The sequence below is a fragment of the Mytilus edulis genome, chromosome 5, assembly GCF_963676685.1.
Source record: "Mytilus edulis chromosome 5, xbMytEdul2.2, whole genome shotgun sequence".
Classification (NCBI taxonomy): domain Eukaryota; kingdom Metazoa; phylum Mollusca; class Bivalvia; order Mytilida; family Mytilidae; genus Mytilus; species Mytilus edulis.
Window position 1 is genome coordinate 60,364,257 of NC_092348.1, and position 144,179 is coordinate 60,508,435.

Here is a 144,179-nt window from a genome sequence, read left to right on the forward strand (position 1 = left end):
TATTAAATGGTCTTCAAGTGAAATATGCCAATTTTCACCATTGAAGTGTTCTGTTAGGGGAACATAGAAATATTACACTAAGAACACATTTACATTGTACAAGTTACAGTTTGGTAAATAATTATCTAGGGAACCCACACACCTTTTAAAAGACACATATTTATGGTAAACACATACATGTATCACTTAAAAATGAAGCGATCCCACATAACCCGTTATTTCCTGAGAGACGGACAGAGATAAAGGAACATGGGAAGGGAAGCGGGGGTTAGCGGGCGAGCAGTTGGGGTCAAGGGATTAGGAACTGGACGAAGAGAAGAGGTAAAAGATGTGATATTCTGGTGAAAATGATTTGACGGATTTTCGTATAGGGGTTAAGAAAATTGTAGTAATCATCCCTCTTTTCTGTAACGCCAAACGTATTTTTTATAAATAATTTAACGACCGAAAATAGCAGATTTTATATAAACATGTACATACATGTATGTTATAAACATAAACATGTTTACCCCGCCACATTTTTGCGCCTGTCCCAAGTCAGTTGCCTCTGGCCTTTGTTAGTCTTGTATTATTTTTAATTTTAGTTTCTTGTGTACAATTTGGAGTTTAGTATGGTGTTCATTATCACTGAACTAGTATATATTTATTTAATAGGGACCAGGACCAGGTGCGGGAATTTCTCGCTACGTTGAAGACATGTTGGTGACCTTCTGCTGTTGTCTTTTCTATTGTCGGGTAGTTGTCTCTTTGACAAATTCCCCATTTCCTTTCTCAATTTTATGACTTCCTCAAGTTTTATAAACAAAATAGAAAACAATTTTCATGCAAGTAACTTTTGTAGATTTGTAAATTAAAATTTTACTACAGTTTGGGGATTCCGGAGTGGAGGTGGGTGAGGTTCTAGGGGTTGAACCCCCCTTTTTTTTCTTAACTATTATTGCATTTGAATTGGGACATATGTTGGACCCCCCTTTTTTTAAATGGCTGGATCCGCCTCTCAAGTATACGTTATGTTAGGTTTCATTGCAAATTTATTGTGTAGCATTTTAAAACAACATATTTTATACAACCTTGAAAATATATATCAAAGTTCACCAATATTTACCGCAGAAAGAAAAAGGCGCGTTGCTGAAACAATCAAATGTGATTATCAAACAAGATAGGAATGTTAAAGTTAGGCTTGTTGCTAATTAGAATAAACAGGCTGGGAGTTCCGATAATAAATCTCAGACAAACGCTCCAACTAAACTGTCAACAATTGAGATTTCCTGTCGAAATAATTATCCGCTATATAAAGAAGAAATGCATGTGTTGGACGTTATAAAATGCGAGTTTCATTTTAGTATTATAATACTAGTGTAGCCAGGTGTAGAGTGAGGCTGTATAAAGAACTAGCTTTATACATTTTTTTTCTAAAACATTATTATATTACTACATATTACTTTTAACTGATTCGCTGTAATTGATTGTTATTTTCTTTACGTCCAGTCACAAGTATTTCGAACATGTTCAAGACAAGAACAGATAAATCATAAGTACAACATGTAGGTCCTTAATGCAACTGTATGGAGTTTAAACATCACGATTTTAATTGTTGTGAAATAATTCTGACTCTGACCATTTAGATATTGACAAATATGTCTATCAATATTAGAATAGTATAAAGCATGACATTATTCTCATTGGAAACTTTAGAACTTAAAATTGGGAATGAAAATTGGGAATGTGTCAAAGAGACAGTAACCCGTCCAAAGAGCAGAAAACAGCACAGGGCCACCAATTGTTCGACACAGTGAGGAAATCCCACAAGTGAGGTTGTGCTTGCATCTAAACAGTATGTTTGTATCCAAGTTCAGCAAATATGAAATTTAATAAAAAAAAAAATCTCCGAAACATATAAAGGAACCAAAATAAGTAGTAAAAAAAAAACCATACTAAACTAACATAGGCCAGAGAATCCCGACTTAGAATAGCCGCACAAATGCGGCATGTATATATATAATGGCAGTCAGCAGGGTTAAAGAACATCAGTTGTTCGACCTGTTAGTCAAATGCGTTTTGTTTAAATATACTTTTTCACTATTTTGGTCTTATGGAAAATGTTGTTTGTGCTGTTTTTAGACCCTTCTACAACGAAATTTGGTTTACATGCAGGAGTATAGTAATTGCGGTTTTTATCCAACGCAATCATAGGTTTGAACGTAGTTTTCAATTTAGACTGGTATAAATATATATAATTATATATATAAAACTCGTCTTAACATCAACCCAACAATGTTAGATCTGTAAACTTGCTTTCGCAAATTTTTTGTTCTTCCCTCGCCGGGACACCCAATCGCCTGCACTGTTGCCGTCCTGCTAGACCTCAATTTATATATAACTTGTTTAATGAAATTAATGAAATCTTACCCCCCCCCCCCCCCGACCCATGTATACATCTATCCTATGTGGAATCAACAAACACACAGCAATATGCAAAGTAAAAAGAAGTCCGGAACCGATCTTAGAATAGGTAACACAAGAATATTTTAAGACACGTTCGAAAGGCGGCTATTGTGATTGTGTCAGCTCGACAGGGACACATTCAAATGTCTGAATGTTGCAAAACTGCACGAAAAACGTATCGCATGTAACACACCCACGAAGAGGCTGCCCAACGGAAATAAACCCTAGTACTGAAATGTTGCAAAACTACAAAAATACATAGAGTACACAAAACAACATTAAATACTGAGTAACAAAACACCTACAAAACAAACAACAGAAAAGTAAACAGATGAATGCATCTCTCACAAAAAATTAATTGTTTAGCTCTACCATGATTTATTCTGAAAGTTATAGATTTTTTTTGGGGAAAAAGATCGTGGATTAAGACTTGTGCCTGATCAAACATATAAATTTAAAATCAGTATTTGCTGCTTGACAGGTGTAAAAGAAAATCTTGTCTGACAGGAGTCAGAATAATGTATTCGAGTAGAAACTCTGCAATTTCGAACTTTATTCGATCGTCACTGATGAGCCTTTTGTAGACGAAACGCGCGTCTGGCTCAAATACAAAATTTAAATCCTTGTATCTACGATGAGTTTATTAGGCTTACTGTGAGTACTCTCATATTTGTACTTAGTGTCTATTTGGTTTTGTTTGGGATGTACAAGTACCCGGACACGTCCACGTGTAATTTCATGTAGTATTTGTATCTTTAATCATCTGTCGAGTTAAGACTTTCAACTGATTTTTATAGATCGTTCTTATGTTGTACTATTACACCACTGTTTCATGTAAGGGAGTGGGTTGCGATCACGCAAACATGTTTGACCCCGCCACATCCAGTATGTATGTGTCTCTCGCAAATCTGGAGCCTGTAATTCAGTGGCTGTCGTTTGTTTCTGTTACATATTTGTTTTTCGTTCATTTTTTGGTACATAAATTAGGCCGTTATTTTTCTCGTTTAATTGTTTTATATTATCATTTTGGGGTCTTTTATAGCTGACTTTGCGGTATGTTGACCTATAGTTATTAATTTCTGTGCCATTTTTGGTCGTTTGTGAAGAGTTGATGCATTGGCAATCATACCATTTCTTCTTTTTTCTATATTTGCCTTGTGAACTAGCACGCTTAATAAACTGACCCAGTGCGTCATTGTAGTACAAAGTTTTGAAAATTTTCAAACCTCATATATCAATTGCCGTCATAAGACGGCATGCTGGACTCAGTCGTATCTTGGACTGTTCGCATTCGGGATGCAATCTGGGCTCAATCGGCAAAAAAACAGCAATGGTAAATCTTTCTAGATCATGCCCGTTCCACATGACACTGTCCAGAAAATAGTTATCAAAGACACAAGGATTATAGTTTTTTAAGGCAGACGCGCGTTTCGTCTACATAAGACTGATCAGTGACGTTAAGTTCCAAAAGAGTTATTAAGCCAAACAAGTACAAAGAAGAAGAGCATTGAGGACCAACAATTCCAAAAAGTTGTGCCAAATACGGCTAAGGTGATCAATTCCTGGGAAAATGAAATTCTTAGTCACAGATCAATGTTACGATTTTGATCATCGCGATACTAGAGAATTTGTCACGACATAATAACGATTGTAATTCGACTAGACAAAATTGATTGAGACTTCCCGAATGTTAAGGGACGCACGTTACTGTCGGGGTGCTTGTCCAAACTCTCCGATCCGTAGGAGTGCGAGTGTTACGAACGTATACTACAGCGTTCAGGCAATAACAGGACATTCCATATCATTGAGGATAGTAATCCGACTTTTTAACTTTTCGAGTCTAAGCGCAGTCTGATCTCAAACGGGAGCAATAATCGCCCTGTGTAAACCCCGCTTTAAAGATCATAGAACGATTCTAGCACGCTCATGCCGTCCTAATCACGCACGTCTTACGACCTTACTACGTTCATATTACGACCATTTTTACTTATAGCCATGCTCGGGCTCATTCTCATTGTCAAATAAAGCATGTAAAAGCTCTCCAGGTTTTATTCGTCTGTATATAATTTGGACCTAATGTCGCTAGTCTCCAACAGCTCAGCCATGCTTGACACATTTGTATCATCCCACTATTAATTGTTCAATAAAATATCTTCATTTGATCTTGATAGATCAGCAATATACGTTGTGATAGGTTAATCCGACATCTCATCTGGATCAGGATTCGTATCAGAGGCCCCACTGACTCTACCTCTATCCATATCATGCACAAATACAAAATATTGTAGATTTTGGTGGCCTGTCTGTGTTGTTATCGAGAATTTTACGTATAAATGAAAATAAGGAGGAATGGAACAGTATTTATATTGACTCCGACAACATGATATTGACGTTATTATATTACCGAGAGCGTAGTAAAATCGCCATATGAACATGGTAAGATCGTAGAATGATCGTGATAAAATCGTTCTTTAATCGCAGAAGAAACGTGCTAAGATCGTTTTTTGATCGGATAAAGTGTGATATAATCGTAGTAAGAACGTGATGAGCGTAGCAAGATCGTGATTATCGTAGTGAGGTCGCAGAACAAGCGTGGTGAAAACGGGGTATACTCTTGGCGGAATCGTTGTAGAAAAGTAATGAGGTCGTAGTAGCATCGTGAACTCATCCAAAATTTACATTTTCATGCCGCCCATACCGCGACCTCAACACGATCTAAATACTTTTTAGATCGTGCTGAGCGTGGTGCGATCGTGGTCTAGTGTGACTTGTTCATAAAATAACAGCGGGCAAGCTGAAGAGATGCCGTGCATTTACATTGATACATGTATACATTGTATATTTAGTAATGACCATTTACTGAAATAACTATCTATTCTGTCTTTTTGGAACATTACCATTGAACTTTCATTGTAATTCTTTTGCACTATTGAGGAAGTTATATAATATAAAACATCGTAAAGCTTAACTTATAGCTGTTTTGATTTTAGCCAGTGGCTTTATCTCCGAAATCTAAAAATAACAGGAAAGACGAAAACACCTGTTATATTTACCTGAATGTGTGATCTTGGATTGGGTTTTAAATAAAAAGACACTTTTCTATTATTACTGTTACTATTACAAAATAGAAAAGAAATGAATTTCATCTTCAAATTGGTTGCAGTTAATCTTTCTTCTATATATATTGGCATTCTACATTTCTAAGATATCTTCCTTTTTCTATTAATAAATTATGATCTCTTATTCTAGTTTTGTTATTAGTTTTCTAAATTAAAATTTTGAGTAAGTTAAATATTTTTCATTTGTATTATTTAGTCTTACAAGATTATAAATAGTGAGTTTGCTGTTATCCTTCATATCTTATCATTTACTCTCTTTTCATAAAAATCCTTCAATTTTAATTTTATTTGTTCTCTAATAGTTTTATTTATCTTATGAGAGGAATATTTCTTGAAAGTGTCTAAATCCATACCAGTTTCTTCTGATACATGTTTTACAAATGAGAACCAACTGAAGAATAAATTCGCACAGAGTCTAAGCTTTGAGACAAAAAAAAATGATTCCTTTACAAGAGGATAAATGGCATGAGAATATAAACGTATACCATACAATATAGATTGAAATTTAATATGTAGTTCCAGGGGAAGTCTCTCAAGACCAGCTCTTAGATATAGGAAGATGTGGTGTGCAGTGCCAATGAGACAACTCTCCATCCAAATAACAATTTAAAAAAAAAGTAAACCATTATAGGTCAATGTACGGCCTTCAACACGGAGCCTTGGCTCACACCGATCAACCAGCTATAAATGGCTCCAAAATTACTAGTGTAAAACCATTCAAACGGGAAAACCAACGGTATAAATTTGATGAAACTATGCTTAAGCCACGTGTATATTTACAAAATTGTAAGTGTGACTTTTTAAAAGGTGGTTTGACATGAAGTGAATCAAATTATCAAAGGGTATCAAATAGTTGCAGGGGCGGATCCAGCCATTTTAAAAAAAGGGGGAGGGGGTCCTAACCCAGGACAAAAAGGGGGGGGGGGTCCAATTACATGTCCCCATTCAAATGCATTGTTCGTCCAACAAACCCCCGGACCCCCTCCCCCCTCTGGATCTGCACCTGAGTTGCCACTGACACATTGAGTCTTTTTAGTTTCATGCTCTCTTAATCAACTCAAGATCCAGAAAACTAGTAAATGGTACATATAAGACTGTACTTTGACCTTCAATGGTTTATCTTAAAAATTATGACTTTAATGGAGAGTTGCTCATTGGCAATCATATGTTATCTCCTTATATCTATAAAGGTCATGATACGACTTTCAACTATGAGTAAAATTCGTGCAGCATAGTCTGCTATATGAAAGGCCCCGAAATTACAAATGATAAAACAATTCAAACGAGATGCATTATGATTAGTTTGGTTTTTTTTTTTCAATCCAGGAAAATATGTATAACTGTGTATATAAAATTTACAAATTGCCAATATCTCCTTTTAAGCTCACCAGGCCAAAAGTGACAAAGTGCGATTATTAAGAAAAGAGTTCTAGTATTTCACAAGCTTTTAGCATTGATTATAAATTTAATTTAAATTCCAGCAACCTTTCACGTTGAAGTCCGTGAAAGTTAGAACATACGAAAAAAAAATCAAACGAATTTAACATTCAAACAAACTCATAAATTTGTTGCGAGTGTTTTTCTATTATATAGACTTTTTCAAATGATTAATTTAGTTTTATTTTATTTTGTGTCGTCGATTAGTTTGTTTTCCTTCAGAAGCATATTAACAATTAAAGTTAAAACAAAAATAATAATTTATAACTAATATCTACGCTTGTGTATTATGATGCGTTGTCTGTTTTCAAAGTTGGCGATTATAAATCTCTAAACTTTTATCACAAAATATTATATATTAAAGTGGCAAGTGCAATTTGAGGGATCAGCGTACCAATGTGACCTCTAGCTTAAGAGAAATGTCTAATCGTTGAACTATCATTAGTTATAATGAGGTTTCCTGATGCACTTGAGCCATTAAAAATCAAATACCTTGTTACTGTAGCTTACAGTACACAGATGTATTAGTATCGTATTTCACTTCATTGATAAAACACAATATTTTGTAGCTTAGACGATTTATAATTACACAGTTTATATATCTCTGCAGATTATAATGTATTTATAGCACACATATGGAAACAGATACGCATACGTCAATGTGATTGCATCAACAATTTGTCAATAGTTGTATTTATGTCCTGCAATTATACTATCTAATGTTTTTAGATAATTAAAATACGAATCGAATATTTCCACTTTAGTTCTCATTTAAAATTCTCCCAAACAGAGGTATGCCATGAACAAGATCAGTTTTCAAAATCTTACACTTTAAGCTAATCTAAGTCATTCCCTCTCCATTTATACCGTCAGAGCATATATTTTCATCAGCAGGACTGTTAGTTACAAATAAAGTTGAGAATTAGCCTCATCCCAGGCACAGTTGTCAAGATACTACTTTTAGATCAGACAAATTCAATACACCTTATGTCGATCCTCAGAAAATTATTAAAGTCATCAGTGATCATCAGTTAGTTCAAACATCACCCCTTTGTTGATTATTTTAAAAATGTGTTTTTTACGGTCCCTTAATACTGTTGTTTGAGTAATAATTTTTCTATAGATATCACTTTATTACTGGATTAGATAATTGTCAGTTTACATAATAAAATAAGAACATGTATGTCATGTATTAAATAAGCTTTTAATTATGATTTATATGGTATATAATTCATATTATCTAGTCCATTGTTATAATGTTGAGGATTTTACGTTTATAAGCCCTTAAATTCTTTATTGAAAAGCACTTTACGCCCATATGAGCCCTCAGTATGAGCCAATGGCTTAAAACATTATACATAATATACAGTTTACATATATATAAAACAATGAAAAGACAACGACCCACAATACATAAAATGGATATAATTTTGTGTTTCCATTTTGTAAATGTTTTACCGAGCGAGTACTCTTCACCGAGGTAACATCCCTTCATGTTATTATATATTTTTTTTTTATTGTAGTTAAGAAAACAATAAATAGATTTCATTTGTCTCCCTTGTTTTTTTTTTTAGAGAATCAGTTTCAAAATATAGTTATCTCCCATCTTAAATTTAGCCTGTTAGTCAAAGGGAGACAACTTTAGTTTTCCACAAAAATTACGGAATTCCATAATATTATGGAGTTCGCTAAGTGCCCCGACTGAATATAGAAACTTCATTTCTATTATTCACAGGTTAGTTGAACTATTTTTCGTTAAGTTTTAAGCAGTAAACTGAGTACTCGATAAAGATAAATTATTTTTATATTATTATTTATTCAAAAGCAAAGTTAATTCAAATTATTAAATTACTTGGTTTGAATGTTTATGCAAAGTTGTGTCAATTAATGCAATATTTAATTAAATAAACTAGAACATTATTTCTCTTTCTATTATCAAGTTTAAATGGACAACTTATTTACATAATTTAGGATGTTAACCTCATAAGGTCAACCGCTTATTTATATACATATTATGAAAACTTCTTCAATTATTCTTTATCTATATTTATTATGTTTGTATATGTTTGTATATATATTATTATGTATTGTTAATTGTAATACATGACTTAGGTGTTGCGGCATATTAAAATATAGAAACTTCATTTCTATTATTCACAGCCAAAACGTCCCACCCAAAGCCAAACTACGGCAGAGTTACAGGTCCGTCTTAATAACTACGAGACAGTAAAATAAGTCCTGATATATAATCTAATATATCAAGACATGTAAGTAGGGCATAGCATTACTTTGAATTAAATCACAAATACTATAATCAATTTACCTATATTTCAGATGTTGCTCTATTGCAGCTTTGAATGCGTACTGGTCATGCATGGGTATATTCAATTTGGATGCGCATTTAATCTTTAATAGTATTAAAAATGTATTACGTTCACTGTTTTAACTTGAAGAACAACAAGATTTAGTATCAAGTGTAATGTAGTGACAGATCCGTGTTTATTTCGACTTTTCCTAAATTGTCTTTTGAATGATTAAGAAAATTATAGTAACTAGTATGATTCACCTCTGAAGATACAATCTTTCAGTAAGCGGTTTGTTTGCTTTGATGATCATTTTTACTATTTTACTATTTATCTATGTATAATAATGTATAAATCATCACAGTGATTTTGCGAAAGATTAATGATATTACAAAAAGTTTTGACTATGTTATTTTTGCCCCCCCCCCCCAACAAAAAACAACAAAAAAAACTTTAACACTTTTAAAAAAAATAAAAAAATACTTGTTTTTACAGTTTCCTCCGGATATTGTCCTGTGATCATGAAGAATCCTCTTTCTAGGTTTCGTAAAATTCTATAACGAATTGGAAAAGCGATTGATGTCTTAAAAAGTTTTAATGACAACCGAATGAACTTGAATGTTGACAACACAGACAGAATGTAAAAAAAAAATGTGTTTAAGGTCCGTTCTGATCTTTAGTGCAACCCCTAAACGCATACGTTCTACTACATTTAATTTGAAAAAATCCTGTTACATTATCCCTTGAAAATATCGTAAAAGATATGATGAAAATTAAACGGAAATACAACATGTACAGCAGAAGATAGTAAAATATTGACATGTGATAAAGGATTGATGATTAAAGCTTGAATGTCAGTATTTGTGGGTTTTTTTCTGTCTTTTTTCATAATGTTGATGCCCACACAAATTATCAACGCGCAACCGGGATCAAGTGTTTTGTCTACGAATTTCCAGATGAGGCTTAGAAGTTATAAAGTTATAAAGCACATACAGGTTACGGTTACATTCCGCGATAATTCAAAATTGAATAACTCTTTTCGATAATGTAAATCTAAATGTCGCAATTCAGGAGCAACAATAAAACTATTTATTTACCAAAAGGCATAACTTCTAGTATTCGAAATCAAATAACTCTTTCCGATAATATAAGTCTTAATGTTTTCATTCCGGAGCAAAAACAAAAAACTTTTTTTTTCTCCAATGGGCATAGCTTCCATAAATAAATGTCAGTAGGCGATGGCGTTTGATTTCGATATAGCTTCTGTTGATAACAACTTGGTGATTTAGTCTAAATCATGTTGTGTGATACTGCATTTAGATCTTATTTTGATTAATCTATTTTTCTATCATTTTGCTTTTGTTTTCTTTTACATTGTTATTTAAAAATTAGCGCTTTTCCTGTACTAGTGTATATTGTATGTTCTTCTATGTACATTTTCCTTGGCTTTTAATAGGTATTTAACAAATGATTGGGTTCAAAAGACAATCAAATAGTAAATGAATGATCGGGCCCTAAGTCAAACAATTAGGTAAGTGTAAGTGATTGTCTTGCCATATCAGTTTATTCCACGACAAAACAGAGTCTCTGGTGCACATCATAGAAATTCATGATGACACACTTGTTTTTATTTGCGTGCACATCATCTGAAAATTAGAGAAACTGTATGCATTCTAAGATAAACTCACTCTTTTCCAAAGTGTACTTGATTACTAGTCAAATACTGATGTTGCTACTTAAAGTCAAAAGTTTTGGTTTATTCATTTTTTGATAATGCTAACGCATATCTGCACATCTAACATTAAGACGAAGTATATATAAGTTGTGATAATAGTCCTGTATAATCACAGGTTATCCGATGGAGAAGATCTGTCGTTAAGTTGTCACACATCTAGACGTATATATATATTTGTGTGATTTTCTATGTAATGCCATGTGCACTTGGACATATGCTTTTATACTGTCCTGTGGTGTCGACTGCGCTCAGGTAAAAAACAAGATGAATTGACCACCTGTACAAAGTACGAAACATATCAGTAATGGTCATTCATCTCATCATAATATCTAACCAAATTACTGGTGTCTATCCACATGCATATACCATGTGCGTCTATAACCCGAATTACAATTTACAACGTTCCCTTGTGACTTTTGCAATAAGATTACAAATCTTCTGAATTGTATATTAAAATGAATAACTTTGTATGTGTAGGGTGTGATTGAGACAGAGAGTTTACACTGCAGTTAAACTTTCATATACTCAGGCAAAGTTGACCTCGACGAATTAGACGTTTTATATATGTTTCTATATCCTAGAGTTTGTTGTTTCAACTTTAATGTCAAATAATGTACTTTTATTCTTGTGAGCCCAGTTTTTAGAAATCATCTTGTTCTTTTTCTTCTCCTTCCTTACCTTTTTGTGATACAGTTCTTATACTGGTAAATAAAACATAATATTTACCTTCAGGTAGTCCATTACTTGTTTCTTGTAATATTTTTTGAAAGCATCATCATCACCTCTGTCTTTTGCTGCCAGGTGGTATGGGGTCTCACCCTGCAATATAATTAAGGAGAATGATCTATCAAATCATATTATTGCTCCACATTCTGTAATCAGAATAAAGCAGATATTGACATGCATATATAGAATGTATAGCGTTAAGTATCTTTTTTACAGACAAGTCCTTGTGAAATTGAAATAAAATAAAAAAAAACTATACAAAAGTCATGAACAAAAATGATCAACATCACACAAATAATTATATTACCTTGACCTAAAACTCAAAAGACTAAAGAGCCTCATATGAATATGTAGTAGATAGCAATTTGTGATATAAAAGCTCTGTGATGTTGGTTCTCTGCGTGCACCCCCTCCTCCCCCCAAAAGAAATAATTAAAAAAACGAAGAAAAAAAAACCCGCCTGATTACAGTGTCCCAATTTGCACATTTAATCGATTCAAATACAATGTACTCTGTAAAATGACATTTTGTCAACAAAAACTGAGGAAACGTGCGAAAAAAGATTTGAAACTGGCTTTGTTGCAACACAAAAAGCTTTTTATTGAAACTTTGATTTCAATTTTTAATTGAAAATTGTTTTAATCAGAAACTTGATGTCTTTGTTGACTAATTGTTGAGGCTGCCGTTCACCATCATGAACATTGTAAATAATGTCGATGGAGTAGCTTATATAAATCTTTTTGTTAACTTTATTCCAAAACAATATGCTGGTAATATGACAGCAAAACGTGTCTGATATTAATTCGTGTCATTGATTCCGCAATGAACGGTGGAACTCCTCATCGGCAATTGAAAAATGGTCAACACCAACTCCACTGTTGTAGTGAGAAACAGTTAATTAGAATATAAAAAGGTTAGGGTTTAGCATTCTTACATAATTACCACACTGACCCATTTAAAAGTACCATTTTCCATTCAATCAAGGATGATATCTCCTGATGGCAAAAGTGAAAATCGTCACTATCGGAAAAAAAACCTGTATTCATTTGTTCATATGGATTGTTTCCCTTTATTGAAAAAGCTGATGATTTATCATAATACATTTGCTCTCATGAACCAGAATTAAATCTTTCAACTAGATTGATTGATTGATTGATTTATTTGTTTGTTTATTTACTAATCTATCGCTTATATGAATATACAACTTTGATTTCCATAGCTTTATGGAACTTGCATAATTCTTATTGTATAGATTCAGTTAATGAGTTATTCAGTTGTTGTGCTTTTGAAAACGTATTGATAAGTTTTGGTAACTAAGTTGGTTTTATTCTTTATTGCCTTTAAGGGATATTACTTGATCTCCTTTTTGTTTAACTATGATGGTCTTAGCAAGCTACAAATGTATATATAGCTAAGCATAGTTTTTCCTCGATAAAAAGGTTGGTAAAACATTGGTTCATTCTTATACGTAATTATACGTAATTATCATCTTCGATTGTACGTATGTGTTCTTTTCATTCATCGTCCATTCTCTTTAAACGTTCCTTTCACTGATCTTCGATTGTACGTGAACGTGTTCCTTTCTTTCATCGTCCGTTATACGTACACGTTCCTTTCATTCATCGTTCATTCTTTAGTTTTCCTCTCACTCATCGTTTATTCTACGTACGTTTTCCTTTTATTCATCGTCCATTATCTAGTTTTGCTTTCACTCATCGTCCATTCTGCTTATATGTGTTACTTTTATCCATCGTACATTCTCCGTACATGTTCCTTTCACTCATCGTCCATTGTATGTGTGTGTTCCTTTCACTCATTACATATGTACAATCTACGTATGTGTTCCTTTTAATTATCATATATTTTGCATACGTTTTCCTTTCACTCGTCGTAAATTCTGCGTGCATGTTCCTTTCACTCATCGTACATTTTGCGAACGTATTCTTTTCACTCGTCGTATATTCTGCATACGTGTTCCTTTCACTAATCGTCCATGCTGTGAACGTGTTCCTTGCACTCATCGTCCACTATGTGTACGTGTTCCTTTCGCTCATCGTTCATTCTGTGTACGTGTTCCTTTTACTCATCGTCCATTCTACGAGCGTGTTCTTTCCACTCATCTTACATTCTCCGTACGTGCGTTTATCATTCATAGTTCCTTGTGTTTTCCATCCAACGTGCGTTCAACTGCGCATTTATCTTAAATCGTAAAACGTGCGCTAATTGTGCGATATCCTTAATCGTGTAATGTGCACTTAAAACATGTTCAAAGTAAATCAGCTGATATTAATTTGTAACTTTTATGATTGTTATCGGTTTTATATAACCACTAGGTACTTATTAGAAAACATCTTTTGAATTACTAGATATTCTAAGAGTATTTATGGCCTTATAATAATTGTATACACCAGAGACATTGTATTATATACGTACATGTACATTGTATATTGTTTTTGTAAAAATAAGTCAACTATCATGTGTGTTGTGATTTTTAAATAACTTTATTTATTTGCATTATATTTGAAACAAAACAATATCAAATCTCCTGTTTTAGATTTTTTTCTATAACCTTTACTTAATAAGTCTACAATTGAAAAAGCAATTATATAATTCCCAGTAACGAACATCTGATAATACATATATTTATGCAGAATATAAACTCGTTTTGAGGTTCCATTGGATATGATATTGTTATTAACGTTAAACTAGTCATTTATCCAGTGTTGAACTATGCTTATTATCCTTTGCTTATTTAGAAAATTCGTTATCAACTTAGATATGCTCATTTGGATTTGAAGGCTTCATAACAGTTGTCCTTTAATTGCACGTCATATTTTTCTCATTTCCTAATGTTTATTTGTATATGAGGGTATTTCATGAAGAATATACAATATACAAGGTTGTTACATAAGCCCATTTAGAACCTCCAAAAATGTAATTTGAATTCGATATCATGAATTGAAATCGTTATCACGAATGGTAAACTTCGTTATCACAAATTAAATTAGTTATCACGAATTGATGGAATTAGTTATTACAGTTTTTGCAATTGACAATAACGGATTAAAAACGTCAAAACGACGAATTAAATTCGTCATCCCGAATGGGTGCAAATTTGTTTTCACTGTTAGTGTTTGTAATTCGTGATTTCGAATTAATTTCGTTATTGTCGATTTTTACAAAATTTGTCATCACAATCAGAAGAAAAACCTTGTGATAATAAATTCCAAAAACTGTTTTAGAATTTTAGAAATTTGTTATTTCGAACTTAAAAAGTAATAGCGAATTCTTCAATTCGTGATAACGATTTAGATTTGTGATTTCGAATTCAAATGTATATTTTTTGAGGTCATAAAAAGGCTCCAGTAGGTTGTCAGTTATTACCGCGATCAATGTTGATTGCTGATTAAGAGACGGGATGACAAACTTAATTTAACATTGGGGATTTTAAGACGGATATGTATTTTCTCTTAAACAGTATTTCGATTTTTAAATCCTACTGGAAATTAAACTTAGAAGAATCTATATCAATAACGTACACAGTAAGATACTGTTTCATAATTCTATATTTTCCATAAATCAAAATGTTAATCAGCGCTATTTGTTGCAGTATGATACAAAATAACACAGGGGTATAGCCACTTTCTCTTGTATTCAGTTCACTCACAAGGGTAATATTTTACAATTTATTCTATATATTTCGTTATTCTTCATAAAATTGAATATAAAAGAGTCTAAAATCAATGATTGTCTTACTTTCAAAAGAATTGTGGTTGTGGTTAACCGACATGTATTTCTCCTATAGGTCTGGGTTTGCCAAAATCTTACAAAATCGCAGTTTTAAGCTTTAAGCGTTTATAATTTGCTGATATCTTTAAAATGCAACCAATGAACTGTAAAAACATCAAATCGTGGGGCTGTGGTACTATGAATCTAAGTAAAGATGGAAAGACTCTAGGAAAATTGTCCTGGTATGAATTCATTTCAGGAAAAATAGGCTGTACCTCTTTTACACGATATTTGACAAATTTGATGTCGAAAGTGGTGCTAACCAACATGATTAAATCTGAATCTATAAGACAATATGAAGCTTTCCTTTTCTTTTTACACAATTTTAGTTACAGTTACCACGTCCTTAAGGGGTTCAAATGTTGACCGGATAACGCTATTTTCATATAAGACAATACCACATTTATAGAAAATTATAACGTTTAGTCTGTGTATGAAACATGACTCTTTTACACAATTGTGCATACAACTTTTTTTTAATTCATACAATAAGACTAAGGATATACGTAAAACAGACAACAACCCAACAAAAAGGATCATATATTCGTAATTTTGTGAACCCATGAAAGTAGATCGTCGACTGTGTTGACTGGTTGGTGTAAACATGACAGTACATTAACAAATGGCCTCATGACGAATGAGATAACGCTCGGTCAGGGAAATGAATTCGAAGTGAGCTTGACTCACCACTTGGAGTCCGTTCTCCGTAGTAGTCGTCTGTTTACTTTAAAAAAAATCTTCTGTGAAACAACTGGCCTCTAATTTAGACAAAATTAGCAACAATCATCATTGGGGTTCCTAGTTTTGAAATGTATCCGGGTTAAAATATTTCATTGAATTTATCTTTCAAGCACAAGATTGAGGGAACTTATCAGCTTATATACTAACGCAGTATTACTGGCTCCTTTATTTGATAAGGCTTTGTATTCCCCTTCGACGGAAGGAGACCATAAAATTGTAAATAGTATAGCCAGTTACCATGTCAATACATATTCGTAATAGTAAAAGTTCAATGATAAGTTAATATTGACATTAAAAGACCTTCGACCAAAAGGGGTATTAACATCTAGGAGTCCGAATGGTGTGGACATTTTTGCAGTCCTTTTACTGTTTTAAAAACCGTCAAACATTTAAGAATGGTACAGAAAAAGCATTAACAAACTATTACATCCATAGAATAAGCGAGTCTGGATCGGTATAATTGTAATTTATATATACAGTTATCAGACTGATACAAACAGGTTTTATGTTTCAACTCTTTGGTCGGGTTGTTGTCTTTTTGACACATTCCCCATTTCAATTCTCAATTTTAGGTACTCAATTGCAACGAAAAAGACCGATTACATGACAGTTACGTGATTTATTTGTATCCGTATTAAAAACTTCAAATGGACACAATAAAATGGTTTTATAAAATTAAGGGGTAAATGTATATTTCTTTCTCTCAAAAATTCAAAATAATGTATTTATTTTCTTTTATAAATTAGTTATTTTTTTCCCTATACCGACCTAATTGACAACCAGCTAATGCATGTTTTTGTTATATATATTTTGCCTTTTTAATCCGTTCGTAATCAGGAGAAAGATTTTAACAAGCAGTAGCTTTTACCAAAATAAAAATAAATAAAACAAACAAACAAAAGAACTTACGAATTAAATTGATTGTAAGTTATACTGAAATGTTTTTTTTCTCTTGAGATCTTCTATGAAATAAGTTGCAGACATTGTAAGAAAACAGTAAGTAAACGTCTTCCAAAATTACAAGGCCTGTACACTTCAAATGATACAATAGTATTTAAACAGCATAACTGTAACATTTTCAGGAGCAAGTGAATAAGGTTAGAGTGGGTCCCTCAAAACGTGTATAGACGAGATATTGCGTACAATTCGATCCTCATTCTTAAATACATTTAACCACAAGAAAACACTTATTTTTATTTAAGTCATCCGTCGTATTCTCTTACAAAAACGTCTTTTACCTGTTCTTGTTTTACAATTGCACGACGTTATAATATATAATAGAATGTAATTAAAAAGTAAAGAAGAACCATGGTAAAATATATAAAAACAAATATAGTAATGATTGGCCATGTAGTGTTTTGCAATGAAATAAAAAAAGAAATAAACAAATATTAAGGTTATAATACAGATATTGAAGATAATAAACTAGATTGTTTTTTATTTACTCCTACTTTGACTTACAATTTATATTTCAACTGATCGCGATTAACAAGAAGAGAATGACATTTTTCAAATTAAAAAGAAAAGAAGAACCATGGTAAAATATATTAAAACAAATATAGTAATGATTGGCCATGTAGTGTTTTGCAGTGTTTTTTAAATAAAAAAAGAAATAAAAAAATATTAAAGTTATAATACAGATATTGAAGATAATAAACTAGACTGTTTTTTTCTAATTTTCTGGTGTCTGTCAGTATATCTTTTGATGGCAAATAATTAAGGAATAACAGTACTGTAGTTGAATAGTTGCCACTGTCAATTGTAGATTTGACGGTCGCAAATGCAGTTTTACTGGCGACGCGGAGCGGAGACAGTAAAACGGAGATTTGCGACAGTCAAATCAAAATTGACGGTGGCAACTCTTCAACTACAGTACTGTTATTCCGATTCTAATGCATTACAAAAAGAAAAAAAAAACGATAAAACTATAAAAAATGTCTAAATTTGTCAAATAAAAATAAATCCGCGAAACTTCATTAATGATTTTGGCACAAAGACGTCATGGCTAAACGTGACGTCATACAAATGAAAACTTACAAACTGGAGGTTATTACGTTACCTGTACGCTTCAAATTCGGATAAAATTACATTAAAACGACGAATTCCGGGTAGGTGTTGTTTTATTTTCGATTATATAGTAGTAATCGAACATTTGTTGATTCATCCATTCAAAATGGGGGGTCCCTCCTTAGTTACGCCTGGTCAACTGTGAATTTGACGGCAACCTTTAGCCAATGAAAAAAGTTGTTACATCCAAATTGCATTAGAATGCTTAATGTACTCCTTAGTTTTTCAGACATTTCGAGCTTGATATTTTGTTTTGACATCTGTCAATTATAAAAGACAGAATGTTGACTCTAGATATCTTGATAGTTCTGCGTCGTTCGAGTGCTGTCTCATCAAAGTTTACCTTGTATCTCATTTTATTTAAACCCGAAGAGCTGACTAGAATTTTGACATATTGTCTTCCTTAGACTTCTCCCGAACAACTTAATACATTTAAGAAAATGCCAACAAAGTGCTAACTTTTTAACAAAATTGAATTCATTACCAATTGACTATAAAATATCATTACTGGTCTTAACATTATAGAAACTGGATATTCTGCGAGGAAAGGTTTGGGGAGCCAGGATGATTTCGGAAATGAATATTCTGACCCGGTAAATGCTGTAAAAAATCTTAAAATAACCGTAAACAAGAGAGTAGCAAAACTGCTAACAGGTGAAGTGAGTACAACTTCAGAATAATACCAACTGTCCCCACTTAAAAGAATATCGAATGATCGGCCCTAAATCAGACCGTTGTCGTTGTTTAACATTTGACCTTGTTAATGAAGTTCAATCCCGAAAAGCGCTTGGGATGTACAAAATTTAAAGTATTACTTTAATGTTAATATTTGTTTTTCATTCTGGGCCTTATACAGCTTGCTATATCATGCACTTTAACTCCCGTTAAAGGCCGTATGGTGCCCTATAGTTGGTTCTATTGACATTATATAATCCTGGTTGGATAGATTTTTCATTGGTAATCATATTCCCGCTCTTTTTTCTATATCAATCAAGCAATGCGTGAGTTACAATAATTTGACAGTGTGTGGTTACTTATCTCTTTTGTCTATTTTCTGTGATCCATAAAATGATATGATAAACTCCGATTTGGAGTTTTTCTTAATTGATTTTAATAGCACATAACCGTCCTGATTATTCGTGTAATATTGGCTGATGGACCTAATTAGTCATCAATAATTACCAACTTTAATTTACAAATCTTTCCCGTTTTTCGAATTGGATCACACGAGTTCGTATGTTTGAAGATAAAATACAATTAATAATTTTTATATTTAAAAAAATCAAATCTTAACTTTCATTCAAAACCACTGATACTTGGACTCTTCATGAGTTTCATTGCCGCGAAGCAGTTCGAACTCCCGAAAAAAAAACGAGACAAACGACTTCAAATTATAAATTATGAGTACAATGCGTTGTTCTAGAAAAAAGTTTTTAGAAAAGGCCAGACTATAACGGGCGGTCGTGTTGTCGTATCAGTAGTAACCTCCATAGTTAATGCGATAAATCAATAACTCATATACTTTTTTACCATATTCATTGTATATAACATATTTTTGTAATCCATTTGATACTTAACATATACACTTATATTTTTCTTATAGATAAATACAAGACAATCTGAATACTAGTATAAAAATAAGAAGATGTGGTATGAATGCCAAATGTGACAACTATCCACCAAAGTAAAAATAAAATGTTAAACGTTTCTGCATTTGGGTCCTTGTGCTGTACAGATAATATGGGTAAATTAATCATATCATTGCCACATCTCTACACTACACTTCCATACAATCTTATCAAACGAAAGTTTTTCTATTTGATTGAATGACCATGCATTTCAAAAATCAGATTGAAAATTCATTTGCTCTAACTCATGATAACGCCATTTTCTTTTATGAAAACAGATAACTTAAAAGATTTTGTAAATGCACTCTCGGTAAGAAATGACCTTTCATTTTTGATTGATCATAAAATATAAAAAATGCTACATAGTGGTTTTTAAATGCATCTTTTTTTTCAAAAGCCTGTATGATAGGTAAGCAAATCTCTTCATACTAGTATGGGTACAGTCTCTAAAGTCAGCTCATTTAGGATATTTGTGCATTTTTCAGACAACAAGCATTAAGGGAACATTGGCCTTAATCTAGGATTAAATATATTCTAAAATCAAACGATGTAAAAGTCAGAATTGAATCCCTATACATAGATTGTTTCTAGATCAAGGATGACAGCTAACGTAAGTGATGCTTGAATTTGTAATAAATTATTGAAAAAATTGGAACAAATCTGACATTACAACACAACTCAATGTATAATTTAGGGTGACGACTTCGATTTTGATTATCAGAAATGCCAAAAAAAAGGGAATTCATTTTGTTTGAATATGTATAGAACATCTGTTTTATTTTAAATTTGTCGGTTTTTGAACTAATTTATCTAAGAAATCTTTAAAATCTAATGGCTTATTATAGCTTGTCGTGAAAATATTCCCTTTCTTCCATGTATTTTGGCAATATTCCAGTTGAAGTCTACACGAATCATTCCAGACGGCCTCATTAAAGGACCTACCTGTTGTATTGTTTTGTTAATTTGTTTTCGTCTTGAACATGCATGAAATATTTGCCCCTGGACATTAAGCAACAACAATCATCAACTATATTGTTTTGTACCTGAATCATGCCGTAATTTTTTAGTTTTGGTTGCAATGTGTCATATCGGGGCCTTTGAAAGCTTGCTATGCAAAACAAGTTGCTCTTATTTTGGAAGGCTGTACGTGCTTACTTTCAATTTTATTTGGTATCTGATGGCGATTTGTCTCAATGGCAGGTATACTACACGTACATCATTTTATTTTGTAGAAATCATTTTGAAATAGTTGTTCGCCATTGATTTTGAAACTCTTCAAATACAATGTTGATAAACATTTTGCAATTCTTTGATATATATAGCATACAAATCTGGCTTGAATTGTATGGTGAGGGCATTTACAAAACCGGACAGTTGATGATGATTCTTTGTTTCTCACGTGGCAAAAATATCAGATCAGTTATTGAAATTAATCAGTTGATTATAATGTTTAATATGTAGATTTTCTTTTCTTTCTGTAATTTTCTGCCATATTGAACATTACTTAGTTATTTTATACACTGTAGTTATGTAAGGCATTAACATTTTGCATCTTTTTCAACAATGTTAATGCTTTTTTGTAATTTGGCATGAGGGAACATTGGTTGCATAATTAACTGTGTTATTAACTTACAATTATGTATTGCTTTGTTATTGTTATTGTTTAGAGCTTCCGCTTTTCTAGTATAGTTCCCCTTATTTATTGTTAATATACTACATCTCCTACATATAATCAAGGAAATGCATTTAAACATCCCATATAGACGAACGTGTTATTGAATATATTTATCCCCTACAAATAACAAGACGTGGTAGTGTCCTTTTTTATCCTATGCAAAAATGGCGGCGTGGTATCGTGTTTTTAAATTTCCTGCAGACAAACAGACGTGTTTTGATGGTGTATTGATACATCCCCAACAAATAAATACATGTGGTGGTGTATTAATACACCAATACAGTCAATACTCATACATCCTTTACAAATAATACGTGCACGTTTTTGTGTATTTATACATCCATACAGACAAACAGACGTCGAAGTGTACTCTTACATCCCTTTAAAATAGAACGTAGTAGCGTATTTATACACAAATACAGATAAACAGACGTCGAAGTGTACATCCCTAAAAAATAATTCTACATTACTACAAAAAATAAAATAATAAAACACCCCGACAGACAGAAGGACGTATTGGTGAATGTATACTTTAACAACGTAATACATACAACATGTTCTTGGATTAATTTGCACTTTTTTTAACGGTAGAATCATCAAATTTTGTAATAATGTACCTTTGGGGTTAGTTAACACAATACTAAAAAAAAAATTGGTGTGGCTCGCCTGGTTCGGCAACTGGAGTGAAAACAGTGACAAAATCCTGTAGGATATTTGTTTCTCTCATATGACGTTTTAAAATCCTATAGGATAAAGTCATAATCCCAAAGGATATTTTTAATATCCTACAGGATATTTAAATCCTAGGGGATTTATAATCCCTTAGGAAAATAAAAATATTCTATAGGATATATTTTCTCTCTTAGTACTACAAAAATCCATTAAGAGAAATAAAAGCATTTCCTACAGGATATTTTTTATCCTATAGGATATTTGTCTAATAAAACACTGCTGTTGGATAAAAAATATCCGACAGGATTAATAAAAATCGTAAGGGATTTCATTACTGAAAAAATATCCTGTGGGATAAAAAAAAATCCTAAGGGTTAAAAATAAATCCTAAGGGATAACAAAATATTCTAAGGTAGAATAAAAATCCTATGGGAGATTGTAGCAATTCATAAGAGAGAAAAAGTTTCTATGGGAGAAAGAAATATCCCATGGGAGAAAAAATCTATTTGGGAACAAAACCAAAGTTAAGAGAATGCTTTTTATATGTTCTCGTACTAAGTAAAAGTTATTGACCAAGCAAGTCGATATATATCATTTAATCTGCACGGCTCGGGTGACCCTTTATAACCGGCCGAATGACAATAAAAAAAAATGTTATTATCTGGTTTGACTTTGAAACACTGTTTTCAGATTGACATTGTACACAAAATTTCATAAAATATTTCATGTCCTTGTTCAAGGTATGAGAAACACTTTCTTTTTCATATTTTTACACTAAAATCGTCAAATTGTTTTGAGTCTCGCTACACTCGGTGATATTTTTAAAATTTTATGTAATTACACGCCTGTCAAAATCCAGGATCCGTCCTCTTATACTGTTGAACTGTGCAGTATATCTGAAGTAGTTAATGCACACCTTTACTATGCATTATCAAGAATATAGAACAGTAAAAACAAAGAGATTTTACCTATGTCATGTATTAAGTAAAGGAATTGTTTTAATTGACCAAATATCCCCAGATTTCATTGTTCAAGAAATGTAAATTTTACTACCAATGACACAAATTCCCGATCAATGTGTGAGATTGACTGGTTGTTTATAAATGTTTGAAAAAAAAGGTGCTATGGTTTCTGAAATCATATTATATCTGATAAAAACTGTTCCAAACTTCAGAAAAAATATAATTTCCTGTACCGATAGACACAAATAATGTTCTATTTGGTGTATTAACCTTATAAAACTGTTAAAACCAATATTTACACGACATATATTTTTTTTATTTGGAAAAACAAAATTTTGTGAAATACTATCATATACTATAGTTTACAGCCAAATAAGAAAAATCACACAATATATCTAATACTTAGAGACACCACATAATTTAAAATGATGGTCAAATTGTTTTCCCATTCTCAGACCTGTGCTTTCGTCTAAAGGAAAGTCACACTATTTTCTTTTTAACCATGGTACTTTTTTTAATGTACTGAACATCCTGAATTCCATTTCGGATATGGTTTTTCTTTTTCTAATCAAATTGAAAGTTTTTTATTCATTTTAAAGTAAAAAAATTTTGAAGCATTTAAGCGAGGAAATGAATATTTATGTACAGTCTTTTTTAAGTACATAAACCTATCATTAATTCATTATTTCAAAATTCTAGACTAAAAAAAAATAAAAACAATTCTGACAAATCAATAAATGCAATGTTATTTAAAAAAAAACTTATGTAAATAGTTCACTATTAAACATATCACTAAGTTCAATGTCTATAATATCAAATGTTACCTGAGATGATTTAACCAGTGGATCCATTCCTTTTTTTTCAATCAGCCATTTTGTTACCCTCATCTTTCCATTTTCAGCTGCCAAATGTAATGCTGTTTTACCTTCCTATAATGACAACATATATTTTTGTTTCTGAGAATTCAAAAATGAAAAACGAAAATATATTTTCTTTGATTTTTTTTTTCAAAAAGAAAAACGAATGAACGCAAATATAGACGGAATGTCGGTCTATTCGTTTTTCAATTATTTAAAAAATTAAAAACGAAAAAAAACAACAACTCAAAACAAAGTTTTTGATATTTTATATCAAAAGTGAAATGAGACATTTGAATTGAATTTTTCTTTGGGATTATGAGAATTTGTCAAGGAAACATCAAAAACTATATTCTTTATGTTTTCCTAGTCATCATTATCCGCCTTATTTCGCATATTATCCTTCTCTGTATACTGTATGGGGTGCAGACAGAATAGACCACCGGAATATGAATCAATTGCAAGATACGTAGATAGAAGAAACAAAGACTTTCAAATATCTTATTTTCACCAATAATGAGGAATAAAATTGTTAAATTCTAGTATTACCTTACCGTGTAAATAAAGGAGATAACTATTGATAAGAATACTAGCCTTTTCGAATACCAAATCAATACTATTAGAATCAGAGATCAACGATGAAAAGGAAAAACATAAGCCCTTAACCTATACAGGTATGGCTCCGGCTATGTCAACTTTTATAAGGATAGAAATTTAGCAATTATAAGGATTGATGATTATCGTGAGGCAGCAAATATTACGTGCATATTTAGGATGATGATATTTTATGTTCCATAGATAAATTCCAATAAAACTGTGTTAGTTGACAATTTAAATCGAGAGTAATTATACGTTGTGAGTTATCGAGAAACTTTCCAAAAGATGATATGATACTCTTGCTCATTATTAGGTCTTTCCACTTTTCTGTGGAAAGACCTATTGTTTTTCTTCTGATTATTTTTTTTTCTTCCGCCTAATTTTGTTCTTGCGATAAATATTTGTTTTGCAATATGTCGCTTAGATATTTGGTAAATGAAATCGAACAGTTTATGCGCTTTTGAAATTTACCCTGCGTAACCGAATACTTTTTTTTGAAGGATTTATCCCCTAAAACACTGTTTTACTTGTGTCCAATACTCCTTCGCAACCGTAAAAGATTACTACAAATTTATTTTATAAAATTGCTCGTTATATCCTTTGCATGATTTGTCCTATTTTGACCGAAGCAATATGAACGCTCCATATGAGAGTTATTTCCCCTTATGTATTTGATATATGTGATTTGTATTTCTATCTTGTAAACCATAAAGATCTAGGATCTCTTTTGATTTGAGTTCCTTGGTCCAAAAAAATGAAAATTAGGCTAAGGTCAAAGGCCAAGGTCATATTTTAATTTTTGAAATTGGATTTTTTCACTTATTCCCAAAAACTGTATAAGATATTAACAAACTATTTTTACTAAATTGTTAGTTGCAACATGTCGTAACACGTAACTTTTGATTGCAAGGGTACGTTGAACGTAAAAGGGAGTTTTCTCCCCTCTTTTATTTAAAAATACGCGAATGGTGATATAACTCATTAACCAAATACAATTAAAACCTATGGTCTTTTGATTTGAGGTCCTTGGTTTATGAACTTGAAATTGATCTCAAGGTCATAGCTTATTTTGAAGTTCTAGATTTTGACCTTTGCTTTTACCTCATATGTATACATGATAAAGCCATGAGACCTTTGGCAAAAGGTATCAAACCATTTAACCTTGAAAATAACAACCGGAAGTGACCTTGTGTAAACCGGAAGTAGCTATTTTTTTTAACTTTATTAATATAATAGTATATAGAACCAGATATTTTTGGCATCAGTGTCAAGTAAATATTCAAATATTATCGGAAGTATCATTTTTCAAACCGGAAGTAACAAGTTATCTCCCTTATTTAAAAAATATTGTAAAGAAACCATATATTTTTTGAATCAGCGTACAATAAGCTATCATTTGACTATTGAAATGACATTTTAAACTTAATTTTACCACTTTCATATTAAAATACATTGTTTTTGGTGGAAAGACCTTCAATTGTTTTTAATTATATCTATCACACTTCTTAATTAATATAGATAGTAAAATTGATTATGCTATAGCTAGTGAACATCTTCTGTCCTCAGTTCTATATTTTTCTACACAAGAAATTAGTTGCTTGTTTGATCATTCACAGATTAAACTACGTCTCAAATATTAAGTGAGAAGGAATGTTTCATCAGAATGATTTATTACTAATTGACAAAATACTGTTTTAAAATTATAGAATGGACTAATGAGTTTTTAGCTAAAATTATAAATGCTCTCTGTGATTACAATATTATGAATGATATTATAAATGTTGATACCAAAGCATTTACAGAGGTCCAAAATGGAATTAATTCGGCCAATGAAGAGTTTAATAGATAGCAGACACATGATGCCGAATGGTGAGAAAAAGAAAGACCAACAGAAAACTGGTTAGACAAAAGTTGTCCGACATATTAATATTTGAACAATAAAAATCTTTAAATGTTATCAGTAACAAGATAATGAAACCTCCGTTTAATGTTAAACACCAAAAAACAGGCTAATAAAATAATGAACTTTTGGTAAACTTTTAAACAAGAAATTTCTAACATTGAAAACATTTTGAAAACTATTAATGCTGAAACAAACAAATCAATTATATTAGCGGGAAATTTAATGGGTTCTTAAAAGTATAAAGACAGGCACATTAAGTGGTTCTGATAGCATTGTTAATGAAATATTAAAGTATAGCAGTAATGTTAAAATAACTTCTGATCATTAACTAACCTGTTTAATTGAATATAAAAAAAAAAACTAAAAAAAAACCTGGCTTTTATCCAGTGCAATGGAACAAATCATATTTACTCTTACATTGTATTACATAAGTCTTGAAACAAACTTGACCCGTCAAATTACAGGGGGGTTTCACTAATAAATAGTCTGGCGAAGATTGTCCGTGCCAAAAACAGGCTGAACATGTTGATGAGAGATACGTTCTTTAATTCACATTTTGGTTATATTAAAAACTTCATAACAAATACAAATAAATTATATGTATGCTTTGTGGATTTCCAAAAAGCTTTCGACTCAGTGTTGAGATATGTTATGCTTAACAAGTTATCAGATATTGATATAGAGAAATATTTATATAAAGCTATCACAAATATCCTTTCTGAAACAGAAATAGCTCTAGAGATTGACCATAAACATTCAGAATATTTTAAGATACTAAGAGGGGTAAAACAAAGGGATTCCATAAGCCCCACCTATTTAAAAATCTTTACAAATTACCTTAGTCCAAGCTTTAACACTGAGGAGTGCAGACCCGTAAATTATCAAACTCTTATGTTGTTTCACTTTCATTTGCAGATGACTTTCTAATCATGTCTGAAGGAAAGGAAGTCTCACAAAACAGTCTTGATGAACTTAACAATTTTTGTGACGATTGGCAACTAACTTTAAATATCAAAAAGACAAAAACTACGGCTATCCAATAACAGACAAATCATAGTCCCCCTTTTGTATAATTTAAAGGTAACATGCTGCAGAATGCCACTGAATATATATTTTTTAGGTTACCTATCAAAGTGTAATGGTAATCATCAACATAGTCTCGACGAGTTCGCAAAAGACGACAGGAAACTACTATGTTCCTATAGAGCAAAGACAGCCTCTCGGTGAATATTACCTATTTCGGTGTCAAAACTCTCTTTGATAAATTGGTAGAACCCAATTTGACTTACACATCTGAGATTTCCTTCATTAATTATATGCTTTAGTACCATAGGGCAAAGCATAGAGCTGACCACAGAACTTTATTGATGAAACACCTTTTGAAAAAATCTATCTTTTTTGTTAATACCTCCTTGGAATCAAGAAGACCTCATCAAATATAGTTGTGAGATTTGAACTAGGTAGATTCCCAGTTGGAAATTTTATTACTACCCAATCTTTTTATACGCCCGTTTACGGGACGTATTATTATATATTATATCCGTCCGTCCGTTTGTCCGTCTGTCCTTCCGCCCGTCTGTATGTCCGTCGTCAACATGTGGGACAATAACTCGAATACGCTTTCACCAATTTGCATGAAACTTTGGTGAATTATTTATATCTATTGACTTGAGCTCCCTTTCGATTTTTATTAATTTTAGATTGTTCATTTCCGAGTTATGGGTTTCTATTCATTACAAAAGGGGGATTTTCCTGTTTTCGAACAATAACCCCAAAACACTACCACCAATTTGCAATAAACTTTGAGGAATTCGATCTATCTATTACAGCTACTGAACCACTCAAGTTTCCCGTTTTTCCGTTTTCGCTTCGTTTTTCATTCGTTCCGTTTGCGTGTTTCGTTCATTCCTTTTGAGTGTCATTCATTCCATTCATTTCGTTCATTTCGTTTAAGTTCATTCCGTTTTCCATTCCGTGTTCAATTCCGTTTATACACGACATAGCATGATAACAAGCGTATTGTTCGGTAAATTGTGAAGCTAATCATTTCGTTTTAGAATGTTTACAGCGTGTGTGAACAATTATATCATTCTAAAACAAAAGGTAATTTGGTTCGTTTCACAGATAAATTTCGTATTTTATAATCACATCACCACATGATGGTCACTGGCTCAGGTCTAAATAGACCGTCTTTTTTAATTAAATGATGTGAAATTTTGTTAAAACTTTTTTGTTCGCAGTATAGTCATTAAAAACTTGTTGAGACATAAATTCATATTGGGATTAAATGTATTCACAGGTTCATTATGTATTTTTTGTAAAAAGGATGTTTAAAAATATTCCTATATTAAAGTGTACTATAGTCTCTACACATGGCTTACTGGATATGCCGAGTTGCAGGTATGGTTGTCTAACTAGTTTATAATAAAACGAATGTAAAAAATTGTAGTATGTTAGTTGATAAATAGTCTTCTTTCTATTTTAAATAATTAAAAGTAAATGCTGAATAAAATGTATCTACGATTGCTTAAAATATAGGGACAATATTTCACTAAGTCTGTGTTTCATTTAATTAAACAAGCTAGATTTATATTTTTTTAATGCAGTTACTTTAACATGTTTAATCTTACTGTTATAGGAAAATATTTGTTTATTTGCATATTATAAATAATATGCATATGAAACATGTATATGCAGCCTTGTGTTTAGTGGACTATTGACAATAACATATTTCTGTAAAATTAAAATACTTAACTTTTTATTGCAGCAGATGTGTATTAATTAAAGTAGTGACAACGTTTTCGAGGTTCGAATACATTTTTTAATCAATCCAAATAACCAGCGGGCGTACTCTGCAGGACATCTTTTGAAAACTTGCCAGACATTTCAAACTTAGTTGTTCAACAGATAATTATGCTACTGCCAATCATCAAATGGAACTTTTATTTTTAGAAAATGAGACTGAAAAAGATATTTATATATTTACATGAATCTTGAATTGTTTTGGTGTTTAAAATTTGTTCAGAAATATGATTCAGTATTTTTATTTCCTTTATTTAAAATGTTTAAGCTTTCAGGTAATCTGACAATAACAGTGTAGTTATAACGTGACACCTGTTAAGAGAACGGTAAACGAAAAAAAAAGTCACAGGAAAAAAGTCCCGGGAAAAAAGCCACAAAGTCCCTAGAAAATAACGTCACAGGAAAAAAAGCCACAAGAATAAAAATCACAAGAAAATAATCACAGGGAGCTGACAATGCGGTATGAGCTATGCTCACTGTTGAAGGCCGTACGGTGACCTTTATATATAAATGTGTTAAAATTTCTGTGTCATTTGATCTCTTGTGGAATTTGCAATCATACCAAATCTTTTTGTTATATATGTGCTGTGCAAAAAAAACCAACACAAAACCAGTACAAGTTGTCGATTTATTCACTGACAGTTGCTTTTTCAGTTACTGAAAGCGTTAATGAAAACTGTCACGTACTTTGACGTTTAAAACTAATATGAATAAGCATAGCATATCTATAGATACATGTATGTAAGGGCTGTATAGCCACTCAAGGTCTTTAAAAACGTCCATCCTCATCAATGGCTTTTTTTATGGGGGGGGGGGGGTAAAATAATAGATTATGATGATGTTTCTAAAAACTTGTGATCTTTTAACAAATTCCCATAAACTAGAAATTAATATTCAGCCCTAAACGTTGCCGATGAAATCATTTTAGAAAATCATAAATAATATAGTGAAGATATTTCAGCTTTGTCTTAAAATTTGCAATAAAAAAGTACCTCCAAATACTAAATCAAAACTCTTTTGAAACAAAGAAATTTGTCCAGATATATATAAAGAATATTTTCCCCGTGTTCCATTCCGTTTATACACGACATAGAATTTCGCGTGTTCGTTCCGTGTTCGTTCCGTGTAAGAGGGAACGCTGAGTGGTTTAGTAGCTGTAACATGAGATTTTCGATTTTTATTAATTTGAGATTTTACGTTTCTGAGTTATGGGGTTTTATTGATTAAAAGTGGGTTACAGTTTTCGGACAATTACTCAAAATGCTTTGATCATATTTCATGAAACTTTGGTGAATTGTTTATATGAATTAACGTGAGTTCCCTTTTAAGTTTTATAAATTTCAGATTTAACGTTTCCGAGATATGGGATTTTATTCATAAAAAGGGGGGTGACTATCCATTTTTTCGGTCAATATATTTCAAGTACGTTGAGCAGTTGTCATGAAACTTTGTTGACTGGTTTATAACTATAAAGTAACATCCCTTAATTTTCTGATATGACATTGATAAGTTGTTGAACTTTATTCTTTGAAAAGTGACGGGCGTAGCATGTGCTCATGGCGTAGCTGTTTATTATATCTTGCTAGACTGAATATTGATCATTTAAACCAATTATTGAACGAAAATTTCGAACTGTCAAAATCCATTGATTTGCAAGGTGTATATTCTTGGTATGCATATGCTAAGAATGTCTTATCAGACAATAACCTTAAAGACAAAGTGTCCAACTGTTAGAATTTTACATATTTAAAACATTTAAAATCAACAATTGAAAATGAAATAATGACTATTATAAAGATTTATATAAAGTAAGAGATAAAAAATCGACGAAAGTAGCAAACGTTTTCTGTATAAAAAGCTAAACCCTTCACTTGAAACAAATTTTTCCTTATTTTTTAATAATTTTTCTATCTGGAGTATTTTTGTACTAAATTTCATTTAAATAATCATAGTCTTGGAATAAAAAAAAATGGTCGTTACATTTAAGGTCCTCGAGAACAAAGACTGTGCAAAACCTGCAAAGTCATCGATGATGAATCACATTTTATTCTGAATTGCAACGTAAAACAGAATTTCAGACAAAATGTATTTAATGATATCATTAAGATAATGAACATTTAATTCATTTCCATAATGAACAACAATAAGTTTTGATATCAAACCTCGCTTCCTTTATACATGTTAGAATTATATGCTTATTTTTTTTAAAAGTTCATTAGAACTGTGGGCTATTGAAAATTGTACTATTGTAAATCTATCACTAAAGTTTTTTTTTGTATTCTGTGTCATTTGTCTCGTATTCTGTTTTGTTGTGTGTTTAAATGTGTATTGCCACAAAAATAACGTAAATGTTTAATGACAGTAACATTGATTTGACTTGAATTGAATATACAAATAAAGAAATGTGGAATGATTGCAAATGACAACTTTCTACTAGAGACTTATTGGCATGGATTAAATCAACTATAGGTCAGCGTACCACCTTCAACAATGACAAAAATCTCGAAAATTTTCGATCATTTATACACGTCAGGTAGTTATCTATGTCTTTACTACGGTCCCTCTATGGATAGGCTACTACGTGACATTGTATATTTCAACAATCAAATTCAATTTGTAGGTTGGAAAGTAAAACAATAAAAACTAGGTTGCAGTCAAAAAATCATTTATATGTTAGAACATATTTGCCTTTTGACAAAACATAAATGTGTTTTTATTATGTGAATGTTTATTAAATACCAAGTATAATGATAACGCAATCATATAATTCATGCTTTGAGACGGTCCCTGTACGCGTTGTGTGTGTATTATTTAATACAGCGTGCTGTTGTTGTGCATTGTGACAATACCTGGGAATAGTTTATTGAAATATTATGTTCCAGAATAAACTGATTATTTCTGAACGACATTTTGTATTTCAATCATAGCATGGGAAAATGTCGGAAAGCATGAAGAAAACTAAGAAAACGATATTTCTATTAAAAACATTTATCTTAGGTCAGAAACACCGGTCGGAAAGCAGAAAGATAATCAAACAAAAGGATTTTCTGTCAAAAATATCTAATTTAATTAAAAGATACTACCAGACCAAGATAATATTAATTTATTAAGTGTAGACTGAGACTGAATTTATTCTTAATAGAACATAACTAAAATTGTCATATATACGTGCAGTATGTCTCACAGGTTTGAACAGTCATTACAAATATGAAAATTATATGCAACATGATGAGCACCAACGAGCAGGGATGCCAAATTAAAGTTAGATAACTATCTAAATTTTCAAACGGTCGTAAATGAAAAGATACTTGCATGGTTTCAATTCACAAGGATTTTAAATCCTTTCATCTCACAAAAAACGAAATTAATATTTTACAAAAATCATAACAAAATGTAATTAGTACTATCAAAATTTTAATTATTTTATACTGTTTTAGTACGGATTTATAAGTCTCTGCTTATATTTTGTATAACAATATATACATATAGTGGAATGTTAGACTTTAAAAAGAGATTGATTTGATAAATACAATGTCCATTCGTAAATACTTGACGTTTGTGTTTGTTGATTTTATATTTTATTTTTCGAAAAAAATCACTATCAGGAATATATGTTAATTATAAAATTTCTAACTTTTGTTTGTTTGTTTGTTTTAATAGTGACCTTATAACTTCTAAATACTTGTACTATGGTACGATTTCGAAAATTGTATTCCTTATGTTGACCAGCTATCCTACACGTCTTGAATCATTCACATTATACATTACCCTGTTCACACGCACTATCGTTTGCGTTCACAAAACATCCGAATAAAATGTCAATGAATCCGGAGTCAAAACACTTACGGTAGGTAGTTTGACAGCCGAATTCAACTATTAGATTAATATATTTGATGATGCAAATGCGTATTCGTATCCATAGTATTAGTGCGTATGCTTTCTATTTACTATTTCTTGCGCAAAAATACTACGTGCATGTACAAATATTAATTCGAATCTTCTTATCTATATTCAGGACATGGCAGTAAGAGCCTGGCATGTGACTTTCAGACACGTTTATCATCACGTACGGTATTTTTACCTTTAGATGTTTCTTTTTTTATTTCTATTTTGAGTCACTGTCCTATGATAAACTTTGACATTTTCGAAATGCTAAGGATTTTCTACCCAAAGAATAAATTACCTAACTTCGTACTTTATTTGGTCTTTTTAAACTTTTTTTATTCGAGCGTCACTGATGATTCTTTGTAGACATAACTCGCGTCTGGCGTACAATATTTTAATCCTGGTATCTTTTTACATCTACATAGCTTTTTATATAAATTGGTTCTTTTGAGTGTATGTTAAGGTATTCATAAATATCTTCTGAAAATAAGATATTCTTCAAAACCAAGTTTTCCTGAAGAATATTTGGATTGATGTATGTAAAATCAGAAAAATCCTTAAAATTTGAGATGTTTTATGAGACCAAAATAAGTCTCTATAAATGAGGTCTCAATGAAGCTAGTGTGTTACTCTAAAAAAAAATATACGAAACTTTCTCATAAGTTGCATGCCACAGGGTTTCACATCACATCTATACAATATCTACCATGAGCACAGACAGCTTCTAACGAGTTGAGAATAATTGAAGGCATCCAGGAAACAAAATATGAAGATATGATAGATAAAATAAATGCATCCGAATTATAAAGCAAACTGAGTGTTTAAATTTATATAGCGATTGGTTTGTGCAATTTGCATTAGACATCCGGTTTGTAGAAACTGGGATTTGCAAAAAGGTTAAGAAAAAATGATATACACTCTCAAGTAATGAGTAAAAAAGTCGAGCCTTAAAATGTATATTCAAATAAATGTAGTAGCTGTATATAGTATACACTTTTTTATTCACAACTACATTTGTATCTAACATTGTTTTCAATTGACTTGTGCAAGAATCTACACACAACTACATATTTTTAATAAAGGTGTTTTAACATCATCATTATATGATTCTATTCACAGTAATTCATTTCGATTCAAAAGCAAACAACAATTCAGCAATATTTGTTGGTGACCAGTCAGAGGTCTTGGGTTCACGTATTGTTGCTTTTCTTTTTTAAAGAAAGCAACTTGTTTGGTTTCTTTTTGGTATAAGTTTTTTTCGAGTTTCTCTTACCAAAGCAATGACCGTGCTGTCACTTTATTTAGGGGTTACCAATTTTCTGAACTCCTTCTTACCCCCGTATTACAATTTAATTACACTTTATTACAATTTTAACCATATGATGCTACTATGCATTTTCTATTTTTTCTTGTTATAAAAATAACAGTTGTTTTTCTTTCATGTTATGGAGGGATAGCCATTTTGTTTCCGCAATTCATACTAGACCTCTTTTTAATATTTAATTACACTTTATCACGATCTTGGCGGGTAGTTTAGATTTGTGGACTTTGCTGCAGTATCTTTAATTATTATAATAAATATGTGTATTAAATGACTAGATGTCCTCTCAATTTCCCAGAGGTTTTATACCAAACCTAATGAAACTTTACAGCAAATTGTCTATATACGAATTCTACTAGGAATTTTCCGAAGAGTGACTGGTAAATAGAATCAGGGTCATTTGTTTCCTCCTTCAAGCGGGTAACCCTTGCAAAATACAGCGTCCGTTTTGCTCTAACCTTGGTATATAAATACGTAGCCACGTCCTGTCAGAATGGGGACCATAAATTCGAAGTCTCATGTAGAGAAAAAGTGACATATTCTCTGCACATTGAGATCCCTAGCAACAACTATTTGAGTTAGATGGCATGTTGCGAGAAAAAGTTTCTGTTCCTGTTCAATAAATGCTCATTCACCAGTGGTTTTTCAAATTTCTCGGCCTTTATTCCGTTTGACCCCTGTGAGAACTTGCCTATCGTATTTTGTGTTTATTTGCTCTCGTCCAGTATCAAATATTTGCAACTGGACGTAAAGCAAACTATCAATCAATCAATCATTTCATAACGGCCGTCATTACCTTGGGAAACTCAAGGATATGAAAAATGAAAATATTCTTTTTCCGTCAATAATTTGAGTGTCTAAACAATTTGAACGCAATGTTGGTAAATTGTATCCACTTAAGTTAAGGTAAAATAATCTTTTTCACAATTTGGCAAAATACCATTCAGCTTTGAATTCCGAGAATCTTTATGTATAAAACCCTATGGGAAAGCATATTCGTAGAATTTTCTAAAATTATTCGAACGTAATACTTTATAGGTTTATATATTGTAATGTGAAGATATTTATCACAAAACACCATTCCCAATGGAAAAAAAAGAGAAAGAAAGAAAAAAATATATATTCCCACATAATCAAACAATACACAAATTACAGTAACTTAGAACTGTTAAACTAAAACAAATGATCGTATTTATATGAAAACATACAAGTTCGAGTGAAATACCATATTACTCCAATTGTCATTCTATGTCTTCTCCTGTCTTCCTTTATTAACCTGAAAACTCTCACAGCTGTCATTCATCTCAAAGTAACACTATGATTTCAAGATTTAGTCAAAACTTCCTACTCACAGATACATGTAGTTCAATACCTCATGCCCTTAACGCCGCTTTGAACAAGGAATATTTGCTAGATCTCAACCACGCTTCGTCAATATAAAAATAAGAAGATGTTGTATGATTGACAATGAGACAACTCTCCACCAAATGAAGAATAAGTAACAAATAAGGGTCACCGTACGGCCTTCAACTATTAGCAAAATCCATACCGCATTAATGAACAGAGACCTCTAGTTATATCAACAAATCATACATTTCCGATCTTTCAAGAAATACTGTAATAGATTGCCCACCGATCTCATTGTAAAATACTACACACCAATACAAACAGATATACAACCAATGTACACTTGAATTTATTGAGAGAGACAATTAAATCTATCTCCTGGCTCATCGGGAGTCAATTTCTGAATGTCACCCTTTCGTGCAGAACCATCAACAATTGATCATTAACAAACATTGAATTGAATTTACATTAACACTTTTAAAGTAAGTTCTACATTTCGGTTTCAGGCTTTTCTTATAGACTGTCAACATAAAAAAACAAACATTTTGCTTCTCTTTTTTTCATTTTTGCTAATGGCCCTAACATTCTTGTGTACATGTAGTCATAATTAATCAATTTCAATTTTAAAAGACAGTAATGACAGAACATTCAGTATAATAAATATAATAGCTGCGATTAACAACATTTTTTTAGGGGTAACAACCTGCTCTATTACCCGTTCAGTTATGTGATATTTAAAAATAGGTATCCCACTTTGGTTATCATACATCTACAGTTCACCAATCAAAATGTATGTATTGTTAATGTTACAGAAACAAGTCAACAAAATATATATGATATTTAAAAAAAAAACAATTTCCTATAACAAGAGGCACTGATGTGAATGTTTTGGTCGTTGGGTTGTTGTCTCATTGACGTAAACCATTTCAAAGTCTTGAAAGTATAAAATCAAATGGTGCACAACTACAAATGAGAATAGTGTTATCTATATAAGATTAAAGTTGTCACTTTCCTAGATACCATAACAAGCAAAATTAATATAAACAATGATTTGCCGTGGTCCTCATATCACTCGCCATTGTATAACAAGTAGATCAAGTGGGATTCTTTTTGACAGGCAATTTGGGAACGGACTCCACTCTACTTCTTTTTGGGGTTTAAGACATTTAGAAAATTATCTTAACTGTTCTACTGATTAAATTGATAACTGCTCGTATCCATATGGATATTTAGGTTGTGTATAAGTGCTGCCGTTTATATAATTTAAAATGTATAAACATCTGGTGATGTAAGATCGTATGGATAAAAAGAAGTTCACATTGCATATGACAAAAAATTAAAATATCACTGAAAAATTACCATCAATTTTAACACCTCCCATTTCCCCCTTCAGAAGAGAAAAACAGGGGTCTTTGTCAATTCCTATGTTTAATCACTACATATCATATCTACAGTTGCAATGCTTTACTGCTTGCAAGGAAATTGACCGTCATGTTCAAGGTTTTCTGCATATACCTGTCAGGAGTGTGTAATACGTTGGTTGCTGTCTATCACATTTCCATTTTTCGTTTATTGATTTAGCATAACCTAGTCGGCTTGTTTATTGTCCTAATGCTATAACATTTCGTCTAGTCTATACTATATGGCATTTTCTCATTATTGAAGATGACCTACGGTTGATTTTATCCATGTCAATAAATCTCTGGTGGATAGTTCTCTCGTTTGCAATCATATAAGTTATCTTTTTTTTATTCAATGGACGTTTCGCACGGTAATACGTTCTGATTAAAATTACGTTATAATATGATTTTAGAACCGCAACCATTTGCCTATACAAAATAAATCCACCAACATGCATATATCTACAGAAAGGCCTTGACATATTTTTCTTATTTTGAGTTAATTGTATATTATTTTTTCACCATACATTTATTTTATTGATCACACAAATCTTACTTTTACGTTAATAATTGCATGTTCAGTTTAGATTGAATAAAATGGATTTTCCTATGTTCCGTTGTAATTTTGCACATAAAATCTGCGAAATTTAGTATATCAACTTCCTACTAGAATATTCAGGTGAAATATGTAATATAAGTAGAAAATGTGCATTTATAATACAAAATTAACATATTTAAAAGATACAAACTATAAGTTCATACAAATGGATAAATGAGTCGGGTGATTTCACTAACATCATGACCTTACATTGTTTTTCAGAAAGAATTCCCTATGTCTAGCCATTATGTCCAAGGGCGTCATTTCGACGTTTCTGCACAGTGAGTATCAAAACAACACTCAGATTAAAAACAAACACACACACATAGGGAAAAACCCTTTAAAGATACATGGGGAAAGGGATTTGGGCTAGGGATAATTTCTTATGGACAAAAGTTATCACGCAAATCTAAAACACCTTAATAGATTAGAATCTGACGAACAAAGGTCTTCTAAATTTTAAACAATTATATAAATACTTATTTCTAAAATAAAACCATCAGTGCTAAAAAGATAGAGAAAAAGCCTTTCAAATTCTGAAAACTCGCACAGACACATACAGATATTGGACAAAAGTGAGTTCAATCTCAAAAAATCATTTCAACTAAAATCATTTTAAAAAGAAATATTGCTAAATTATTTTTTGACCGATTTTTATGAAAAATATACCATAAGTTTTTATGGTTATTTGTATAAAATATTTTTCAGGCTAATTTTTATCTTCTGAAGTGTCCCTCCGGCAGCAAGAGTGATTTTTTTAGAAAAGTTCGCTATGCATTCTATCCAAAATAAAACTGGAAAAAATTGCATTTTTTTCACTTTATGACAGATCAGAAAAGAAGATCGATCCTTACGAAATTAATTGCCTTATAAATAAGAAATTTTGAAACATCTCTTCATCTTATGGTATTTATTTGAAAAAAAATCGGTCGAGTAGGTACTCCGCAATATGTTTTTTGAAAAATAGCGCAAATTCGCTTTTGATAAGAAAATTGTCAATTATACATGTTACAAATGTACGTCTTGCGACGCAATACCGTGCGTAACGTCTAACTAAGTAGGGTGGTAGATATAACAATGTGTCAGAGTATGGTTACACTTTTTCGATCAGATAGTTTCCTGGTAACTCATGAAATAGTCTTCATAAAACTGACTTAAAGTGTCAACTTGCGGATTATGTCGGAATTTATCTATTCTAACAGAAAATACTTTCGTCAATTATATAAACATGACTCTCTTACACTACACTTTCATGCAATCTTATCAAACGAAAGTTTTTCTATTTGATCGAATGACTATTTCAAAAATTAGATTGTAAATACTTTTTTTCTAACTCATAAAGCCATTTTCTGTATTGAAACAGATCAACATTTTGTAAATGAAAAACCAAGAATAGCATATGGCCTTGCATTTTTGTTTTATCATAAAATAGCAAAATTGCATCTTTTTTCAAAAGCTTGTATGGTAGGTAAGGAAATCTCTTCATACTAGTATGGTTATAATCTCTAAAGTCAGCTTAATGCGGATATTTGTGCATTTTTTGGACAATAAGCTTGAGGAGAACCTTGGCCCGAATCTACGATCAAATATATTATAAAATCAAACGATGTCAAAGTCAGAATTGAATCCCTATACATAAATCGTTTCTAGATCAAGGATGACAGCTAGCGTAAAGTAAGCTTAAATTTGTAATAAATCATTGAAAAAATTGGAACAAATCTGATATTACAACACAACTCAATGTATAATTTAGGGTCACGACTTCGATTTTGATAATTAGAAATGCAAAAAAAAGGAATTCATTTTGTAAAAATATGTATAGCACATCTGTTTTATTTTAAATTTGTCGTATTTTGAACTAATTTATAAACAAAAATCCATTAAAATCCAATGGCTTATTATAGCTATTCGTGAAAATATTCCCTTTCTTCCTTGCATTGTATTTTGGCAGTATTCCAGTTGAAGTCTACATGAATCATTCCGGACGGCCTTCATTACAGGAACTACCCATTGTATTCTTTTGTTAATTTGTTTTCTTCTTGAAAATGCATGAAATATTTGCCACTGGACATTAAGCCACCAACAATCATCAACCATATTGTTTTGTAGCTGAATCATGCCGTAAGAGTTTTGTTTTAGTTTTTGTTTCAATGTGTCATGTCGGGGCCTTTGAAAGCTTGCTATGCAGAATAAGTTACTCTCAATTTGGAAGGCTGTACGTGCTTACTTTCAATTTTATTTGGTATCATTTGATGGCGATTTGTCTCAATGGCAGGCATACTACATGTACATCTTCTCATTTTGTAGAAATCATTTTGAAATAGTTGATCGCCATTGATTTAGAAATTTAAATACAATGTTGATTTACATTTTGTAATTCTTTGATATAGATGACATACAAATCTAGCTTGAATTGTATGGTGAGGGCGTTTACAAGACCGGACAGTTGATGATGTTTCTTTGTTTCTTATATGGCAAAAATAACGGATCAGTTATTGAAATTAATCAGTTGATCATATTTTTATATATAGTTAATCCTTTCTTTCATTCATTTTCTGCCATGTTATTGAACAGTATACTTTTGTTTTTTTATACAATGTATCAATGTATGGCATACGCATATTTGCTATTCTTGGTTTTTCAATAATGTTTCTGCTTTTCTATAATGGAGACTGAGGCAACATTGGATGCATTATTAACTGTGTTAATTAAGTATTGTTTTGTTATTGTAATTGTTAGTTGATTGAATAAGATTAACAGTACAGAACCTGCATTTTTTTTTAATAAACTCCCCTTTGTTTATTGTAAGTAATAGTTATACACCGAGGGATAGGTGTGTCTGGAAAAGAAACCCCGAAGGGCGGAGGGGTTTCTTATACGGACACACCGTATCCCAAGGTGTATAACTAACTTACACCCGATGCTAAACCCTATATTTGTTTCTATTGAAAGTTAAGTGAAAAAGAACGGATAGCTTTTTTTTTTACAATATCAAATCCTAATTAATAATTAAAAAAACAGTTGTGTAGATGAAACCCCATTCGTAACCTTACTTTGACGATCTTCATTCAAACTTTGACAAGTGAGTAGATTTTACAAATGACAAAGTTGCCGTTTTGCATATTTCCGTTAAATCCATGTGTTAATATGGATCAGCAGGTCAAGGTCTACCGTATCGTGCATTCTTATTACAAACAAATACATCATGATCCTTGTATGCAGTTGTCAATATGGACGGGTATAACACGGAAGACATTTTGAGTCAGGCGTGGGATTTGGTAGAAAAGACTAAAGATTAGGGCAATAGTATAACCCAAAGTTCTTACATTTATCAGTTTAATGAAGGTAATCATAAATGTATTATATATGTTACGGTTTTATAACCCCCTTTCTTCTCAACACTAAACAAACATTCATATTCGGATAAATACTTAGAGTTAGGTGTTTCTAGATTAGAAACCCGACGAACGGAACCCTCCATTTTTGGGGGCCATCCACGGAAAGGGGGGAGTTACGAGAGTTGGAATCCCCCTTTTTTACGATCAATACTTTAGAATAGAGACATATGACTGGACCCCCCTTTTTATACTGGGTTGGCACCCCATTTTTAAAACTGCTGGATCCGCCCCTGGGTGCCATCATTAGTTTTCAACAAACATTGATATTTATTTTATGATTACGACTTAGTCTAAATGAAAACTATATAGACATTGACATATGGGATCAAAACATTTTAGCTTCAAGCAAAGGAGTATTTAGTTTTTTTTATTCAAAATAGAGGCTTAATATTTTTTTTGCTATTGGAATTTCCTGAAGTATGTTTTTTTGAGGTGTCTTGAAACAACTGGTAGTGAACACTATTAGTAATTTCTTATGTTCATGCTATTTAACAAAAACAATTTTTATTGTTATGAATAACAATGGACGTTTCTTTTCGGGATGTAAAAGCAGGGGTTTCCAGAAACCCTAGTCGTCACACCCTTTGGTCAAAATCCATTGTTATTTGTAACAATAGATCTATTCAATTTACACTTGTTTAAGATATAAAAACAATGAAATATAACAATAGAAATGGGGTGTAATAATACATCTTCTACATACAATGAAACATGGAAGTGCATTTAAACATCCCATACAAACAAAAATGATAGTCTATTATTCATCCCCTATGGGCAAACGGGCGTGGTAGTGTATTTATTTATCCCCTACAAACAACCAGACGTGGTAGTGTCCTTTTTTATCCCTATGCAAAAATTCTGTGGTATCGTGTTTTTTAATTTCCTGCAGACAAACAGACGTGTCAAATAAGAATGGTGTATTTATACATTTCCAACAAATAAATGAATGTAATGGTTTATTTATACATCCATACAGTCAAACAGACGTCGAAATGTGCTCATACATCCCTTAAATATAGAACGTAGTAGTGTATTTATACACCAATACAGTCAAACAGACGTCGAAATGTGCTCATACATCCCTTTAATGTTATACGTAGTAGTGTATGTATACATCAATACAGACAAACAGACGTCGAAATGTGCTCATACATCTCTTAAACAATAGAACGTAGTAGTGTATTTATACACCCATATAGACAAACAGACGTCGAAGTGTACATCCATAAAAAATAATACTACACTACTACAAAAAAATTAAAAAAAAGAAAGAAAAGAAACCGATAGACAGAAGGACGTATTGGTGAACTTAATACACCTTCACAACGTATAACGTACCTTTTATCAAATTGTGTAAAATTAACTGGCTATTTATAAATGTTTAAAAAAAAGGTGTTCAGGTTTCTGAAATTATCTTATATCTGATCTAAACTGTTCTAAACTGCAGAAAAAAGCTAGTATCCTGTACCGACAAACAAAAATGTTCTATTTGGTGTATTAGACTTATAAAACTGTTAAAACCAACAATTGCACGACATATATTTTTTTAATATTCCGCCTTTCATTTATGTGGTAAAACAAAATTTAGTGAAGCTCACAAATATTATCATATACTATAGTATACAGTCAAATAAGAAAAAAATACACAATATATCTAATACTTAGAGACACCACATAATTTAAAGTTATGTTCAAATTGTTTTTCCATTATCAGACCTGTGCTTTCGTCTTAAGGAAAGTCGCACTTTTTCCTTTTTAACCATGGCATGCAATATCGGATAATAAATTTTAAAAAAAGAAAAAAAAATCTTTATAAAAACAAATTGAAAGTTTTTAAATATTTTGGAGTAAATACCTTTTCTTAAGCAAAAAAATAAAGTAAGGAAATGAATATGTATGTACAGTCTAATATTAGTACATGTACCTATTATTTATTTATTATTTCAAAACTGTGCAAACTAAAAAGAACAATTTTGACAAATCAATCAATGTACGGACTTAATGGGACGGGCTATTGCTAACCATCGAATTTGATTGAATATGTCGCTTAAGTCTAAACAAAGTATTCCAAGACATTTAAAATCGCATACTGGAATGTTCATCTATATAAAAATATTTTTTCATGAGAAAAATTATAGAAAGATTGCATTTTTGTTTATCACGGGGTTTTCCAGATTCCCGCCTTTATTTTACTGACATAATATCACGTATTAACAAATGTATGCCATACCTATCATACGAACGATTCGAGTTATCGTTCGTGATTTAGATTATGACAATTATTTTTCAATATACTTTGCAGATGAACGCCCCATTATATTTTTTTTTCTGTCTTTCTTTAAAGTTTAACTATTTTTTCATTCTATTTGTCGTGGGAAAAATATTTAGAAGGATATGTTATTTCACAAATTCAGAAATATAGAAAGCAGAATTTGTCAGAATCTCTCTTTATAAAGGTTGAAAATTCAGATATAACTATCGCTTCCATTTAATTTGTTTAGTATTTTTCATTTATTATAAAATGTAATGACAAAGAAATCCTTTTATATGTTATTTTTATTTTAGAATTAAGTACAACTCTTTGTAAGAACAAGGCAAAGTGCGATACATGAGGGTTTCGGTTTTTTTCTATAAATTGTCTGTTAGAAGCATTACTTGAATACTGCTCAAAAAATAATTTGAGTAGGAAAATATGAGTGGTTGCCATGGTAACCAACACTCTATTTTTTTGTTGTTAAGCGTGATAAAATCTTTCAAAAATCAGCTAAATCACTACAATTCAAAGCCTGATTATGAATAAAATCAAACTTTTTTCATAAATTTTCATATATATCAATTTGATAAAACTTGGTTTGAGCTTCATTTTAATTCAGATTGCATGTTAACCAAATTTGTAATTTTTTGGAAAAAAATCGCCAAAAAATGCATATTTTTAACTTTTCTGAATGTGGATTTTTGCGAAATTGTCAAATTGTTTCGTGTGTTTTAAAGAAAAGTGCAAATGTGTACAGCATAGTTAGTACTGTAGACAAATTATGCACCCAAAAAAATATTGATATAAGATCATATGACTGAAGTAGTGAAAAACAAATATCATAGCATGTACATGTACTCGATCAGTATAATTTAATGTTTTCGTATGGGTAATGTCCACATTATTTATTTATTCATTGTAATTTAATCGTTTGTTTAAAATTATTATTAACTGTCGTAGCTAAACCAGATGAAGCAGCTAGACCGGCCCTCCAACAATTGGATGCCATCGCTGGACCTGCTCCATAACAACCAGATGCCGTAGCTAGACCTGCCCTCCAACAACTTGATGCCGTCGCTGGACCAGCACCTCGTCAACCAGAAGCCGCCGTAATTGAGCAGATAGAAGATATGGCTGATGAATTGGCTCATCCTTATGTTGTTCGGCCAAAAAAAACACGGAAGCGAAAAAGCGGCCAATAATTGGATCTAATTCGTGCAACAGGAATGTAATAAATTTATAACAAAAAAAAATGCCCAAACTGTTAAAGGCCCTTGGTGTATCTTCCGGTTCTGATTCCGATTAAAATCATAAAAAGTAATTTTTATGTTTTCTTACTTTTTTCTGCCTTTTGCAGTAGGTATTGGATCCCATAAAACACACATTTAGATTTAATGCATGTTTTTCATTATGGTATGATCCCCCTTTTACAAAGAAAAAGGGATAAAAAAAATATAGAGAAAATAAAAAAAAAACAGTGATCGTTGATCGACTTAAATGAATCGAATATGAAGGCGAAGCATACTGTAAATTATCATATCATTAACTATAAATTCTACCGTATCAAAGACGTACAAATTACCAACGTATTCAGGACTTGGTTCAGGCGCACATAACATGCGACGGGGTTTTCCTAGTCTAATTCGACCCATAGACCTCCCTTATGTATGATCATCGATGAGATAAAAAAAATTCTTAAGAACGAAAAAAATTGAAAAAGGTACGAAACCAAAACTATGTACCGGAAATTGGATATAGAGAAACAAAATATAGCAATGACAGTGTGTAAATAAAATCAACGAAATTTGATCAACTTCTTGTTAGGAACCAAAAGGTAATTTTTAAGAACGGGGGAAGGAAACTACGACGAAGGGACAAGGTATGTTGTTTTTCGAGTCCAAAAAGACTTTGCAATGTCAACAAGCTCTATAGTATAAACTAACAACTTGAAATATAAATTTAATTCCATACGCAGGTATATAAAAAAATGTTGTAACATTGAAACGAGAAGTCAATTATATTTTTTTTTTCAAAATTCATCAAGAACAAGATATCTTGAAGCGGAGAAGTCCGTCGTTGAAAAAAAAAATTAGATATTTTCCTTCGACCTTAACAATCATTATGTCATTATCCCTCCAGAAATTGAATATGTACATCACCTAAGGTAAAGATCGGTTAAAAAACACCAAGTTAGTCGTGTTCACAAGTGTGATATGGACGGACGGACAGTCCAGTAATTATTTTCATAAATTTTGTAAAATTTCATAAAACCTATTACACCAACAAATTAATCGTTATTGGCATGCGGCAAATATTTGGTGAAAGACTCATATAATCATAAAATTGAAGGGAGGCAGAATGATTGCAGTATTTTCTTTAATCAATTCAACATGAAATGTCGTGAAATATATACAAAATAAGAAGATTATATGACAGAGACATATATTTATTTATTTATTTGGTTGATATATTTTCTGAAGCTATATAGTCAAGACAGTATATAACCGCCAATCCAATATGTTACGCAATGATAATCATGATGGTTTTTGTCTTTGAGACGACCCATCCATTTTACCTGTAAACTGTAGGTGTCATTATTCGGTGTCGAGAGATATTGAAAAAGGTCTAATAAGCATAGCACTACTTTTATAATGGTAAAATCTACCTGCAATGTCTTGTCCATGGGATCCATTCCTTTTTCGTCAACAAGCCATTGTGTTACATCCAACCATCCTCGCTCAGCTGCTAAATGTAATGTTGTTTTACCTTCCTATAATGATAACATATACAAGTCTGTAAATGGTATGCAATAATCCTGGAAAAATAGTATCATGAGCATTTCTAAATTCTGCACAACATTTGAAAAACTTAGAAAACAGGTCCTTGTATATTTACGTCCATTCTAGTGGGTTGACAAAAGGCAGATTTTGTTTGGATTTAATCCTACCGAACAAAGAGCTAAATAACATGTCATTGGAAAGAGGAAACCCTGTATCATAATAAAAAGCCTGTCGTAAGGATCAATTATGGCTCAAAAGATTTTAAAACTAAAGTTAAAAGGTCAAGTTCACAATTTGAAATAATTAATTTTTTTTCATTTTGATTGTTTCCCCTCTATTTACTGTCAAATAACAAACTTATACAGATTCTGCTTTATTAATAGTAGATATTTGTATAAGAACTAAATTCTAGATATTTCTTAACAAACAATTTCATCTGTCATGGAAGAAACAAAAATACAATTGAATAATTTTTAAACTATTATTGTATTCGTTGTATCAGTTCAAATTAGGTTAAATATGACATTTTACTGATTTTGTCATATATATTTTCAGAAGGAATTTGTTTGGTTTAATCCATAAAACTGTTTCCAATTATTTAGTTAAATTAATTAAATGTCTTTAAGTTAGTCACATTATAAAACTACTTACTTTGTATGGGGTTGATACATAGAGAATAATACATGGTAAAATCCGTATCATATGCCGTATCATCCCGAGATACCAATATCAGCCAGAGGGTCTTTAGGCCCGAGGGATGATATTGGTCGAGGGTGATACGGCATGTGATACGGATTTTGCCATGTTTTATACGCTTTATCATATTAACAGAAGAGTATATATGATTTGCTTTCTGATCCCTAGCACATGGGTTACCTTCAGTTCTACTTTTGTCTTGTTTTAAAAGCTTTAAAAGAACTGCTCTCAAAATTTATCATCCGAAGCACCTGGGTAACCTTATCATTTGAGTGCTGTTGTTTTAAAAATATTTTGTTTATTGTATTTTTTTGTGTGTTTTGTATGGTATTTCATTGAGTTTTTTTTTATAGTTGCATTTCGTGTGTCAGAAATATGAAAACTCGACATTTGTCATTTAATAAATTGCGTCACGTCCGCAGTACCGTTCAATTATGATCAATTTTGAGGAAAACATTTTTATTTTTTCTGGAGAAGCTTGCACAAATTAAGACATAGTTAACAAAAAATGCAAAGGGGTGTGGTAAAGGATGCGATAAAGGATAGGGTGTGATAAAGGGTCTGCAACAAAGTTGCGCGATATGGATTAAACAGTAGGGTATTTATCAAATATTCAGAACTACTGTATTTACTACTAAATATATGATGAAATGATTTATCAACCCCAGAGATATGATAGTTACGGAGGCCAACGATAAATCATTGTATCAACTGAAATCAAAAGTCAAAAACTGTATTATTATATGACTCTTTATCCTTCTCCAATTTTCTAGTATTTGCTCAAGATACGTTTAACATGGTGCATTGTTTTTTTTTCTCTCGATAATTGACATTTCATTTGCGTCTAAAAAATCTTTCATTTGCGCATAAACCGTATTTTATTTGTGCCAATAACACAGGTAAATAGTATAAAAAGTAGTTTTATTCAAAAAAGACTTTTAATAACTATATAACTTTAAAACACAGTTTCTTATTGCATCGTAAAACATATTACTCTGAAATCTATCATCGTAACCACAGTGAAAGCACTATACATTGATACAATCTTTATAAGAGACTTTTTTAAATAATGTTATAACACAGTTCTGTCATGAATTAACGACATCATAAAACCTTAAAGAATCAATTTGCGCCAATTGCAGTTTTGAAACGGTACTAATTGCGCCACTCTCTTTTATTTTGATGGTATTAATTGCGCCTAAAATGAAATGAAATTGCGCCACATTTACCTGTAAATATTTTTTACCTATATCATAAACTGTACATGTTTTACCTATATCATAAACTGTACATTGTACATGTTTCACCTATATCATAAACTGTACATTGTACATGTTTTACCTATATCATAAACTGTACATTGTACATGTTTTACCTATATCATAAACTGTACATTGTACATGTTTTACCTATATCATATTTGTACTATAATCACCTTTCCACTTAATATTTAACTGAATACTCATCAAATTTTAGTAAACTCACCAAAAAAATTAATTGTTTAGTAATAGAATATTTTTTCACGAGTCAATATGTCAAGATTTGATAGTTATCCCATAAGGACGCGAGGGCAATGGGTGATTTAACACTGACACACCAAGTCTGAATGGGATAACTATTTTACATCCCAGCTGTTTTAGATTTGACGAAAAACCATTTACAATTCATAAAATCTAGTTTAGAACGCCACACAACCATTACAATATATTTTCTGTATTACTATATGATGTATACCATTTATGACCCCCCAAAACGATGAGTAGATATCAAACAATGTAAACTCGCCCCACTTGCCAATTCGGCTCACACTATATCGCCACTTTTTAAAAACAATCGCCCCACTCTTGTTTACCGAATCGCCCCAGTTTTGAAAAAGAGTAAAATCAAATTGAACAATCAGTCTGAAAACTCACTTATTAACGAAAAAGGTTTAAACCCCACTGAGTAAAGGTCTGACAACTCGCCCCACTTATGAAAAGATCGTGCTTCCTTTTAGTGTGTCAAATTACTTTCAATTCATATCCAGTCGTCATGGTGTAGTGGTATGTATCGTGGCTTGATATGCTAAAGGTCTTTAGTACGAATCCCAGCATATACCCTGGATTTTTTCTACGTGATAAGTCTTTTCCGTATAATTAATTTTAAGTTTTATAGTGGATTTGACATTCCCGCCAAAATGTAACAGGACAAAGGAAAGCATGCATAACAAAGAAACTCAAACTGGGGTGATCTGGTAGGGGCGATCCGGCTCAGATTACCCCTGTTAGAACAAAGGAGTTGGGATGTGAGTACAGTTCAGTCGTGTTGTGCTAGTATATTCACAGATTGATCGTGTACAATTATTTTGAATGGAAATTTAATAATATTAGATCATATTCATACAACTTTATACTATACATGGCTTTAAGAATGGACATTATTTTCCCTTAAGAATGTTGTCAAAATCAGAATCGTGTTACAAGAAAATGTTTCCTTAACTTAGTGAAAGTTGCAAGAAGATTAATCTGACCTCGAATAATACCACCATTCATCTAGATTTTGAAGATAAAATGCACAAAACAGTAAGAGACCTCTTTCCAGACGTCGTTTTTAAGTCATGTTGATTTCATTTTGCTCATGAAAAGTATCAACAACTAATGAGTGGATAAGAAAGCAGAAAAGAATATGTGTTTATTTTTAGCTACAAATACCAGCCTTTAATTCAATGATGAACAGAGACAGTTTTATGGTTTTTCAAAACTATATATGTACGAGTGAAAGTTTTAATTCAGCATATGTTTTGTTATTAAAATGACTTTAACCCGCCAGTCGGTAAACTGCCGGTCCCAAGCCCTCACAAAGGAGGCGGGAAGTCAATCATAAAGTTGTTAAATATAAATAAAAATTGGCGAAATTATATGATTATTTTATTGGCGCAAATGATACCTATAGTTTTGAAAATAAGGTGGCGCAAAAGAAGTATGGCGCAATTAAGTTGTGGCGCAAAAAGATATCGCCCTAAAAACCGTAAGTGTGTTCTGACACAAGACCTGTAGGCGACAGCTCGGATGTACTCATTTACACAGGGTTACCTTATTATGGTCTTAAGAATTACAGATTTATTTCCTGTATATACAAATGAAGAGATGTGGTATGATTGCCAATTAGACAACTATCCACAAAAGTTCAAATGGACTGAATAAACTAATATAAGATACTAGGATTAAATTTTGTATTTACGCCAGACGCGCGTTCCGTCTTAAAAAGACTCATCAGTGACGCTCGAAACCATCATAGACAATCGTACGGTCTTCCAAAACCAATTACGTATACATGTAGTCGGTTATTAACAGCCCTAACATGAAAAATATGAAATAATCCAATTCTTGGAAAACTAACGACCCAGTTCGTTTGTCTCATAATTGACAATGTCCATCTTGACACCTCAAACATGCGTATACTATATGATTTTAGCCCTAAGCGAATATCACTTTTTTATTATTAAAAAATTAGTATGAACTTACTTAGTTATCCAGGGAGAATAATTTTGAAAACGAATATTTTAAACGTTTCCGTTATATTTTACTGTAAAATGGCGCAAATGTAGTTTTTATTTTTTTGACGCAAAAAAATATAACCTTGTGATGCAAATGAAAGATTGTATTTTGTAAATGCAATGCGCCTTTTAAACTGCTCCCTGTTTTTATAATAAAAATATCATCTGCTTTTACAGTTGCTTATTTTCATCAGTTGAAAGAATTCAATACAGTTTACTGAAAAAGATACCCCGAAAACAGGAAGATGGGAAAAAAAATACACCGAAAACGATTGTGTTTTTCCCTTTGGTAGCAGATCATTCTGAGACTGTTAATGTTAAGAACATAAGAATTAAGAACCAACAATTTATTTCACACATTTCATAACAAAAAAAACTACATATTTTTTTCACATGTTTTTGTGTTTTGTTCATAAAAATTATGTTTGTATAGAAATATTTAGTTTACAATCATGTATATATTAAAAATACACGTGGTCCAAACACGAAGAGAAACCAATCGACAATCTTTTTGGTTTTCGCGTCTGTGCTTCTCCAAATAAGATCTAGTGGACTTCTATCTGACGTCTTTGATAATTGGTTAGGAGTAAAATAGGGCGAAACCTCTATCTCCGTTATTATTCATCTTTTTTGTAATGATATTTTTTATAATATAATTATTACAAATAATGAAGATGTAGTGAACCTAAATAGACTTTTAATCTATTTGATACTATGTACTTTTTCAACAGTTACTTGACAAACTATCAAAATAATGTAGAACATGGAACATAGAAGTTAACACTAATAAAACTAAAGAAGTTTGTTCAGAAATGGATGGCAACTTGTAAATAATTATTTCATATATATTTAAATAAAACTTCAAATCGTAAATTCCTACGTTAACCTTGGAACGTTGCTACATTTTAACGAGGAATTAAACATTTGGCTATTTGTTTTCGTTGGACGAGTTGGGTCATATACCTATACATGTATGTTATAGAGAAAAATTAGTCTTAGAGGTATTGGTTACGTATTGTTATATATTAACCAAATTTTGTGATAATAATTAATAGTCCTATATATTCCATCTTGGGGGCACGAACAGTGCAATAAGCCATAGTCCTTTATATTCCATCTTTGTGATACGAACAGTGCAATAACCCATACGAATACCAATAAGAATACGAAAGTTTTATTTTGATTTGGTTCACATATAACAATACAAATATAAGATTACATACATTATACACAGAACATGCAGATAAGTTATATAAGCATAAAATTATTTCAAATGCATACAAAACAGCGCAAGCATGTTGAAAAACATGCAAAGTATCACTAAATACACATCTTAACATGCAAAAACCGAAGCATAACTAAATATTTCAGCACAAATTAAAAATTAAGCACAAATAAAAAAAATAGCACACATGTAAAATCTATGGCAAAATACAAACATGCCCAAAGTCTTTCATATTTCTATTATTAGACTAATGTAAACTCTCGCTCGTGGATTACTCTATTTTAAAGAGATTTGAACTAAACTAGAAAGGGAACAAACCAATTTTACAACAACCAATTTATGTCGAACCTGAAAGCTAGACATAGGCTTAGTAATTCAGATTCATCTACGGCGGCGGCGTTAACTAACTTCTTAAAAGGTTTATATTTTAGAAGGCGGAAGACCTGGATTCTTTATACTTTGTATATGGATGCCTCATGTTACGAAGTTTCCGTCAGTCACATGTCCAATGTCCTTGACCTCATTTCATGGTTCAGTGACTACTTGAAAAAAAATTAAGATTTTTTGTAATGTAAAAAGCTCTCTTATTATAAGTAATAGGATAATTGTATTTTGGTATGTGCGTATCTTGCAAGGTCTTCATGCCCGTCAGACAGTCTTCACTAGACCTCGACTTCATTTCATGGATCAGTGAACAAGGTTAAGTTTTGTTGGTCAAGTCCATATCTCAGATACTATAAAGAATAGGTCTAGTATATTCGGGGTATAGAAGGACTATAAGGTGTACATGTACTGACCTTGACCTCATTTTCATGGTTCAGCGGTTATAGATAAGTGTTTGTGTTTTGGTCTGTTTTTCTTGTACTGTATGCAATTGGTCTACTATATTTGGTGTATGGTATAATTGTAAGGCTGGCTGGTAAGTGTCAGCTGACCTTGACTTCATTTTCATGGTTCAGTGCTCAGTGTCACAATTTATAAATTAACCCATCATAGGTCAAATTAATGCCGTCAACACGGGGCCATAGCTCACATCAAACAGCATACTATAAAGGGCCCAATAATTACTTTGATAGAACCATCCAAAGGAGAAAAACAAACGGTCTAATCTATATCAAAAAACAAGAAACGAGAAAGACTTATGAACAATATCAACAAACGACAACTACTTAACATCAGATTCCAGGATACTTTTATCTATCGTTTCAATGTTGTAAGTATAGATCTTGTTTCCATTATTCGTTCTCGAAACATCACACAATACGTCTCGATGTAAACCATGAGATAAACGAAAAATTTGTGGCTATCTAAAACGTTACTTAAGAGCAATTGAAATTTTGAAGATTGCTAAATGGCGATAGACTGACGCATTGCTTATGTTTTCAAAACTGCGCTCCTTAGTTATGATAGGCATTTGTTTGACCTTCCATATACTTCTTACTGCTACCTTAGCCAGACAAAGGCCATAGATTTTAACAATTGGTGTGTGGTTATTTTCTGACAAGAACACGATATTTAGGATTAACTTTGAATACTTGTTGGCTAAAATAACATGTATAGATTGTCACTAGACGTTACGCAAACAACAATTTGAACCATTCACTTTACAATAGTCCTTAAGATGCATGTTATACTTGGTTGACATTATGCAGTCATAAATTACAATTATCGCTCCTAAAAGTCTTAATATAACAGGAAAACAGTAATAAAATCGTTATTTCGAAACTCTTATAAAATATGTCCTGTCTATTGAACAGTGAAACAAAATACATTCCAAATGCAGAAAATAGAAATGTTGACTGAAAAATCGGCAATGTTGGAATCTTTGCATGTAGATGTCATGTATGTTTCTTGCTTATTTTTCAAATTCATTAGCTGAAATTGATAAGTTAAAGTTCTTTGCGTTGCAAGTGGTTGAGAGAAAAAAACAATCGTATGGGGACCTAGTATATCGCCTTGTTGTGCGGTAAGTCGGAGGCTCAACAAAATTGGGGAAACAATTATTTAAAATATTCCTCTGGATACTATCTTTTGATTGTAAAAAGCTTCTATACACGTTTGGTAAAAATCAAGGATGGTTTTGAATCTTTTAAATGTTTTAAAAACTTTACATGCAGACTGTATGATAAGTTAACTGGAATGAAAAAAGTTTATTTATGAGTATTATACAGAATAACAGGAAATACATTTCCTTCTATTGTTACAAGCTTAATTTTTATAAAAAAAAACAAGCTGCTGTCCAACTTTGGAACAAATCCAAGATAAATGTAGAAAGTTATAAAAATTTTGAAAAACTTTAACCACAGAGTGAATGTAATGTTAACTAGAAGATTAAAACTAAGTCCATGTATAAGTAAAATACAGACTTTCACATTCATTGGCTAAAACTGATAAGTTCAAGTTCTCTTCGTTGCAACTAATTGAGAGATAAAACAATCGTGAGGGAACCTAGTGTCTAGCCTTGTTTTGCGGTTAGTCGGAGGCTCAACAAATTTGGGTTAACAATTATTTAAAATGTTCCTCTGGATGCTATCTTTTGGTTGTAAGAAGCTTATATCCAAGTTTGGTAAAAACTAGGATTGTTTTGAATCTTATACATGTTTTAAAAACTTTACATGCAGACTGTATGACAAGTTAACTGGAATGAAAAAAGTCTATTTATGAGTATTATACAAAAAACAGGAAATAAATTTCCTTCTATTGTTACAAGCTTGATTTTGATAAAAAAAAAAAAAAAAAAAACCAACCTGATGTCCATCTTTGGAACAAATCAAAGATAATTGTAGAAAGTTATTAAAATTTTAAAAACTTTAACCACAGAGTGAATGTAATGTTAATTAGCAAAAAAAACTTAGTCCATGTATAAGTAAAATACAGATTTTTCACACTCATTGGCTGAAATTGATAAGTTCAAATTCTTTTCGTTGCAAGTAATTGAGAGAAAAAAAAACAATCGTAAGGGAACCTGGTGTCTCGCCTTGTTTTGCGGTTAGTCGGATGCTCAACAAATTTTGGGTAACAATTATTTAAAATGTTCCTCTGGATACTATCTTTTGATTGTAAAAGGTTATATCCAAGTTTGGTAAAAATCAAGGATTGTGTTGAATCTTATACATGTTTTAAAAACTTTACATGCAGACTGTATGATATGTTAACTGGAATGAAAAAAAGATCCATTTATGAGTATTATACAGAGAAAAATAGGAAATAAATTGCCTTCTATTTTTACCAGGCTAATTTTGATAAAAAAAACAAGCTGCTGTCCAACTTCGGTACAAATCAAAGGTAATTGTAGAAAGTTATTAAAATTTTTAAAAAATGAACCACAGAGTGAATGTAATGTTAACTAGCAGAAAACACTAAGCCCATGTATAAGTAAAATACAGATAAACAAGATTGGTTTACAATATTTACCTCTAAATACTATGTAATGACCGTACACAAGCTACTACCCAAGTTTGGTACAAATCATCACTTATCTTAGTACAACATGATGTGTGTCTATGTCGGTCAACATGGTCAACCAGATGTTTGCAACATTGTATGTCATTGAACAGCCAATAAGACTTAAAAGAATGTCCATATCAAATCCTTCGCGAATCGAAAAAAAATCCCAAAGGATATAATTACTCCCGGAGTTTTATCTTTTTTATGATAAAAAATAAACAGCTGCGCCACGATTCTATTTCAAATATAATTATATTAGCAATCTGTACAAATGAAGAAAACGATGTGCAATCATTGTAAATTATTTTCGTAATCTCCGGAATTTTCAAAACACTGTTATGGTTTACACAAACGGTACAACCTGAATATCCCCGTTTTCTTTAATTTTCTGCAAGGTCGTGTTGCTTGTTTTTCGATAATGTATGTTTTTATGTTCCTTGTGTTTTTTTAATGTTACCAACACATAATTTGTGCATCGATTTGTTTTCGCAAAAACGCATTTTGATTTTCTTTTTTTTTTGGGGGGGGGGGGGGGGAGTAACATAAAACGATGACAACGAACAAAGTGAGAATCGAACACACGATTGATTTGTTTAACAGATACCATGCAGTAACACGTTTCTTTATTCTACTTTCCATATACATCGTCGTTCATAAGCTGAGTGTTGCATTATATTCATATTCAAGAAATAGTATCGAAATGGCCACATTTGATTTGTATTTAGCTTACGAGAAAAGAATGAAAATCAAAAATGGCAAATGTTGGAGTTGAAAACAAAAAGAATGAAACACATATTTTTTTGTGGCGGTTATATAAAAAATATTTATATAAATATAGATATTAGATATTTTTTAATTTATCTATCAGCGGGTAATATAGAACCACACACACGACCAATCAAACCTCGCGTCAGTTTTTTAATGATCATATTTGGTCTATAAGAATCGAAATAATTCATAGAAACCATAGATGTGTTGTAAATGTCGATGAATTATTTTTTAAGTTTATTTTTAGCGTCCATTGGCAAAAGTAAAGATCTTCTTGTCTATGACGAGAACATATCAATTTGATTTACATTTGAACGCGGAAGTACCGATGTTCTGTTTTGATTTAACGGTATTACTGTCAGGACGATTGTAGACTCATGTAAAATGCTTAAAAAACGGCCCAATTTTAACATTTAAACTTTTAACATCGCTCCGTCATCAATATTCGCTGTATCTAATTGCACATGTTATACACGTGCCTAACTGAATGTCCATGCATCTTTAATGACCAAGCATATGATTTAAAAATATTCATAATTAATAAAAAAAAAAAAAATAGCTGGTTGTTGTATTTATAAGGGGATTAAGCGCAGATAATATTTTATTGGTTGGTGGTTTGTTTCATATAATGAAGTTATTTTTGTTTTTTGCATACATCATTTTAATTCCTTTTATAATTTAATACATTGATGAACAATTCTCCTAACCTTATGAGAGTGCGGTAATCTAAAATTAAACACAAACATAATGCAAAAATGTTACCTTTGCTGATTTAACCATGGGATCCATTCCTTTTTCTTCTATCAGCCATTTTGTTAACTCAAAGTTTCCGCTCCGAGCTGCCAACTGTAATACTGTTTTCCCGTCCTGTAATGATGATTAATGTGTTACATTTCTCAATAATTCTGTTTCTTTTACTAATCATCACTTATCTGAGTACAAAATGATATGTGTCTATGTTGGTCAACCACATGTTAGCAACATTGTATGTCTTTGAAGAGCTAATATGACAAAAAGAATGTTCCTATCAAATCCTTTGCGATTCAAAAAAAATCCCAAATGATATATTTACTACCGGAGTTTTATCTCTCTTATGATAAAAGAAATTAATTGGATGGTTTTTTTATTCCACTTAGTCTTTCCATTGTTAAATCTCTTCTATAGGTTAATATTTCATCTTATAGACATAATAACAAATCCTATTGGAAAACATCAAAAAAGGAGAAGACAATAAACCAAATTGAGTAAAAATGATGTCAGATAGAACCAACATTGATCCGACGAAACAAACGGTATCATATAAGATAAAAACTAATTAACAGATGATAAGAATATTTATAACGGCGAATGAGAGTACTGGAAAATAATGATTACATAGCTGTACACGTATGAATATATTGTTAATAAAACGGTTTTTCTTTTTTAGAAAGTTCACATACACGTATTTCAGTGTAACACTAAGTCTTCAATTGTACTGAACTTTTTTAGTTCGAAGCTTCATATACTATTGTTTGTACTTATATTCAAATAATAACTTTCTGTTGATTTATTGTTGATATATGTATTGCAAGGTAACTTTGAATATTTCCATTTAATAAAATGATATAAAAATGTTTTATCAACCTTGTTATTCTGCATACTAAATATTTATTTTATATGTCAGACAACGCATGCATTTGTGAGATTATGAGTCCAGTTAAATCTAATTCAAGGACTTTGCCAGCACAATACCAGTAGAGATTATTATTAATTAATATAAGAAGATGGGGTATGAATGCTCATGACAACTCTCCACCAAAAACACAATTTGTAAAAGTACGGTCTTCAACAAGCAGCCTTGACTCACACCGAACATCAAGCGATGAAGGGCCCCAAAAATGACTAGTGTTAATTAATTGAAACGGGAAAACCAAAGGTCTATTATGTGTAAAAAAACGAGAAATTCTTACATGTATGAACCACATCATCAAACGGCAACTACCGAACATCAAATTCCGGACTTAGGTCAGGTGCAAACAATTGCAGCGGTTTTGAACGTTTTGGTAGGTACAAACCTTAACCCTTATCTAAAACTATAGTGTAACATTACAACCTAGAAAGGTGCACTATAAATATCAATTGAAATGGTTCCACTCAATCAAAAGGCATATTAACATAAGTGAACATTCACTAAGCGAATGTTCTTTGAAACAATGTAAATACAAAATCAATAAAATAAGGGGTGAATACACAAGGCAACGGTAGTTTACCGATATCATCGTTGTAATCAACATAAAATATGCCCAAGACAAATGCTAATTGATATATTAAGTCTCACTACGGTTTAAGGCTTGACATAGAGATACCTAATTTGTCAAGATATGCACATGTACTTATGTTTTTTGTTTTGTTGGACTTCTGTATACATTTTAACGTTCACTCAACATCAGTTTTACCATATATGTTTGTGAACCCGAAATGTGATGACACATAAACATGTTTATAGATATAATAAAATGTGGTATGAGTGCCAATGAGAAAACTCTCTATCCAAGTCACAATTTATAAAAGTAAACCATTGTAAGTCAAATGATTGTCTTGAACACAGATCCATAGCTCACACCGAACAACAATCTATAAAGGGCCTAAAAAGGACTTGGAAAGAACCATTCAAAGAAGAAAATCAAATTGTCTAATCAATATAAAAATACGAGAAACGAGAAACACTTATGAACCACATCAACAAACGACAATTCTGAACATCAGATTCCAGAGTACATTCATCTATTGTTTCAAGGTTGTATCTCAAGATTTTTTTTTTATATTTTCGTTGTCAAAAATTCACACAGTCTCTTTCGATATAAACCATGAGATAAACGAATAATTTTGTGGTTATCTAAAATGTTACTTAGCCGCAGTTTTCTCCATTCAAATTTTAAGATTGCTAAATGGTGACAGATTGACTCATTGCTTATGTTTTTATTAAAAAAAAACTGCACTCCTTAGTTATGATAGGCATTTGTTTGACCTTCCAGAAATTTTCGTTCTGCTACCTTAGCCAGACAAAGGCCATGATTTTTTTTGAAATTGGTGTGTGGTTATATTCTAACAAGATTACGATATTTAGGATTAATACCGAATACTGTTGGCTTCAATAAAATGTAAATTGTCACTAGACGTTCACCAAACAACAATTAAAACCATTAACATACAATTGTCCTGAAGATGCATGTTATACTTGGTAGACATTATGAAGCCATACAATTAGGTACTAGGGATGGCTTTTCCTATTATGATAAATATAGCATGAAAGCAAGAGATACGTAGGGCAAATACATATAATGTAGGATAAACTGTATTCTAAAAAATATTTTATCAGTAAAAAGATGTTAGTAAGTGTCCTCTGATGAGTGTATGAAATTAGAATTAAATTTTCTCAATATAACATATAATTTGAATTGTTTGATTTTCAATATAGCTGATTTATCTCTGTCATGACAGTTAGAAAATTTATTTTTGTAGATTACATGTTATCAAATCGTTGTAGTCTAAGAGTCCTAAAGACCTCTATTAATCGTAAAACTGTTAACTGTTAAGAAACCCATTTATTTAAAAACCACTGACAGCAAAAAAGAAAGGGAACATTTATATTAGAAAAAGAATTCGATATTGTTTTGGAAGCGTGTTAAAAATTAAAAGCTAGGGGTGATATACATCTTACCATTTAAGCTAAGATATCCAATCATAATACCAATTTATCGTAGGACAAGAAGAACACAAAATCTGTTCCGAATAAATCTGAACTTTAAGCATATCAGCCCCGCGCTGTAATAATTTAAGAGCAGTATTCACAAGAAAACAATAGCAGAATGAGAAGAAGAAATAGAATGTTTAAAAATATGGTATGTCAAAACCAAGTTTCCTAATGAGAAGAATATAAAATTCAACTTATTGGAAATTTACGAACCTTCAGAGTAACGAAATAAAACATGTAAAACAATAATAATAAACCTCCGACCCCATTACATGATTATATTTCTCATTTCCATTCTGAAACAAAATATGGTGACGAAATTTACAAATTCAAACAAACATTTTAAGAAAACCAATGGCCCCACTATATCCATAGAAACAGTTGGACGGCAAACGCCTGAATCTGACAGATAAAGGTCAACTCTCCATCCAAGTTACAATTTATAAAAGTTAACCATTATATGTCAAAGTAATGTTTTGAACACAGAGCAATAGCTCACACCGAACAGCAAGCTATAAAGGGCACAACAAGAACTTGGATAGAACCATTCAAAGGAGAAAACCAAACGGTCTTATCAATATAAAAATACGAGATACGAGAAACTCTTATGAACCACATCAACAAACGACAACTACTGAACATCAGATTCCAAAGTACATATATCTATTCTTTCAAGGTTGTATGTGAAGTTTTTTTTTCTATTTGTCGTTGTCAAAAATTCACACAGTCTGTCTCGATATAAACCATGAGATAAACGAATAATTTTGTGGTTATCAAAAATCTTACTTAGCCGCAGTTTTCAAATTTTAAGATTGCTAAATGGTGACAGATTGACTCATTGCTTATGTTTTTATTAAAAAAAACTGCTCTCCTTAGTTATGATAGGCATTTGTTTGACCTTCCATAACGTTTCTCTCTGCTACCTTAGCCAGACAAAGGCCATGATTTTTTTTGAAATTGGTGTGTGGTTATATTCTAACAAGATTACGATATTTAGGATTAATACCGAGAATACTGTTGGCTTCAATAAAATGTAAATTGTCACTAGACGTTCAGCAAACAACAATTAAAACCATTAACATACAATTGTCCTTAAGATGCATGTTATATTTGGTAGACATTGTGCAGTCATAAAATTAAGTACTAGGGATGGCTTTTCCTATTATGATAAATATAGCATGAAAACAAGAGATACTTAGGGCAAATACATATAATGTAGGATAAACTGTATTCTAAAAAATATTTTATCAGTAAATAGATGTTAGTAAGTGTCCTCTGATGAGTGTATGAAATTAGAATTAAATTTTCTCAATATAACATATAATTTGAATTGTTTGTTTTTCAATATAGCTGATTTGTCTCTGTCATGACAGTTAGAAAATATAATTTTGTAGATTACATGTTATGAAATTGTTGTAGTCTAAGAGTCCTAAAGATCTCTATTAATCGTAAAATTGTTGACTGTTAAGATACCCATTCATTCAAAAACCACTGACAGCAAAAAAGAAAGGGAACATTTATATTAGAAAAAGAATTCGATATTGTTTTGGAAGCGTGTTAAAAATTAAAAGCTAGGGCTGATATGCATCTTACCACTTAAGCTAAGATATCCAATCATAATACCAATTTATCGTATGACAAGAAGAACACAAAATCCGTTCGGAATAAATCTGAACTTTAAGCATATCAGCCCCGCGCTGTAATCATTTAAGCGCAGTATTCACAAGAAAACACTAGCAGAAGGAGAAGATAAATAAAACGCTTAAAATATGGTATGTCAAAACCAAGTTCCCTAATGAGAAGAATATAAAATTCAACTTATTTGAAATATGCGAACCTTCAGAGTATCGAAATAAAACATGTTAAATAATAATAATAAACCTCCGACACCATTACATGATTATATTTCTCATTTCCATTCTGAAACAAAATATGGTGACGAAATTTACAAATTCAAACAAAACATTTTAAGAAAACCAATGGCCCCACTATATCCATAGAAAGGTCAGTGTTCCAAAGGAACTAAATCCAGAATGGCTCTTCGAACGTTAACAAATTATAAATTGATATTTTCAATAGCCACAGTAGAAACTGAATATTCTAAAACCATTTTTTTAAAGTTGGATATTCGAAGAAGAGTGTATTTTGGTGATTTCAGTTAAACATGATTTACAAGTACAGATGATGAAAACATCTTAAGGAGGGAAGGGACAGAAAAAACTGCCAGATGATTAATATTTAAAGGAGGGAATACAACTGACATAGAAATAGGCAAATGTCCAGGGGGTAATTGCATTGATATAAAGCTTTATCATAACCATATATATAGAAAGATGTGGTATGAGTACCAATGAGACAACTCTCTATCCAAGTCACAATTTACAAAAAGTAAACCATTATAGGTCAAGATACAGTCTTCATCATTGAGCTATGACAAGAACGCGTTAGGATTAAACAATTTAATTGTGTATGAACACGACCAATTCACTAACAAACAAATGAAAGAACTTTTATGATATGTTTGTAATGAATTGATCCAGTTTATACACCAACAAATTCTTTTCAAATGCGTTTAATCCTTATAAGTCTTTCAAATTGGTGCTAAGGAATTTAATTTTTCACACTCGTAACCTCTATCACACTTAAACTGCATATATGTGTGATCGAGTTAGCCTGCTGCATGAATGTATGTGTTACTTAATGCCAAAATAGTTACACAATGAAATTAGATAAACAAAAATAAATTAATAAAATATCTTAATATCATTTTGATTAATGTTTCGTGTTTATTATGAATTTAACGATCAACATGAAGTGAAAAAGAAATATGTCCAACGACGAACTGGATTGTGTAATAAACGCCACCATCTACGAAAGTAGTTCTGTCAATATCGTCCATCGAAAACATAACAACGTCAAGATCCACTAACGGAAGTCCTCTTAATCAATCATGTAAAGTTCTTCCCTAATATGCAAATTATATATATAATCAAATTGTTGATGATTTTTTGTATGAATAAAGGGACATATGAGATGTACAATACACTTGCCCTATTAAGGACAATGAAACCCAACACGCCTAGATAACACGTAATAGTCGGAGATTGACGAGTATTTGTTTACAATCATTAAGATTCGTTAGTCCCCTGAACTAGTTTTATAATCACAAAGGCTATTGGGTATCCTTCAACGACGAAAATAGTACAGGCACACCAAAGAAGAATGTATTTAGATATAACGCTTCTGGTCCGAGACCACAATTGTCGTCCCTTGTTTTTCGTTGTTCACGAATATAGTCCCTAGTGTTGACAGTGGGTTACTTGCCATTAATTTTTATACCCCTTCCAAATTTATTTCTCCATGTTTATTGCCTCAAATTGCAAGTATGGGGGTGAAATTACACTGTAAAAAAATTTGGGTCCAGAATTTTAAAGGAAAGTAGTGATTTGGTCCAGCTGAAAAAGGTTGAAAATTAGCACTTCGGAAGCTGTCAAAAGATTTCAAGACGCCCTAAACATAAAATTGTCCATATTTTGAGTTAGAGGCGATGAAGTTTTCTATAATTTTGATATAATTTGTCCCAAAAGTAGTACAACACACTGTAAAAGTTTCTTTGAGAAAGCGCAGGTGGTATTTTTTTAATTTTCATTTATGTTCTAAAAGAAATGCACTACGAAATAATTGTGTTCTCGGACCCATTTATTGGATTTAATTCATAGAAAATATAAATTTTCCAGTTTTTGGACTATATCTATAAAGTGATTAAACGTTTTTCTTGAGACTTTGATAACTGGCTTATAACTACCAAGATAACCTTTTTTTAGTTTTTTTCATAAATTTCTGATATAGTATTGAAAAGTTTTTAAACTTTATTCTTGAAAACGCGATGGACGTGTCATACCCTCATGGCAAAGTTGTTTATTTATATTGCACTGAGTGATCCTACATATACAGTTTTGTCTTACTAAATGCTCATTTCAAAGTTGAAAGCTACGCATTGGCAAAAGTGATAAGCCACATAATGCTGTAACGTGATATACCGAAACGCAAAAATAAAATACGCCTACAAGGAAAGAGGAACAAAAGTTGTGGAAACAGATACAGAACAAGTCTTTAGTGTACATTAATATTGGTACCCTTCATTCTAATACACTACCACATGTTTAGTATTGTTGTTTCGTGTACGTTCCGAGTACTACAGGATATTGTGATGTCGATTCTATGTCGTTCTAACAAACGACGTTGGTATTTGCTACTTCTCAATCTCATTGAAATGTAAATGATGCGTCCACACTTAGCTTACAAGGATCTGACAACACTCTGTTCTATTTTCTGTTTCGTGATCCTCTGGTTTTGTGGTACAGTACCTTACACGTCTTACACAATTTAAAGGCATACAATTCTTATGATGATGTAATAAATGCCAGCACAAAAGGTGTAACAGAGTGTTGTCAGATCCTGGTCAGCGGAGCTACTTTTATGTCAATTTTGAAAAAAAATTGTAAGCAAGAGTGGTAAACTGATATTTGCAATAGTTAAATTAGTGTCAAGCTAACCAGCAATTTTCTTAACAAAAAGCTGTACTTTAAATCCCTGGCCTTTAATTTCGTTTGGGAAAATTTTACAGGGACAAGTTTTTGTTCTAAAAATTATGTTGCTTTTTTTTTTTTTTTTTGTTGAATTTATTTGGGGAAAAAATGAAAAAGCAAGAAGTGACAATGTTAATATAAATGTATGCAAACTGTATAAAGAATGATTACATTATAGGATAGGAAAGTGTTGCCATCTCTCTGTTTAATGCATTCACAACGTTCCTTGACGTGGAACATTGAGAACTTGACAAATCTAGAGTCATTTTATTGTTGGAGGTAAATCCAGAAAAGCGCATCGGAACAACGAATTCAATGAAAATTAAATGAACTCAAATGCCGAACTCCAAAGAAATTTCAAAACGGAAATCCCTTAACAAATGGCGAATTCAAAAGTTCGAACACATCAAACGAATGGAAAACAACTGTCGTATAAACAGTTTTTGTTGTTTTTTAAAGACTTAGTGCTGATCTCTAGATGAGTTAGTGCTGTGTGTGTGTGTGTGTGTGTGTGTGGCTGAAGATATATAATCAACATTCATGAAACATTTTCTCATATTCGCAGAAGGAGGTAACAACAGAATAAAATATAACTAAGAGTTGCTTGCTAACTGAAAAACAAAAGAATGAACGATATTGGTATTTCAGTATCGCAAATGACATTTACGAAGAAGGAAAAACAATGCACATAACCTGTTGATGTTGTCTTTGTATGTGAACTTTTCTGCCTATAGCCTTATCATAAAGTAAATGAAAAGTCTGACCTGGCAAGTTATGCTTTTGCGAAACACGTTACAGCAATACGACTGTTTTGTTGTGATTTATATGTAAAAGAGGGGCAAACGATACCAGAGTGACAGTCAAACTCATAGATCGAAAATAAACTGACAACGCCTTAGCTAAAAAAGAAAAAGACTAACAGACAAATAATAGAAAACAAGACGCAACAAATAAAACTAAGGACTCAGCAACACGAACCCCACCACCAATTGGGGTTGATATCAGGTGCTTCGGAATGATACGCAGATCTTGCTAATAGTTGCCACTGGAATTCGAACACCAATCAGAGTATCTATCATATGCAACCTATTTATTTGCATGTGTGATTCCACTACGCAATTTCTTGACACAAAGACATCTTATGTTAAATGCAGATAACCTTTGATTTAAACGTCTGGTTATTAATTAAAGTTTGCATCGGGTAATTTGAACTTTCTTTCTTTTAAGATTCTTCCAAACATTTTTTGATACACATTTTTACTTGTGCATTTTTAAATATTTTCTATTTTAAGTTTGTTTTTAGTATAATTAGTTTTAAAACTTTCCAAAGCAATGGCGTATCCGAAAGAATAAGACTAAAATGTGTTTTAATTGCACTAGCCAGAAAACAAGGATTTAATATGCATTTCTACTGTTAGTTATCTAAATCTCACCAAAAAGTGTAAGACTGTACTTCCATGTAAAGTAGAAACTGATATTTCTTTTTAAAAGATGTCAAATGACCATTCTTTGCAGTCCTGAATATTAAACATGTGTGGAAAATCAAATGAGACGGTTATCCAATGTAAAGAGAAAAAAAATCAAAACACATTTGCAAAGTAACATTTATCTTTTAGTGGGATCATGCGATCTTAAGAACTACACACCTAACTATGTTTAATTGTGTTTAATTGTTGACTATGTGTCTGCAATGGTTGACAGTTGATTATTGTAACATGTTTAAGTAAAGTTTGTAATGCTTCACTATTTATCATATTGCAGTATCAAACATCCAATATTACCTGTGACTTATCCAGGGGATCCTTTCCACATTCTTCGATTAGCCATTGTACGACATGCAGATGTCCTGCAAAAGCAGCCGCGTGTAATGCTGTCCATCCAAACTACAATAAAACAACACTCATATATAAGTCTACGAATGTTATAAGATCATAATCCAAGCACATTATATTATGTTAAAACATAATATAAAATGTTTTCACAAAAGAAAACTACACCGTAGAATTCAAAGATAAAATATGAAAATATAGCTCGCAGAATATGCTTTCAGATAAGAAAAAGAAATAATTGGGTCACTGTACTCGTTTTCTTGCTTCATAATAAAATATTTAAATGCACAACACATTTTGTTATAAAATTTACTTCATCGTGTTATCTTCCCTTGTATCTATCTCAGTTACCCTTAAATGACAATAATTGAAAAAAACATAATAAAACAAATAAAATTACAGCCGTAAATATGATAAAAAAAGATAATTTTCTATATCGACTTGAAAAGTCTTACACATGATTGAACTACATATATATATACTAGTCTACAAATTTGCGAATTTCATTTAAGACCTAAACCGACTGTTATTTGATTTTTCTAAATCCAAAATTGAAGAAGACGAATTAAATATCTATCACACACATCAGTGGTCAAAACTGAAGAAAATGAAATTTCACGGTTGTATTTTCATTTTACATAAACAATAATATATAACTTGAACAAGTGTTTGTTGTCCATTTAACCTGTTTGATCATCAACTTGATTTTGTGTGAATATATTAAACAGAGGATATATGTTCACACTAAAACGATGTTATGTAATATGTTATACGTGAATTAACTAATATATACAATCCATTCTGTAAAACATTGGAGAGATTTGAGGCCACAACTTTTTACAGAATGGACTGTTTAACTTGTCCAAAAGCAACATGTTTTTTAAGATTCTGTTTTCATCAAGTTTGTAAATAGTTTGGAATAAACATGAGTGACATAGCCTAAGATAATTCGTTTATAACGGAACAAAATGAAATAGATTTGTCGAACGATATGATTGACTATACACAAAATAGTAGTACCCATGGTCACTTCAATGACCAAGACATGTTTAACTTAATAAAAGCCAGCTTTGGACAGCTTGATAGAAAAACATTAAAAACCTCCTGACACATACAGACACAGATGATCTCCGTCCTATTAAACATTCTTTTTTTGATTAAGTACGGAATCCTGAGCAAACATGATACAAAAAAATAGTAAAAAGAACACAGCATGACAATGGTCAGCCACAAGGTGAAAAATTACCGGATGACATATATGTCTTTTATCAGTATCTTGAAGGAGCAAATAATGTTTCTGAGTTATGACAGTGTATGTCAGCATGGTCAGGTAGCAAAATATCAGTTACAATATCTGATGAGACGGATTCGAAATTGACCGATATCCTTAACAAATAATGAAACAAAACAAACAATACAAAAAATGAAAATACTATTGTGCTTTCAACTTTAATGGAAATAAAACAGATGATTAATGATAACATAAAACCTATGAATGACAAAATGACAAACTCAACAAAAATTTTGAAAATTTAACAAAATTCCTGAAATAAAGTTATAAGAAAATGACATAGAAAAAAACAACTCTCAAAGCAAAATCTACGCGAACCAGGACAGACATTGTAAACTTCAAGCTAACGTAAAGTTACAAGCAAAACACAAAGACGACAACATTTATGACAACGAAAAACAAAGGCAGCTTCACGACAAAATAATAAGCCGATTGGACGTTATAGACAATAAACATAAGAAACAAAATGCAAAAGAAATAAATCAACGAAAAGTGACGCATCGAGAGACATTATGTATATCAGTAGGCAACCGATAACAAGTGAAAATAACATTGTCCTTCATGAAAGTAAATCAAATGATTGTTATAATTACGTAGAGGACAACACAATTTACACTGAGTCTGAAAATAACGTTGATTACTATATACTAACAAATGACCTCTAATATGATGAAGTGGTGCGACCAATATAGACCAAAGTAACTGACAATGACACAGATATATTTCGAGGTGTGTTGTTAGCAAACGAACAAATAAATGGCTTTATATAATGTTATTGCCGATTAACCATACGAACTAGTAAGTAGTGCCCCGAAAACGTATGCGGAACAGAAAAAATGTACATATTACATAATTATATAATGCGTGTGAATATAAATGAAGATGACTTTTAAATAAAATTGAAACGGACAATCAGTTATGGCGAAAAGGAATATACTGGAAGGGTGACGTCCCCTACAACTCAAATACAAACAACAACAAATAGACTCTCAGGGGGACTAATTAAACTGTTTTTTATACTTTTTGTAATTACTTATATGCTGCGGGTTTTGACATGGAGTATGATAATTATTGATCATTATCCAGTCTTTGTACAGATGAAGATTGATCTTCTAAGTAGGACGTCAAACGCAAATAACATAAATTGACACAAACTATGATAATTTATCAAAAGGTGACATTGAGATATTCTCCTCTCTACTAATAAACGCTCTTCAAATGTTGGCAAATTCTTGTATTCCAGTTGGAACTTTGATTGGTAAAAACTAAAACTCAATAACAGTCATTTTGAGCAAAATAATGCAAGACGAAAACGGATAAACAACAGTAAAAAAGGGGAAAAAAACTAATATCAGCTCTATTGATTATAAAACAAAAAACGATAATTTCGCATTCGAAAACGAATCGCAGGAGGAATAATTCGAGTATATAAAACTTGCTGCTGAAATGGATATTGGTGAATTTTGTCAACGAGAACGCAGTATGAGAAAAAGTGGTCTATCAGCTACAAAGCGAGTCGCATGGGAACTAATCGTGACGCTGAATTGTCGATTGTTTGTAAGCATGGCACGTGAAAGTCAAATTGCTGTGCCGTGAAAACGGGAAATGCAGTCTAGCAGAACACGGCAAATTACAAAAAATGACAATTGCTTACGTACATAATGTAAGCGGGATAATGGAATCTGACAAAATAATAAGCGGGATCCAGGATAAGATGTCATAAAATTGTACTGACGCTACAAACAATAGTAGTATATAAGAATTATGGGGTAAATGTTTCCGCAATGTAACTTTTTTCCATGAAATTTCGTCAAAAGTGCAAATATACTTTGAAAACAGTGATAAAACATCTATTCCAGAACTTAAAAAAGAAGTCACCTGAGAAGAAATTCGTGAACAAATAAATACTTTAAAGTGTGGAAAAGCATCGAGAGCGGATTGTATCACTTACGAACATATACTTTATGGCGGTGATCAAGTGATCAAATGTTAGTGCAAACTTTTTAATATGATCATGAAAACTGAATATCTACCTGTTTCTTTAAGACATTGTATTAATATTACACTGAATGGAGGAAGTAACAAAGATAAACCGAACAGTAATACAGAGCTGTGACATCAACATCAGTTTTATGAAAACGTTTAGAAAAGAAATTTGTGTCTCGTATTCAAAAGCTTTTGAAAAATATAAACAATGTTGTAACTCATGGCTTACAATTTTGTTGTTTAAAGGAACATGGATCAATTCCTGCTATTTTTACATTAAATGAGTTGTTGAGATAATATATCGAACGTTCCTCCTATGTGTTTTCTAACAACTAAGGCCGTGTTCACACTAAACGCCAAGTGCAGTAAACATGTTTACAATTAGTTTAATGTAATGTACACTGGTTTTATATTAAGTTTGTTCACATCTATACACCTGGTTTAGTTACCTGAACATGGGATTCGTTCACACTTATAAACTATATGTCATTTAAATGAATACATAGAATCGAAATCAAATGTGTAGGACAACATTTCTAGCAGTTATGAAAGCCATTTTGATGATTTGCAGTACTGTAAAGATACTAAAGATGTATCGACTATACCAGAGGCGGATTTTGGAAATTGCATTTCAAACCCATAATGAAAGGGGGGAGGGTCCAACCATATGTCCCCTTTCAAATGCATTGATCGTCTAAAAAAGGGGGCTCCGAAACCACTCCGCCACCAATTACGCAATAAACAAAACGTAGCCTGCGGCAATGGCTTACAGACGATGAAGAAGAGTTGGGATGTTTAGGATATTTTAGTAATGCATTTATCAGTGAATCGTTGATTTTTTTAAGACCAGTGGTACATATTTCTGGGACATCCAGTTAATTAAGGAAGACATTGTCCAAAAAAAATATTCTGAATCCAGATTTCCCCCATACCTTACAGTGTAAAATTTAGAAAGAAAAAAAATGATTGATAGCGTTAAAAAATCAAATAAAATTGTTCGTGCTATGCGCCATCAAACAATTCTGACTCAAACAAAAACGATTATACAATATACTTAGGGAGCTTACGTTTGATGTATAGGGGGTCTAGTATGATATTTGAAAACAAGGAAGGACACAAGTTTTGAGTGAAAAAAGGAAAGGATGAGTCACTTTGCCAAAAAATGGCAGGATGACAATTTATGTAAAAAAAAATATCAGGTTAAACTAATAAAAGAAAGGCAAAAACCTAATAGAATAAAAAAAAATGCAGGATAGAGATGACGACTAAAAAAAGCAGGACAACCTTTTATATCCTATTACCCCTACCCCCAACCCCACTCTCCTCGATAAAAGTCAAATGGTAGCTCATTAAGCATACAATTTATACAAACACGTATATATGCATATATATACGCAATATTTGAAAAAAATATATATCATAGAGAGTTGATGATTTTATGAAACATATTTTCGTTTTCGCAATTCATCAGTTTTGCTTGAATAAAACGGTCATGAGTTTGAACTAGGAGCAATGACTCAATACTACCATGCATATACTTCTTATCAGCTACGGCTTTGGCTAAAAAAAACCAGTACGTACATTGCAAATTGATTTTTTTTTAAGTGCATTTTACCGGATCTGGATATTACGCAAACAATACAATTTACCGCACAGATATTTAAGTAATGTATTTATGAGGGAATCGTTGATTAATAAAATACCAGTGGCAAATATTTCGTGCATTTTACAAACGATGTACTTATATAATATTACTGATGCTTTGAGTCTTGATATGGGGGAAATAAAGCTACCTAAATTTGTGTTTTATAATAAAGCTATATATATCATTATATGTCGATTAAGACAAATAATTCGGTAAAGAACTTTATTAATAATTGTTATAAATATCAGTTGTATTAAAAAAAAAAGGTTTCATCTTTAAATGTACATGGTTAAATTCATGTTTTTAATAATTGTTTTGTGTACACTTAACCTACACAAGGCCTACATTGACTATCGACTTCTTGTAGACAAAACATGATTTACACTACATGTAAACATTGAGTTTTAGCAATGGGAACGTATTTGTGTTTTGTTTACGTGTGATATACACAAACACAACACCGAGTTTAGGTCAATGTGATCATGGCCTAAAAGGTCTTTGATAGTGTTTAGCAAGACGGACTTGTGTTTAAATTATGGAATATTGGAATTGCCGGTCAAATGTGGAACATAATACATATGTCATATAAAGTAAGTATGTACAATATAACCGTTTAAATAGTCAGGTGTTTTAAATAAAACTAGGTGTAGGTCAAGGTCGAGTAATTTCAGAGTGGCTATGTGCTTTATTTATCAACGATTTAATAACTCTTCTATTATCAACAAACTGTCGGTTTATGATTGAACACATACATCTACCTACAATTTTACTAGCAGACGACATCACTTTAATTACTAAGTGGCACACAATCTGGTTGACAACAAATGTTGAAGAATGTAAATGAATATGCGTATGTAATGCAATTTAGAGCATCTATTCAAACCATCAAAATCTACTAGTAAACATAATGAGTCAAAGTATGAGTGAAACAAATGGTCCCTATGAAGCGAATTATTATTCATGCCGAACTTTGAGAGTAAAATGAAATCATACGATCGTACTTTAAAGGCGTGCAAAAAGATGAAAATGAATCTGCATTCTCTAAACAGTATAGGACTTAATCGGAGTGGCATGCACTCAATTATAAGTACTACTGTTTGGAAACAAACTGCACTTTACTCGTGTGAGCTTTTATTTTTGTACAAGTACTGTCGGACTTTGGTCTATACAATGACTCATCGATCAATTCAAATTATTGTTTCTCAGACGGTAGCTCATAGCTAAGTCCAATACAACTCATAAACAATTATTTATTCTACGTCTCAGTCAACTGTTGTTTGGCGAATCCGATAAACTTTCAATAACATACGATTGAATATAACTCTGATTAAATATGACATTTATTCCTTTCTTTAGAGCTACATAGATGATTTGTATATCCCGGATAAAACTTTGGAGAAGAGATATTTGGAAATCATCTAAACACTGTCGACCAGAACTTTGTCGTTAATACGTAATTCAAAACAGATGACCATTCACAGGCTTGTACGTCTATCCAAATTTGAATTATAAACTTTTAGTCATAGTAAAACTTGGCTCAATAGCAACAAAGGATGGCCAGATCTATTTATGGGGTTGTTATTCTACTGAGGTTGTTTAACACCTAACTTATATTGTGAAAAACTTTTGGACGAAAGAAATAACATGTTTTACGGAATTGTTGATGTTTTACCAATCCATGAATCTGTAGGTTTTTTCAGCAAAATGATAGCAATATATTCGTAGCCTTACTTGCTGACATTACAGATTCTATGCAATATGTGAACTCTGACAACTGGAGAAACATGATGTGTTACTTGGAAGATCATATATTTTATCAGTACGGAAAATTTAAAGTCCAATTATCTGAGCATAAGTTTAATTTTGGTCACTAAAATATTTGAATAAAACAAATATAAATCTTCAGTATAATGGAGGAAATAAATAGAATCAATCAACCAATCAACATGTTGGCCTCTTCAATCAGAATCTGAACTCAAATAATAGACAAAAATTAAGTACAGTTGAACATGTTGAAAGTAAACTACATGTTAAGAGACAGGAGACACAGTACATGTGTATCATGTTTTGTTGTGCATGCTCTACGATTACATAAAAATGTATAGATATCTTCATATGCATTTCGTGTTTGGAAATTGTGAAAGTCGACGATGAAAGTATTTCCCCAACCCAAAATAGGTTACGACAATACAACAGCACTGTTTAACATTGTTATGATGTTTTCCAACTTTAAAAGTACAAAAAATGGGTCTATATTCTGATATTTCAAGTGCGGACAACAAGCATGATTCAGTAATGGCAAGTTTTAAATATATCTTATAATGTAGTCCATCTATTATTTTCTGATTGTTTTCAAATTTTCTAAATTTTTAATCAGTGATTGGACATTAACTTGTAAGGTACCAGTTTTGTCTCACCTTTGTTTATCTTTTATCAAAAAGTCTTCAATTGTAAAATGCGGGTATGTGTTCAGGTTTTTAAAGACAAAACTCATACCAGTTTCACTTTTTATATACGATCTCCGTAGGAATGGGACTGAAGGGGGATTATATATAAAATAAACATTTATCTATATATAATCCCGGTTTCGTGCCGCCATCTTTGTTAATTGAAACAAGCTTCAATTTAGGTGAGATGAATCCGCGATTTTTATATAAAACACTTATCTATATATATTCACTCGGTTTCGTCATACCTACTATTATAATTGTTACAAATTTACATAGGGAAGGAATGAAATCGGGATTTTATGATTATTAGACAATCGTTGATGGTAATACATGACGTCATGTGTAAGCTACAACTATTATGATAATTTGAAATAATGTGTAAATGTGCTATAAATACTTCATGAACTATTATATTTAAGAAAATCTTGACATCAGCAATCCAATTTCATACATTTGTGTAAGTTCTTTGTTTTTATGAATTTCTTAACGTCACTCGGCTGGATTGTTAACTTCAGTCTGTACTTTTATTTTTTATTGTGAATTTGACAGAAACCCATTTAACAATGTTATATTGCCTATAACACCTCTATAAACCTGAAAGTCTCGATGCTCGTCATATATTTGCAGCTGCATAATTTTATTACTAGTATGTAATGATGAGATCATGTCATGTCACGGCTATCATTTCGTGTATTGAAAAAAAAATATCAAGATAGAAAAAGGAATGGTGTTAAAGTATTGCACTGATATCGTGGATGTTTTGGTATGGGCTGAAGACGACACATACAAGACCAATACATAATATAAGTATTGAAATGATAAGGACGAATTTAAATAAGAATGATGTCTGAAACAAGACTATAGACCAACATTGTTCAAAGGATACCAATTTAGCCATAACTATAAAGAACAAACTCAGGGTTTGATTCTACATTTTTTATACCATTGAAATGTTGAAGAGTTGTATGTCTTTTGTAATCTTGTAAAAGAAAGGAAAATATTCTAGCTATGAACTATTTTGACGGAAGTAGTAGCTTAATCAAAACATGAGTTAACATTTAAATATTTTAACATATGTTATATTTTTGATCATAAACGAACGGTGTCATTTTTTATCCTAAAAAAAGGACCGTGCAAATACAGGTGCCGCTTATTTTTGTAATTATATGAACTAAAGATTTATTATGTAATTGGTACAGCAAAAGATATGGTTTATGTGGTTCAGTATAACAAGTTGATAATACCGCATCTGATATCAATAATGTTTATGACTTGCATTTATATCTATATTGTGACGATATTTGTCGATTTGTTTTATAAAAAAGACCACATCTATTAAAAAGTCATATGTTTAGGTAAACACTCAGATTTATTTTTAAATGAATAAATCATAATTTGTACTTCAATGTGCAAGGATTTCAACAATCATTTATAGTTAGGTATCTCATGGTTTAACAATTGATTTACGGGGTCATATTTTCTATTCAGATTTTTTTAAAAGTTAAAATCTATCATAGGACTTAACCGGTTTAAAACTTAGTGTGTAATGCTTTCTAAATTTTATTATTGATATATCTGTATATGAAGCGCGATAAAACATAAAAAAAAATCCCACACAATTTGGGAACAGTTTTTTTTTGTGCTAGAAGTTATAAGTCTTTCTCAATTGGTTCTCAATGCAAAAAAATATCCCTTTGTTGTTGTTTTTGAAATGGCGGTCTAAAGATAAAAAATAAATCATTGAAGATATTGTATATACAAATAAAAACATATTTCTGGTTAGAATTTGTTGTGTTGAAATATTCAATGCCACGCAATGTGTGAATAGCGGCAGTTGAAAGTTGTGAGATCACTACATTTGGACTTCTTATTTTGACTGAGATTTTGACAGAGTTTGTTGTTATCACTGACACTGATTGCTAAGGGTAAATGAGTTGATTACTCCTTTAGTTGTAAACTTATTTTGGAGAAACATACCATACTAAATACTAGTAACATAAACCCTGGAGCCTTTTATAGCTTACTGTTCCGTGAGTCAGGGCTCCGCATTGAAAGGCATACTTTGGCCTTTAATTTGTTATGTTTTATACATTGTGACCTGGATGCAGAATTGTATCGTGGGAACTGAGAGAGACCAAATGCGTCCGAAATGGAAGAATCATCTGTTATGCATGCAGTCATCACTGGGTATGGAGATGTGAATGTCACCACCTTGTTTGTTAGCATCGAAGAAGACTTAAGTTGATGATTGACCACATGTAACCAAAAGCCTGATTTAAGCTACATGTTAACATTAATTAATATCAATGTGAACAATGCAGGGTTTAGTTAAAGTGTTAAGTACATTCACTACATATCGAGTTTAGTACAATATGAACACGGCCTAAGCTGATGAATCAATGTTAAAGGTGACACAATGTAAGACACACTATCTGTTAAATACCGTATAGCAGGTTATTTTCGCGAGTGTAAAATTTCGCGATTTGCATTGAATAAGGTATACGAAATATTTTGGCGGTTATTATTTTGTCGGATTCATAACATTAATCAATACCTTTGTATGTGCCCTTTTAAGTTAGCGGAATTTATTTTGGCGATTTTATTCTATCCGAGAAAATAAGTGAAAATTTACAATCCGCGAATAAAAACCCGATATACAGTACATTATATCCGTTGCATGTGTTTGCACCTGTCCTAATTCAGAAATCTGTTGTTCAGTGGATGTCAATTGGAAGTGTTGTTAATGGTAACTCATCATAGATACAAGGAATCAAATTTGTGTGAGTATTTCTCGATCCCTGTTTTTAATATAGGTTGGACCGTTTAATTTCCTGATTGAGTTCTTTTACACTTGTCATGTTGGATTACTTTATAGCTTGCTGTTCGAAGAACAAAGGCCCTGTATTGAAGGTCGTACTTTGACCTTTAATTGTTTATGTTGTTTACGTTTTGCACGTTTTGTGACTTGGAGGAAGTATTGTCTTATTGGCCCTCATACCACATCTTCTTATTTCTATATATGGTATTGGTAATTCTTAGCTCTTTATACTTGCGTTAATTGTCTTGTGCTCCCTAAATTCGAACACACTATACAACTAGACTACCAAAACATGTTAACATGAAAGTATGTATTTTTAAAAAATGTAAGAAAACGATGAATACTTGAATCTAGTATTTATTTAAAAGTATATATCAATTCTCGTGAATATCATACACAATTATGGCAAAAACATACAATTTATAACAACACACTATTTAATTACTTAAAGTAGATCAATGCAACAAAATATGATTAGACCGACAAAAACATAAGTTTTGTTAACATTCTTTTATAATCTACTTATCACTCATAAATTTAATAACATACCTTTCTGAGCAAAAAAAAAAAGATCTTATCACTGACTTTGAACGTCAAGATCAAGGTCATTTGTATCATGTGGAAAATGCAAACCCTAACAATCATGCAATATATCTTATAAATTTCATACAGAAAAAAGCATAACATGTGTTGACTAGGAGCCTTCGGGAGGTCAGGTCAGACTTATATCATATGAACAAATGTGGTCTGATATGTACCTTATAATGAAAGCACACATAATAGATCCATCACACATTGTGATTGACAAAGTAATCACCAACCTCACAACTGTAACTGTTCTAGATTCTGACAACATCTTATATTATTGATCCCGGAAGAAGTAGCCTTACTCGATCCAACCAACATTTATTACGTTTAATCCAAACCGGTACTATCCATGATCCCAACACTAGTTGTAATCCTTAATATAATAAACTTTAATAATAATGTATCTCACACCAGTTGCTATCCTTAATCACACCAACAGTAAATATCCACGAAACTTACATCAGTAATTATCCTTGAACCCAACAAAATGTATCATTTTTCGATACCAACATCAATAATAATCCTTGATCCAAACAACATATATCATCCTTTCTGAGTTATAATTACATTCATTAAAATTAAAACAGTTACGATCATTGATCCCTGCAACGTTAGTATCCGTGATCCAAACAATATTTATTATCGTTGACCCAAACAACAGTAGTTAATCTTGATTTAAACAACATAATCATTGGACAAAAGAACAGTGATTATCGTTGATTGAAAAGACCTTCATTTCTTTGTGCAATACAATAGTTATTGAGTAAGAATTCCTCATCACAAAAACTGAAATTATTCGTGGTCCGATCAGCCGTGATTATTATTGATAACAAGCAGAGAGATTGATCATTGATACAAACTGCAGCTTATATTCTAAATTCAAACAACAACAATGATAATTGATTAAAACAAAAATAATTATCATTGATCCGCATATTAGTAGTTTTTTGTATAAAATACCAGTATTTTCCATTGATTCAAACAACAGTTCTTATCATTGTTAAAATAAAAAAAATACTTTTCATTGATTCAAATAGCAGTACTTATGATTGATTTAAATAACAACTATTATCATTGATTGAAATAACATAACTTATCATTAATTCAAATAAAATTACTTTAAAAATAAAAAAATAAAAACCAGCTGTAAATCCTAAGTCAGCATAACCGGACTTATTCTTCATTACAAAATCAGTGATAATTCTTATTGATTATCACATCAGTATTTATTTTTTTTCATTTCAACAAATGTGATTATCCTTGTTTATTATAAAATTACTTATACTTCATAACAACACAGTGCTTATCCTTGTTAAGCAATAGTATTACTTCTTTTTGATTACAGCATCTATAATTATCGTTGTTTAGTAAAATTGTACTTATACTTGATAACAACACAGTGATTATTATTGCTCAGCACAACAGTACTTTTATTTATTACAACAACAGTGCTGACCATTGATCAGCACAACAGCACTTATTCTAGATACAAACAATATAAATTATCAATGATCAGTACACCAGTACTTGTTCTCCATTACAACACAGTGATTTTCGTTTTCAGCACAACTTTAACAGTACTTATTCTCGATTACAACAACAGTGATTATCATTGATCAAAACACAAGCAAATATTATTGATCAATCAACAGTAGTTAAAATTAATCCTAACAATAATCAACATTGTTCAAACAAAAAACAGTTATCAATTATTCAAACAACAGTAAATGTCATTGAATTACATTAAAGTAATTATCATTGATTCAACAAAAGGTTGCACTTTGTAAATACAGCTGTTATCAAAACACGCCTCTTTTGGGGCGATCTTGAATATTCATAGAAAATTAATTTTGTTTACATACTGGTTTCAAGTTATGCTCTCTGTGTTCCATTTCACAGAGACATAACTTGGGCATGTTACAAGTAAATAAACAAGTGCATATTGTTTACATTGAAATCTGTGGTAACCTTTCATTCGAGGTAGGGATAATTAAGAAAATTAGTGTTAGTTTAAACCTTGAGAAGTTCAGGGCATATACACGTTGAAAATATGCCACACAGCCCAAAGTTTGACCTTGAACAAAATTGAAGTGCATATGAACTTTCAATTCTAGGATTCAAGGATAAGATTTTTTCAAAACTTCATAGTACAAGTGGTACAGTTTTAGCCGTTTAGGGAGTTCCTATGGGAAATTGCATTGTCAATATTTACAGAAATGCAACCTATAAGAGATTATTCACAATTCAAGTAACAATAATCATCCTTGATTTAAACAGCAGTGACTTCCATTGATTCAAACACCAATTATTGTCTTTGACTCAGACAACATTCATTAACTTGGATGCAATCATGCGATAAGCAGACAGGAAGACATTACAAACATTTGGCAACACACATTCAAACTCCAATTGCATAACTTATGTAATCTTGTGTACATTTTACTTAAAAGGTAGATACTTGTTGATTCTCTAGTGGAACACGACAATGTGAAATCATTTGATAATGTGAAACCATATGATAATGTATACTCAGTGATGACATATACCTTGACATGAGGTATGAGTTAAAACATTGATTAAGGTACTCATTATTTATCAGCATGGGGTTTGAGTTATTATATTTTGATTATCTTACCAAGCCTTCTTTTCTATATGTTTTATCAGCTCCTTCAGCTATGTATCTTTTTACTTCTTCCAAATTACCCAAAACGGCAGACCGCCACAGTTTCTATAAGTAAAACAATAATTTATCAATATATTTGATATAGTATGAATATTATTTTGAATTTAATTCATACAAACAAGAGACGAATTTTTCGAACTTCCCATTAGAAAAGATAAAAAAAAAAGTGCCATTACCAATACTTCACTTGGTGTACATGTTTCAAGAAGACAATCTAATTTGAACCATATTCTATTACCCATTTTAAGGTATTATTTATAATACTAAAATTAAGAGGTCCAATTTGTCAGCCGTCATCACATAAAAACGACGAATCAAAAAATTCAACTTTATATATAACTAATATAGAACAAAGGTGTAGATTAAAAATTACACCACTCCAGGCTCTTTTGTTTCCCACGTAATTAATATTGCCAATAATTAAGAAGTTCCGGGTCGAGTCCGATACCGATACCAATAGTATATTCACCTGTCACCGATTACCTTATCTGTACGTTCCGCATCTCACAGGTGCACCACCAAACGGTGTATTGAGGATTAATATGCTATATAGTATTACACGGGTCATAAACACAGGGTTGGCACTAAAATTGTTACCTATTGTAGTATTTTAATCAGTTAGACTTTCTAAGATAACAGTACGAATACTAAAAATCTGGACTAAAATAAGGCGTATAGGTACAGTTTTCAGTTTGTTAGCGGGCATGACGTAAAACAGCGAATCAAATAATTCCATATTTATAACTAATATAGGACAATTCTGTTGATTATAAAAATACTCCATTCCAGGACTTTTTGTTTTCCAAATAATTAATATTATCAATAATTGATAAGTTCCAGTTCGACGGGTTCAAACCGATAGATTTGAAAGCAGAGAAAACTGTGTATCTTATAATCAGCATGACTTTATCAGATGACAAAACTAATACAAAATAAGGCTTGCGCATAGTTATATACTTTAATTCAGTCCCGAACCCGCGATATACGGGTGTGTTCTAGTATATCGAATAATTCTGTGAAGTTTAAATTACATATTTTGTCAAACTGTGTTATCCCTTTAAAGGCATTATATGTGACCCACAATAACCTTCCCAGGAATATCGAAGTAGAACGTCATGATGAAACAATATACTGAAACTAGAGTTATGCTTTTTTATCATTATAATATAGTATACAGATTTTTTCCGTAAATGAACATTAATTATATTCTTGGACATGAAGTTGTGAAGACATGCAAATGTGTCTTTTGCTTTATTCATTTCATCTCAAAAATCGGAAATCGTCGGTATACTGTCCCCTGTATAGTTTTCGGTAGTTTGTTATTACATCATATAATGCATTATTTTAAAAATATTATGTTCCCTATTTGCAGTTTCCACTATTTCCAACAACTAAGTTAACGTCATCATTATATATTCATTGCTGGCGCTTATGGGGTTTACAATGATCCAATAATATAAAACGGATTGCAATATATAATAATTACATTAGATGTATGTTTCATTATAATACTTTATTCTGATTGGCTAACTGCAAATCACATTATTCCGTAAGCAGTTGCATTGCTCAATACAACTTTTTATTCATGATAACACGTGGTCCAACAATAAAGTGCACAGGTGAATTAAATTAAAAAATATATAAAATTCGTGTTTTCATGATCATAGCTAAAAAAAAATATTATAAGTATTGAATGCTTCTTTTTGTAACTTTATAGGGTTGTAAAAGCTTTGACCGCGCTTCATACAAAATGTACTTCGGTCAACGCTTTTACACCCCAATAAATTTACAAAAAGAAGCATTCAATTCTTAATTGAAACTAATACACAGTTAACAACAGATTATTTTGTTTCGCATTCTTACTAAAGGGGATTTTAAAATAAAAAAAAAAAATGCTTGTATACTTGAAATTTTAGAACATTTTTCATATATGTTTTTAATTGAGGATATATTATTTCTGACAACTGTTTACACGTTTTGTACATGTACATTCATGTGCTTCGTGAAATCTGTTACAATGATGTCAAAGTAATTTTTTAAAAATCGGAATTGAAATGAACAATAACTTTTAACGGATTAACAGTTAACCTGCAAACACCAAAGTGAAAAGGGTGGATGTGTAGGTTCGTTAGTTCTATGTGTTTTTGAGAAATAAGAATGCCGTACTTAATTATCTATTTCGCTTTATATTTATAACAGTTGTATATGCATTCTCACCTATTTACAGATATTACTACACTAAAAACAAAAACACTGTAGAAAGCTTAGTTGACTTGTACGAAATGTTGCAATATGGTTCAAGAATTAAATGAAGTCCTGGGAAAGTTAATTGTATGTTTGCATGATATACATCAATACCATTTTGTTCATTTAAACTTTATCAATGCACGAACAGATGGGACAATTATATTCACATTATTTACAATAATACATAGAGTTAACTTACTGCAGTTGAATTAAATACATTAACAGTTTGAATTACCTTTGGTATCATGTGCCTCTCTCTTATCTATTTTACTTAAAAGATCTACTAACGAGTATTTGACTTATTTCATTATAAACATTTTGTAAGTTTTTAATTCTTATTTATTTAATAACTTGTATTTATATTCTTTTTTTCTTTTTCTTTATTCAACTGCAAGGGCTCACTTGCAAAAAATCAGAGTATCTAAGGCTTAATGTCATATGGCGAACATTTGATATGTTCAAAAAGAACATAATGTCAATTTGATGAAAACACAAACACTGTTTTTATGTTGACAGGTACACTGAGTCGTATTGTACACGTATGTGTTATTTCACAAGTAAACAGTCATAAGAAACACATGCGTCATTGCATCAGCACATTTTTTCTCATTCAAAGCCGACCACCCTTTGCTCTTATTTTTGAATATTTCGGCAAAAAACACGTTCGAATTTGATATAACGCGATATAATCTTTAACTTATTGATACTGGTTTTTAATTCTTAAAACGGATAATTGGTTCTCCATATTCAAAATATGAAAATATGACAGAAGCAGTAAATCTTAGAATGAAATTGAAGGTTATTGGATTAATCAATGTATATGTCTTTAATTTGCTAATATAAGAGAGTACAAGTAACAAAAATATTTAGTACACCATGGTTTCGATTATTAACAACGAAAAACCTACAAAAGAAATGAACAGTAAGATACCAAAGATATTGTCCGATATGTACATGATGTATGTATACAATTATTTGTAAAGCTTATTTGTTATGTATTTTGATTTTCAGATATGTAAGCTTGGTAATCTAAATCTTACATTTTCACTTCTACATAAGGAATGATGACAATATGAAGGTTGGCATAGTGTTTTGAGATGTGTCTATTGTCAGAGAATGTTAGTAACATTTGTGAGACGCAAAGTTTATGATTCGTATGTGGTGTCCTGGTGTGCTGTCGTTAATTCATGGGTGCTGTATAACCAAGGCCAGTACTATGTTCATTCCTGACCTGGTTACTCATCTTGCTAGGTTGGGGGAACTAGCTGGTAGCTTTTTTATGAATACATGTCAACTTAACACAGATTCAAAGTTCAATATATAAGGTTTATTAAATCAGTATTCAGTATAGTTTATCAATTCACAATAATCACATGATTTCATGAGACACATTAAAACATCATGTATAATATCAAATCCAATACAACAGTCTAAATCAAAGTCTAAAAGACAAGTGTAAACTACAAGTGTCAAAACACAAGCATACAATCCAAGTGTCTCTTCTTACATGGTCAACTCATATATGTTGTTTTTCATTATTCATTTTACATAGCATTAATACTTATTTATCTAATTTACATAATAATGCTAGTTTATATATTTCCCAAATATTCAGTCTTTGTGACATAATCTAAATTAACTTAAAAGGTAAGGAAATTCTTTTTTGTATGTATAACACGTCTCTAATCCTTAATTCTCTATTGTCATTAAGGCCTCGGGGGATTACATAATAATTTGCTTTTCACTTATCTAAAATTGCAAAAATTTATATTAACTATTTATCAAGTAAATTATTTCTTAAGCTAGTCCTAAATATCTTAACTAATACTAAATTTTGACAATTATTTGAATTCCACATTTTAACACTATTGCATCTAAAACATACTGGTTATACCCTTCCCTTGGTCGCCAAGATTGCTCCTGCAATCTTCAATTAAAATACAAAATGCATCATAAAAAAAAATAATGTTATTATTTCCTGTCAACAAAATATTGCAGTTTATTGCAATTGTATTGTGAAACAGTTGAATCACAGATTCCTGTCAACAAGATATTACAATATATACAAAAAAAATATTGTAAAAACATTAATCAATTCGCTGATTCCTGTAATTAAAACATTACTAAATATATATACATGTACATGTTCTTGGTTTAGGGAACGGTCAAGTTTAGATTGTCCATATCAGGGAAGATCTCTGAAGTTCGCTAATATTGACAAGTCCAGCTCTCACATAATCAATGACAATGAGCTCATTGGCATACTTCATGAAGTATTTCTAGGTGCACAAAGGGGCATAAAAATAACAATATATAGCTGGAAAATAAGATTATCAATGTTTTATCCATTTTGGTCATCAGCTACAGTTTATTTTGTACTCCCTAATTAGGTACTCTCTAATTATTTGTAACTCTCTTTTACTAAAAATCTTAAAGTCATAATAATAAAAAAAAAAATCACAGCTCAAAATAAGCGATGCCTATATACAATGTATGTATAGGGAACACTTGATAGTTCTATTTGTATCATTGATAAAGTACATTTTGTATTATCTGAAGTAAAATGGGTATAAAGTACATCAGAAGATGTACCGTCTACCTGCAATATTTAATGATCTAATAGTAGGAACTACTAATGTAATGAATACATTTGTCAAGCAGGATTAAATTAACAGACACTATAACTTCTGAACATTTTATACTTTAACCAGTCATTCATAACAAAAATAACATTTTTCAACGATACAAAAGAATATTGTCACAATGCATTTATGTATGCCTATAATACTGCTTGAATATCTTAAGTTATAACATCCTTTTTATATTTCTATACTTAGTGCTTTAATCCAGTTAAATTAAAAAAAAATTGTACACAGCCTTTCCAGTTTGTACACTAACTAACAATCATTTCGTATAATCTGAATTAAAATTGGTTTTTAAACATACATCAGTAGTTGTGCCGTCAGCACATCGTATGGTTCTATTTTCATTCGAATAAAAACTCTTGAACAAGCGGATGTTATTTAATTTTTGGAATCAGTGAATTATGTTCTAGCTCTTTCACGAACCTGTCTTGTTGTGTATATTTGATCCATAAATTCATAGCTAATGAAATTTCAACTTTTGTTAAAATTGTCTTGCGCTTCCTGTCATCTTGTGAATATGACGATATGGTTGTTTTTTTCTGGACATATCTATGATCTGTAACATTCGCTGTGGATCATTTAGGTTTTAATCTAAAGTTATGTGTGTCGCTGTTCCTGTCATATTGGACAGCTGAGTGCTTATCTCAATATGTCATTTACGCTCGCTCGTTAACTTCTTGATTTGATTCATTCATTATGTCGAATTGTCAAATCGCAATGCAGTTATTCCACATGTTGAAAGTTAGCTTGGTACATTTCTGTAGGTACATATTTTCATTCATGAGTTTCAGTTTTATCTTAAATTTCAATAACACGATATTTTACAAACTTGTTAAACGGTTACGATGAGGTAAGCCGATTAAGTAGTAATTTAGTATTTTCAAAGTCGTGATCCGATCACTGCAGCCATTAATTCAAACTTCGGGAAAGTTATTAAGTTCAACAGTGCAACACGGTTCTTTGCGATAACAAGCGTTGACACTGCCCATTTACTCGAGTAAACAGAAGCTTCATTCTTTTTCTGACATGCATTACGATAATATGTAGAGTAGAGTTGCTGGTCTCCTCATAATGGATTTCAAAATAGTATCTCTGTATTTTAAGTTTCGTAGTTTTCTGTAAGATGTCATTCTTCACATCGTTTCATGCGATTTTCAGTTTTTTCTCGTGCCATGCATATCCTTTTTTCTAAGTTCTTGAATGAGTGGTTTTGCTCTAATGGTGATTGGTCCGAATAGTCATAACGGATCATAAATAGCGGAAAACTGTGGCAAACATTAACGTTTTGTCAATTGTGTGTCCATCTTTACTTGATGTATTTCTGCAAAGCTGAGTGTATTTGAGTCTGCATTCTAGCGCAAGATTTTTTTTCGATTTGGCCAAATCTCTGATTTTGTCGCTGTTGGAGCCTTCCTTTTTAAGAAATTCTTTGAATTCATTGAAGTATTCAACTGCTGACCCTTGGGAGTCCATGTTTGTAAGTACATTATCAACATATAAATCTTCTTATAAAATATTAGGTACTTCGCAAGAAGTCATCGATTTATGGTAAATCAAGGTCGCGTTTCAAATGAACGGCCTCTCCAAAAAGTACAACTTCCAACCTGTAGATTGTCAAGTCACTTGTTGGGTAAGTTGAATCGGATAACCAAAATGATCATGTGTAGTATCTGTCTTCATTGTTAAGTCCTACTTGTAAAAATGCCTTTTCTATGTATGTTGTTATTCCATATTTTTCTAATCTAAATTTTGTGAGAATGTGTGTTAATTTATTCAAAACAGGTGGTCCTGACGATAGACATTAATTAAGGCTGGGTAAATCTGTATTTTCATGGCAACAGCAGTCATATACAATTCTAATTGAGGTCGTGTTTAATTCATTATACGGGATGGTGCGGTATGTAATGGATTCGTACATTTTCGAGATCACTTTCTGTAGAGGGTACCCTTTTCTATGAAGTATTTCATCTCCTGTTCTTTGATTATCTTATCGTATAAATGTAATATATCCGTATATTTAGCTTACCTAGCTATAACATTATTTTTGCTACACATTCATTTGTAAGTACCTCTATGTGATCTGGTTTCCATGGAATTTTGGCAACATATTTATTTTCATTAAACGTTATGCCAGAGTTTCTTATTCAGCATTAGGTTTTGTACGTGTTTTTGTATTTTCATTAGAATCAGTCCCTAATCCGCTCGGCTCAATCTCCCAAAATTTCGTTAAATCGCACTCTTCGGGTTTGTGCGCTACTAAAACATTTATCGTCGTAGAGTTTCATTGTTTAGTGTTAGTATATGTGTTTAGTGGTCCTGATAGAAAATAACCTATTTTGGATTTAACTGCTGTTGCTCCGTTACCTCGAATTCTGTCATCTTGTACTAAAAACCAGTAATAATCTACTCCAACGATTAGTGCAATGTTGAATTGTTACTCTTGGTTTCTTTCCTCTCTCCTTTTCATACAATAATCGGACCTCATTTCCTTTCTTTTTGCCACCTGATGGTTTCAATTGTCTACTTGGTTTCGTGTCTCCTCTCTCCTTATATTTTGATTACCTTCTTTTGGTTTCTTTCCTACTTCCTCCTTGGTTACTTTCTGTATCCATCTTGATATTTGATTACCCATTTCGATATTCTCATTCCTTTTTTAGTGTTTGTATTGTCCCCTTACTTTTATTCATCTGTGTTTGTACGTTTTCCCCTCCTTCTTGATTGTGTTTTTTTTGTAGCCCCTTATTTCATTTTCCCGTTCTTCCGAATGCTATTTGATCACTACGTTGGTTTTGTTACTCCAGTTCTATCATTCTCAACTGTTTGTCACTGATTTTATAATTACTTTTTTTTTATGGTGAGCTTGTACTTAATCTATGATAGTTAATAGACATATTCACACGTATTAAGATACATCCAGAACGATTTACAGCCTAGCATATTTAACTTAATGAACTTTGAATAGTTGCTTGTATTCATGGGAAGCTGTCATATATTCAATAACCTGTTACTGAAAAGTTTGAATTGACATTTTAAGGGTTAGTTGTGGAGTCTCATTTATATATCAAAACACTGATCTGTTATTGAAGACTGTATGTAGACCTATAAATGGTTACCTATGTTGTTTGGTAGTTGTTTTATTGACGATTGAATATAAACCAATCATTTATAGTAGACTGTATGTTTATTTTCTGATTGTTGCATGTGTTGTTAGGAAGCTGTTTCATTGATATATACCGCACTTATAGCAATCGGTTATTGTATACACATATGGAGAGATGTATATGCATTCTGAGTTGACTGGAACTTGAGTACAAGTAAACACCAAATACAGATTTAGGTTATACTATAGTGGTTGGTCAACAATGGTAAAAAAAGGACAACAAAATAAACTGATTGCATAAAGTTTTGTTGTACTTACATCATTCAAAGCTTTCTTATCCATGTCCTGTAAAAAGGAATATTAAATCTATGATTGCAATTAAGTTATATATTGAGATGTTTAAACATTGCATTAAATCAGATAAATTGAAATTAATGTATCTGGTTTTCAACTGATTTCTTGGATAAAAACCAAATCCCAGTCTGGAATTTTTAAAACTAACTGAGCCTATGTACATCTGGAACTAATGCATTCATCAATAAGAAAATACATGTTTTTCTACGATATGGTCATTTTATGTATATGTAAATATTTCACCCCACTGTTGTTCGTGCCTTCAGATGTATAACTATTTAAACTGCCACTAGTTGTATTTAATTCCTAGATATAGTAACACAGCAATATTTTTTGCAATATCAATTTCATCATGTAACTCTTTTTCCACAGTCAGGGGTTCATAAAGGGATGAAGATAAGTTTGAAATTTGTGTTTTGATTAAAATAGCTATCGATGTTTTAATTCAAGTTGCAGTATAAAACAATATTAGGTCAATGTCATAAAAATATAAACTCTCGTTAGAACATCGCCATTCCCTAGTTTTTCAGACTCATACAAAAAGTTTATATTTTTCTATTATTGTATATGCACTGAACACACTTTCTGCAAGGGAAGAACTATCAAACCTGTTTTTATCACAAGAATAAGAAATCAAAAGAAGTAAGGACATACAGATTTTTGTTCATTTTATGTTATTTCGCCCAAATATTAACGCAAACTCAAAATGTTAACACACATATTCTTTACTATGTCCATCACACTTAGCAAATAGATGTTCAGAAAATAGAATAATCGAATTTCACATTTTAGGAATTACTACATGTATTTAGGCAACAAACAATGAACAATATGTGTATATCTTGTAACATTTAGTGCTTTTTATTGTTTCACATTAACATGTTAGTATACATTAAATTGGAAAAGTATGCGCTAAACTAATAAACAACTTCTTATTTGGTTAGAATATGACAATGGTTAAAATACAGCTTCTGTTTATTTTGTTGTTTCTTGCCTGCACACGACTTTTTTTCCAAAACGGAAGAAAAGCTGCATAAAGTTAGCAATTTTCGTTGTTTTCATGAATATAGTGTATATTGTGTGGCAACTATGACGTCATATCATAAACAAAATCTATCATTTGTATTTCTTGATTTTATGCCTTTCCAAACGTTACGTGCAAATTTGGATTATTTCTCAACTTGTTTCATGTCTATTTTCTTGGTTTGTCTTCACCTATATACTATTACAAGACCAAGAATGACTATATATATGTATATATATGTCGTGTACAAGTTGCAATTTTGTACAGGTTATAACATGTACAAAAATATTGTACATGTTATAACTTGTATAATGTAAAAATACAAGTTATAACATGTACAAAAGTACCTCATACATGTTATAACCTGTACAAAATATTGCTTAAAAATGGTTTTAACTTGTACAAAATTTAAGATAAATCTTAATGAAGTAAAATATACTTTTTAGACGCATACCCCATTTCCATTCCCAATTTTATTTGTAGAAACATCAGTCCTGGCTATCCTCTTATGTCTTTTAGTGTCAACTAGAATAAAATTATTTTACTTTTGCCTTCAAAGTGGACACTCACAATTATAATTCATCAAATAAAGATATGTCCAAAGATAGTCATAAGAGGATCATAAGACATGTCCTAAGATATATCTTATGACAAGCCTTAGGAATGCTTCATAATACCGACCCCTGGACATTAACTGTATCAAAAAAGGACAAAACACACTAACATGAAGGAATAAAAAAAAAGTTATGAAAATATTATAGAGGTCAATAACATCTGTTGCGATAATAGAAACATATCCCTATTTTCCGATTTTGTACAAGTTAAAACCATTTTTAAGCAATATTTTGTACAGGTTATAACATGTACGAGGTACTTTTGTACATGTTATAACTTGTATTTTTGCATTATACAAGTTATAACATGTACAATATTTTTGTACATGTTATAACGTGTACAAAATCGCAACTTGTACACGACATATATATATTAGTTAATTATTAGGGTTGTGCATATTTCATGTCGTTGGTGGGATATGGACGTTTTTTGCAGTTAAGTCTAGCATCTACATAAAAGTTATATTTGTATTTCTATTATTAGCAGTTTCAGGTGTTTATGGCATAACTTTGAGTTTGATTGATTAAAAAATCTGATAACGATTGGTAAAGATCTTGTTAATTTGAGTCGTAAGGTCGCTGTCTCGGAAGCATACACCACAAAGCTCCTATACCTTGAAAAATGTATTCAGTCGTAAGTAGATATATATGCATCAACGCATGCGATTTTTTAAAAATATTTGTTTTACCATTTTGAAAAGCATTAAAAATCGACAATTCCATGAAAAAATAGACAAAAAAGGCAAAAGCATTTATACCTGGAGGTACAAAAATATTGATAACTCGAATATTTTTTCATTATTTAAACAAACAAACAAAACTACAGACAAAAATAAAAAATGTATGCTGACTATAGTGCCTCTTATGTAAAATTTGAATGTGACAATCCCGCTTCTCTCGAATGACAAATCAGAAAATAAGCAGTTCAAACTTTAGTTCCCTTTATTACCATACCGCCAAAAAACGTTAAGTTTGGGTATATCAATTTCGATATGAAACTAAGAAGTTGTGGAATGTTTGCGTATGAAACAACATTCCAACATAAATACCTGATATCAAACTATAGGTCACCAAATGTTCTTTAATAATGAGCAAGTCTATTCCATAAAGTAATTGACAGAAGGCCCCGAACTGAAACCCATTCAATAACAGGCTCCTGGTCAGTGACAAAGACAAACAGAATAAGGCGGGGTTAAACATATTTTTTGGAGCCCACGTTAGACAGTGGTGTTACAGCACGACTACAGAACAATCTATAAAATCAGTTGATACGAATACTCTTGTAAAATCATACTGTAAAAACGTCTTTCTTCTGAGAAATGAAATTCTGATAGTAGAGAATGACGGATTAAAACCATGACAAAATAAAAGGTCACTTTATGTTATGGAACGCAACACTGTCTTGTTATGACTATTTTCATTATATGATGTGCATTTACCTTTATATGATGTGGACTTGTGATTATATGATGTAAAAACATTTATGAGATGTGCAAATATCCTTATATGATGTACAAACACTTTATATGATGTGCAAACATCATTATATGATGTGCCAACATACGTATATGATGTGCTTATATACTTATATGATGTGCATATATACTTATATGATGTGCAAATGTACTTATATGATGTGCAATCACCTTTATATGATGTGCAAACATTCTTATATGATGTGCAAATGTACCTATATTATGTGCAAAGATCCTTATCTGATGTGCAAATATACTTACATCATGTGCAAATATACTTATATCATGTGCTTATATACTTATATGATGTGTACATATCATTTTATGATGTGCAGTTACCATTATAGTATGTGCAAATATCTGTATATGATGTGGTTATGTCATTATATTATGTGCTTGTTATCTTATACGATGTGGTTTTGTTTACTTCATTATATGATGTCGAAACGTCATTATATGATGTGCTTTCATCGTCGTTATGGTTAATGAACATGATTACGATTAGAATGATTACTGTCTACGTCATAACTGATTCCGATCTGCTTCTGTAAACTATAAACCCGGTTCAAATATGTGTCTATCGCTAGCGAGAGTGCAATTAATAGGAAAAATAAGACAATGCAATTTAACAAAATCAACGTTTCAAACATTTCGGAGGGAGATCAATTAATACAGGAGCTAATTGGAGAAATTTGCGGCTGTGGCGAAAATATGATAAAACAAATTTTGTGGCACTTTATAGCTTGCTATTTGGGTTAAGCAAAGGCTACAATTGTTTACTCTTACAGATTATGACTTGGATGGAGAGTTTTCTGATTGGCTCTCATAGTACCACATCTTCTTATTTCTATTTATTGCAAAATGCACCATTGAACTCACAGTCAGTTTTTAAAATATTTCACAATAGTTATGAAATTATCTATTCATGCATAATATGTCGAGATGATTTGTTATACATGTATAACAAGTTATTGAATAATAAGAATGGTAAGATGTACAATGTATTGTTACTCCTCCAAACCATACAAAGTCAGAAATATTTGTGATATGGCGTATAAATGTAGTGTTTCGTACCTCCTTAATTTGTCTTTGAAACAATCTGTTTTCCACAGAAAAAGCCAAAATATCCAAATTCGGAGACCGCATGCTTAGTCCACGTAGTGCCCGCGAAATGGTCTGGTTGGGTAATGTTCACATATTTGTATATACAGAATGTTTATTTTTAAATTATTTAAATGGAGATTTTTAAATTGCTAATAAAATTCTGCAATTTGAGTATGTCAACAGATTTGGAGGGGCTTCAACGGTTCCTGAGAAACATAGGGGTTGATTCCTGGTGAAGTGTTTTGAATTTATATTTTTACATCCGATTAGAAGGGATTTTTTTCATTGTGTACTCATTTTGATCCTTTTCGGTAATGTCAAAGGATTGTACGTAGTTCATACGGTTATTTAGTTAAAAAGGCAAAAATAAAAAAAAAGCAATGAAAATCACACTTTGCCACACTTTTTCAATTTAGGGTATTTGATATTTTTATTTTCCAACAGAGATGAATGGTGTGATGCCAATCTTTTGCATTATGTTCTTCGTTTTCGTCTCTTTAAAGAAAAAGAATTAAATGCAATAACCGTGTCTAAATCCTTACTGTGTCCACCATATTACTGTGTCCACGTTATTACTGTGTCCACACTCTTTGTTTCAACACTTGTCCAATTGTTACGCGATTTTTCTGGCATCTTCTAGTAACTACAATTCGGAATACTTTGCTTGCTTGTGACAATGGTGTTCGACAAGGAGAACACTTATCACCTTTGCTATTTTCTTTTCTTTTGATTGACTAAAAACAAATCTTAGTGAGTTAAAATATTACAGGACTTAACAGAACTATACCAGTAGATCTGGAAAGAGAATAAGAAATATATCTTAATTTTTTTTAATATATTGTGTCGAGTACTCAAAAACCAGTCCTGAAGAAATTTTGTTCATTTATAAAAAAAATTATAAACACGTGCGTTTGTCCTCCTGATTAAAGACTTTTGAAATCTCTCTCTCTTGTTTTTATTATTGTTATCTCTGTACTGATTTCATACATTGACTTTATGAGAATAAAGATAAAGATTTAGAGGCCATAATTATACCGGTATGGATGATTGATTGATTAATTTGTTGATTGATTAATATTTAACGCCACTTTCAACACTTTCATGCTATTTAGAGGCGATGTGTTTATATTGGTGGAGGAAGCCGAAGTTCCCAGAGAAACCACCCGACCTTTATTTGGAAAACGGACAATTCTGGTCAATTAAGATAGGGGTCGAGCATACCTGCCACAAGCGGTATTCGAACTCACACACCTATGTGTCGACAGACTAGTGATACAGTAGTTCGACTATTCACACCACTAGACCAGCGAGCGCCAATCTCTTTCATCCAAAATGGTTTAAAGGAGAAATGGAATGAACTTCTACTCGGTGTGTTTCATTTGCTTTCAGCTTTTTATTATTTTTTCGTGCATATATTTCACAACTTCAAGATAGATGGTTATGGATGGATGCTTGATGTGCAGCGGCAAATTGAAATGCATATTCGTACAAGATCATGTTACAGCTATTTCCCTAATGTATGTAGTTTAAAGGTTTGGTTGGCTTGCTTGCTTTGTTTGTATACATGTTTGCTCAAGCATTCCATTACATCAAACAAACTGCAAAAGCCTATCTGTTGATTAAAATTGTAAAACTTAATTAAAATGCCCGAGCAAATAGTTATAGAAAAAAAGCAATCAAGCCAATTAAACCTTTCAACTACATGCATTAGGAAAATAGCTGTAATGTGATATGAATATTAACCCTGCTTTGTTTACTAGCCGACACCCTGAGTCGGATTTTTAACATGTTAGTTCACAAGGTAACTTTCCGAAGGAAGACATGTCACCTTACCTGGACACATTCTGATTCCGAGGCGACCAGCTTTTGCTCTTATTACTTAATTTCGCGTGTTCAGTATGGAAGCAGCACGTATCGATTTGAAAGTCTTTGGATTTGACCCGGCCGGGGGTCTAACCCACGACCTCTCCCACTCTATGCGAACATAGCAAGAAAGCACCACCACATGCAGTAACCCGCAGTTTAAAAGGTTTCGCAGGAAGCATCTCTGTTTTTGGTGAGGAGGGGGGGACATTTTTAGTAAATGTTTGATTCAAAATTTCTTGAAAGAGATTTTATATTTTCAGATGGAAAGCGAAATAGTTTGTTTCCATTTAAAATCAGGGAAAAAGAAAACAATAATGAAATTAAAAAAAAAATATTTGTTTATTTAAAGTCCATCAAGGAAATACACGTGCTCCTACCCACACTACAGTTGGTTTCTAACAAATGATTGATATATAATGTACAGCAGGGATGGGGTTATTGAAAATGTAATGGTAATTAAGTGTAATGCATTACAAATTTCCATGTATTTGAATGTAATGTGTAATTGAGCATTTTTTAATTACATGTAATGGTAATTTAATTAATTACATTGAAAAAATCATGTTATGCTCAATTACTTTTGAATTACATTTTTTAAATATATCACATATCACATACTTTTTTAATATAAAAGTCTGTAATTTATTCCGAAGTTTTATATTATTTATTTGACCTACAGATTTTTTTTAATAGTCTTAAAAATGTGAGGATCATATATAAGTGTTGTTCAGTTTTTAAGAAAGATCTTTCAATTAAATAGATTGATACATGTAAGTAATTAATCACATTGTTAAACAAAAACAATGTCACTGTGAAAAATCTTTCTTAGACAGTTCATTTAGAATTTGAAATCACTGTATACAATCATTTTGTCAAACTAGTATACACAAAAGGATTATAGAAATAAAAATTAACAGCTGTAAAAATACAGAACAATTAATCAGATTAAAATGTCCTGGGACAATGCCACTATTACATGAATTGTATCTAATTAGTAAAATATTGTTAAAATATTTAGACATTATATACATTGTTTGTACTAAAAATTATTTTCAATATTGTGACAAGCACACTTTTTAATATTTTTAAGTAAACCAATTTTGTTTTTTTAATTTATTCATAAATTCTTTATTTAATTATGTTTAATTTAAATGACTTCATTTCTGAGATGTCAACATGCCCCTTGTTTTGTATTGGCAAGTAATTAGGAACAAAATCCCTCTCCTATCAATATGATGATCTTATGATCATGGAACTTCCATGTTCTAATCAAGCAATACCTGCCACATAAGCTCCTGTCGAAAGATTATTTAATACATGTATAATATTGTTAAAAAATATCATGATGAAATGTAATGTGTAATTTGATTAATTACTTTAGTCATGTTAGTAATGCAATTGTAATTTAATTAATTCCATTTCAAAAACTGTGTAATGTGCACGTGTAATTAGTGTAATTGATCATTTTTGCAATGTAATGTGTAATTTGATTAATTACATTTTTGTACAATCAAATGTAATTGACCCAAAGTCTGATGTACATATCATATGTCTAAGCTTTGGTTACAAGGATCTGACAACACTTCGTTTTACTTTCTGTCCTGGTTAATATTACATTAGCCAATGAAATTTCATCTTTCATATTTTTGAAGGTGTGAATCAATCCGACAAAACCAGCAAATCCCAATGGTCTTGAATTGAGCGTTTTCAGATTGGCGTAAGCAAAGCTTGAACACAAAATACCTGTAATCTAGTCAGATTGGTGTCTAAATGAACATAAACACTTCATTTATTTATTGTTTACTGAGACCTGTTGTTCTCTTACAGCTAGAGAGTTGTGTTTTGAATTTACGGCAGCGGCTTTCAATATTTTGCGTTTATTCTGGAAACTTTTATATTTTTTATTTTAAATAATAGTGCAATGTGTCTGAGTATACTCTATAGTAAAGGTCTTTTTTGGGCAATTTTGGCTCTTCAGAGTTTTGTTGTTTTATTGGCTATAATCTTGATAACTTATGTATAGAGATACCTGTTCTTGAAAACTGGTATAGACAAAAACAGGTATAATAAAATTAGTGAAGTACTGATTATCGGATGACTGCAAATTCTTGTGGATGGTCACAAGCACTTGTCTCAGAAAAAAAATCATATCTGTACCTAAAGTTATGTTAATGTACTGAGACAAGTTCGTGCGTGGATGATGAATAAATGTTCGGGAATTCAACCTCATCGTAATAACTATTATATTGTGGTGATACAAATTATATATTATTAATCTGGGATCTTAAAAAAAATTATTTTTATGAGTATTCATTGAAGAAATAAATTTATAACAAGCAATAAGGAATGCTATTTTGCACTCTATAATGTCCGTATATATAAATCGGTAACCAGTCAAAATGAAAGCTACGAAAGTAGAAATCTCTTTTGTAACAATACATCGGAATCGGAATAAATAAGTAATAATTATGGTAGTTTTCTTTCATTAGGGGTGGAGACGAGTGAGGAAACAGTGGAATTTATCTTATTTTTTTTCAAGTCTATACCTTGAAGATGAAAAAACAGTCAATAAATACCCCCTTTTCCAAAAACCTATAAATTTCAAACCCGTTTACCCCAGGAAAATGACACCACCGGACAATTACACACAAACGAACATACAAACATTTTCAATACTTTTGTTCGTAATAACAAAAAAATCGTATTAAATTTTTGAATGCATTATTAGTTTAAAATATTGCGTCAGTAGTGGATCTAGAACTTCAAGTGTTGAAGTTTTTTGCGACAAATTTGGATTTGCCGGTTATGGTCTCATTAATATTTACCACCCCTTCATTCGTTATTGGCTTCAGATGAAAAATGTTCTGCTAGTGAAATCGTTGAAACGGATTTTGAAGACATCGCCATAACATTATACCGGAAATCTATAACCCTATTGAATTGAATGCACCTTTCCATTTAAAAATGATGAAATTAAAGGCCCCTTTCATTTCTTCCTATCCCCCCTTTTTGGGGTTACAAATGACTGGTCCCTTATATGAGCCATTACCCAATCAAAGTCCGATTTTTTCCCATTCTGTTGTGTCTTAGACTATCTTAAGAATATATAAGAAAAACTCAAACAGCTAAAACATTCAGCAAGACAAAATTAACATAAATGTACATACTAGAAATTCGTGTATTAACTTCTCATAGATTTTTTTTTATGGTGTACAGAAAATGACAAATATAATGCCCTCCCTTGTTAAAATGAGCATAGAGCATGAAATAAAAGAATTATTTCTGAAATTTAATAATTTTAACTGTATGTTCATTATTGCAGACTCCGTATGTTTATTATTTTAGACTAGTCGATTAAAACAAAACGTTGCAATTCATATATTTTGACATGTTTCCAACAATATCAGATGTGATTTTTTACATCTTAAAGGGAAATTCCGCGACTTTTTACTTATCATCTAATTATGTTTATCTTAGCATAAAACACACATTTGCAAAGTTTTAAATTTATATTCCTTCTAATAACGGAGAAAATCAAGTATTTGTAACTTTTTTGGTTGAATTCTCGAGTGGGTCGTGACGTTTTAGCCCGATGTGTTGAATTCTGGGAAAAAATAAAATCTGTTTAACTCTTATAGCTTATCGACAATATACGTAATTATAAGCGCACAGCTGACGAATGGTCGTAGTTATTAACCACAATATAAGAATGAACGAAAATAATTATGCATATACCGTTTTGTATTGATTGAATTCAACTCCTATAAAATTATCTCTAGTAAATGTTTTCGAATACATTTCATTAATTATTGTTGAGATTTTTTTCATAAAATATTTATTGAACACTTTTACTGATATTGAACTGAAAATATTTCAGTTCTATTTACCGTTATTGTTTTGATAATCATTTCAATGCAACTAATGTGTGAGCAGAGTGTGTATATTATTTTGTAAAGATCACTGTATATTTCTCGGCTTGAGGTCAATTCGTTTACCTTGTAGCTATTTAGCCGCAGGTGTGAGTTCAAGCGGACACAGGTATGAATGTTGTTATTTGGAAAGGATAACTTAACAGAAAGGATTAGAAAGAGTATGCTGTATTTAATACACGATGAGAATAAAGATACAATAATTAAATTTTGTAAATTAATTGAAAATAAAATTCAGATTCGTAATTCCGAAAGTGTATAAAAATAAAAGGAAACAATTTTTTATTACTTTCTTAGCGGCAATTGGCGTAAAGATTCAAATATGAAGTAAAAAATAATAGTTTTAATCTTTAATAAAAACTAAATGCAATATTACCCAATTTGATATACCATTGCACATCTGTTTGATATCATTGAATTTACCGGAATTTCTTAACTTGTATTCAAATCTGGCTGTGTTTAAATGCTCATAAACTATCGCAAAGTTTTTAATTGAAAAAAAATACAACACACAATATGCATGATTTTTTTTTTAGTTTCTTTTTAACATTTTTACATAATTAAAATTCATTTGACAATCATTTACACGAACTTTTAGTGAAAAGAATACCAATTATCTAAGCTAAGGCATTATTTTTTTTGAGGATTTTTGTACATTTTTTTTTAAATTCTATGATAATATTTAGGCAATGTTGAACATGATAGCCGTCATTAATCCAAATAAGTAAGACAGTAGTTGTAATAAAACTTATATTTTAGTCATGCATAACTGATATTGACCAATTTAGAATAGTTCGTCCATACATCGTTGTTCTTGAAACAATCATTATAAGTATACATGTAAGTTTCCTGACGTATAAGCGGCCATTGAGGATGAGCTCCAGAGAAAGCAGACTAGTAGGGTTTCGTTAGTTTGTTTGTTGGGAAAGGAGAGGAAATGTAACCACTTGCACAGATAAACGACAGAATTACCATGATACAAGCATTTATAGTCAACACAACCAGAAAGAGTTCCTATCGTTGGACGGGGAATATGAAGGCTTCCAAGAATGAACAAGTGACATTTCTAACTCTGAACAGTTAGACAACGGACTATCGACATCGACCGCTTGTTCTTGATACTTGAAACTGCATGCATATATACGTATACTTTTATGATAGTGATGAGTTCTTGCGTCTGACAAAAACTAAATTCCTTCATGGTTATATCTTACCATACGTTAATATTGGTTTGTAAGGTGATTACTCAAAATCGTTATTTGAAAATCCTGTTTGTGAGATGTAGATTCATTTCAATACAGAAATTTCGTCTATATATTAAGTTTCACAAGTGTATAACACGGAGAAGCTCTGAAGGTACATTACTCCCATTTTGTTTGGGTGTGAACCATCGATGTTTACAGCAATATCAAAGAATAAGATGATGATGGTAGAAAGAACTATGGGCGTCATGTGGCAAATATTACATGCATATTGGACCATGATTTGTCAAACTGTATGAAAAGCTTTCCAATACAACTATATTATTGAGAAGGAATGTTTACATACTATAATTCTCGTACTAGTATTACAGGGTTCTTGTGGCGTTCACATTATACACACATCTTTTTAACGATGTTTTAAAAAAAGACAGAACCAATTTAATGTCATATTTCCCTATTTTCTAAATATAACTAAAAGTCTTTTATCTGACAAGAATACCCCTATTTTGCGGACAAGTAATTTATTCTTTTTTGTGTTATTGAATACCAAGAAAGAAAATAAATCCCGAAATTAATTTGAAACTTTGATACTCAATAGTTTCCCAGCAAAATATTCACATCCCTTGGGGATAATCAGTGTTCGTCCAGTGGCATATATAACAATTGTGATGACGAATTTCTTCCTTCGTTCGTGAACAATCTTATTGAAATATAAATCTGTGATTTTACTATGTCCACAACTTCGATGAACCAAACGTGGACTAGTCTATTTACAAATCTTTTAGTTTGTTACCCCGATTTTGTTTTTTGTCAATTAATTTATGAGTTTGAACAGCGGTATACTACTTTTGCCTTTATTTACCCCAATTTATTCAAAATATATGTTTTTTTCTTATGTTCAATGTATACATGTATATATTTTAAATTGCGCTATAGTTCCGTAACTTTCTACCCAGTCGTATAAACGAATCGTCGACAAGTGCGTACATTTTTTTAAATCAATATGTCTGGTATGTTCCAATCTGTCCTTAACTATTGACAATGAGTATATATTACATTTTTCCAAATTCACCCTTGGAAACAATATTTAAATAGAGTTTAATTTCATCAAATCTTATTTTTTGGGTATTATTTATATTTTTATGAATAATATTCTTTACACCAGAAATGTTATTTATAAACAAGCGTATGAGTTTAGTAATGACATGTAAGACAGAGTTGTATATTATACATCTGATAGTTCAAAATGGAAAGTTATAAGTTATCGGCCGTGTACACTGATCAATACCTGCAGAAGTGAAACGATGCATGAACTTGCAAGCCCGACAGGAAATCGCTTGAATACCTGGAAGTGTCACCTCACACCCCTAACAATACCTTTGGAAGTAATACCTTTAGCCATGCTGGTGATCAGATGAGGGGAGATCAGAATTTATTTGAAAAAAGTTTATTACTTTAAAGAATTATGAACAAATTAGATTTTCGAAAATAATTTTCACGGAACACTTATTTATGATTTCATTTTTGACTTTTTACCAAATTCCAATATCAACAGTTTAAAAACAACAGACCATGGCAGTTTAAAAAATAAGAACATTTTCCGTATCAAGTTAGTTAGTCGGATAAAACAACAGTACGATTGACAAGATATCGACACGCAATTACGACTACATCGGTTAATATAGTTTTGTTCCTTTGTGGTTTATAGACATATCGTTGTTATTAATCGGGAAAAAAGACAAAATGGCCGAACGCAGAGAATTGATACTCTAAATTTAAAATCGATGGTGATCGCTTATCTAGCGGAATAAAACTTTAATATCTATGAATTTGAGCATTTTTATACAGAATGAACCTAATATCAATTTTTGATTTTTTTGCGAAGTTTCCCTTTAAAACGAGGTACTAATATGCCAAGGTTTGTATTTTTTTAAATCTCAATCATTTTCCAAACGACAGCTAAAAATTTGAGCCTGATTAATTGTTACTCCGCAGAAGGAGGTCGGAATCAGTTATGACGTAGTGAGTAATCGCTTTAATCGTAATCATGTTCATTGACCATCAGGACGATGAATGCATATCATCATAATGATGTTTTGACATCATCATAATGATGTTTCGATATCATCATAATGATGTTTTGACATCATATAAAGATGTAAACCGAACCACAACATATGATGTTACAATGTCATAATATAATGACCTTATCACATCAAATAACGATGTTAGCACATAACATAAAGATACGTTCAAATCATATAAAGACGTTTGCACATAATATAAAGAAGTTTGCACATAATATAAAGAAGTTTGCACATAATATAAAGACATCTGTCCATGATATAAGATAATTTGCACTTCATATAAGACCATTTGCACATCATATAATATAATTTGAACATCAGATGATTTCAAATTGACATCATATAAAGGTGATTGCATATTACATAATGCCGATTCTACATCGTATAAGGAAAGCATCACATAATATGAGGACGCAATCACATAACGTAATGGAGAAAGAACATCATATAATGAATTGTGGACATGATATAAAGATGTTTGCACCTCATATAAATGTGTTTGGACAGCATATAAGGACAACCTCACATCGTATAATGACAAGTGTATATCATATATGGACAAGTTCACACCATATAAGGGTAAAATGACATCATATAATGGCAAATGAACAACTTGAGAAATGTCATAATAAGACAGTGTCGGCGTTCCATAGAATGTTATCAATACTAATGCACAAGCATAGTCACATTTCGAGTAAATTAATCTACACAAACGACAGTAAGCATGTTAGTGTACACTACCTATATAGAAACAAATAAAATAAATATGTATAAATTTGTCTGCACCAGATGCGCATTTCGGTGCAGAAAAAATGTTATCGTTTATTTTATATATTACTATATAGGTATCAGGATAGAAGGGGTTCAGTTTGTTAATGTTTTGTTCACAGTACTAATGACCAAGCTAATTAAGGTTTAGAATTTGTATATGTTATTTACACCTCTCATTACCAGGCTTTACAGTGTCCAGTATTTTTATAAATTTTTATTTGACACATCATGACCGAGATAGATGGGCTCCATAATTTTAAGATAGTAGTATTAACCTGGTTAGATATGGTCCATTTTTCTTTCTTTACAGCAATAATGAAAACTCAACATGCAGTCTATTATGTGTATATTTACATTGTGAGTGTTAATCCCTAGGTCAAAATTGGTTAAGTAATTTTTTGTTGATTGTATAGCAATTATGACAAGGCTAGATAAGATTTTATCAATTTTTTTACTGCAGTGATACATGTAACCAGTCTTTATAAAAAAAATTTCATCACTCGTGACTAGGCTCTATGAGCTCGATGAGCTCCCACTGTTTAATGTTCTATTTAAAACACTGACGTTCAAGACTAGGAAGGATCCAATGTGTTGAACTACAGATTCTGTAGATTTATTAAACATGTTAAATATAGAATTAAGAATGGAAATGGGGAATGTGCCAAAGAGACAACAACCCGACCATAGAAAAAAAACCACAGCAGAAGGTCACCAACAGGTCATCAATGTAGCGAGAAATTCTCGCACCCGGAGGCGTCCTTCAGCTGGCCCCTAAACAAATATATACTAGTTCAGTGATAATGAATGTTTGTTTGAAAGTTAACCTCCTGGTTGAACTAACTATTGTATAGTTGTTTATAGTGTATTCAAATATATATCATAATATTGATTAACAATCATTTGGGTTTCACACATGATATATATATATTCAATTTTTGTTATTATTGTAATATATCTTCTCTGAAATGTCATATGTGGTTTATGAGGGGATACAAACATCATTCAATCATTCATCCATCAAGTACTCAATATATATATTTCGTTTAATGCACTAGCGGTTTCGATGACACGGTAAATATGGTACATTTCTTAAATTATTACTAGATGTCATGACGACAAGATTATATGAGGTCTAATATTGCAATTTCGGTTTTTGCTAAAGCACTGCTCACCACTATTCGTTCAGGTCCAATGTTTTTTTATATATTTATTCCACAAAATTACCAGGCTAGATGGATCAATCATTTGTATGTTGAAATTACAGCAATACTGACAAGCTTAGATAAACATGATAAACTAACACTCAAATGTTTTATTTACATTGTTAACGACTAAGCTATATTTGGTTCATTCTTGAACGTTTTATTTACAGCAAGTATGAACAATCTAGATGGATTCATCATTTTCATGTTTTATCTATAATACCATTCACTTGGCTTAATGATGTTTAGTATGTATTTCAATGTCTTATTCATAGCACTGAGGCACATGTTATATTGAGTCCAGTAATTTAATGTTTTATGTATAGCACTGATGCTAGTCTACAGTGTACATGGAGTTTGCATCTTAATGTTTTATTTAATGCACGTACGACTAATCTTAATGAGTTCAATTATGTGTATGTTATATTTACAACACTGATGACCACGCTGTGCATTTATCACTGCGATTGTCTTCCTGGACATGCGTGAAATATTTGCAACAATCAATCAATCGTTTCAATTAATGACGAATGGACTGAAATTTCCCTTTATTTATGTATTACGAATTCAGGGAAATATGCATACAAATATATGTATCAGGTATAGTAATACGAGTTGTTATTATTGCAGAGTTGCATTATTCACATTAGTAAAAGCCTCGCAATATTTTTTTTTCAAATTACAATAAAAAATCTTATGCTTGATTTGTTTCATTATTTTTACTATTTCATATTCAGCACAATATACTAGGACGGATTGCGTTCGGTATTTTATGTTTTACATAAAGCAGCAATGGCCAAGCTAAATGTGGACAATATTTACGTATCATTTATACAACTGATGACCTGGCTATTTGGGGTTCAGTAGACTAATGTATTATGTACAACAATAGTGACCAGGCTAGATTGAGTACAGTATTTGTAAGGGTTATCCATATTGTTGATGACAAGGCAATATAGGGTCAAACATTTGAACATTTTATCTTTACCACTGATGACCAAGCTACACATGTAAATGGGGACCAGTATTTGTGTATGAACTATACCCATGAATTAAGGATTAGGCTTTATAAATTCCAGTATCTTTCATTTTTTATTTATATCACTGAAGACCCATTAATAGTAAGCCCAGTATGCTAATGCTTTACTTAAAATATCGATGACTAGGCTCTATAAATTCTGTAAAACACTACATTTCAGGATATATTTAGAAGTTTTATGTTTGATTTACAACTAAAATAAAAAGGCTAGATTTCGAACAATATTCCTTGTGTTTTTAATGTACTGATAGCTAAGCAAACTTGCTCAACTTTTTTGTATTACAGTACTGCTGACCAGACTATTCCGTATTAGCTTGTTATATTTACAACAATAATGAACAGGCTATATTTTCATGTTTATTTCCAGAACTGAAATTCAGGTCACCTAGGGTCAAGTATCTTTTTTTTATTTACAGAAATAATAAACAGACTGTATGGAGTTCAACAACTTTATGTTTGGTTTATATCACTGATGCGTTTTTTTTCTTTTTATGTTTAACACCTACGTTGTTTTCTGTTTACAACAAGCTAGAGAAGACCAGTATTTTCATATATCTTATGTACAGCCATTATGACCAACATAGATGATGTTTTATGTATGTTATATTTAAAGCAATAGTAATTTCGTTATAAGGGTAGATGGGTCATAATAGAGATTTCCAATAAAATGACTTTACTCGACATAACCGACCTAACTCAACGTATTTCGTCCTACTGCATTGAAGCATGACGGAGGGGAGCATACACTGCATGCATGTTTTTCTCTTTGAACACGCATTGTTGCTGGAATATGCCTTCAGTAAAAATCAACCACAACTATTTTTTTTACTCTTTAAATATTTTGTCATTAAATTTTTAATGATTTTATTAACATAAATACTATAATGGAACAAGTACATTACCAACTTGTAATCAAACACACCCATCATTTCTTGTCATTTCACTTGACCCATATCTTAGTTCTTCTCACATTATGAATTTTAAAAACTACCAAGACGACATTTAGCATACAAATATTAAAATAACGAATTCCGAAGCGAGAAGGTTGCTTTTTTGTTGTTTTAAAAAGATTTAACGTTTAAAGAAAATTCCAACACACCCGAATGTAAAAGGTGTACTCGACTCGTAAAACAAAATGATATTATGCTATAGTTTAATTGAAGATAATTTGATGTGGGCAGAAATTCATATCAATGATATATTTTTCAAAAGTAGTTTTTCGTCTTTAACTATACCAAATTATGGGACGAGGTTTTTGTTTAAGTATACCTAAACTTGCATCCGAGGATACAGGGGTAGAGGGCGTACTCCCCCTTTTCGATCGATAAATAAGAAATTAAATATTGTAAAACATTAAAAATCGAAAAGAAGAATCTATCTGATCACGACACACAAAATCAATACAAATATCAAATAATAAGTTCATTAAATTTTGCAATTATATCTGAAAATCAAAGTCATTGTAAAAACCATGAAAGAAAACTCCAATGAATCGTATGATAGGTAAAGATACGTATATATGCGTGGTCTTATGACAGTGAAGTTTAGGCGGTAATCTCAAGAATCTCGTGATATATAAAAATCATGATTTCTTTCGTTTTTCATCATCTTAGACATATTTGATATTGATTAAATTTCCTAGTTTATGAATACTTAGTTAAAACTTGAGTAACGCATTTTACAAAATTAATTGGTTAGCAATAACAGGTCCCGTTACGTAAGTACGTCGAGTTAGGTACGTATGTCATTTTATTGGAAATCTCTATTATGATATAAGTTATTTTTATAGTACAAACAACTAGGTTCATTTGAGTCCAGTATTTTTATGTTTTGTTAACAGCGCTGATGGTAAAACATTGTAGATTAGTTTTTGAAATTGGTATATTTTATTTTCAACGGTTACAATCATCAGGTTAAATCAGGTCTAGTATTGTTATTTCTTTTAACGTTAATCATGTTAATGATAACCTAAAACTTTACTTCAATGAAATTAGGTGTAGATGATATCCAGTACCGTTATGTCTTATTCACAGGATTGATGACCAGTTTATAAGTTTAAACTTAATTACCAGGCACCTTGCAATTGGTTCCTATATTTCTATTTCTTTCTTTTGTTCTGAATACAAGCAATATAACGTTATTGGGGTTTGAGCGTCACTGATAATTTATTTAAGTCTGGCGTAAACACAAAATTTGATTCTGGTATCTATGATGAGTCTTATGTAGACGAAACGCGCGTCTGGCGTACTAAATTATAACCCTGGTAACTTTGATAACTATTTACACAACTGGGTCGATGCCACTGCTGGTGGACGTTTCGTCCCCGAGGATATTACCAGCCCAGTAGTCCACACTTCGGTGTTGACATGAATATCAATAATGTGGTCATTTTTATAAATTTCCTATTTACAAAACTTTGAATTTTTCGAAAAACTAAGGATTTTCTTATCCCAGGCATAGATTACCGTAGCCGTATTTGTTTGGCACATCTTTTTGGAATTTGGATCCTCAATGATCTTCAGCTTTGTACTTGTTTGTCTTTATAAATATTTTGATATGAGCGTCACTGATGAGTCTTATGTAGACGAAACGCGCGTCCGGCATACTAAATCATAATCCTGGTACCTTTGATAACTATTATTATACCTTAAGTGATAATAAACAGGCTTATAGGAGTAATGTTTAATCTTTGATTGTCGTTAACTTAGTTTTAAACTCTGTCAGTATTTGCGTGTTCTATCTTTATTAATAATTACTAGACTTGATCGGTTTATATATAAATATTTTCTACATTCCCTTTTTTCGATTATCAACTACATTTGTTTTCAATCAATGTTCCCCGACAAATGCAAATGCGAATGCAAATGCAAAATGTAAAACAATTACAAAAAAAACATTTTCGATGTCAAATAAACCTGACTCGTACATGAACATCCGATACAGGCGAGCTACAAAGAAGTGCATCTCATCAACCGTTCAAGAAAATAAACAATACTTACCAAGACTTCGTTCAAATGAAGAAAACTTCGCAGCTGTTCTGATTAAAAGTCCTAAAATATAAAAAAAAAAACTGAAATGACAGACAATACTCAAGTATACTGTTATCTATTATCGTTAAGAATTTAACTAGAAGTACATGCTATTTATGAAGAAAAAGATACCAAAACTAGACATATACCAATTAAGAATCACGTTCTTTAATAAAGGATGTATAACGGCAAGATATTTTATTGGTCTTTGAATTGAATAACTAAAGAATGAATAGTTATTTAATTCAAAGACCAATAACTAAAGAATGAATAACTAAAGAATGAATTTTTGTAAGGGTGATTAAAACAAATGTGCAAACATTAATTCTTTAGTTGTTCATTCTTTAGTTATTGGTCTTTGAATTGAATAACTGAAGAATGGATTGAATAACTAAAGAATGGATTGAATAACTAAGGAATGCATATTTGTAAAGGCGATTGTTACACATGTGCAAAACTTATCTACAGGCAATTTAAAATATAAGGAATGTGAGTTAAGTTTTTATAAAATAAATGTATTTTTGTCCAAAAAATAAAAACATGTTGTGGGCATTGTTACTTCCTTCCCATGTTAAGCTAATGGTTGAACAAATATGATGCAATATTGAACAAATTATACGGGGTAAATATGGTAATTATAATTACCGATGTCATGAGGGAAATGTGATTAAAATTCAATGGAAAAAACATTGTTTCCAGTTTATCCTAAAAAATTGCGATCAAGAAGACGCTTCATGAATTTTGCAGGGATACAACCAGTCCATTCTATTTCGTTAATCAATTTCGACAATGTTTATGTTGGTTAAAAGCTCATAAGAGGTTATGTTTTTATACTATGACGACTCTATAAAAAAAGTTAATTTATTTATACTTTATGACATCATAAAGGTGTTTATAATTGACGAGATTTGCCTGTGAGGGACATAACTCAAAAGTGTTCTATTGTATCTACTGAATTAAGTTATTGAAAAGATGATCTTGGTGAATATCTTTAAAAACAATACCCTGCCTTGAACTAAACTAGCAGTTATTTTATATACATATACCTGATATAATGATAATAGAATATAAGTCCTTACAGTCATTATACACTAGAGCACACCCGCGGGCATATACAGCTTGTGAACTGTTGTAGGATGAATTTTGTAAAAGATATTATGTATGGAGAATTTCTTAAAAGGTATCAACAGCCCTCCCTTTTTCCAAAGTCCGATCTTTGTTTCCTTTCTGTTAAATTCAATTATTTTCGTGTTTCTGGCCTCATACCACAATTATTCTTCTCCTTTGCTACAATGCTGCTTTTGGTGAAAGTCTAATGAAATTAAAAATTTGCACAGTTTCAAACATGAAAAAAATGTAACTGCTTATATATATATAGAACATTATTAGTCTAATAAAATATGCTTCTAGGACATCAGCGCTTTTTCTTTTGAGAGCCTTATTAACATGCCAATCATCGGGTAGGATATGTATCAAGTATAAATGACTTAGACCTACTAAGGCTAATTAGAAGGGTGGTCGGAGGGGTCCTGATCCCTAAATCACGGGCTTAAAACCATGAAATCCCGAGATTCAGAATTTAAAGAAATTCATCTCCCGAAATCCCGAAATCGAAAAATATATTCCCGGATCCCGTAAGGATCAATCCCCAAATCCCAAGTTTAAAAACACCCGATCCCGATGCCCCGAAAAAGGTCCTGCCTCCCTCTAATCTTTCATTTTTTACAAATCACCATTTTCCCTTTCAACAATAAATTGTTATGGTCATTTTGTTTTCTATTCTGTGCATCCTTGCGTTCGTTCGGTCGTACGTCCGTCCGTCTGTCCCGCTTCAGGTTAAAGTTTTTGGTCGAAGTGGTTTGAGATGAAGTTGAGCATGTTTTACTTATTTTAATATATATATATGCAAGTGGTATGACCCCTTAAATAGTAAACATTTAAAAGAAAACAGTAGACAGAATCAGGGACTTTTATACTAACGTAGAAAGTCCCTGACAGAATACAGAGAGTCTCTATATATTAAAGAAGTATAATCGTAGTTTACATGTAGATAAACGCGACAAATAACTGTCCTCTCTAAGGAGGTATAATAGTTGTGGTTCTTGCGATCTAAACACCATGACATGAAACGCGAAAAATAATTGTCCTCTCTAAGGAGGTATATTAGTTGCGATCTAAACACCATGATATGGGAGAACGCTCTGAATGGCTTATTTTTTTCATTTTTGTTATCTATCATACGATTGGTTGTACTTGTGTCACATGTTTTACTTATTTTAATATATATGCAACTGGTATGACCCCTTAAATAATAAACATTTTAAAGAAAACAGTAGACAGAATACAGAGAGTCTCTATATATTAAAGTAGTATAATCGTAAGTTTACATAAAGGTAAACGCGAAAAATAATTGTCCTCTATAAGGAGGTATAATAGTTGTGGTTCTTGCCATCTACACACCATACTAAGGAGAACGCTCTGATTGGCTTATTTAATTTCTATTTTTGTTATCAATCATACGATTGGTTGTATTTGTGCATGTTTCAAACAGGATGTCTTGTTTATGACTATAAGTCAGTCTGATGACGGAATCATATCCGGACTCCCTTTTTTGTCGTTTTTTCCCCCAAAATAACTCAATTTGAATAATCATAAGAACGGATGACAAATGCGACTATGCATGTTACCTATAGGACACAGATGCATGATGATTGATTTATTGTGAAAGGAAGCGAAGCGACACACAAAATGATGTCTTCTCATTTAATAGTATAGATATGAAGAACATCATAAAGCATTAAATTGATGTCTCTTTATAAATGAACATACCTTTTTTAAGAATTTGCTTTACGATTTTTTAATTCTTTCAATTAATGGTGATGCATATTTTATTAAAAAATATTTTGATATTTTAGAATTAAGGATTATAATCAATGTTGACTGTTAACAACAACCTAAAAATATCTTGCGCAACATTTTGAATTGATATCTATAATTAAATAGATTACATCGTTTGAAACACTGGACTCCCTTCTATACCTAATCACTAATGACTTATGATATATATATATATTTCTAAGGAGTTATATTATTGGAAACTTTATGGAGATTAAGGCCTAAGGTCATTTTCAACTTCCACTTGTGGTGAAGCTAAAATGGTTACCATTTAGCAAAATATTAAACATCGTCCGAGATCCATTTAAATCATTAGACTTTTCATACGCATTATGGGTAAAATTTAAGTTACTGCATGTACTTTGATAGTCTGTAAGATCACTAGTATTATAGTAACGTTCAGGAATAAGCAAATGTAAAAAACAAACAGTCATATATCTGCTGGTCGTTATAATGCACTTAAATAAAACTTTAAGTTAAAGTATCAAATAGAATCTAAATTCAGAAACCAACAAATAATGAATCAATGCTTACTGAACTTGCTTTTAATCCTTTTTGTCAAATCAAATTCTTGAAGCAATATTCAAAATTTCTTTCAACAACATCTACTTTCATTCCAGGACTTACTTTAAATAACACTTATATAAGAATAGAAATCTTAGCAAACGTGTTATGAAAAAACAAAAAATATTCAGAAGGTTATGTTTTGCCAATATTCAACGGAAAATGACATTGAAACATGGAAATGAGGAGATGAGATATGTTACAAATGAGACAACTATCTATCAATGTAACAGAATGTAAGAAATAAATGGCAAATTACGGCCTTCGACAATGAGAAAACCCCATACCATATCATCGGTTACAAAAGGTCCTGACATTAAAATATGAAAGGATTCACATGAGAAAACTCACGGCATAATCTATATAAAAAGAACATGTGGTATAATTTCTAATAAAACCACTCTCCACAAGAGACCGAATGACACAGACATTAACTATAATTGGTCAACGTACGGCCTCCAACAATGAGCAAAGTTCATAATGCATAGTCGTCTATGAAAGGCCACTAAATGACAAATGTAAAACAATTCAAAGGAGAAAACCAACGGCCTTATCTAGGTACAAAAAAAATAAAAACAAATATGTAACACATCAACAAACGACAACCATTGAACTACATGCTCCTGACTTGGGACAGGTACATACATACAGAATGTTGCGGAGTTAAACATGCTCACGGGATCCCCACCCTCCCCCCGAATCCGGGACAGTGGTATAACAGTTCAAACTATATAAAAACAGACTATTTAAATCATTTGAAAAAGGGTTAACTCCTCACTCCTAAGAAGGATACAAATAGAAATACATCTAACAAAAACACAGAGTGGGTGTGACTGGGTACTTGTATATAGATTTAATCGTTGAATAGGGCTTCCGGCCACGATTATATGCATTTCAACATCAATGAATCATAATTACTTACATATCATTTTATTACACATATTTATGTAAGCTTAACACATCAAATCGTGTATATTTAGCCCTTTAAGTGAATCAATTCTAAGTGTCTATATTGCTCAGTTCCGCTATTCATACCATACATTTTATGTTATTGCACATACTTAGACAATATATGTATAGTGTCTTGAAATATGAAATTTATTTGTATGAGGCTTAGAAACAGGAAAATGCGAGGTTCTACCGAGCATTTTCCCGTTTCGTGCCGAATACAAATAAATTTCATATTTCAAGACACTATACGTATATTGTGTTTATACTGAAATCGAAAAAAAAATGAAAAATGAAAAAAAACATGCAACAAAAATTGTTAAAAAAAGTGTTTGGAATTTCCCTCTTGAGGTACCATTTTGGGGTATTTCCCTATGAGCGCCGAGTCCAGGTGGTAAGACATTGGCGTATTAAGGAATTAGAAAGGGAAAATGAACTTAATTAATAACATTTGATAAACATGATATATAAATAACCAATTTGAAGACATAAAAGTTTAAATTGAAAAAAGTTTGACCATTGTTACTTAACGTTGTCATGGTCGTGACGTGATGTTGTTGATGAAATACAATAAGGAGGCGGGGCTTATATGTCAGTTAGGGTCATTGACGTATAAAGCTAACGTTTATACGTATAGCTTTATCTGTACAGTAAACTAGCTGATTGCAGTATAAATATTGCATAACATTTACCATTTCATAAGTTAGCTTTTTTTCAAAGCTTATTAATCAGTTTAATATTTAAATCAATGTTGAGCAGTTACCGAGAAATAACTAAAAATATACATACATTTTGCGAACTTCCTCGTTTTCCAATTTCCGCGTTTAAAATGTTACAAATTGTGTATCAGTTGTTTCAAAACTCCAAACGGATGTATGCGTAATCCATTAACTGAAAAATGAACACGAATGCAATATATCGTGCAGTGTTTGTCTGGAAGGGTTAAACTTGGTCATTTGACAATTTTCTAGCGAAGAACACTCGACGATCTATATGTGTTGTCATCTTCCATCTTATCACTGTAACAGTGACGAGATCATATTGACCAATTAAAAAATAGCAGAAATTATTGAAAAAGAAAAGCAATCGTGGATATCAGATTACTTACTTTTTCAAGAAATTGTATACATCAATACTATTTGTTCCTTTGTACACGGTGTATAAATGACATTGAAATTAGACTTAAAGTAGTAAAGCGTAAATTACGTACCTCTTAAGTTATACATTTGTAGTTAATGGTCCTCTACAGAAGACTGATAATGTGTTATTTGTTCTCCATTTTTTTTTAAACTGCTTCCAGATAATGAAATAAGTAGATTTTTTTTCTCATTTGTTCAATGTTTGTCTTTTGTCTTGAGACCTTTATTGGCTTGGTCATTGTGATATTATCATTTATCATATGTTTAGTAGTAAATACAGTAGTTTTGCATATGTGATAAATAGCCTGCTGTTAAATCCATATCGCGCAACTTTGATGCGCACCCTTTATCGCATACCCTTTATCACACCCCTACCCTTTATCGCATACCCTTTATCACACCTCTACCCTTTATCACACCCCTACTTTTTTTTTTTTTTTTTTTTTTTTATACATAGTCAGTTTTGGATTTTTTTTTGCTTAAGAAAAATTTTCCTCAAAATAGGTAAATTTTTTGAATGACGTCATTGTTTGGTATGTGACGTCACGAACGTCGAGTTTTCATATGTTTTGGCACACTAAATGCAACTATGAAAAATACAAAACACACAAATTAATACAATAATAAACAAAATATTTTTAAAACAACAGCACGCAAATTGTAAGGTAACCCAGGTGCTTCGGATAAGTAATTGAGCAGTTCTTTTAAGGCCTTTGAAACAAGACAAAAGTAGAACTGAAGGTAACCCAGTGCTATGGATCAGAAAACAGTTCATATAATATAATACTCTTCTGTTGAAATATATGATAAAGTGTATAATACATGGCAAAATCCGTATCACATGCCGTATCACCCTCGACCAATATCATCCCTCGGGCCTAAAGGCCCTTGGGCTGATATTGATGTCTCGGGATGATACGACATATGATACGGATTTTGCCATGTATTATTCTCTATGTTGCGTATAGTGCAATTCCTACAGCAAAGCTAAATATCTTCATCATATTTTTTTTATATTCAGTGAATGAGTGTATGAATATATATTCATTTAAGGTGTCTGTGTTTTCCCCACTTATGAGAGAAAGATAAGTTTTTAATTGTTTCTGATTAATATTTGCCTTTTTATATCTTATATCTTATATTTCTCTTTCATATCACCTCTCATTCCTAAAATAACAGTTTTTGTAATTTGATTTTCTTCAGTTTTTCTATGTAGCTGAAGAAAGTGTAAGCTAACATATGTCGTGCTGCTCTTTCTGTGCATTTTATTTCTGATATATATATATATATAGTGTCTAAAAATAGCAACAATCAACATTCAATCTATCTAGGTGTGGATCAGTTTGTAAATAAACTGATGCAGTTACTAAATTGAATTATATAAGTGTCTAAGAATGTAACTTTAACACACTAATGAGTGTTATAAAATTAGGTGTTATATTTTATATATTATTCACGCAATATTTCGCTAAACAAATTAGCTTCATCGGGCGTGTGTATCTATCAAGGTGAAATCGGATGCATGACAAAAAATATCTTTGTAGCTTGAGATACACAAAAGTTTAACATATTGATTAATGATCTGTATAAAACAAATTTTTGCCGTTTATTGTACATAAACATTTTTTTCCAAAAAGTAAAACAAATAGTTGTTTTAGTTAAATAGAGGTAAACTTGATGAGTTATTCCTTTGCTTTCGTTTAGAACTGTTTTTCATCCCTCTCATTAAGTCCATCAGATTCAAGAGTACGTAGCTGATGCATCCAGAACCTTTCTCTCTTTTTTCTCATTTCTGAGTCCCAATTTTGGTTTACCTCAATTATTTGAAAGGTGATATTTTCAAAAGTATGTCCTGTTCTTAAGAGGTGTCTCGTAATTGGACAGTTTCTTCCTTTTGTATAAAACGATGATTGTTTAGTATGATGTTAAATGTGGTTTCTGTTTCACCAACATACTGCAGCTTGCAAGTTCCACAAGTAAGAATATAAATACTATTTTCCGTTTTGCAATTAGATGTAACATAGATGTTGTATCGCTGCTTTGTTACTATCGTTTGGGACAAATAAAAACACAGCTGAAATCAAGAGGATATAAAACCAAAAACATCACAGACGCTTTTGATAAAGCTAAAGAAAAAGATCGAGCTAGCCTCATGGAATACAAAAATAAGGCGACCCGTGCAGATAGAATTCCGTTTGTTGTAACATTCCATCCCGATTTGACAAATATTTCATCTTCTATCCGAAAGCACTGGCGTCTAATCGAAAATGACTCGTCCTTAAAAGAAATTTTTCCATCACCTCCTCTGATTGCCTACCGCAGACCCAAAAATCTCAAAGACATACTTGTGACATCAAAAGTAAAGAAACAAGAAACTTCAAAATTTGGGTGTTACAAACAATGCGGTAGAAGGAACTGTAAGTGCTGTAAAGCCGCCAACACTGACCACTCTTTCAGCAGCACAGTAACAAAGCAGCGATACAACATCTATGTTACATCTAATTGCAAAACGGAAAATAGTATTTATATTCTTACTTGTGGAACTTGCAAGCTGCAGTATGTTGGTGAAACAGAAACCACATTTAACATCAGACTAAACAATCATCGGTCGTTTTATACAAAAGGAAGAAACTGTCCAATTACGAGACACCTCTTAAGAACAGGACATACTTTTGAAAATATCACCTTTTAAATAATTGAGGTAAACCAAAATTGGGACTCAGAAATGAGAAAAAAGAGAGAAAGGTTCTGGATGCATCAGCTACGTACTCTTGAACCTGATGGACTTAATGAGAGGGATGAAAAACAGTTCTAAACGAAAGCAAAGGAATAACTCATCAATTTTACCTCTATTTAACTAAAACAACTATTTGTTTTAATTTTTGGAAAAAAATGTTTATGTACAATAAACGGCAAAAATTTGTTTCATACAGATCATTAATCAATATGTTAAACTTTTGTGTAGCTCAAGCTACAAAGATATTTTTTGTCATGCATCCGATTTCACCTTGATAGATGCTCACGCCCGATGAAGCTAATTTGTTTAGCGAAATATTGCATGAATAATATATAAAATATAACACCTAATTTTATAACACTCATTAGTGTGTTAAAGTTACATTCTTAGACACTTATATATATATATATATATACAACTCGTCTCAACATCAACCCAACAATGTTAGATCTGTAAATTTGCTTTCGCAAATTTTTGGTTCTTCCCTCGCCGGGATTCGAACCCATGCTACTGTGATATCGTGACACCAAATCGCCTGCACTGCAGCGGTCCCGCTAGACCACACGACCACCTGGGCTCTCAAAAAAAGAGCTTTCGCTGGCCATGTGTTACCTTTCCACGTCAGTGTTAATCTAGCGGCTTACTACAGTACATGATATATAAGGCATGAAGATGTTAATGTTACAGATCAGCTAAATTATCTATAGTAAAGGATCCTACAAATTAATGTAAGATACAGTCACAGAAAATAATTATATTCATAAGTACGTCTGAGTCAGTGACAACCCTACAACAGATGTATCCATCGGATCGCCATCAATGATGGTGATACATGGCTGTGTACATAATGTATATACAACTCGTCTAAACATCAACCAAACAATGTTAGATCTGTAAATTTGCTTTCGCAAATTTTTGGTTCTTCCCTCGCCGGGATTCGAACCCATGCTACTGTGATATCGTGACACCAAATCGCCTGCACTGCAGCCGTATGCATATGCATATAGTATTTCTTTAGAAGGGATTCAGACTAAACTAGCTTTGTTCGGATGTGTTCTCACTATATTTTGTGTTGTGGAAAGAATTACTCAATTGTATATTCTTACAAGATCTTCTAAGTGCGAAAAACAAAACACAAAATAACATTGATTATCTTCAGCTACTCTTTCGCAGATATGTTTGACAAATTCCGAACACAGTAATTTCCTTCTCGTCTTTTAATCTGACTTTTAAGACCTAGTTGAGTGTAAATTGAGTTCGTCTTTGGAATATCTGCCTATAAATTTTTGTACATTTTCATTGGTGCAATTTGCTATGCGTCACTTCAGTTTTCAAACTTGTCTTGTCATTCGACAAATTTCAATGCACAATTTAAAGGGAATTCAGACTAGCAACAAAATAGAAACTGTAACAAGCGTATCTCATTACATTTTTTTTTTATCACATCACATGTACTTCTAAAGATATATTTCTGAATTTTACGGCATTTGTTTAAAGAATAAAAGTCAATTTCGTTTTTGCTTTTGATGTTTATTTATTGCCAGTTACAAATATTTTACCAGCAAGCAAATAAAATGAGTTAAATGATGAACCAAAGTTCCAGGGTATATTGTAGCTCTATGAACTCTTTAGGTTTTATGTGCCCCAGCTTTACAAAAGCACAGGGTGATTTTACGAGGTATTTCAACAAACTAAGGGTACTAAAACTTTTGAAAACCTGACATCAGTCATGATTTTCCTCGTCCTCTTCTTCTAATTTTGCTCGGTGAGTTAAATAATTTCTACAATCATCAGAACCTTCACATGAACAAATATTGGTATACGCAGACTATACACAGTTGTTATTGCAAGCTGTTTTCCCTTGTCCGTATACGTACAAACAAGGTCTTGAATGAAATCAACTGCCATAATTCCCTAAATGAAAACCGAGAGCAAACCGTTTGGAAAGTTTGATCACTGGTTTATCAATTTGAGAGTTTATCCAAACTTGCGTCTAAAGACATGGGTTTCAGACTCATAAGAACGCATCAATAACCGGAGAATAGGCTACAGACGAAATTTCAGATCTAGCCTTTTGTAAGAACTGGTCCAAAATAGAACAATTTGATCAGTGCGTTTTGCAGAAAATGGAATCGAGTCTAAGTTTTGTCTCGAAAGTAGTCGCAGAAATACCAACGACAGGACAAATATTTCTCTGTTTCGATAAAACAAGACACAATCTTCCCATTAACAATTCAATAACTATGAGTTACATACCGTCGTTCTTTTGGCTTGTCGAAAGGTGAACATGCCATAAGATTGGTATTTGAATCATTCAGCGTCAAAGATCTTTCTAGTCCCAACCTAACCTTTATTGAACTCATGTGGGTGTTTGATGATTCGTTTTTAAGCTAAATTACAACTCTAGCAATGGAGTGAAATATATTTAAGCATCGATTTTAAGCATTTAATTCAATATTTTCTGCTCCCTTCTGTATAATACGACCACCTTTTCTTATTACAGCAATGCCATTTGGTACATAAGACATGTCTTGAATTCTGTCTATTTCCAAATTTGCAAAACTAGTCCGATATCTACGCACTTCAGAAAATGATGCACAAGTCAGGCGCATCACCAAACGGTATGTTTAAGATTTGCTATAAACACGGATAATAATCACACAATCATGTATTTCATCTTAACCCATTTCTCTGACGTCAGTCTATTGTTGTAACAGTGGATTGTTTTTCAAGAATCCACTGACCACCATGTTAACTTAAGATAACGTAAATCAGAACTTTTAACTTACGATATTTTATCCTCTCAAAAAAGAGTGACTAATGAACTCGCGCGTATTTTCGACAGTTAAGTGTGTAGTCCATACATGATACCACTAGACCACGAGTGCTGATATAAATTAGTATTTAAATATCACTCATATAGCGAATATCTGTCAATGCATGTCAGTACACTGTATTTCTGTCTTTTTGTTATGTAATAAAATATATAAAACTATAAATCGAGGAATTGTAAATATTACTCATTAGTACAATTCCTTGATAAAATAAACATTCATGTTCAAATTACGCTTATCACTTTGAAGGTACAAGGCTTTCACTTTTACCATGTTTACTTTTGGTTTTATGATTATGATGATATCAAACTTTGATCACTTAGTTTTTCTTTGATTGATTATAAATGGTCCAAATATACATCAACATTTGATTGACTCTTATGTGAATAAAGTGTGATAAGCTACGACTGTAAAAGTACTTCTTTGACGGTGAAACCAGAAACAAAATCGTCAGTTTTATAGTAAAAATGAAATATAGATACCTCTAAGATTAAAAACAGTATTTTGGTAGAGAAAAACATTTAAAAAAAATCATCCCGGGTACTAGGCTTGAACTCGGCACGGTTGATATCACAGTTTTTTTTCTTTCGACACCAACGACTAGACGATCACGGCTGTGCTTACATGATAGATTGCAAAATTGACAGAATTATATATTGTACATTTGAAGCAAAAGTAATTCTGCTTAGTTTTCAGAATGCGTACCACATTGTATCTATTTTATCATCAACTGGTGTCTAGTGAAGTGGTATTATTGTGCATTTTACACTTCATTTAGTTTTTTAGTCATTTTACATTTGTGTAACATTTACAATCAAATGGAAGATACAAAAGGCTGTGCAATTGATTTAATCCTTGTACTGCTAAATACTATATATATAGTGTAACGAACCTGGTTGGGCGCTCGATACAATTTAGAATGTGGGTTAAGACTAAAACACATTGGAGATGATTCTCAAATATATAACTTTAATAAATATAGTCAGGCAATAAATATCAACAATAAAATAAATTATTCCAATGAAATGAATATCACATTATAACAATAACAATAAATATAAATATTATTTTGGTGCATATCCTAATTTGGTAATTTGGAGATTTGTTGATTTGGAGAATTTGATGAATTTCCCAAATATGCAAGTATTTGGTCCCTTTAAAATCATCCAAAGTAGATGTAATTCCAACATTCAAGTACCATTACTTCATAAAATACAATTTAAAAAGGACTCCACTTAAATTACAACTACCGATAAATTATTGCACCATCTATTTTTGGTGCTACTTCCGAGATTTGGAGAAATCTGGTGCAAGCCGATAATTATCTTAAATTAAATGTATGATCCCCGAATTTTGGGTGAAATATATTCCTAACTAAATTACAAGTTCCGTACCATCTCTGTCTGGTTCATCACTTGTCTCTGTGTCATTTGGTGCTCTGAACAATCTTAGGAGACGTAGGCTCCACTACAATGTTATAGCGTAAAAAGTCCGGATTCTGCACCAGATTTTGTTTATACAGCAACGACTACAACGCCCCCTATATTTAGCACGAGGAATATGGCGGCAAGTAAAGAAATAATACGATGTCAGGAGAATAATATGGGGAAATGCACCTATTAGAAATGAATTATAACTGTTAAACATACACACACAAGTTAATTAGACTACAGGTAATAGCACCACAGTTGTTTTATCGATTCACATCATGCAATAAGTAATCTGCATGCCAAAAATAGCAATCAAAACAACCCGAGAAAGTTACAGTAAAATCATTGATTTAACTTCCCTGTTTGCACGGCACAACACTGCACCCTCCCCACTAAAACAATATTTGTCCTCAAATACAATGTTTCATTTAGCATGAAGATACATATATACCTGTATTGTTATCTTAAAAATAAAACCAACAATTATTTACATTAGTAACAATATAAAATATCACAATTAGTCCTTAACATTAATAATACCAATGTTCATTCACAAAAATAAAAGTTTTTATAGCACATATGTTGAATGTCAGCTGTGTTCAGATTTTCCAATCCACAATGCTTGTCTCCCATCCAATTTAACGCGGTTAAATACATGTAAGAAAAGTTCATCATCCGTCCAATAAAGTTCTTCGAAAATGTTCATCTCACATCTATATACGGTCAAATAAGTAAAGTTCATCCTCCATCCAATAGTGTTCATTGAAAATGTTCATATCATATCCATATAATATTAAATAAGTAAAGTTCATCCACCATCCAATAGTATTCATTGAAAATGTTCATATCACATCCATATACAGTCAAATAAGTAAAGTTCATCCTCCATCCAATAGTATTCATTGAAAATGTTCATATCATATCCATATAATATTCAATAAGTAAAGTTCATCTTCCATCCAATAGTATTCATTGAAAATTTTCATATCATATCCATATAATATTCAATAAGTAAAGTTCATCCTCCATCCAATATAATTCATTGAAAATGTTCATATCATATCCATATGATATGCAATAAGTAAAGTTCACCCCATCCAATATTCAATCATTTGTATTCAGTTTAAATACAAGTATAATACAAATATAAAATATCTCTATCCAGTGTTCCCTGAAGAATTTCCAAACATCTGTTTTCCAGTAACGTACCCAAATGTTCTAATTTGTAAAAAGAAGATTCTTTCTGCAGTTCTTTCAAATGGATAATGTTCCTGGGGAAAGTTGAAAGCTCAGAGGAGCAGTTTGACCTCAAATAATTTAAAATGTGGACAAAATGTCGTGGATCTCTATTCATAAAATATGATGGAAGTGGTTCTTAAATATAAGGTTGAAAAGGTGAATTTGGTGCTAACATTCTGGATAATAACGATGACGGGTCATTCTGTAAGGTTTGGGCACAAGATTCAAATTTGGTTCCATCAATATTTAGAGTTATTCTTCTCTGCTGGGCTTCATTGAGTCCTCTTACGAGTAATATATGGGTTGGGGTTGGGTTATAAATAGGTTGTATTTCATTTGGAACGTCTGGTATAATATACTCTTCTGTCTCAGTAAAATGCAAATTGTATTCATCTTGCCTGGGGCAAATGGTGATTACACAGCTATTAAGGTGGTTATCAGCAGTTTCCTCACTGAAGTTATCATTTATAATAACATTTTCATTGGTGATGGTAGTTTCATTTAAAAATTGATGTGGAGACTGACTTTGGTGGTGGTGGTGGTGGAGGTGAAATTAGAACAGGTGGATAAGATGTAGGATCTGGTTGCACAATTAATTGTTTGGGTGCTAAGATTAATCTCCTCACTTAATTTTCATTTGATTTAAGACTACTTATAGGTGAAATAATCTTTTTAGGACAAGAAATGTTCTCTTTGTTTGTCTCCTCCTGTCTTGTTTTCTTTGGAATTGTATAATTTTCACATTCATTTCTTCTTTTGTACTCAGGTTTTGTTTTGTTAAATTTATTTAGATCAAGATTTCCATTAGGGATGGCTTTCCTCTCCTTAACTTCCACAATCATTTGTCTCATATCTCTTTTGAATTGTTTATATTTATTTTCTTCTTTCTCTCCAAATGAATGACTTTGTCTGTCAACTAGCTTTAACTTCTTATCCCCTGCTTCACCATTATTTCACCCCTGGTGTTGATAATCTCTTCTCATAAAAACTTTGTGGCATTCCTGACACTGGAATTCAAATCCACTATGCTGGTCTAGCATGTGCCTTTCCAACATAAAGACTGTGTTGTATTTGAAGTTATGGCAGAACCCACACTTGTATAAACTCATCTGTAATTTTAAAATTTAATTAATAGTATCAACTCTTCTGGGTTTTTTTGGTTTTTTTTTATAGTCAATTAATATATATATAAGCATTCTTAATTTTTTTTTTATAAAATACGGATAATTGACAACTTCCTCCATTTTTTTTATGTATAAGGCCTTATACATTACAAAAGTCAAAAAGTCTGAAAAGACCAGTTTTTGTCTTGATTTGCATGAACTTTTACTCGACATTCTCCAAAAGTATGACTTGTGTCTTAATTTTTCCAGACAAATTTTCATTTATATAAAATTTGTATGAAATTTACTTGACATATTCTCGACATTCTGAATATTGTCTTAAAATTTCTTGACAAGTTCTTGACATTTGAATACTGTCTTGAAATTTCTCGACATATTCTCGACATTCTTATTTTTTCTCAGTATGGCTTGACATATTCTGAACATTTTGAATTGTGTCTTAAATTTACTTGACCGTTCTCAGTATTTCAAATCATGACCAATATTCATAATATAACTTTAATATAATTTTTCTCCTTACATAATATACTGTTGTTTTAAGTTACACTTCTTACAACAAATATGAAAGTTGGGCATGTAAATTTTTTTTTACAAATGCAAATATAGCTATGAAATCTAATGTATTAAATAATTCAAATGTGGGTTTGTTGATATAAAGCAATTTAAATTTAGTGTCTCATAAGTCAATTATGAATGTAGGAAAAAAAGTCACAGGAAAAAAAGTCACGGAAAAAAAGTCACAGGAAAAAAAGTCACAGGAAAAAAAGTCACAGGAAAAAAAGTCACAATTAATATTTTGTATGAAAACTGTCATATGATCTGCACTTATATATTGGTAATGACTTTTGTCTGTGTGTGTTTTTTTTCTGCTGTTCATGTGCAAGTATGGTTTTGTGTTTTTTGTATCCCATGTCCTTTTATTTTATTATAAAATCTAGAATGTAAACTAGGAAATGTGTCAAAGAGACAACAACCCGACCATAGAACAGACAACAGCAGACGTTCACCAACAGGTCTTCAATGTCATTCAAAGGATTTTTTTTGTAATGTTACTGATACATGTTTTGTTGTAATTATTTTTGTTTCATGTGTTTTTACATTAGAAGCAAATTAGACAGCTTAGCATATGTTTCTACAAAAGCAAAAGAAAACTTTTCATTTTTTTGGTGTATTTATTAAAAAAAAAATGATGAAAAACATATATTTTTTTATTCTATTAACCCATAAATAAAACGAAATCTGTTAATATCGATGTGCGCTTTACCTATATAAATTTTAAAAGCTTTTATTTAAAAATAATTGATCTGATACACTTTTACAAGTAGTATTATTTTTATTTAACAAAACTACATTTTTTTAAATTATCTATTTCATACAGCTGATATACAAAATCACTTTTGTCATGTGCATTCCAACATACTTCTTATAAAACATTTTATATACTTCTTTCAAATAATTTTATAATTGTGACTTTTTTTCCTGTGACTTTTTTTCTTGAGACTTTTTTTCCTAGAGGTTTTGTGACTTTTTTTCCGTTGTATGGCTGGATATTGATTGTTTTATGTGTAAATATTATAATTGTTGTATATGTTGTATGGCAATCAATCAAAATGTGACACTTTTATAAACAAATTTATATAATGCGGGGTTTTAAAAAATTACAAATTTTGATTCCTAAATCTTATTAAGTAAATAATTAAAACCAATCATACTGTAGACATATTTCACTCTACATTCAAAATATTCAATGTTAATATGGTAAATAATTATTGTACACAAATGTGGTTTATATAAATTATGATGATATACAAATCACTCGTTTAAAAGAAGAAAAAAATGTGTAATGTCATCTGTTGGAATATATACTAAGTATTACACATGAACAGGATGTTCCCCATAAAATTAAGGTATTCAACACCCAAAATACACGCAATCTGTCAAATATAAATTACTGATTTACCTGTAAGCAGCCATACAACTTATCAGTTGACCATTCCAAAGATTAAAAGAATATTTTTAACTACTCCAGGAATAATAAAAAAAAATGTATTCATAATGACTGTTGAAATTTATAATTTTTGATGATTTCATTGGTCTTAGGAAATGGATCTCAAACACACTGTCACGTACATACATAATATAGATCTAAACATTTTTTTTGTTTTCAGGAAGGAAATATTACACTTTTTTTTTTACAAAAAGTATAAAATTCAACCCTAAAAAATTTGAATAAAAAATGTTTTTAGGTTGTTCTTAAAAAATTCGGGTCTGAATCAAGCTGAGAAAAAATTGTTTGACCTACACGAAAGCCCCTTTCACTCTTTATTTTCGCCACACAAACCCAAAATGATGAATTGTGGGGTCCAGAAGAGACACAGGGTCACATTTTAAAACCGCCTTCAAGACACCTTTTCTAGTACAGCAATTTTGACTGTCAGTTTTGCGAATGACAAAAATCTAAATGATGTTTGTCAGTTACTTTGACTTATATTCCAAGTGAAAACAATTAATTAAATGTTTAATAAAAATAAATCATATAACTTCATGGTGGATTATTCAAGGTATTCCAAATTAGGTGTACAATAAGGGTATCTTACTATACCAAATTAATTCCTTGATTCTTCAAAGTTTAGTAAAGCCATTATAAAAACAGGTACTATATAACAGCAATAGAATGTCATAAACCGTGCAGGTTAAATAGATATAGAAAGATGTGGTGTGAGTGCCAATGAGACAACTCTCCATTCAAATAAAAATTCAAAAAGTAAACCATTATAGGTTAAAGTACGGCCTTCAACACGGAGCCTTGGCTCACACCGAACAACAAGCTATAAAGGGCCCCAAAATTACTAGTGTAAAACCATTCAAACGGGAAAACCAAAGGTCTAATCTATATGAACAAAACGAGAAACACGTATATATTACATACACATATATGTCTGTATACATTTCTGGCAAAATCTATACTGTTGAGATAGTGTCAAGACATATTTAATACTGTCAAGAATGTGTCAAGACATATTTAATACTGTCAAGAATGTGTCAAGACATATTCAGACATTATTAAGAATGTCAAGAATATGTCAAGACAGATCGAGACAAATTTAAGACAGTCAAGAATTGAACGAGACTAATCCAGACTCTTATCAGATGATACAGGAAGTGTCGAGAAATTTTAAGACAGTGTTAATACTGTCAAGACACTTGTCAAGAAAAATCAAGAACCTTTTAAGACAAATTAATACTATGTCAAGAATTTTTAAAAATTATGCAGACAAATTAAGAATGTCAAGTAAAAATTCATGCAAATCCAGACAAAAACTGGTCTTTTCAGACTTTTTGACTTTTGTAGTGATAGTATCCTACTGGATATATACGGCTTGAGCCTGTCATAATGTACAACTTTTGGTTTGACCTTTTTGTTTTTCTGGATTTTGTAAATTATATCATTTATTTTCTTTATGACATTAAAAGGGCCAGTCCAAGCACATTGTAATTTAGGGCTGATACCCTTTTTCCTTACTGGATTGTACAACCAAACCAGCTCATTCTCTTTATAAATTTTTAATTGAAAACTTCTATCATAGGTTGTTTTCATATTGTCACTGGACATTTTTAACCGATCTCGAGAAAAGTCATGTATTTTATTTATTCTACCAGACAGTTTATAAGCATAATCTGTTTTATAAGTGGGGAGTTCATAATTTGAAATTTGAATCCCCATTGCCATATCAACAGGTAGGGTTATTTGTCTACCAAACACCATTTCATATGGTGATACTTCAGTTGTCTGATGTTCAGACGACCTATAAGCCATCATTAATAATGATATATAATCATCCCAATCTTTTTGATTTTTGGACACAAAAGCAGAAAGCATGTTTTCAATAGTTCTGTTCCCTCTTTCAACCATCCCATTACTTGGTGGTCGCAGTGGTGTATATCTTGTTTCATTTATACCAAGAATCTTACACATTTCCGTGAACACATTAGATTCAAAATTTGAACCTCTATCAGAGTGTATTTCCATTGGTACTCCGAAAATAGTAACAATTCTTTCTATTAATTTATTTGCTACCGTAGTAGCTTCCATATCTTGGATGGGTATTGCTTCCATCCACTTTGTAAAATAATCCCCTATCACTAACAAAAATGTATTTCCTCTTGTTGACTTTGGTAAGGGGCCCAATATATCAATTCCAATTCTTTCAAAAGGTGCTCCAACATTATACTGCTGGAGAGGAGCTTTTGGTTTCTTACTTGGGTGCTTTCTTGATGCACATGTAGTGCAACATTTACACCATTGCTCTACATCCTTTCTCTGATTATACCAAGTATAAAGTTTGCTTGAACCCAAGATGTCCCCCTGTTACACTATTATCATGATTATGTAATTGTTCCATTACAAAGTATGTGAGTTCTTTAGACAAAAAAATCAACCATTTAAATCCTGGAGTTTTATTTGACTCCCATTTTCTGTATAAAATCCCATTTCTAATAAACAATGAGTCCCAGTGGGTCATGAAAAACTTGACTGATTCACTGTGAGGTAAAAATTGTTCCCATACTAGTTTATCTCCCTTCTCTTTCCAATCTATTAAAACTTTTATATTTATATCTGACAATTGTTTTTCCCTTAAACTCCCAATTTGAAAGTCACTTTCTTAGGAGCAATTTCCCCGAGTTTGGCTACTTAATTTGGGTAGAAGGTTGTCAGTTGTTTTTCCAGACCTAGTAACAATGTTTACAACTTTATCATTAACATTATGTTTTAAATTTTCAGATGTATTTTTACTTTCATTGTCTAATGACAAATTCTCATTCCCATATTTCTCTTCTGATTTACAGCATTTATTCAACCTATTTCTTCACATGGTCGCCTTGACAACGCATCAGCATTTCCATGTGATTTTCCCGCTCCATGTTGAATTTTAAAATCATACTCAGATAAAATTTCAATCCATCGAGCCACTTGGCCCTCAGGATTTTTGAAATTTCGGACAAGAAAATGGTGACCATATAAATAATGATGAAATTGTTTTACAGATGAGACTATAGCTAAAAGCTCTCGTCTAGTGACGCAATATTTCCTTTCAGCTTTATGAAAAGCTTTACTATAGTAACATATGACTTTTTCATAACCGTCTTGAACTTGGGACAAAACTGCACCCATACTATCATTACTAGCATCAGCATCAATGATAAATAATCCTTGATCTATTGGATAACTCAAAATTGGAGTTGAAATTAATTTTGTTTTAAGTTCTTCAAAAGCTGACTGACAGTCATCTGACCAATTAAATTTTTGATTGGCTTCAGTTAATTGGTGTAAAGGTCTTGCAATCTCAGCAAATTTACATATAAAACGCCTATAATAAGAACATAATCCTAGAAATGATCTAACTTCATGAACTTGTTTAATTGTTTTTGGAACTGGCCAAGTTTGGACCGTTTTGATCTTTTCTGGATTTGTAGCTACACCTGCTTTACTAACTACATGACCTAAGAAGGTAACCTTTTTCCGAAAAAGTTCACACTTTTTAGGATTTAATTTTAAGTTTGCATCCCTTAATCTTTGCATTACTTCTTCCAAATTCTTAATGTGTTCTTCAAACGTCTTGCCCATAATCATTATATCATCAAGATATACAAGGCATGTTTTCCAGGGTTACCCTGATAAAACTTTTAACATCAGTTTTTTAAAAACTGCTGGGGCATTACATAACCCAAATGGTAAAACAGTAAACTGCCAGAGTCCTCCCCCTGGTTAAGAGAAAGCTGTTTTTGGACGATCTTCATTGGCTAGATTTAACTGATGGTAACCACTCTTTAAATCTAGAGTCGAGAACCATTTGTTTTGCGATAACGCATCTAAAGTATCGTCAATACGAGGTAAAAATTGACTTTGTTTTACAGTTATAATATTTAAGATTTTGTAATCTAAACAAAATATCCAAGACAGATCAGATTTACGTATCATGACAACTGGAGAATTCCATGGACTATTAGAAGGCTCAATGAGACCTTTTTTAGCCATTCTTTCTATTTCAGCTTCAGCTGCTTCCATTTAAGCAAGAGGGATACGTCTAGGACGTTGCCGAATTGTTAGGGCATCCCCAGTATTAATTGTGTTATTTACCAGATCTGTTCTACTTATGTCAGCAGATGATTTTGAAAATGAATTTTTATGTTTGATCAATAAAGTTTTGAATTCAATTTGTTGTTGTTCATTTAATTCTTGTATGATTGATTCGAAACGGGTCTACTATGTTCAGGTAAGTCACAGTTTTTGGATCTGGTACCAGTTTCATCATCTGTCACAATTTTGTTTACATTGCATATGTCAGGTTCAATTATATCAGCAATAGGCTCTATAAAAGCAGTCACAGTATCTTTGTATATGACACATTCATGGTCATTCATGTTTAAAAATTTTAAAGGAATTTTGCTATTTGAGGTATTGACAACTAATTTGGCTAACAAAAGACCATTTGTGTTTGTAAAATGTTCAGAAGGTTCTACAATAGCAGTTTTGCCTTTAATTACAGGATCAAGTATATGAGCAGATACTATAGTCTCACTTGATGGAGGTAAAACTTAATCTTCAAACAATGTAATTCTACCAACCCAAGAAACAGGTTCTCTATTTTTAAAACAAGGAACATTTTCCCCGTCTATTCTCAAACATTTCTCTTTTAATATTATATCACACATTTTCTGCTCCAGAAAATCAAGAATTCCTTCGGATGGAATATCAGCTATTAAAACTTCATGTTCATACATGTTTTTCCCCAGATGAATTTTAATTTTCATTTTTCCAAGAAAATCTGCTGTATCCCCTGTTGTGGATACTAACTTTTGTTTTACATGAATGATTCGTTTGTGTAATGAAATAACTTAAGTCTCAAAGAACTTTTTGCTTAAAATAGTTAAACTTGCCCCAGTGTCAAGCATCATATTTATTGTTTTATCAAATATTCCAGCTAAAACAAAAAGTCCCTCATCTAACACCCCTGCTGGTTGAATCGTAATTGCTTTGGACCCATCTATTGTTGTCGACATCTGGCCCATGAGCTCGACAGACTGGAGTTTCCCTGATTATTTTCATTTCTTTGATTTTCTGTGAAAAATTATTTACCCTGTTGTCATTGAAAGTACTTCCATTATTCTGGAAATTATCTTGTCTATTATTGTAGTTTCCCTGTCTATTATTATAATTTCCCTGTCTATTATTGTAGTTTCCCTGCCTATTATTGTAGTTTCCCTGCTTATTAATGTAGTTTCCCTGCCTATCATTATTTTGCCCATTCCTACTATTTGATTGGTTGTTTTGGTCATTTCTCCACTTGTCTTCACCTTGTTGACCACTGTTTTGATTTTTTTGCTCAAAACTTTTATTTCTTGAAACAGGGTAGATAACTCACTTCTAAAGCCCCCCATTTCTTGTCTTATTTCTTGCATAGTTGTTTCTATATTTTTCTCTTGGTGAATTGGTTCTGTCTTTATAGGTAATACAGGGGTATTATTGTCAATGTTTTTAATTAACTGATTTCTATGCTTATCAGCTTGCTTATATGTCTCGAGTTTGACAGCCACAACTGCAGCTTCATTTACATCCCTTGGCCGAGCTTCCCTAACTCTTAACCTCACATCTGGATCATTTAATGAGTCTATAAAGTGATCAAGAGCTAGCGTATCAGTCACTGAAGTTGGAGCCCCAGGATAAGCTTGACATGTTAATTTTTTAATCGATTGTGCCAATTCGGAGAGACTCTCCTTTTACCTTTTAACACGAGTTAGTATGTTTGCCCTATTTCAGCTTTGTTAACTGAACCATAACGGTTATTCAAAGCTCTGACTAAGGAGTGAAAATCTCTTCGTTCGTGTGAATCAGGTTCACTTAAAATAACTCGAGCACCCCCTTTCAAACTGCTAGCCAAATATAAAGATTTGCTCAGGTAATGCCATTATTTATTTCAGTGAATATTTCAAATTGATTCAAATATTCGTCAATATCTTCTGTTCCATCATAGAATTGTGGTTTCATGTTTATTTTGGAAGCATGAGAAGGTACACCAGAGTGACTTGGATGAAGTTGTCTATTTCTGAATTGTATTTGTTGGTCAAAATGTTAATTATTCACTGAATTATGACTATGACTAGTAGATTGTTCATATGAGTAAGTTTGTTGGTTTTGTCTTGACATAGTTTCACTATCACTATTTATTTGTACTTTATCAGATTGGTGATGATATTGGTTATCACCACATCCAGTTGGATGTTGTGAATTATTATTGACTATATGTTGTCGTATTTCAGGAAATGCTTGACCTTCAGTCAAATGACTTACTCTTTCATTAACATTAGACATTTGTCTGCAAAGTAACCTTTTAAATCTTGGATTTTCATATCAATTGAATTTGTATTTCTTAAATTTTCTGAACTAATATTTGACATAGTTTGTTGTATTTCATCTATTTTGATTTCACATGAATTCATGTTTCTGGTATTTTCTGAAATATTTTGTTTAATTTCATCTCGTAACATAGTTAGTACATGTATTATTTCATTTGTTTCATTTCGTGAATTTTTGTTTTGATATTCATCAACAGCATTTAATGACTCAATTGACTGTTGTCTACTTATTGATATCATTTCACTGGAATTTCTGTTTTAAGTTTCATTTTCTCCAATTGAGGATCTAGATTTTGGATTAAATTCTATTTCATGAGAATCATCCATTTTTAGTATCTATTTTTTTTAAATTGATTTTAAATCCCACTTCTGAAACCAGTGTAACGAACCTCGTTGGGCACTCGATACAATTTAGAATGTGGGTTAAGGCTAAAACACAATGCATATGGAGATGATTCTCAAATAGATAACTTTAATACATATATTCAGGCAATAAATATCAACAATAGAATAAATTATTCCAATGAAATGAATATCACATTATAACAATAACAATAAATATAAATATTATTTTGGTGCATATCCTAATTTGGTAATTTGGAGATTTTGTGATTTGGAGAATTTGGTGAATTTCCCAAATATGCAAGTATTTGGTCCCTTTAAAAGCTTCCAAAGTAGATGTAATTCCAATATTAAAATACCATTACTTCATAAAATACGATTTAAAAAGGACTCCACTTAAATTACAACTACCGATAAATTATTGCACCATCTACTTTTGGTGCTACTTCCGAGATTTGGAGAAATCTGGTGACAGACCGCTTGCACTTGCAAGCCGAGAATTATCTTAAATGAAATGTATGACCCCCGAATTTTGGGTGAAATATATTCCTAACTAAATTACAAGTTCCGTACCATCTCTGTCTGGTTCATCACTTGTCTCTGTGTCATTTGGTGCTCTGAACAATCTTAGGAGACGTAGGCTCCACTACAATGTTATGGCGTAAAAAGTCCGGATTCAGCACCAGATTTTGTTTATACAGCAACGACTACAACGCCCCCTATATTTAGCACGAGGAATATGGCGGCAAGTAAAGAAATAATACGATGTCAGGAGAATAATATGGGGAAATGCACCTATTAAAAATGAATTATAACTGTTAAACATACACACACAAGTTAATTAGACTACAGGTAATAGCACCACAGTTGATTTGTCGATTCACATCATGAAATCAGTAATCTGCATGCCAAAAATAGCGATCAAAACAACCCGAGAAAGTTACAGTAAAATCATAGATTTAACTTCCCTGTTTGCACGGCACAACAATATATATAAATATTAAATGTTGGTAATTAAATTTTTTTAACTTTCAAAAAGAGATTTTAAAAAATCCCTACATTAATTATATGTCTTTTTGAATGAATTATAAATACTAAAATCTAATCAATATAAATTATTTGCAATGATTCAACACTGAATGAAATAATTATTTACAAATACAAAATCTGGTAATAAAAAGGGAAGATAACAACACATTTAAGTTAAATTGAACTTATCTTCAGTTAAATATAAATGTGAACCGTGTGGTTCAAGCTATTAGACAATAAAAAAAGACAGATACGCAATTATTTTCATGAAACTCAATTGATTCATTGTCAGATCATGAAACTGATTTTTACTAGAAATGGGTTAAGCTAGAGAATTGATAAGAAGTAGTGGATTCGAAAACGCAAATCAACTCGCGACTAAAGACGATCGTTGATTATCGTTTACGAATCCACTACTTTTTATCAATTCTCTACTACATAATAAAGGGGCTGCGACTTTAATGTTCAAATATTGTAACATGCAATCTCCGGTTTAATTAAGAAAAACATTGTCGAGTTCAAGCAGAAAAATTTTGAAAGCAGAGAAAAACTGTGCAGCTAATTATAATATCAGCATGACTTTATCAGATTACAATATAATAACTACAAATCAAGGATAAAAATAAGGCGAAGGTATATATATCATACATACTTCAATTCAGTCATGGAAGTGCGTTTAGTGAATACAAATTTAGATGCATATTCATTCGTTTACTGGTATTCTCATGATAAATCTAGGATGATGAATAAAAGGAGGTAAAAAGGAAAACTAAGACAACGGCGTAACTAGGTCATTCAGAATCCATTTAGTGTATGACACCGCAGACCCAGATGAGAAGAGTTTACTTATCATCTCCAAATTATGACCACTTTGATAAGAGTGTGCTAGATAAAAACCTTTTTCTTCACATCACATGTTGGTAAGGAATAAAATAAGACAACATGAAGTTAAACAATAAACAAATTAATAAAAAGGAATCTGTATGCAATTACCCATGAGTAGTCTAAGTATAATGTTATTTCAGATAAACACGTTTATTGTATGAATTGATCTTCCATTTAGTGAAAGTAACATAAATATTACGTAAGATATACTTCCCTTTCATTGCCTTGATAATATTAGAGATTCTTTTACTTGACATAAAAAGATGCATATATGAAATGCATTATTATCAAATTAATTATATTTCTATCCGTACAATCAAATGGAACGTTGTCGGAATAGATCAAGAGGAACAACATTATATCAATTTTATGAATGTATCAACTGGCTTGCATATTGGAAAGAAAGCTTTTAATTATACTTTATTTTCTCCCATTACTACATGTATGTGCATGCCTACACTATAATGTTAATTCAAAACTTTTTTTAGCTCCTAAGATGTATTTTTTTTTAGATTTAAAGACACAGTGTGTTGCAGATCATTACCTGAAAAAATAAACGGATGAAGAAAGAAAACCACAAACGAACTGTTCAGACAGAGATCTAAAGACCAAATTCTACTAAGATTTGCACTGTTCATGTGACTCTCAAAGTTGGATCTTATTCAAAGTGTTATATTAACCATGTTAATTTAAATAAAAATAAAACTTTATACATCACGACTGTTAATCTACACACGCAGAACATTTGGTTCGGCAATGAAAACCGTGAGAGGATTTTCCGGTTGTGCTTGAATGCAGTAATTGTCACCGCTTCAAAATGAATGTACATTTCTAAATCGATTTTTTTTTATTCAACTGATCAAAATATTGAAAATCGGAGAATGCTATGCTGTGGTGAATACATTAACGAATAGATATATGTATAATTCACTGTTGTTCGTGGAGTTCATTTCCTACAAAATCAGTGCCTCACGAGAAATTGCCTAGGAAAGTGACATTTGAATTTTGAAATGGTTCTATTAACAGACCTACACTTTCAACTTTACTTTTTTTTCGGTCAATGGGTATGAATGTCTTTTTGGGCGACGTGTACGCTGTCCGATGTTGATAGACGTCTAAATAAATATTAAAACCTCATATTTTCATTATGTAATGCGTGAGGGGATCGGTTCTAATAAGGACATATTGTATGCGTGAGGGTACGTGAAATCATTAATCATTAAGAAGTTTGAAAAGTAAACGGTAACAGAGTGTTCATTACCTCGACCATATGAGTATATACAAATATGGTCATGACCATACGCGTATGGTCCTAATACTCATAACGTCCGGAACATGTGGATAAAAAATTATGAAAAAGATGTTTGAGATAGATTGAGGGAAGATAGGTTTTATAATGTGTTTAACGAGGAATGAAAAGAAAAATAGTGTCAACATTTTTGTTTCTTGCCACAAATAAATGTTTTAAGTTAAAATTTTCCGTATTATCTCAGTATGGTTTTTTTTACGTAAACAGTTATCTCCCCTTGAATTGCCTATTTGATTGTTAAAACACAAGTTTTGATATTTGTTTAAATATTCTACAATTACTTTCTTTCGATGGGGTAAATAGTTTTATTGGCTTTTGTAAAACTGATTTTCGCTGAGGTCAACGGCCGAAGGGAATATCAGTTTTTTTCTCATGTAAAAGAATTATGGACATTTCAAGGCGAGATAACTCGTGTTAATTTTCTATTCTGGTTCCCAATTTGTTCTCATCGTCTGGTGACCAGTAGATAAGAAAAGATAACTCCCCTAAACAAACACCCCACCAATGGATGTCGATTTGCCGTTAGACATATTGCGTAATTAATGATATTATCAATTACACGATAATTCCAGAAGCAATAGATTTTAGGAGGGATCCCCACTATGACTTTTAAAACTCTAGGTCAGCCAAATAAAGGTTAATGATCCTTGATTTGAGAAGAAATATCCGAAGCAGATATCCATTATAATTAAATTATCTGTTGATTTTGTAAATATGAACAAGGAGGTTATATGATACAGACCATTCTCTTAAATTGTATTTGAAAAGTAACGGTGTAAAACAAAGTTGAGGAATAGAGAACTTGAAGCTGTAAAGTCTGATTTTGTCATTGAAATTTATAAAATTATTTGCTTAAATATGTATTTATTGTCAATTCTCTATATATAGGCTAATTTATTTAAGACAAATGTATCAACAAGTTTCGATTCGTTTATTCTACATTTGCCAGAGGTACAATTAATGTATAGCGAGAGGGTTGAATTCTCACAAAACATGCTTCACGCTGCCGCATTTTTACGCCTGTCACAAGTCGGGAGCTCCTTGTCTGTCTTTTTTATTCTTGTGGGTTGTTTTTAATTCAAGTTCATTCAAGGATTTGTATAGTTCATTTATGTGTTTAATTTAAGGAGTTAAGTATGACGTAGATTTTCATTAATTCATTCACAAACATTCGAAACTCAACTAGACCCAACTCGATGCCATACAACCAGATGCATTCCACCAAATTTTTTTTTCTCAAATCTGTCTTGTACCAGATCAGAAAAAATGGTCCTTGTTGCGTTTATGCTGTGTCGTAGTTCTCCTCTTATATTTGATGCGTTTCCCTCAGTTTTAGTTTGTAACCCGGATTTGTATGTTTTTTTCTAAATCAATTTATGAATTTCATACAGAAGTAGTCTACTGTTTACGCATTGTTGTGAATATTATGGAATTTGATGCGACTGTCATACTAGTGAGAGGTTTAGCGCTATAAAACCAGATTTTATCCACCAATTTCTATATTTGAAAATGCATGTACCAAGTCAGGAATATGACAGGTTTGTCGTGTAGTGTTTTGTCATTTGACTTTGCTAATTGATTAGGGTCTTTCCGTTAACCTCGGATTTCAGTTTTTTCGTGATTTTCTTTTTCTATTGATAATTTTTCATATCACTCTATTGTGTTGAGAAAGGAAGTTATCAGTCAGTAAGCTCAACGGGAAATTACACGAGGTAGCGATAATAACAAGTTATTAAACCATGAGCAAAAAGAAAGATTACTAATTTGTCAATTTCTAAATAATAAACAGTTTAGTGTCATGGATTTAGAATAACCGTTCCAGTTTTTACAGGTATCATCATGATTGTAAAGAACTTATCTAATAACACAACTAAAGCAATTTGCGTGTTAGACGGTAGATGCTTCATTTCAAACCACACGATATTTTCAATAAGGTATTTTTTAGGATACGTGAAAATTGTGATGATTTCAGTTTTCCTTTATTCTTCCCATGACTTAAAAGTGTCGTACATTGTTAATTCAAAACTTGAGCACTAGGCTGGTAATACCCTTGAGGACGAAACGTCTACCAGCAGTGGCATCAACCTAGTGGTGTTAACAGTTATCAAAGGTACCAGGAGTATAGTTCAACACTCAATATATTAATGATGGTGACCTCAATTGTTATTTTGTTTCAATTTTAGTAGTTATTCCCCTATTTTTTGTTTTAGTAGGGTTAAGCATTTTTTTTCTCAGAAGTTTAGAGATGTTTTTCAATCGGTTTGTGATCGCGCCTACGGTAATGATTGGTTTATTGGAATATGTTTACATACTAGTACAAGAATGAGCAGAAGCGAAATCTGAAATCACCGTGTTTGTCATATTATCTACTTTAAAATAGTTTAGGTTTGTCATTTGAAAGCAAGATAAAAAAAAAAAAGTTTGAATTAAAAAAAATACCCTATTATCTTGATACAGGTATTGTCGCGATGTAAACCTCTTCTTTGAAATTGATGAACATTTAAATAACATGTCATTTAGAACGGTATTCATTTACCCACACTATATGTAAACCATACGGTTGTCAACAATGAGGAAAACCAATACATCAGCTATAAAAAGATTTGTCTCAATCGCCAATGCATTATGAACTTATGTATTTGTTCACATCCAAATCTTTTGGACAATGGACAATTGTTTCATTGATAACCATACCATTGTCATGCAGGTTTACAACAGATGCGTTTACAAAAACAAGTATTTTAGCTTTGTTCATATAGAAGAAAACAATGGGTCACTAAAACTTAGATAAGTAGTAAATGAGATAATAGACAAAGAATAAAGCGCAATTTACATTGTCAAAATCTTAAATATCAGGTGTTTTTCATTCGAAACTATCCGTTTTGCAGAAGATGCAAAGAGGGACGACCAGTTACAAAAATCCAAAATGGAAATGGAAACCACAATCGTTACAAAGTAGGAAAACAGATAGTAATCAATTTTGAGTTACATATGAAGCACAAATCGTATCAGAAACCAGGGTAATGTCAGCTGATTCTGGGGGTAAGCACATTCTTATCCAAATTTTTTTACAAATATTAGGTAAACAAAAATGTAACTAAATCGTATGTAATGAAGTTTTAAAGGCAAAGGAAACAAAATTAGACTGTAGTTACAACAAATGTAACATAGCTTTAATGTGCGATGATACTTACACGCTTTATCGTATAACATTTTTAAATTCTCCACTAAAACATGTTAAAAGAATTTTAAATGTTTGGTTGGCTAACTTCGTTTCGATATTCTTTAGTTAAAGTAAATTAGCTCGTCATAGATACCAGGAGTAAACCTAGGTATATTCCTATTATACATAACAAGATCATAAAACTTTTCAAGCATGCAAACAATTACATATCATGCATAATATTTAAGGTTCTAGCGATCCGTGATGCAGGTATATCAGGGACAAAGCTTTGTATATATTAACAGTGTCGTTTGAGTATATAACGCTGCTGGTGACTTATATTTAGAAAGTTGAAATCTGCTCAAAAGTCCATTATTTTTGTCCAACATGAAACGCCTCATTGAGATTCTATAGTATTATAAAATTGAGAATAGAAATGTGGAATGAGTCAAAAAGACAACACCCCGACCATAGAACAGACAACAGCAGAATGTCACAAATAGGTCATCTATGCAGAGCGAGAAACTCACGCACCGGAGGCGTCCTTCAGCTAGACCCTCAACAATTATTTATACTAGTTCAGTCATAATGGACGTCATACTAAAATCCAAATTAAAAACAAGAAACAAAAATGAAAAAAAATACAAGACTATCACAAGCCAGAATCTTCTGACTTGGAACAGGCACAGAAATGCGGCGTGGTTTTTAAACACGTTGTTTTATATATCGCAACCCCCCCCCCCCCCCCTTTACCAAAATAACAACAGACAATAGACATGCCAGCTCCACACCTCAAGTAAACTGATTAAAAGATTATGTCTTCATCATATGAATATCAGGCACAATCCCTCCCGATAGGGGTTTAGTATTATACTATCATAAAATATATGGGAAGACCTTTACCCGTGTTAGGCCAACAACTGGTTTTTAAATAAATGTGATTAACTCCGATGCAAAAACACTAGAAGTGGATTAATAATAAAGCCAAAATTTGCAATCTTTAATGACCTGACAACAGTATCGTAACTATATCCCTTCTTAATAAGTCTGTTGAAAGATTTAGTTGGCTTCTGATTTGAATACTCATTAGTCTGACATTTTTGTGTTTTGTAAAGAAAATAATCAAAAAAGATTGGATGAGAAATACATGAACGTATAAGAAGTCTGAGTGTTGAGTTATATTTACGAATGATGCCCTTGTACCGATGATAAAATTCAGTAAATGTTTTGACAGTTTATGATATCGAATACCCTGGTGTAATAATGTTTCAGTAAAACATAAATTTCTCTCGTACACATCTTAAACGTTGTTACATACACGAGTGAATAGAACAAGTTCAGATATATAAACACCGTAAGCTATTGACAAGGAAACGTCACCATCTAAAAATGAATGATTAACGATGGGAATTGAAAAATCATCTCTTTCATCATAAATGTTTGTATAAAGCCGTTTGTTTATGTGTTACATATTTGTTTTTCGTTCATTTTTTACATAAATAAGGCCGTTAGTTTTCTCGTTTGAATTGTTTTACATTGTCTTATCGGGGCCTTTTATAGCTGACTATGCGGTATGGGCTTTGCTCATTGTTGAAGGCCGTATGTTGACCTATAGTTGTAAATGTTTGTGTCATTTTGGTGTTTTGTGGATAGTTGTCTCATTGGCAATCATACCACATCTTCTTTTTATATATTCCGTTAATGATAAAGATATCAAGATTAAGGAAAGGACAGTGGTCATTGTAAGTATAAGCTTTATTTAAAGTAAACCCCAACAGGGTAAATTTCTACAATACACATACTGAAGTCGTCATTATTGAGAGCTATTATATCACCTTATTATAAGACGTGTCATGGTACTTTTCTATCCCATATTCATATAGTTATATATAATGTTGATGTTATATTTCTAATTCTCCTCGGTTTTAATCTTATGCTCAGTTCGTTTCAGTGTGTGTTACATTTTAATGTTGTGTTGTCATCCTCTTATATTTAATACGTTTCCCTCGGTTTTGGTTTGTGACCGGGATTTGTTTTTTTTCATCGATTTATGAGTTTTGAACATCGGTATACTACTGTATATATCATCTAAATATCTAAAAGTATAATTAAATTTTTGCATCACGTGTTGTTTCGATGGGTCTTTGCTGATTTTAGTCATAAATTGTAGCTCATAGCACGTGTAGCAATACAAAAACATGCCCACAATAAGTGATGCACAATTAGACCCCATTGAAATTCCGATAACTTGAGGATAGATGGAATCTCCAAAGAAAACAAAAATGTTATCTTTTAAAAGTTAAAGGTCAAATATAGTATCAAAACATGTCCAATAGACATAGTTCTTTTCTTTAGTGCTACTAAAAAATAACCTAAAAGAGTTTGAACATATGCATTCGCATTCTGACTTTGAAATGCCCAGTTGATTAAGTGTGTGATTTTTTTTTCTTAATGAGAATGTAGTACATAAGGTAGAAAAATCAAAACCGTTCTTTAAAATGTTGAATACGTATATCAACTGCGTTCATCACTAAATTAAAAAAAAATCAAAATATTTTTCGTCAGCCTTTTCCCGTTTTATCAATTTCAAACAGTAAGTACGAAGAGAGTCGTGAATGATATTACGACACTCATTCAAATAAATAAGTGTCGTGATATCATTAACGGGGGACGATTGTTATGTCTTTTGATGGGGAATGATTTTAACTCTCGGTCTTGAACGATGTTAAGATCTACTGTTATAACATGGGTCCATAAATGTATTCAGAATAACTGCAATTACATACAGTAGGTGTAAGCTTACTGATATTAACATCTTTCTTTACACAATTGGTTGTAATTAAACTCATATTTTCGGGTAGATTTCTTGTAAATATAACAAATAAGAGGGAGCTCTGTATTATCAAAATATCTAGGAATTTGTTCTTTATCAGAATGGTAGTTAAAAATACCGGCAATAATTACAAAATAAAAATCTTTTTGACTTACTTTATTTTAATAAAACGTTTTGTTATGGGCGATCGAAGTTTATAATATCAATATGCCATTATAACTTGAACGATTTCATACATAGATCTACTATTTGAATTTGTGTTGCAATCAAATAAATAAAATTTTTCTTTAACTTATTATCTAGTTAAGCACAGAGCTTCGTTAACAGATAATGTCTGCTGTTGTTTTTTTTAAATAGAAAATACTGAGGTCCGAAATATTTGTATGGTTGGTCCAAATATTTTCCTTGACTGCGATTTTTTCTACGACCATGATAACGGTTTTTATAAACAATTAAAGAAACTATACCAAAATTTTAACAGAATCGGTTCTTGATATATTACCAATTCCCATGATATTATCATTAAGACCGAGAGGGTAGACCTTAATTTGTTAATCTAATTTAATTCAATTATTTTCCGTGATCGTACAAACTTTGAATGAGATTCACCAGGCTGCATCTTTCTGCTTCTAAAGGTTGAACTATTAAATATTTAATAGGATGCTTGTGCTTCTTAAGGTGTTGATAAATGATACTTTTTAATTGATTGGGTCTTTTGAAACGACACAGGTGTTCTTGTGTGCGTTTAGATAAATATCGTCCAGTTTCACCTACGTACTGAATGCCGCATCCCGGTTATTTCATCTGAGTAAATAAATCATACAGAGTTTTTTCAAGTTATATTAGATTCAAAATTTAAAGAAAACGTACAACAATTAAATGTGGACCTTACCTTGAAGGCCGTACGGTGACCTATGGTTGTTAATATCTGTGTCATTTTGGTCTCTTGTGGACAGTTGTCTCACTGGCAATCAGACCACATCTTAGCAGTTGAAATACAAAACCTACTAACGACCTTTGCATAACTTTGACAACACGAATAAAATAAAAGCTAAATGTTTGATTTTAATAGCCATCACAGAAGAATATCAAGATGAAAATTTCGAACAATGTCATTTAAGTGTGTGCAACATTGAATCAAGACCCTTCTCAGCTGAATAAAAGCATGTATTTATGAAGGGATCGTTTTAAAGTTTTAATTGTAAATGAGGGATACTGAAAGAGGAATAAATAGGTTTTGTTGTAAATAAAGATGAAAAACTTTTCATATCGATACCGCATAGTACTCTCGTTTACACTCAATATAAATGCCCATATTATTAACACTAATGTTGTAAAAATAATCAGAGTTGTTCATCTTTGGACAATTTTTACATTTAAATCTTGTTGACCATAATTAATATTTTTTCCATCATCTGTTTGATTGTAATTATTATGGTGTCTTAATGTATGCTTTATTCTTTGAAACAGTTCATAGTGTTGTTTTTTAATTTTTTTGTCTTTTTAAAAAGCATTTATGTCACATAATTGTTATTATGGTTATAGAGACATACTAGATTTGACTAATTTAATTTCTGAATATTTTGCGTTCAATACTCGAATAAATATTTTTACGGGATTGTTCCTAGACCTTGCTTTGTATATGACTTGAACATGGTTGTGGCTACGGTAGATGAAATACTCCGAACAGCATAAAATCACATTGATGCAGTTCAAATGTTTTTAGTATGTCAAAAAGTTAGCTGTAGTCGATCAATCGATGATACCTTTGCATTTTCTAGTTGATAATTTCTTATCAGTCATTAATTTAAATTCTACAACATGTACACATACTGCTTTTCTCTTTACGCCGAACATAAACCAAAATTTGATCGAGTTCATGACAATGCTAATGGCAACGTATCTTTCGCTGTGAAGCACATCACTTGATAGAGTACTATATGAAATAATTTTTGTAAGCTGTGATTTACCGTACCTTATCGGCTGTTGCTAGGGTTAGAAACAGAACTATTTTGTTTATATAGATTAGACCGTTGGTTTTCCCGTGTGAAATGTTTTACACTAGTAATTTTGGGGCCCTTTATAGCTTGTTGTTCGGTGTGAGCCAAGGCTCCGTGTTGAAGGCCGTACTTTAACCTATTATGGTTTACTTTTTAAATTGTTATTTGTATGAAGAGTTGTCTCATTGGCACTCACACCACATCTTCTTATATCTATAGATTGCATGTACTGGGAATACGCTGCTGATCGTCTATTTAATTTTTTTCGTCAGTTTTTGAAAGACGACAATCCTTTCAGTGAAATCATGAAATATATAATCTATGAATATACGTTACTCAATTTTCAAAGGAGTAGGTCCATTAAGACTCGTTTTTGGCTCCAAAATATAGCAGTTTTACAAAATTGTTAAAATGTAAACTTTTAGCTATTTATTGGAAGGTACTTCTGTAGCATAAATAAAGCGTTTTGGTTAATTTTTAGACGGTTTCCGTCCGAAATAGCAGTAGCCGCATTTGTGTTCATGCTTAATATTTAAATGTAAGGTTTAATTTGATGATAATTCAGAACATATTTAAATGGTGATAATGAACACGGATGGGCCACTTTCATTTTTGACAAAAAAACTGAAAAGTGACATATTTTGGTATTTTATCGGATTTTGTCTGATGCTTAAAGTTAGTTCGTTTCTGTGTGTGTTACATTTTATTGCTGTGTCGTTGTTCTTCCCTGATATATAATGCGTTCCTCGGTTTTAATTTGTAACCCAGATTTATTTTTCTAACCATTTACGAGCTTCGAACAGCGGAAACTTCTGTTGCTTTTTTTAAAAGAGATATTAAAGCCTGACTTAGAGCGTCTTTAATGACTTAATCAGTTCAAATTTTTCACAAAAACTAATTGGATCGACTGAAGTAGACACTTAAGAAAAGAATTTAAAAAGTTTCCAATATCTTTCAACAGATGAACCTGAACTTCGTGGCCATAATCGGCCCTTTCCGGACCTACTCCTTCTTGCGCACCCTAATATGTAGTCAAACGATGTTTACTTTTCAATATGCTTATGAAAACGTTTCACTTAAAAATTTAATTAGACCAAAATAATAGACACAACAAGAAAATTTTGTTTCCACCATTGGTTGATGGTATACTTTTAGTCGTTACACGGTGTTTCTGCTTTAAAATGTCGTTGTTGGTTTGTTTTTTATGCTTTCGTGATGCGTTGGTTGACTGTCGTTCAATTTTTTTAGACGCGTAAGGGATTTCGAATGTTTGTTTTATTTTGTAGATCTTTGTTTTATATTTTATTTGACTTGTAGATAATCTATAAATTTGATATATTATCATGCATTAGTGAATTGAATTAATCCATGCTTGTCCTATTGCTATGTATGTTTTGTATTGCCATGTTAAAAACGAAAATCGGCGACAGTAAAAAGAAATCATGACTGTGCAATATGAACTCCACAATAACCAGGTAGTGATGTCATTGGTTACGGAATGGTTTGTTAATCCAGATCCATATGTAGCACCCTTCGTGATGCTCATGTTTGTATATACCTTGTGATAAGTTTAATATAAAACGTTTTCGTATGGTGAGTTCGTCTTATGGGATATCTTAAACTGAAGAATGGTGCATTATGTGTAGTATTATTGCAAAATTTGCTGCATATATAGTATAACAGCGAAAGTGCGTTTCAAATTACTTGCAAAACACTAAATCATATTAAGATTAAACGCTTGAGTTACTAAAAGGTGATTTAGTGTTTTTATATTTTTATAATATTGATTCGTAAAAATTTCATAAATGACTTTTACATGTTTTATTTCACATGACAAGCTAGACTCATTTTACGACTATAGTGCTTACATTGTATTATACA

At 31.6% G+C, this 144,179-nt stretch overlaps 1 protein-coding gene across 1 annotated transcript; it reads right to left on the minus strand.

Moving 5' to 3' along the window:
* Window positions 1-10,911: 10,911 nt before the first annotated feature.
* On the minus strand, window positions 10,912-112,842 carry LOC139525166 (putative ankyrin repeat protein RF_0381). Its single transcript, XM_071320354.1, has 10 exons — window positions 112,609-112,842; window positions 107,383-107,433; window positions 88,035-88,061; window positions 79,677-79,769; window positions 66,216-66,317; window positions 56,875-56,979; window positions 46,327-46,431; window positions 24,124-24,228; window positions 11,766-11,858; window positions 10,912-10,950 (listed from the first exon to the last, which is right to left on the minus strand). The coding sequence occupies exons 3-10, from the start codon at window positions 88,056-88,058 to the stop codon at window positions 10,912-10,914; spliced, it is 666 nt and encodes a 221-aa protein (XP_071176455.1). The 5' UTR covers window positions 88,059-88,061; window positions 107,383-107,433; window positions 112,609-112,842.
* Window positions 112,843-144,179: the final 31,337 nt, after the last annotated feature.

Coding starts and splice junctions, on each gene's coding strand:
- LOC139525166 (XM_071320354.1), bottom strand. CDS start 88,058: ATGGATAAGAAAGCTTTGAATGAT. Junction 46,432..56,874: donor CCATGGTTAAATCAGCAAAG/GTAACATTTTTG, acceptor TTATCATTATAG/GAAGGTAAAACAACATTACA. Junction 11,859..24,123: donor CACTGGTTAAATCATCTCAG/GTAACATTTGAT, acceptor ATTATATTGCAG/GGTGAGACCCCATACCACCT.